The sequence below is a fragment of the Hakea prostrata genome, chromosome 2 (assembly GCF_041222555.1).
Source record: "Hakea prostrata isolate BN-2017 chromosome 2, UWA_Hpros_2, whole genome shotgun sequence".
In the NCBI taxonomy this organism is placed as follows: domain Eukaryota; kingdom Viridiplantae; phylum Streptophyta; class Magnoliopsida; order Proteales; family Proteaceae; genus Hakea; species Hakea prostrata.
The window spans coordinates 57,139,699-57,283,877 of NC_142601.1; the positions used below are offsets into that span (position 1 = coordinate 57,139,699).

Sequence of the window (144,179 nt, forward strand, 5' to 3'; positions counted from 1 at the left end):
CTTTCACACTATGATTTGAAATTTATTAACTTGATTATACTTTAAGGATAACTGTAATAACATATGATATCTTGATACTTAAATTCCTTTACTCTTGGATTATGTTATGTGGTATTGTATTATTATGGATTGACCATAAACCCTGATTCTGTAGTATTGTCACTCCACAAGTATTCGAGTGTGTTTGAAACCAATTGAGTGGGAGGTGACAAACCCACATATGTTAACATAGATTCATTCCTTCATTGTTTTCTTTAAAAAGTCAATTCATCATAAAAAATGACTTACTTTTTTTTTTTTTTTTTTGAAAATTGACAGTAAGATTGACTAGAGGTAAATACGTATTTTTATACTTAGAATTAACAAGGGATATTTGTAATAGAAAAAAGTTTTAGAGGTGTAAATGTAATTGTATACAAACATCAAGGGTGTACATATAATTTGCTCTCAGCTTTAAAATGGAAAAATAAATATCTATAAATTGTAGGTATGTAGAGATAATAATTCACAAACTATGGGAGTGTATAAATAATTTGTTATCAGAATAATGATAATACCATGGTTATTTAATGTGTCTATCTCTTTCTTTAAATTTCAAAGAAAGAAAAAAATGATAATTTTTTATTCTCTTTTTTGGCAAAAGAGCAATTAGAGATTCTGTAGCACTACACACGCGCCGACGAATGCCCATACAATCAAGTGGTAACCAACAGACTTTAACCATCAAGCGAAACACTTCAGTCCATCTAATCAAAATCTCGGTCGACCTTCGTGTCAATGCACATATCTGAAGCAATTTCGATAACCACCTGCCTCATTTTTCTCATTGTACTTGACATGTCTTTTCAATTACCTTCCTTTTTTTCTTTCTCGCTTTCTTTTTTTACCCCTTTCTTGCAGCAAAAGCTTTCTTTTTTTACCCCTTTCTCGCAGCAAAAACTAATCGGTTACCTTCACACGTAAGAACGATTACAGTTGTTCACATGAGTTCCATTTGTGCAGAAAAATATAAAAATATAGAACCCACCTAGGGAAGTTTTTTTTTTTTGCCAAATTTATTTTTTTATTTTTTTACATTTTTTTTATGCGGTTCATCCAGGCCAGCTTGCGCGCACCACGAATACATCCTCAAATTAATGCCGCTGAATGGATACGAACCCAAGACCTCCCCGTGGGAGGTAGAATCTTTAACCGCTTTACTAACCCATCATTGGCCGATAGGAAAGTTAAAGAAAGAAAAGGTAAGAGTTTGTTAAAAATGTGTACTCCATAGATAAGTAAATAATTTATACTAAAATTATATATATATATATATAATTTTTTATTATTTTTTTCATTCTGTTCGTTTTCATAAATTCTCACATAAAATTGTACAAAAACCCTTTTGGGATTTAAAAAGAAAAAGTGGGGTGGGAAAAAAAAAACATGTGGGTCCCATGTGTAGTGGAGGTGAGGGAAAAGGGAAGGAAAGGATAGGAAAGGGTTTTGTGAAAAATTGATAGGGGTGGGTCTCACTTTTTACTTTTCCCAACTTTCCCACAAAGTCCCACCAAATATGTGAGGTTTTAAAATAGCATGGGGTGGGAAAATTGGGTTGCCACATCAGCAGACAAGTTTCCCACTTTCCCACCCCAAGCAACCAAATAATTTACCATTTTGGGATTTAAAAGAAAAGTAAAAAATCTACATTTTTTTCAAGAATTTTTCCACCCCTTTTTTCCACCCCACTTTTATTCCAGCAAACAAACGCAGCCTAATATATAAAAATCTTTTCCACAAAATGAAAGTGGGACCCACCACTATTACTTTTCCACAAAACCCACCTAATGTTGTACACTATGTGTCAAGGGATTGACTCATTTGGCGGAGACCAACATCTATTAGTAAGAAGTAAACAGCTTAAATTTCCGGTATGTATAAAAGTTATCCTACCCTTAATATATAAAAAACTCTTCGATGATTAGTTGAATAATAAAAATATTATCTCCTTGTCCATATGATAATATAATTGGAGGTATAATTCAATTAACACCATATAATATTTTCCAAAACCAAAATCGAGCAGTATATACCATCCCATACTATACCAAATAAATATGGTAATTAATGATATGCCATACTTGTACTATTTGGTATATGATAAGGTAATGATGGTATGATCAAATTGATACAAATGATTCATACTATATTATACATACCAAATACTGTAAATATTTTATATTAAATATGATACGGTACTGATATATAGTTTATTTGATAAAGTATCCACGTCATACCAAATAGTACTCTTGTCATAAATTGACACCCAAAACACTTAGATTGATTAAAATGTGTGGAAGCTACACCCAAAAAACTTAAATTTCACCCTAATCATACTATATTATCTTAGACTTGTTAACTCTAGAAATTTTTCTTGGAGACATTTTGTTTTTAAGATTATACCAATTTTAATTGAAGATAGGTATGGATACAATGCAATCTACAAAAATTCCCAATATCTTATTGTCATTTTGCAAATATTCGATTGTCTTGACCTATCTGAGATGAACTATGGATCAAAATGAATTTGAGTCAATTGAATAAATTTCAACAAAATCTCAGTATTTTGGTGAAATTTCAACAATTAGAAGGAATTGTAATTGAGATTTGATTTATTTTGCATTTTAGTGCTAGTTTCACTATTTTCTTGCATATCCATGTTTTACATTTCTGAAAACATGATACAGTTTTGTCCATATACAACCAAATAGGATTGTAGTGCTATAATGGTAGATTTAAAACCCTTCGTGGTTTATGTCTAGAAACCCATAATCTGAGTCGGGATCAGCGACCCCGACGCTTTCTGATCACAAAGATCAGTAGGGCCCACGGTGAAAAACACTTTTTGGAAAAAGAAAAAAAAATCATTTTTGTGGTCAGGAAGCCATCGGGGAGCACCCGATGGGGAGATGATCCGGATTCATCTCAAATAAGTACACCACATGCAAGCGGACACATATCTATCATTTACAAGTCGTCTTAGACTACTACGGCTTTGAACTCGATTAAGTGAGCTAGTCTCTTAATTTGATTGAATGAATCATTCTTATTCTAAAGCAACTTTGAGGGGGTGAATAGGTTGCAACTAGTGAATGAACCTAATTTTTTTTGTTTAATTGCAAATTCAAGATTAATTATGAATTAAATGAAAGTAAACAATTGCAATAAACTACAATACAAAGATTTTGTAGTTGTTCAACTTTACAAGTTTACGTCAATTCCTCTTTTAACCTTAAGAGAGTATTTTGCTATTGATTCTTTTTCAATGTGGTGGGTAGAAAATCAAACACTTACAATCTATCTTCAATCGAACAAGAGCACATTTTCTGCAATCTTTGTTTACACTAGGGCAATAGCATCTCTAGCCAATTCTAATCATACGTATACTAAATTTCAAATAGCATGGAAGGATATTACCTAATAGTGGCTGTGACACTTTACCCCTTTTGCCAGTATGATGCAATGAGAGTTGTATGCTCAAGTGAAATGATATGCACCACCAATGTATCACAAATGCGTTCAATCACCTCAAGCTTGGCTCCCATAAATTTGCTTATTAGCACCTTAATATGTTTTTCAAAGATGAAAGAAGATAAGAAGTAATAACTAGTCAATCTTTAACAAATTTGAAAGCTTGAGAGTGGTTAGGGAGCAAATGATCAATTGGCAAGGTAGAGGCCTTCAAATGGGGGTAGTTAGACTTATCAAGATGACATTTAATTGCTTTGCCCAACCGCCCAACGATGAGACTTAAAAAGTAAAATTTGACCCCAGAAAGCTCGCCTTCTGATTAGACGGTGCACCGTCATTTAAAAAAATAATCATTAGGCTACATATATCCAGACGAATCGTTGTCTAAGGCAGGTGGTGCCCCTTCTAGATAGATGGCTCATCGCCTGCTCAAACAGACTAATCCATCTCATCGCCTACTCAAACTGACTAATCCGTTTGAGCCACTGTAATCATATATGATTCTACAGCCCAAAGATATTAAGTGGGGTTTAGGGGGTTTAGCTTCTTCTATCAAATTCTATGTCCACATACACTCTCCTAACATGTCCTAGGTCAATCTAATAACATGATGCACATGATTTTGATGCAAATGAATGTAATTTACAATTGTATGTGCACGAAGGTGTCATGTGCTCTAATTTGTTAAATCTTTTTGCTTAAGCTTGAGTTGATATTCACTGTTATTCTTGAGCTTGTGCTCCATTCTTCATGCTTATACTGACCTATACTTCATGTTCATTTCGTTTGGTTTTGTCCTTGACTTGGGCTTGGGTAGATTCACCATTTCGTTTAGGAAGAATTGTTTCTAAAAGCCAACAATGGAAGAATTAAGGCACATGCCCCACAAAAACAAGATCTTAATTTCTTTAACTCTCTTACACCAGCAGTGATTTGCACTCTTGTGAGGCACCTGTTCTAGTCAATAACCAAGCCTGGACTCCGAGAAAAACGTAGAGAGTCTGAATTTTCTTTTCTTTTTTTAAGTTACTGCAAGATGGATCACTATAAATGGATTGCTGTCTCTCTTTTCTTAGTGGTGTTTCTAACATTGTCTGCTTCAAAGAGTGTTTTTGTGCCACGACGATGAGTTATGATTTCTCCTACTCACCAAAGAAAAAGGGTTACTTCAAAGATCAGTGATTCTGGCACGTCGTCGGCTGTCTTAGATGCTTTATTGTTTATCAAAAGTCTGTTGTTTTCACTGAAATACCAACAATTCTAGTTGACTTGGTACATATTTACTTGTAAAATTGAAGTTCCAATTTACATGTACTGTAAAGTCCTTCAACCGTATGACTCAAAAAAAACAGTCCTCCAAACTTAGGTATCTCCTTGATTGCTGATGCGTCCAAAAATCCGCTCAGCCTTGAGATTCTTGGTAAATGACCTGCAAAACAAAGTTAGATGTGGTCCGACCTTGAGGTCGGGAGGCCGCCTCCGAAGGCTAAGTCAGTAGTTGAAACACTACAGAGCTTTGGTGAGTTGCAGAGCTTAATTGAGAGATAGAATGGAAGATAATGATTCAGTTACCTAGTACGAGTGTAGGCTACTTGTTTATATAAATTTTACCTCTGATTCTCGATCGTTGGATGAGTTTATGATCCTTCTTGTTGGCCGTCCGATTGTAGGGTTTTTTCCCCTTTGGTTTCCATGATTAACACGATTGCCCACTCTTCGTGGTAATTGTAACCGTATACAACTCAATCACATATCCCAAATTTCTCAAGATCGTGCTTACCCTTGGAATCGCAGGGTTCATTCCTCATCATGCTATAATGAGCCACCCGGATGCCTAAACCCGACCATGATGACCGAACCCAACTGTGATGGCCAAACCCGACTGGATGGCCAAACCCGATCTTGATGGTCGAACAAGACCGGATGGCCAAACTGTCTATGACCGGGGTCAAAGACTAAACCGAAGATGAACCCAATTCAATAATATTTTATCCACAACAATTGCCAACTTTCTTAATGATTTGTGTTGCTTTCAAAACTTGATGTCTGCAATCCTATGTTGAATGTAGACCTGCAAAACAAACATTGCCCCAATCTTGAGTGGTTTAGATAATGTCTCACGGATCAAGTTAGTGGCAACTCTATAGTTTGAAGAGATTCTAAACATAGGTTGTCTCGGAGCTTGAATGCAAGTTGTGAATAATGAAGAATAGTACTTTGCATGGTGAATAACAAGGTTTATATAAGATAGATATATTTATCGTATGTCATTAGATGTGATGCAGATCGCTTGACCATCAAATGTAGGGCATCCCTTGCCTACCATAATAGTAGTGTCCTACTCGAAATTGTCTCTTACTTTGGTTGACCACTCGTCGGTCACATTAATGTGCTTGTCCTGTCTAGTTAGCTAAGTCCCTGGTTAGTCACTCTTCAAGTGGAAATTTATCCAGTTCATTTCTGACAAGAAAATAGACCATCAATTTGTAGATGTATGATATGTATCCCAACATCATATTAAATGATCGAAATCCATTTATAAGTCGGATCAAATAATTGTAATTAAATTTAAAAAATATATTGATGTGACTTGTAAATGGATCTCAGTCTTTTGATGTGACATTAAAACAAATGTCACACATTACAAACAAAAATGAATAATCAATTCCATTATAAGAAAAAAAAAAAATGAACTTAAATATTGGTCCCTCTTCTGGTCTTCATGTCGGTTTTATTTTTTTATGGCGGAACTCAAAATCTTTTTGTTCGTTGTTATCAAGGGTTGAGTTATGAAGGGTTATGTAGCGTTCTAAAATAAAATAAAACAGTTATCTTACATTTAGAAATGCAAATACAGTTGTCACGCGGCTGAACTTTGGTAGTCACGAATTTTATTTAATTTTTTTTAAATAAATTTATTTATTTTGATGTTAGTTAACTAAACTAAATGAAATTATTAGAAGCATTTGATTTAAAACCTTTACGTGTTTTTTTCCAATGTCGAAATTATTAATACATTACTCTTTTGTAAAAGATAAATTAAAATAAGATATAAAAATATCATACATATATTGGGTTTACAAACTATTACAATTTTATTAGAATTTAGTGTATACACATCTATTGGGTTTACAAACTATTACAATTTTATTAGAATTTAGTGTAAAAAATTTAGAGTTTTTACATGGCATTCATAATTTTTGGGGTGAAACTAGCAATCATTCACTATTATACTATAAATTATATGGCACCCAACTTGAAAAATTAAAAGTTACCCACAATTAGGTTTTGCAGTTAAATACCTATTAAAATTACTTAAAAACCTTTACGGCCTTACATTTATTTAAGTCATTTAAATTTATATTATCCAAACACCCTCTGTATAGTGAAATGACATTAATGTCCTAGTTTGACTTAGAAAATGACATAAATACCCTTATTGCCATTTAAGTCATTCAAAATTTGAAATTCAAATTATGTAAAAATGCATATGGGGTATTTGAATATTTTGAATTTTCAAAATAAAAAACCTAAATAAGAATAAGAGCATTTAGGCAAATTTATCAGCCATTTAACAACAAATTAACTATGGTAACGTAACAAGTGAGGCATGAGTTTAAGAGAGGGTGGGGGATCATTAGTTTCCCCCAAGTAGTTCGGCCACCAAGGAGAATACCCCACCCATGAATTCAAATATGAAGCTTCCACCCTTTATATGGAATAGAGCCATCCTCCAAAATAGTGAATCTAAACTCAAGGGATATATGAGCTGATCATACATCCAAATCTCCAATATTGAAAAGAATATCTAGTCATCAAAACCGACTTACTAAGATAAATTGTTTCAATCCTGTGCATTTAATACGCATGATTGTCAAGTCGAGTTTTGGATCGTCGGATCTGAAATTTCTGTCGAGATTTCGATCTCGACTGTTGAATATCAATGACCGAGATTCGATCCAGCAGCCCAAAAGAATTTGCTTGACAATCTTACGCATTAAATACAGAGGAGTGAAGCAAGGTCTTTATTAAGAGGATCAACTATTTAACTCAGATTGATTTTTTTTCAGCCCTTGGACTATCAATTTTGTTATCTTCACTTTACTCGCGTGTTTAATATTATTTTAAAAATCATTGCTCTTCCACCCAAAAGGGAAAAACATAAAATAAAATTATTAAAGCTGCCTTGATGGTCCTTAAATACGAAGTTTATTAGTTGGCTATTAAGTAATCGTTAATTCTGATGCTAATAGAAGGACACGATAGGGACATTTTTTTCTTCTTTCCAAAGACACACAAAAAGGTGAACAATCTTCAGCGCCAGCGGTAATACACAATAGATCTTAATTAAAAATAGGGAGAGTTTTTTTCTTCTTTCCAAAGACACAATGGAAGATTGACCACAAAAAAGACAATCTTCAGGGATCCCCATGAAGATAATACACAATACATCTTAACACATCTCGAGAAAGACATTAATTGTTAAAGAGTAGAAGAGTTCTCATGAAAAAGATGCATGGTCACTTTTAACTAATTAAGCCAAACTCTTGGGTGATTGTTTTCTAGATAAACATAAGTAATGATATGGGAGTTTTCTACCCGACTGGCTCAGATCAAGGTGGGGGCCTACATGTCATGTAGTCAGGACAGTTACCGACCAGCTTGATCAAGGCGTTATATACGCTGGACTTATATGGCAACCACTCTCAATAGGAAAGGTCAACTCAACATTCAATTGAGCGGGACCAACGACAATGAGGCATAATCTCAAGAGAAACAATAGCCCTCGTCGGGTAAAACTTACCAAATATAGAAAAGGTAACACATAGAGTATAAAAGCAAAGACACGCCCCTTTGGTAAGTATCAAATACATTCTGAACATAATATTGTGTAGCATTTGCTCGGGATCTTAATCGTTCAACTGTCTGACTAAGCCATCGGAGGTGGCTATCCAGTACATGAGTCGGCCCGCGTCTAACTTTTCTTACAAGACTTATCATCCCAAGAACAAGAGGAGTAGGTTTAGTCGGGAGCAGCGATATAACTATGAAGCATCAAGTAATTTTACCATAAGGGAGGTGTAGAAATAAATTCCTTTTAAGTAATTGTAGGGATAAATTCAATATTAGTTGAGAAAGAGTTACGGATTATTATTTTCTTGGATCTATGGAGTTATATAGTCTACAAACCTAGGAAACAAATACATACATCTGACGAAGTCATTGGGGTTGAATTGTGAGAAATGTCTAGAGACACGATGATCTTTCGTACAGAGGTGGAGCGCCAGGATTCAACATGGGGGCGGATTATGAAAGTCTGGATTATCTCTACATCAGGGAGTATTAATGCTTTTTCACCACACACCCACTAAAGATCCCACATTTGAATTATATCATCATGGTTAGATATGACCTTAATGTTAGGGAGTAATATGTAAATATTCTATTTGTACCATGTTTGGTTACATGAATCCAGAAATTTCACATATTTGGATTCATGAATTTGAGAATTATACCCGTTTGGTTGTAAAAATCTCTAGATTCATGAAATCTAGAGATTCACATTTTTACACTAAAAACGTGAATTTGTAGATTTATGGGGAATGGGTGAAATCCAGAGATTTCAAAAAAGTTATACATTTGCACATTCACGAAAATCACGTCGATCAAAATAATTTTTTTTTTATGATGAATCCACAGATTTAATTCCACAACCAAACATTTAATTTTATAAATTATGACTCCATAGATTTGAAATATCTAGATATTTGAAATCTAGAGATTTCAAATCTATGGAGTCATGTTTTCATAAAATCAATTGTTTGGTTAGCCTAAATCTTTGGAATGAAATCTTTAGATCCATCCTAAAAAACATTTATACATTCAAATATTTAGATATTTCAAATCTATGGAGTCATGTTTTCATAAAATCAACTGTTTGGTTAGCCTAAATCTTTGGAATGAAATATGTAGATTCATCTTAAAAAACATTTATAGAATCATGGTTCAAATGTTTAATGTTTTTTATAGTAGGGATGAAATCTTTGGATTTCACCTCATACCTAAAAATTCACGTTTTTAATGTAAAAAGGTGAATATCTAGATTTCATGAATCCAGAGATTCACACAACCAAATAGGTATAAATCTCCCATTTGTGAATTTATAAATTTCAAATCTCTTGATTCATGTAACCAAAGAGACCCTTAATTGTATATATTGTTGTGGTTACATATTTATAGAAGCAAATACATGAAAATGTCAAGTAACATAATAAGAAAAAGAGTATCTACATATTACTCCCTAACACTTCACATATTAAAAGTATAGGTAATCATTAATAATAACATTTTTGCCCAAAGAAAAAAAAGTAAATTAGAAAATAATGACAGCTAATAAATAAATATTTTATAAAATACTTTTTTTTTTTAATTATTTTTTATTTAAAAAATCTTACAAAATCAACATGAAAGGAAAAAAAATTCAAAATAAAAAGAGAGAGAATAGTAGCTAAAGAGTAAGAGAATAACTAATTATAAAGAATATTTAGAAATAAACTCCTTACATTTAACTTTTACAAATTTTTCTGTTGAATATGTATTGAAACCAACTGTATGGTATATTATGAATGCATTGTCTCAAAATATGTTGATGTATTAGTTGGAGGCCGATCTTGAATTTTGAATGCTAAAATATAGAGTTTAAATATCAACCATCTAACATTAGATTAATATAATTATTCAAATATTAAATTCATATTCACAAAAGCAAGATGAACGCACAAAATTAAGAAATAGAGTAACTCTATGCCTTCATCAATACATTTACTTGGAAGAATTGAGATCCTATACATATAAGGAAAATAAATTTTCGAACTTACATATCTGATTGTTGCCATGTGTAACCTCGGTGAGATATATTTTTATTTTACATACGTGTTTAGTTTCTTAATATTTGATCGTATCACATGTTTTTATAAAAAAAATAAAAAAAATCTTATCTAATGCCAAATTTTTATCAATCTAATTAAAAATTAAAATATATATTCGGAAACATCCAAATAAAAATAAATAAATAAATAAAAAAGAAACTCAATATTTAACAAAGAAAATCTTCCGCGCGCGACTGGAGTTGGCTTTTTTTATCTGACCGGGTTTATATAATGTTGGCTTCTTTATCTGACCGGGTTTATAACGGGCAAATAATTATATAAGTCAACTTCCCATCTTCGAGTTAAAATAAAAAGTAAATAAAAAGAAAAACTATATAGACCACGAGATATGAATTCTTTGACTTCAATAATATAAGGCTTTGGTCCCCGCCAATAAGTAAGATATATGAGGCTTAACCCATATTTTATTTGGTATAGAAGAGGTGGATTGATAGTAGTATTGTTCTGCGGTTGAGATTAAGATTTCGTTCGAAATTTTGATCTCAACCATCAAATTTTCAAAAGTGTGAAAACATATTTTTTGAAAGTGAACTGTCTCATTAATTGCGCAGCACCCTTTGCTTAAAGGAGCTTTCAAGGGTAGAACTGAAAATATGTGTAAATCTGTGGCTGAATATCACTAGTAATACCTATAAATTGACCATCCTTTCCCTCCACACCTCCGCCCTTCTTTCCCAAATCGCAGGCCCCCCAAGTAGATCTTCAGGTCTCTTTCTGCATAACACGGACAGAGACAGAAAGATTATCGAGCAAATATGCTGCACTCCCAGAATCTCTACTGCTGCCACGCAAAGCAACTCTCCTCCCTCGTGACGAACGCACCAAACCTGAACCACCTCACTCATCACCGTGTCATATCCATAACACCAGTCAACCTCCAGCGACGACAGCTGATGGTTTCTGCTGTAGCGGCAGCACCTAAGCCTCGCCCGGCAGTGTTAGGCCCGACGAAGACTCACTCGATGCCACCTGAGAAGGTGGAGATCTTCAAGTCTCTTTCTGGGTGGGCGGAGCAAAATGTACTTCCACTGTTAAAACCCGTGGAGAACTGCTGGCAGCCACACGATTTCTTGCCAGATTCGTCTTTGCCGTCGGACGTGTTCGAGGGGCAAGTGCGTGAGCTACGTGAGAGATGCTCCGGTTTACCCGACGATTACTTGGTAGTTTTGGTGGGAGACATGATCACCGAAGAGGCCCTACCAACGTACCAGTCTTTCGTGAACCGACTCGACGGTGTTAGTGATGAGACCGGAGCTAGTCCGGATCCTTGGGCCACCTGGAACCGTGGTTGGACCGCCGAAGAGAACCGACACGGCGATCTTCTTAAGACCTACCTGTATCTCTCTGGACGCGTCAATATGCCCAAGATCGAGTCCACCATCCAATACCTTATCGGGGGTGGCATGGTGAGTTGACTTCTGAGTCTCATTCATTGCTCATGTTACTTGTATAGTTGTATGATGACAGTCACACTCACTGAATGAATGCATGAACGAACATGCAGGACACGGGAACAGAAAACAATCCATACTTGGGATACGTGTACACGTCGTTCCAAGAGAGGGCTACGTTTGTATCGCATGGCAACACGGCTCGACTGGCAAAGGAGCATGGAGACGTTGTGTTGGCGCGCATCTGCGGCAGCATTGCAGCGGACGAGAAGCGTCACGAGAATGCATATGTGAAGATGGTGGAGAAGCTGTTAGAGGTAGACCCTTCTGACGCCATGCTGGGGATCGCCGATATGATGAGAAAGAAGATTGCAATGCCTGCTTACCTCATGTACGACGGTCAAGATCCAAATCTCTTCGACCACTTTTCAGCCGTCGCGCAGAGGACTGGCGTCTACACCGCCGGAGATTATGCTGACATATTGGATTTCCTTGTTGGAAGATGGCAGTTGGAGAAGCTAGAGGGCCTCAACAGTGCTGCCAACGAAGCTCAGGATTTTGTTTGTGGGTTGGCTCCAAGGTTCCGCAAACTGCATCAACGGGCGGAAGAGCGGGCGCGTAAGACGAAGCCACGCAGCCAGAGCTTCAGTTGGATCTTCGACAAGGAGGTTGACTTATAGTTTGTGTTTGTGAGTTTGTTCCCTCGTGCCCGTTACGCAATTTACGTGAGGAAAAAAAAATAAAAAATAAAGTGTGATATCTCTGATGGCAATCTCTATGTGCCATGTGTAATTATTGATGTTAATTTATCCGTTATCAAACGTTAAATATGTAAAGTTTTATTATGAAGAAGTGATGTGTTTGGCAATTTCTCATGTGGATGTATTAAGTTTATGACTGATTGATGCTAATAAAAATAATAATAACAAATAAATAACTGAGTTATAATCATCCAAAAAATTTATTCATTTCCTAATGGTTATAAAATTTTAGAGCATCCATAAATTAGATGAAATATATGTAGGCACTTGATTTATGCAAATAATTCCATCCTTTACATTATGGTCAATAAAACTTTTGAATTTTTATTTTTTTGGCCAGACACCTACAAATTTCATTCAAAGAAACAAATCTAGGGAGATTCTCCAAGCAAAAACAATGTACAAATCCTCCAACCCACCTGGTGGCATCCACCAAACTTTAAATATACCCAAACAACAAGCCATTTTAGCTAACAAATCGACAGAAACATTGTCTGCGCGAGAAATATATATAGAATACAATTGTCAAACCCCAACAAAAGGTTCTTAATAAGCAAAGTCAATCAGAGCAGTAAAATTACCATGTAAACTGAAAATCACTACCTTACAATATAAGACATTAAATTGATTTTAAATTAAGAAGTGCAGTTAGATTCCCACTATACCCAAAACTTAACCTTAAAGTAACATCGAACTGAAAGAACTCACCTAGGTGTAAAGTTTTAATTAAAAAATGAAAAATCTCAAAACGCCACCATCTCCATTCCTCTACGGCTCTACCCACGCGGTCCCAAACAGGTTTCATACAACATATAGCAAACCAATTATATATACAGAACCCCCGTAGCATAGCATGTGGAAGCGAGCGACAGCTATATAGAGTATAAATCATAATTCAGGGGATCTATCAGTATAATAGTTGATTCAATCATTGGAATAGCAATGGAGGCCTTGGTGGTCGCAATTTAGGGGATCGTCATTTTGGTCATCCGTTTACATGAGTTTCTTTTGCTGAAGTTCATTCACGGGGGGAATGGGCCTTGCTACTCGTTCTTGGTGACACTGAAGGTCAAAAGTCGATGATGAACTGCCTGCAAAGGTTTAATCATGCATTTGTTGGTATCCTCTTGGCCTCTTCTACTCTAATTTATCATCATTTACTCTTTGATAATCATGTATGGGTATTAGACAATGGCTCTAGTTGTCATTTATCTACAGATGTATCTAATCTTGCTTTTTGTGAGATTTGGATATTCTTATTGGCCTCTCCTCTCTTGTGGTGTGATAATCTTGGTGCAACCTATATGACGGTCAATCCGGTCTTTCACGCTCACACCAAGCACATGAAATAGATTTTCACTTTGTTCATGAATTTGTTGCATCCAAACAACTTGAGGTTTGTTACATCTCTACAATCGATCAGTTTACGGATATATTCACTAAGGACTGCCCAAGCGACAATTTATGGCTCTTCGTGACGAGCTTTGGGTCATGGACTTCCTTCGCTTGAGGGGGCGTGTAAAGGAGTGACAGCTGTATGCATAGAGTAGAATAGTTGTACTTATACTAATCTTCTTTTATAATTAGGTTGTAATATCTTTTATTATTATTGGACACTAATTTTTATAATATGTCTATATGTTGCCACGTATGCAAATTTCGATCAAACGGTATGTACTAAAAATGCGGGAATTTAAATGCAAATCTATTTTTCTTGTTTTATACTAAAAGGTTTTATATTTTAACAATTTACAAATCCAAACCCCTGAATTTATCAAACGCAAACCATTCATTACAAACCCTAGATCGAATTCGATTCTTCACCCCATAAATCCTGTAAAATGAATAATCTTCGAGAAGATGAAGCTGCTGAATAATCAAAGGAAAAAATAACGAAAAAAGAGAAGGAACCCTTCATCTCATAACCCATTTTCAATTCCTTCTCTATTTTACTTGAAAGTTTTGTTTCCAAATCCCCTGTTTTGTTGCAGCCATTCGGTCAAGTTCCGGCCTTTGAAGATGGAGATCTGAAGCTCTTCGGTAAGTAATCAAATCTGCTAGTTCAATCAATCAAACGATGGCTGATTTTGATCTGGCGGGTTCTTGCTTGATTCTGCAGAATCGAGGGCAATAACATCTTCTATTAGAAGATGGTAACTGTGGCTGTGTGGATTGAAGTGGAAGGCCATTAATATGATTCGTTTGCTAGAAAACCCCTGATTTACCTTTGCGTTTGCTCTTGTTTGGGAGATATTCGGTGTATATTTGCTAATCGTGAAGACCCGATGAAGAACGTTGATGCTAACACTTACGGATTAGGGTTAGGTCTTGCTCCAGAGAAGGGTTGGAGGTGGCGAAACAGAGAGTGGAGCATTTAGGAGAGACCATCAGAATGCTTACCTACTTCAATGCACTCACGGGGTCGCTCCAAATTATTTGCGATAAATGTTTAGCGTTTGATATTTAGGGGTTTGGATTTTTAATTGTTAAAATATAAAACCCTTAGTATAAAACAAGAAAAATATATTTACATTTAAAACCCCTGCATTTTTAATATATATCGTTGGATTGAAATTTACATATGTGGCAACATCCGGACCACCGGATCACAAAAAACCCCGAAAATTCTATGATAAATGCTGGTTTGTCAGCGTTAAATGTTTTTGCAAAATAAAAATGCTAAATTTTTTTTTTTAATTATTTTTATATGAATAAATGCTGGTCCTTACAATTTGCCACGTTAACATACCGCTTTTTGCAAAATGTAAAATGCTATTTGTCCATCCATTTCCAACTAGCAAATCAAATTACACTTTTACACTTGAAGTGAACATTCCAACGATAATAGAACTTATAAAACAATAGATAATCTCTGCTCAAGTAATTTTTTGGGCAAATGAAATGGATTCACTATAACTATTACTAAGAGCAATTTTGACCAAAACAATCATATAAATAATTTTGCCATCAAATACTTGGAAAACGAAGTGTTTTTTTATTTAGTTAAGAAAATCTGCGTGTTGCTCTTAGATAAGTCGAAGAAGTTGGGGGTTTTGCTTGCTCAACTACTAAAGAATTGGGTGTAACTGGATGAACCGTTAATAACATTTGGAACTTGAACAAAATAATCAGAAGTTCTCCAAGCTAATAAATAATTAATAGAAAAAAACAAAGAAATCTTAAATCCTCCAAAGATAATATTAATCCACAGACCTGTAGAAATTATGGAGTTGGTGACTGCACCATTGAACGCAATGGTTGAAACTACAATGAGCTCAAAAGGTTTAGAGGGGAGAACAAAAGTGAAATAAAAAAACAACTACCACAAATAACATTTGTAATTATTAGTTAAAATAATAAATAGAGCAAATTGTAATGGCACCCCAAAATTAATGGGGGCCTTAAAGCATTGACAAGTCACTTTATGTTTAAAAAGCATAGATCCCCAAAACTAGATTTTTGTTGGATCTATTTGTCAAATTTATCACTGAAAACAATTAAATTACTGTTTATTTTCAAAAATATCCCTATAATAAACAATGTCTGAAAGATTTTCAATGACAAATTGAACAAATATATTCAATGAAAATCCAATTTTGGGGGTCTTTGTGCTTTTTAAACATAAAGTGGGGTGTCAATGCTTTAAGATCTCTATTTTGGGATGCCAGTGCAATTTGCTCTAATAAATATATTTATATTTGATACGGGAATATTATTACCGAACCAGGTCCATCATCGGTTCGACCATTGACTCCGGTTGAGAACGGTCCGGCCATGGTCGGGTTAAAACAAATTGGTCTAATCACTAGCGTGATAAGGAAGGAACCTTGCAGTTCCAAAGACAAGCACGATCCCACGAAAATCGAGATAGATAATTGATCTAAAAACAGTTGCTACCACTAATAAGAGTTGGCAATCGTGCAAGATATGGCAATTGACACAGTCACGGAATGAGGGACCTTGTGAGCAAAGGAAACCGCACACAACTCCATAAAAGGAGTTTAACCGCAAGATCTGACGGTCACCAAGAAGAAACGAATTCAACAATTGAAAATCCAAGGTAAAAACTATATAATTAGGTAGCCTACACACGGCTGGAGGTAATCGAATCGTTTCCTTTACTATCATATTCAAATCTAGTTCTGCAACTAGCAAGAGCCTTGTGATCAGTTCCTTAACTGACTTAGCCTTCGGAGGTGGCCTCTCGACCCCCACGGTCGAGCCACATCTAACGTTGTTTTGCAGGTCATTCATCAATGATCTAAGGGCTGAGCAAATTTTGGACGCATCATTTGGCGTAGTCTATGGGAAACGGTTCAAAAAGCCATGGTTACTTGATCAGCAGCTTTAAGGAACCACGGTGCTCTTCCTCCTCCTCCAGGAGGAGATCTCCCTACAAACCAGTGCAGGATATCCTTGAAGGAAGTTGTGCTCGTGAAGTTCGAAAAGATGAAGGAGTGGTTGAGGAAGACAGTCTTATCTACCCGAACATTCTTCAGCAACAAATGAATCAAATGCATATTCAATTTCTAGAAATGCAAGCGAACACTTCATACACTCGCCAGACAAGTGGTGGCTCCTCATACTCATAATCCTCTTGATCAGGAGGAAGCCCCAAGAGGAGTGCAAGAGACTAGGATGCATCTTTCTCTTGTACTAGAACGTTCCCAACAAAGAGAAAGACAACCGGTTGAAGGTCAAAATTATAGACCAAATCTCCGGAGGAACCCTAGGGGTCAGTCTAGAGAACGAAGGACGGGAGAGCTACCCAAAAGAGATAGACGGCATGATTGCCCGCAGATGAGGCAACGCGGCCCACATCATCCAATATGAGTTCGTCGTGGAGGAAGAGTTCCTCGTTTAGTTACAAAGAGAGGTCGAATTCTCATTCGCATTTTAAAAAATGCTTTCTCATGTCTTTGTCTCCGGAGAAACCGTGTTCGTTCCTCCCTTGTTTCTGCATCCAATTGAACCAACCAACTAGTTTATTCCACGAAACGCATCTCCAAATCCTAACACCCATTTCTTCTTTCCCTTCAATCTTTTCATTTCCAAAATCCGAAATTCTTTTACACGCAGTTTGTCTCTAGAAAGTGGGAATCTTCAAAGGACAGCCCAAATAGGTGAGGGAGACGAAAGGGACCCCCTTCTTTCTGTGTTCTGTTGTTGTAGCGCATCAATTTTTTTAATTTTTTTTTCAATTGGGTTTGTTTTAATTTCGTTTAGGTTTTTCTGTTCAGAGATATAAGCTAGCCAGTAGCCACAATGGGAAATAATAAAACCAAAAGTGAGAGATCAAAACTACTTCTTGTGCTAGAATTGTGCGTCAAATATGATTGGTTGGGCTAGAATGTCGGTTGATTTCCTTATTTTTGTAGGATTGTTATGTTGGGCTTGAATGTGGGTTGAAGATAAGGGGTTGATTTTGTAAATTAACAAACTTTAAATCTTTAAAATATAAAAATTAAAAATAACTTCTCTTTTTTTTTTGGGTACATAGACGGGGTCAAAAGACCCAAAAAATAACTTTTACAACTGGAGTATACTATTTAATTTTATATTCAAAGGTTGAATAATTCCTAAATTTACAAGATGCAAATACCCCACTCTTTTGATTTTCATCATTGGATTTTATTGTGAAGACATGATGCAAATCTTACGGTATAATCGATATGAGGGTATTCCGGTCTTAAAAATCACAATTTGTCCTTAATTGATCTTATTGGATACCTCAGGATAGGCAAATGCAAAGTCTTCATTTATTTGGACTAAAGATGATATAGATCAAACCTCAAGGGGTCCAAATGAAAATTACCATAAGAATTAAGTTTACTGTGATGGTGGCATGTGCAATCTCATAAAATCATTATGAAACCAAACAATTTTGTGGTTCAATGCAAATTTGCCTTTTTTATGCTCGTTATTAAAAGGAACCCTATTGAATTCTCTCAGATATTATCAAAAAAGCAACATCTCAGTAAATTAACTATTATTTGTAGCAATGAAAGATGAGAGTGAATGAAAAAACATACCATACGGTTGGATACTCATGAGGAATTAAGCGCCAATCCCCTTGAATCGCTGACGAACTTATCAATCAAAAACATATCGTAGAATTGGTTTAGCATTCCTAATTTGGTGTACATGATGGCTTTTCGATCAAGTTCTCAAAGATGGCACCAATGATGTTGCAGAATCTTGTTCGACAGTGCAAGCGAACAACCTGCAAAAAAACGTGTTCGACCGGGTTGGTCGAGAAACATCTCCGACGATCGAATTAGTGGAAGCGTATAACTTTAGGAGAAGAAAATAGTTTGTAGAGCTCTCAATACCGGAGAGAATAACCCAAGAGTGCATACCTAATAATGATGAATATATGGGTATTTATAGATCTTAGAAAAGGTTACCTTAACTGTGCAGTAATGGAGTTTGAATAGAACTTTATAATTGTTATTAACTTCCTGAAGAGATGAATCTTATCTGCCAATAGAGTATTAATTGGATTGTAGTTGTGGATTCCGACCTAAACTCTAAGAACAATTCAAAATACCTAACTTGATCGGAATCCTTATTCCTATCTGTGAGGAGGTTGAATACGATTCAAATTATACATGTTGCTTAGTGCCTTTGTTTTATTCGTGGTCCGACCAAGGTTTGATCGGTCCGATTCTTCTTTAGTCGACTTAGTTAGATCTATTATAAATTGTCCATAACAATTATTATTTTTTATTTTTAATGATACCTTGGTTTAAGAGTACCTTAATCTCATTAACCTTTCTTCTGCCCCGGGCGAATCTCTGCTGGATGAAACGAAGGATACGTGGATGGTAGCTACAACTGAAATGTCCGTTTGGAGTCCTGAATGTTAGATTATGGGAATTTAGGTATAGTATTCATACATAGAAGGGGTAAATATCACTTACCTCCCCTCTTAGTTGAACAAATAGCATTTAGACCCCCTCTTGGTTGGATAATGTCACTTACATCCCCTCTTACCTAGTAAATGTATCAGACACCTCCCTCTGTTAATTTTCTCGGTTAAATTTAACTTTTACTGATAAATATTTTTCTAAAACTCCAAAATACCATTGGCTAAAAATATTTTTTTAGTTTAAACCCTAAATTAACGTAATCATCCTAGCAGTTAAAATACTAAATTACCTTCAATTAAAATAATTGTTAAAGACCAAAATACCATAGTTAAAACCCAAATTATCTTTAATTATTAAAACCCCCAACATACTTTTTTTTTTTTTATCAAACAACTAAAAAACATGTAGTACTTGATATCAAAATGCAATTTAAATTGAGACGTCTTGACCCAAAACACCATTAATTAATTAACTTTGATTCTTTTATTTAAACGCTAAAAAGAAAAAGAGAGAATCCACGCTTCATCTTGTCAATTTAAATTGCATTTTGATATCAAGTAGTGTGTTTTTTTAGTTGTTTGATAAAAAAATAAAAAAAGGTACGTTGGGGTTTTATTAATTAAAGATATTTTTTGTTTTTAATAATTATTTTAATTGAAGATAATTTAATATTTTAACTGCTAGGGTGATTACGGTAATTTAGGGTTTAAACTAAAAAAATATTTTTTGCCAATGATAGTTTGGGGTTATAGAAAAATATTTAATGATAAAAATTAAATTTAACCGAAAAAGTTAACAGAGAAGAGGTGTTTGATATATTTACTAGGTAAGAAGGGAGGTAAGTTATATTTTCTAACTACGAGGGGTCTAAGTGCTATTTGTTCAGCTAAAAGGGATAATAAGTGATATTTACCCTACATAAAATAATGAAGTAGGGAAATTGACTGACCTGGTCAATTCGTCTACTAATGGGTATGAAATGTCCGGTGTGAATTCAGAATTGGCCTTATATTGAAACTTATAGCATGTTTCTTAAGTCTTGGTGTGCCATTTAGTTCATATCCCATTAATTAGGTGAAGTTAGAAGTTAATTCATTATCTCATTGTCATCCTATTTGTCTGTATACATTGAGAAATGTTAGGGGAAAAAACGAAAAGAATAAAAATGCTGTAGGGCTTGGTCAAGGTAGTGATGGCAAATGTAAAAAAGGAACTAAGGAAAGAAAATACCCACCACACCATGGGAGAACCCTATATATATCAATCATGTTGAGACTCCACTCCTGATAAGAAGTTGGAGGTATTGTTGTCTAATATGGTATCCAAAGGATTGAGATGTTATGGAAACCAAAACTGAGCTCTCAGTGAGTGAGATGGTCTCCATTGATAAACTCATGAATTAAGATACCATACAATAAGTTTTGCTTTAATTTTATCATCCTTTGTAGTTTGTTATTCTTTTTATCTAGCATTTTTATCTTGTTTCTTTGGGAACAAATTCTATGTACATAAATGTATTTGTAGTTTTGGAGCCTTGTGGTGTGGATAGCCCTGATAGAACACAAATTAAGAATTGAACATAATAAATATCTAAAATTAAGTTTCAAGAAAAATGAAATACAAAATTTGGAGAAAATTTAGAAATTTATTAGGTTCAATTCTTAGTTGATTTTAATCATAACCCTTAAATAATTAACTGTCACATGTTAAAATCTTAAACAGAAATTACAGAGAGAATTGTAGGAGGTGAGAATTGTAAAGGATGTAAATCCTCCCATCTTCGATTTTATCGGAAAAAAAAAGTTACGTATTAATAATAGAAGCCTTTGGTCGTGCCAATTAATGACTCACCACGCTCAGTTTAGAATTGTTTTATTTGATGTACACGAAGTCGACTAGTTTTGTGCTGGGAATGACGAAAATTTTGATCTTTAACCATCATTTTCTCATAAGTGTAGAAACATACTTTCGAAAATCTAAATGACTTTAATTGCAGTTTACCAAAAAAAAAAAGTGACTTTAATTGCGCAGCACGCTTTGCCACAGGAGCTTTCAAGGGGTAGAACTGAATATGTGTAAATTATCTGTGGCTGAACATCACGAGTAGTTCCTATAAATTGACCAACCTTCCCCTTTCCCTCCACACCTCAGCTCTTCTTTCCCAAATCCCAGGCCCCCCAAGTAGATCTTCAAGTCTCTTTCTGCATAACACTGAGAGAGAGAGAGAGAGAGATTATCGAGCAAATATGCTGCACTCACAGAATCTCTACTGCTGCCACCCAAAGCAACTCTCCTCCCTCGGGACGAACACACCAAACCTGAACCTCACTAATTACAGTGTCAAACCCATAACACCAGTCAACCTCCAGCGACGAAAAAGCTGATGGTTTCTGCTGTAGCAGCAGCACCTAAGCCTCGCCCGGCAGTGTTAGGCCCGACGAAGACACACTCGATGCCACCTGAGAAGCTGGAGATCTTCAAGTCTCTTTCTGGGTGGGCGGAGCAAAATGTACTTCCACTATTAAAGCCGGTGGAGAACTGCTGGCAGCCACACGATTTCTTGCCAGACTCGTCTTTGCCGTCGGACGTGTTCGAGGGGCAACTGCGTGAGGTACGTGAGAGATGCTCTGGTTTACCCGACGATTTCTTGGTAGTTTTGGTGGGTGACATGATCACCGAGGAGGCCCTACCAACGTACCAGTCTTTCGTGAACCGCCTCGATGGTGTTAGTGATGAGACCGGAGCTAGTCCGGATCCTTGGGCCACCTGGAACCGTGGTTGGACCGCCGAAGAGAACCGACACGGCGATCTTCTTAGGACCTACCTGTATCTCTCTGGACGTGTCAATATGCCCAAGATCGAGTCCACCATCCAGTACCTTATCGGGGGTGGCATGGTGAGTTCCAAACTTCCAACTTCCAAGTCTCATTAATTATTCAATACTATGATTGATGACACTCACTTCATGATTCGTGAATGAACATGCAGGACACTGGAACAGAAAACAATCCATACTTGGGATACGTGTACACGTCGTTCCAAGAGAGGGCTACGTTTGTATCGCACGGCAACACGGCTCGACTGGCAAAGGAGCATGGAGACGTTGTGTTGGCGCGCATCTGCGGCAGCATTGCAGCGGACGAGAAGCGTCACGAGAATGCATATGTGAAGATGGTGGAGAAGCTGTTAGAGGTAGACCCTTGTGATGCCATGCTGGGGATTGCCGATATGATGCGAAAGAAGATTGCAATGCCTGCTTACCTCATGTACGACGGTCAAGATCCAAATCTCTTCGACCACTTCTCAGCCGTCGCGCAGAGGATTGGCGTCTACACTGCCAGAGATTATGCTGACATATTGGATTTCCTTGTTGGAAGGTGGAAGTTGGAGAAGCTTGAGGGCCTCAACGGTGCTGCCAGCGAAGCCCAGGATTTTGTTTGTGGGTTGGCTCCAAGGTTCCGCAAACTGCATCAACGGGCGGAAGAGCGGGCGCCTAAGACGAAGCCACGCAGCCAGAGCTTCAGTTGGATCTTTGACAAGGAGGTTGACTTATAGTTTGTGTCTGTGGGCCGCAGAGGATTTCAACCCAATAAATATTACGCTGTTACGCAATTTACGTGGGTGAAAAAATAAATAAATAAATAAAGTGTGATTTTTGTTTTAGCCAAAAAAAAAAATCTCTGATGGCAATCTCTTGGTGCCATATGTAATTTTTTATATTAATTTATCGGTTATCAAACGTCTAATATGTCAAATTTTATTATGAGTGAGTGAATGTGTTTGGCAATCTCTCATATAGATATAGTAAGTTCAGGGTGGTCATGAGTTCGGATCTTAACTCCTTATCATATTTTTTTCCTCTTTTGGACACGTGGGCCCTAATCGTTATGACTTATTGATGCTGAGAAAATAATAATAAATAAATAAATAATTGAGTTATAATTATCCAAAAAATTGATTCATTTCTTAATGGTTATAAAATTTTAGACCACCATAAATTAGATGAAATATATGTAGGCACTTGATATATGCAAATAATCCCGTCCTTCCCATTAAGGTTATTGAAACTTTTGAATCAATTTAAGACATTAAATTTAATTTAAATTGAGAAGTGCAAGTAGATTCCCACTATAACCAAAACTTAACCTTAAAGTTAACATCGAACTAAAAGTACTCACTAGGGATGTCAACAGTTCGGGTTGGGCCGGTTTCAAGCTGAAAAACACTTAGTCCAAACACGGCCAATTAAGAAAATAACAATTTCGGACCGGTTTTGGGCCAGTGCGGTTTGGGTTCGGATTAACTAATGGTTTGGACATAACGGTTTATAATTGGGTTTACTAACGGTTTTGATTCGGGTTTACTAGGAATATGTTTTGAGTACATTATTAATGTGTGGAATTTATCAAGAGCATGTGAACACATATAAGCATTGAGTTCTCTCCAAGACTATTGTGTAAGGTTTTTTTTTTAAAAATCTACAAATAAGTACAAATTATAGAGCTAATATACAAAAGATAGTTGGCATATTTACGGATTTTAATGGGTTGCATTTGCTTATTCTTGTCCCCCTTCTTGACATTTATAAAAATTGATCAAAATAAAACATTAAAAGATTTTCAAATGATAATACACTTGCTAAATATTTATTAAGCCCATCTTCCAAATGGCGAATGCTTTGACATGCTTATCATTTGCATATTCCAAAGCAAAACAATTAAAGAAAATAAATAGATACTTGGGGGTTTTTTCCTGTCTTTTACATTTAAATTAAATTTATTTTATTTATTTATAACGGGTTGGTTCGGGCTAGCGGGCCACACACAGGCTGGCCTGACCCAGCCTAAACCGGTGTGAGCTGAGGCTTTTAGCCCAAACATAACCCATTAAACTTTGGTTCGGTTCGAATTAGATTTTGACACCCTTAGTACTCACGTAGGCGTAAAGTTTTAATTAAAAAAAAAAATCCCCAAAACGCCACCATCTCCATTCCTCTACCCAGCAATCCCAAACCACCAAATAAATAAAATAAAATAAAAAAAGTTTCATACAACATCTAGCAAACCAATTATATATACAGAACCTGTAGCATAGCATGTGTAAGCGACTGATAGCCGTATAGAGTAGGAATCATAATTCAAGGGATCTGTTCAGTCTAATAGTGAATTCAATCATTGGAATTGTAATGGAGGCCATGGTGGTCGCAGAGTCCGGATCAGCTCTCCTGATGGGGAGCACACCCATGGCTTTCTGACCACAAACATCAGTGGGCCCACGGTGAAAAACACTCTTTGAAAAAAATAAAAAAATTAAAAAAAAAATTTCATCCAGTGGGACCCACTAGTTTTTGTGGTGAGGGAGCCATGGGGGAGCACTTTGTGCTTCCCCGATGGGGAGAAGATCCGGATTCGTGGTCGCAATCCAGGGGATCATCGTTTTGGTCATCCGGTTACACGAGTTTCTTCTGTTGAAATTCATTATACTCGTGCTTTTGATCGGCCTTGTCAAATTGATGGCTCTGCACCTGATTTTTCCTCTTGTAATTTCATGGATGACCACGGACGGATTTGTCAATTGCGTGACACTGAAAGTCATAAGTCAATGAACTGCCCGCAAAGGTTTAATCGTGCGTTTGTTGGTACCCTCTGAGCCTCTTCTGCTATAATTTATCCTCATTTACTCTTTGATAAATATGTATGGGTTTTAAAGAGTGGCTCTAGTTGTCATTTACCTGTAAATATATCCAATCTTGCTATTTGTGAACTTGGGATCTTCTTATCACCTATTGGCCTCTCCTTTCTTTTGGTGTGATAATTTTGGTGCAACCTATATGATGGTCAATCCGGTCTTTTACGCTCACACCAAACACATCGAAATAGATTTTTTTGTACGTTTTTTATAAAATCTATACTAAGTTTCAAAACTAGTTTTTGCATTTGTGTTATTTAATTGTTTTGTTAGTGTGTGGGACCCATGAGGTAAGGGTGGTAATGAGACGCCATGAGCAAATGAGGCCTTTCATGACCTTGGTTATGAGGCTCTTCATGACATTGATCATAGGTCTTAAAGGTCTTGATAATGGTGATGAGGTGGGCTTACTTGATGGTGGAATTAACTCAAATTCTAACTCTCGACCTTCGATTTTCATTTCAACTTTGTAACCATTCATGGCCATTATCATGAGTGGGGTTAAGGTTTTTGAATGGAATAAATCCAATTCATTCAAAATAAGTGAATATGAGAGTTACTTCTCCAAGTAATGGGGAGGTTAGGTCAAGGTGATTTATTCACATTAGTGGAGGAGAGACAAGCCCATTGATTCTCCATTAGTGAATAATTGATTCTCCCACTTATGAGGAAGTGAGTCATTGTGATTCAATGACCCAATTCATTGCCTTGAGAATCTCAAGAGTTGTAATGTGTGGTTTGAGCCTATAAAAACCCAACCCTTCATTGCATGTGATGTGTAATAGAGACATTCCTCACACTTCCATTATTTGTGTTACGGAGTTAATTTATTTATTTGAGTTGGTCTAAGTGTTGTGTTGTAGCTTTTGGCTCATTGAAGGGTCTATAATAACTACCTCATATTCTAGTTGGAGGTTGCTTTATATTGGAGGTAGTTGTGCGAAGAACCCTTGGTAGTAGGGTGCATCAATTACCTTAAAGATATCACTCAAAGTGTGATTCAACCTCATTGATCGGTGGTTCGTTCAATTGCAACATCAAGCTCTCCAGATTGACTAAGGATCTTCATATTTTAATTGTATTGCAATTTCATTTTTGTGTTTTGTAAAATTTATAATACAATTACCCTAACATTTTCACTTTGTTCGTGAGTTGGTTGCCTCCAAACAACTTGAGGTTTGTTACATCTCTACAATCGATCAAATTACGGATATCTTCACCAAAGGTCTGGCCAAGCAACAATTTATGACTCTTCGAGACAAGCTTTGGGTCATGGACTCCCTTCGCTTGAGGGGGCCGCGTAAGGGAGTGATAGATGTATAGAGTAGGACAGTTGTACTTATACTAGTTTTCTTCTATAAATATGTTGTAATATCTCATTTATTATTATTGAAAACTAATTATTACAGTATGCCTTATCCTCGGCCTTATCTTGGATTTCAAATTCTCCAATCATCAACGAATATCATAATGGACATCCGAGGACTAGAAATATCCTTCAGAAAATTATTTCCATATGAATAATTGATGGTCCTTACAGATTTGTCAGCATTAAATGCTTTTTGCAAAAAGTACATGATATTAATTCCGAGGGGTGTCTCAGTTGGCAAAAGACCAATGCTTCCACATAGGAGATCAAAGTTCGAATTCACTTGGGGCCAGACCTTTGCCTATTTTAGATATATAAAGCTCCCTGAGATGTAGTCCTGCGTGTAAGCCGACCCGGATGAACCTTAGATAAAAATAAAGAGCAAATTGCACGGGCACCCCAAAATGGAGGGCTAAAAACACTGACACCCCACTTTATGTTTAAAAAACACATAGATCCTATTCTGTTATAATGATTAATTGTAATTATTGTATAATTAAAAAGACAATTATACCCTCAATTAAACTTACTTTCCATTATGCCCTAACCTAAGGATTCACATTCTATGCTAATTCTCTCCTCTCTCGGATCTCTGCCTCTCCCTATTCCGCTCCGGCAGCATCGACCTCACCACCTCAACCTACTTCTTTGCACCTAACCGAAAATTACCACTCTCTGATGATTTGGATGAACCATTTCTTGAGCTTCATTAATTTACTCTTGATCAAATTTTTATTTTAAATCTCTGTTCAAGATGTCCCTGGATCGCATATCAGAGCCTCTGTTCATCAATCCTAATTTGTTTCCCTGTGATTATGAATGCATTTTTTTTTGCCAAAACCCTAGATGTTTTGCGATGGAAAGAGCAACTAATCATGGATGATTCTAGTGTTTACCCAGGCATATCTTCTTGCAAGATGGCTTCTTCCTATCCCTAATCATTCCCGATAAATTATTTCTGTTCGTTCAGAGCTTGAACCCGAACAGTTGCAACCTCAAAAGATCTTCAATGTTAACGTTTCTCTTTCAATCACCCAAGCTCCTCAATCGTCTCCATCTCCTACTCCGAGAGAATCATTGGAGCCGGTGAAGAAGAAGCAAAATTTGTAAATTTGAAAAAATTAAATGAAGTTTCCCACATTCCAGAGCTGGTTTGAGTTTCTCCCGGATCTTTACAATTTTTGAGTTGCAACATAACTAATGAGTTTGATTACTCTTCCCAGATTCTGCGTAATTTGAAGAGACAACAACAATAATGCTTATTTTCTTGTGAGGAGTACCCACTAGCCAGTTAAATAAGACTTGTAAGACTTTACAGATTTTTATCAACTCAAGTGCACAAGGTTTTCTGCTTGGAAGAATGGAGATCAGAGTCGTGTTTTTCCATTTCTTATCGATTTTCAAGCTTGAAATAAATTGATTTCAATTTTTATGTTTGGATGAAAAACTTCTTTCTATTCGGATGAACCATTCATAAAACTAATGTAGTTTATGAAGGTTTCCATTGTTCTCCTTCGCAGATATAAAAATCTTAAATCCTACCGCTAATCGACGAAGCCCCGGAAAGCAAGATCGCCATTTTCGAAGATAATTTCTCCTCATTTATTTGTGTTTTCTGATAAGGATCTTACAGTGGATTCTAAACCAGTTAAAGAAACACTTGAGCATAAATTTGAAGGCATCTAATTCATTTATGGGAGAAGACGGGTGAGGCTGGTGCTGCCGGAGCCGGAGTGGGAGGAGATGAGAGTAGAGTGATAAGGGTATTTTTGGAATTAAAAAAATATAAAGAGGGGTTTAACAGTTTTCATTAACAAAATGGACTAATGTGTCCAATATAAACCCAACTTTGGGGTGCCTTTGTTTTTCAAAAATAAAGTGGGGTGTCACTGTTTTTAGGCCTCCATTATGGGGTGTCTGTGCAATTTACTCGTTAATAAAAAAGAACACTTAATAACATTTGGAACTTAGAACAAAATAATCAGAGCTTCTCCAAGCTCAAAAAGTTTAGAAGTGAGAACAAAAGTGAAATTAGAACAACTACCACGCTTAATTGTAATTATTAGTTAAAATAATAAATACTTCACCAATGGTGGAATAGTAAAGTGATTAAAAGTCTAATTTTCCACGGAATTGTCTTAGATTCGCAATTATTCGGTGGCACTAATATTGTTATTCCCATCCCCAACATTTATTTAAAAAGCTCATATTTCAAAAAGAAAAAAATATTAAATAAAAGAACAAATTATATTTACACCCTTATGTTTGTTAATAAATACGCTTCAGAGTTTTTTTTTTTTTAAAGTAGTCCGATAAAGTCTCCTTATGAAAAGGGTTTGCTGACCCTAAAAATTGAGTGACTTTTATGTGTTTTTTTATTTACTTATATTTAAAACTAACATTTTAAGTAGGGTATTTGTAATAAAATGAATTCCACGAAAAGGGAATAAACATGATCGTTTACAAATTACAGATGATGTAAATGTAATTTGATCCAAATAAAAAGCATAAAACATCTTATCCAGTGTTTTGCAACGGGTATTTTATCAAAAAACCCTAATAAGTAAGCCCGCGTAGGGTTTAAAAAAAGTCATTGAGAAACGTCGATCTTTTTTTTCTCAGTAAAACGAAGTTGCGGGTGTTTGGCGCCATTTTTGTTGGCTCTTTAGGTTTCCAAATTGCAGAAGAAGAGACAGAGGGTTAGCAGAAATGGTCGCTCCAAAGCTGCTTCTATCGATCATTGAGTCTGCACTCCTCGGCCCATCCCTTCCAACGCCGACCCAGAGGGTCGAGCTTATGCATGCTATCCGGAACTCTGTATCATCTTTTCAGTCTCTCCTTTCTTACCCGGTAGGTGTTCGGTATCCTCCTTCTGAAGTTACAACCAGTCCCGCCTACTCAATCAGCTCGGTTAATCTGTTTATGGGTTTGTTTTACAGACCCCGAACGCGTCAGATCGTTCACAAGTTCAGTCGAAAGAAGTCAGACTTCCTGATTCGCAACCAATCACGCTAGATGATCAAGATGTTCGGATTGTAAGTTTCCCTGATTATTATTTTTAATGATGCCTTGGTTTAAGCGTATCTTAATCTCGGTAACCATTCTTCTGCCCCGGGCGAACATCTGCTGGATGAAACGATGGATACGAAGATAAGCTGTTTATCCATTTTCCCCCTTATCATTACTTCTAAATAATTTATATTTTGAGACAAAAACGTACGGCAGGAATCGTGGATGGGAGCAACAACTGAAATGCCCGTTTGGAGTCCTGAACTGTTAGATTATGGGAATTTAGGTCACAGTATTGATACATTGAATGATGAAGTAGGAAATTGACTTACCTGGTCAATTCGTCTACTGATGGGTATGAAATGTCCCGTGTTGAATTCAGAACTCGCCTTATATTGCAACCTATCGCATGTTTCCTAAGTCTTGGAGTGGAGAAAGTCTTGGTGTGCCATTTGGTTCATATCCATTGATTAGTTGAAGTTTGAAGCTAATTCATTATCTCATTGTCATCGTAACTTATTGTCATTCTATTTGTCTATATGCATTGAGAAATGTTAGGGAAAAAAATACGAAAAGAATAAAAATGCTGTAGGGCTTGGTCAAGGTAGCGATGTAGCAAATGTAAAAAGGAGCTAAGGAAAGAAAATACCCACCACACCATGGGAGAAACCTATATCAATTATGTTGAAACTCCACTCCTGATAAGAAATTGGAGGTGTAGTTGTCTAATATGGCAGCCAAAGGGTTGAGATGTTATGGAAACCAAAACTGAGCTCTCAGTGAGTGAGATAGTCACCATTGATAAACTCATGAATTAAGATACCATACAAAAAGTTTTGCTTTAATTTTATCATCCTTTGTAGTTTTTTATTCTTTTTATCTAGCATTTTTATCTTGTTTCTTCTGGAACAAATTCTATGTACATAAATGTATTTGTAGTTTTGTACAGTGAAAGGGGAAAAGATGTAGCTATAGTAAAGGAAGCAAGAGATTGTGTTGACAGCTTTAAGGCTCAAAAGCCTAGTTGCTTCCATGGATTCTTGCATACCTACTGCCCCCTTTTCTTTCTTGTTTAATGGCACAAGAATTGTGAAGATTATAGTCTTTGCCTCTTTGTTACTAGCTTGCCATGCGGTAAACATGGTTGGTTCTACATCACTTTGCCTAATTAGATCTTATTTTCTGGTTTTAGTTCTAATTTCCTATGGTTCTAGATTTACCAGTGGTTTTCTAACCCTCAGTTGATTATAACACCCTTTTTTAGTACTCAGTCCTAACAATTGATATAAGCATTAAGAGTGAATAACCATAAAATTAACCGCATTTCACAATGATCAAGGTCTGAACCATTTCATATTACGATCACAAGTAAGGCTACAATATATTGTCAAGAAGTGTCTTATAATTACGAACCTCAAATTGTTTTCCAAATATTATATTTACACTTGTGAGTGCTGTTATTCAGGCGCTGAAGTTGAGTGATGATCTACATCTTAATGAAATAGATAGTGTCCGTTTGCTTGTATCTACCAACCAAGAGGTAAGTTATGCTTTATTTCTTTGTCTGAATCCATTGGTTTCTTATCTCTATTTGGTTTTAGATATTTATATATTCTTCAACAGTGGGGTTTATTAGGGAGAGAACCATTGGAAGTTTTGCGACTTGGAGCGGGGCTTTGGTACACAGAGAGAAGAGATTTGTTAACGGCTCTATACACTCTTTTACGGGTAATTTTCATTCTTAAACTCTCTCCTTTCCTTTTGAGTAGGTAAAATGCTTATGTTTCTTTGGTTCATTTGCAGGCTGTTGTCCTTGACCAGGGACTTGAAGCTGATCTTGTTGCTGACATTCAGCAATACCTGGAAGATCTCATAAATGCTGGGCTCAGGCAACGCTTAGTTTCTCTTATAAAGGTCTGAACTTTTGGTATGCTGTCTTCAATTGGACTACCTGATTGTTCTAGTGAACAGTTTGTCATTCATTACTCTTGCATGGAGGCATGTGCTAGCTTGGGAGGCCCATAAGGTGCTTGTGTTAGGCCAGTGGGCTGAAATTGATTTTTGGGTAGTTATATTGGAGGTTAATCACCACTCCTCTTTTTCGTTTTTTGGGTAGTAAGCTATTTTATAATAATATAAAGTGGGATAAACTCAGTGCTCAGGATTAGTAGTCAAGTGTTTTAGTTAGATTAGGATACTCAATAATCAAGTTCTGTTTTGAGTTTATAAATTTATTGAACGTGTTAAGAGAATTACGAATCTTTTGAGTCAATATAAGAATTTCCCCCCTTAAAAAGGGCATCATACCCTCTCACTTCAGGAATTTTAGGTCTGTATATATGTACCGCCATCAATTAGAGATGTTAGACTATGAGTTTTTCTTTTTAATTTATTTTAAAAAAATTAAATGACCTTTGGTAGTGTTGAGCAGTGTAGGTGACATTGGCATTCCAAGGCTGCTGTCTTTGCTTCTCATCTTGTATGCACATTTTGTCTATTTTTCCTTTCAAGAATATTGATCTTATCTCTTTTACTCTTGCTTCCTATTGATCTGTGCCCCGGGGGGGGGGGCTCTTCTGATCAAGTCAATTTGCCAATCCTCTTATATGTACTGGGTGGGGTATTTGTCCTTCCAAAATCCATCATATAACCTATGGAATCCCTTTTTTATGCCTTCCTACAGAAAGTCGAAGAAACCCCTCATTCCTCACCCCTTTGCATTTTTTTAATTTTCTGCTGTTTCTGCCAATACATGGCAGATTAACGTTTGGATAAAATTTCTTTCTGCCATCATTCTATTTAGAGGGCTCATGGAAATACTTCATATAGTGCCACAATCTGTTTGACATAAAATTATGTGTTGAACTACTTCAGCAAGCCTGTGCATGAGGCATCCAGCATCTGATGTTTTGACGGCAGTAGCATAAACCCCCTTGTGGGCTTTGTAGCAGGAAATGATATATTCTGTTAAAGAGATTGCTTTGCATAAATTGCTTTGAGTAGGTAAATCAATCATTTGTCTTTGGGGATCCAACATTAGTCCTCTTTTCCCTACTAGTTGGTGTACTGGAGATGCATCTTCTCTTATGTCCTGAAAAAGACATTATATGGACTGGATTAAAACGGTCAGTCAATCATAAAATTAGGATTCATTTGTTGTTGTAGATAGTTGTAAGCTTGTAGCATACCGTATCTTGATGGGTTGACGTGATTTTTCTACATTGTAATTTGTAAATTCATACATGATTTTTCTGCAGTGTAAATTCCTATAGGAATGCTGTTTTTCCAAAATCAAACTTTGTTGTTCAGCATCCTTGACTAGCCACCCCTTAGAAGATATTTTGTTAATATCATGCATTTCTAATGAAATGGATGCAGTCGTGGCTTCTGGAACCCCAGAGTCTTTCCTGAACCTGGATGTCTGATGTATATGCTGTTACGAAATGATCTATTGATATCTGCCATTAAGTCATTTCATGGCAGTTCCATCTATTGTTTTATCGTGAAAGATAGTTTCAGCCTGTTCTGCCACAAGTACCTCCATATTCCACTGGGCAGTAAAGTCTTGTCCCACTCGATCAAGCCCATGTCTTCCCTTTACAATCTGAAGAATTCAATAACAAGTGGCTCAACTATTTATATTTTTGAACATTCATCAACTTGTCTGCAATTGCATACCTAATTTGAGTTTTTAGAGATCTGTTTTATTTTTGGTTTTCTGTTTTCTAAAACTTATCACACTTATCCACAGGGATATCCTTTAGCCTAGCAGTAGTCATTTTCTTAGTTCATTGTTTACTCTGCAACATTGTGTTCCGTAATGCATAATTGTCCTTATAGCCTTGTTATTAAAATTTACCTTCAGTTTGGCTTGTACTTATCGATACACTACACTCTGCATGCACATATCCAGTGCATTTTTTCATGTTCTTATTACAACTTATTCTCATTGATCACCTTTTGATCACAAGAGGTAAAAGAGGTTTCCATGGTCCAATTTCTGAGCATTGGTGGATCATGTGGTTTAATTCGATGCAAAGTGAAGAACCTTACCTGGCTTGACATGCCACAAATCCTCTAGAAAGAGAGGGGTGCCTTGGGGAACGTGGACACAGGTGGTGCATGGCATCTTTTCTAATAACTCATTCCGTTGAAATGTATATATGAAACCTTTTTATGCGCAGAATTGCTTATTGTTGTATTCCCCAAAACCAAAAACTATGAATTTTTCTGCTTCTAATAGATCATTAGTTTCCTAGAGGGGTATATCATTGACCAAGCAGGGTAGTCTCCGCCATGTCACGTAATTACTGTTTATTCTTTATCGGAGAAAAAATAATTAAAAATCAAAGTATTAGAATGTGAAGAGATGCAGTGTATGCCTTAGGCTCAGAGAGCCTTCTCTTTTTGTTTTGTTAACCTTTTTCTTGAATGTTCCATTACTGTCTTAAGTTCTTCCCAGTTGTTATTAAGTTTTTAACTGGTTATCGCTTACACTATGCATTTTTCTGTCTTTAGGAGCTCAATCGTGAGGAACCAGCTGGTTTGGGTGGGCCTCATGTGGAGCGCTATGTTCTGGACTCCAAAGGTGCTCTTGTGGAACGGCGAGCTGTAGTTTGGAGGGAAAGGCTTATCCTTGGCCATTGCCTTGTTCTATCTATTTTGGTTGTGCGGATAAGTAAGCAGATAACCATTTTCCTTCCACTGCTTTGGATTTTTTGATTTTGGAAGTTTGCAATTGTCATTCTATTTTTCTGACCGTGAATGTGAGATATTGATCAGACTCAGGGGAGAGTACTCCATGTATATTATTCTTTCTTTTTTGCAAGGGGGGGGGGGTTCCATCCCAAGACCTTTCACCACACCACAGCATTGCCAACTGCGTGGGGCAGCTGTTATTTGAGTTCTGAATCTCATTTGTTGCTTCATATTGCTATAGAAGGGGGTTTTCATGTTTGTTCCCAGACAGAAATTTATCTGGTATTAATCAGTATATTGAGATCCTACAGATTGTCTCAGGTTCCATAATCATGTCAATGACCTTTTTTCCCCCCCTTCTTTCTGGACATGTAAAATTCTGAAATGGGCACTCTTTTCTCAATTGTATGACAATTCTGGTTGTCCCAGTTGGTGATGTTTCCTGTAATGTTGCCTTTTTTTTTGGTAAAATTTTATTCTGGTTATGGCGGGGTGTAAGCCCTTTGTGATCGATGCAACCAACTCCTTCTTTGCTTCTTAGCACCAATATCTGTCATATATGGCAAGGAGTGGGTTAGACTTCTGCACAACTTGATGCAACCAACTTATTTTCTTCTTCTTAGAACTGATATCCATATTTGTTGAGGAGTGCGTTTGACTTTCCACACTTTTTGTTTTGTTATTTAGAGGGGACCATGGTTCATCATTGTTCACATTCAATGCAAATTTTCCTGTAACCTGATAAAGGAATAAGTTTGTCTGCTCGATTTCCTTCTTGGTTTCTTGAAATAAATGTGCCAATATCTTTCATATTTGGTGAGCAGTGAGTTAAGAGTTTCCACACCTTTTTCTTGTGTTATTTACTGGCAAGAGGGGACCATGGTTCATCATTATTCACATTCAATATGAAGTTCCTGTAACCTGATAAAGAAAGAAGTTTGTTTGCTTCGTTTCCTTCTTGGTTGCTTGAAATAAATGCATAAGGTTCTTCTTACCCAAAATAATTTGCACCTGTTGCAATAGAATGTGTGGTGCACAAGAATCACAATCTCTGTTTTGAGGCTGGTTTCCACCAGCCAAAAAACTGAGAATGGTGGTTTCGACCGAATGGAACTTCTTCCCCCAAGTGTTGATTAATTTCCAGCATTTTCCCCCAAGTTTTGTCAAATGAGTTACTGATTTAGGGTAAAAAGAGGTCAAAATCACAAAATCCAGCAAAAAAATTGTTTGGGGGTCGAAACTCGAAGGGACAAACCTCGTGGAAGCTGTCAAAACCTGTGAAATCTTGCAGCTTTTTGACCGTCTCTGTTGACCGGCACTTTTTGGTTTCCACCCAGGTTTCATCTCCTTTTTTTTTCATAGATCGAAATTTGTACCATGGTGGTGCATTGTGGAATTTTTTTTTTGATCAATGTGCATTGCAGAATTTGATGGTTGGTTTTGATGCATGGGAAACCACATGATCTGTCTGTAAGAGGATGGGTTACAGAAATACAGGAATCTTGTGTTTCTTGTGAAATGTCTTGAAGACATATCTTAGAACTACCTTTGCAGTAAGCTAATTTACATAGTTGATATCTTGCTTCCTAGTTGATAAGATGATCCTTATGGTCGTTTCCAGGGTGGCTAAGAGAGAAGTTGTCGAATAAGGAGAAAATGGGTGATTCCAAGGACAAGATGATTATCTTATGTCTGAGACTTTTGTGGATGTAAAAGGTGGCTTGTCCTTTGGCTCTTTAGATTGGATATTGAACCTGTTAAGTAAAAAATAACATGGTACCTCTGGAAAGTGGAACTTTGACTAGTTTATGTTTACACTGAAGCTGACTTTTGGTGCTTGCTAGTTAAATCAAAATTAGCTCGTAAAGAAGTATTTTGAAAGTATTATATCTGCATAGTGCTGTTTCCACTCATCTACACCAGATAACATTTGATTACAAGAAGTGATTCTGTTGTATGCATTTAGGAAGCCAAATTGGAGATGAAAAGCACACCTTGAAGAATTGCAGACCACAGCAATTGGTGGTATGAAATATTGATGGTTAGACTTAGACAATGATCTTGGTTTCTTGGTTTTGCTTATTTCCAGGACCGAAAGATGTGAAGGAGGTCTTCTCTGCGCTGAAAGATAGTTCTGCTGAAGTTAACGATAGCAGTACCACTGTAAAACTTCAGGTTTGATATTGTTTTGGTCCAAAAATGTCTTACTACTTGTTTAATCTTTGAATTTGTGAAATATAGCTGATTTTTATTTATTGTTTTGGTCCAAAAATATCTTACTACTTGTTTAATCTTTTGAATTGTGAATTATAGCTTATTTATTTAACCTTGCTTGCGTTGTTTTCAAATATTATCCATAGAGACTTGCTCTCTATTTTAATCACATTTTACTTTCTCATGTTCTTGCAGATTGCTTTCAGTCTTCTGTTTTCTCTTGTTATTGGTCTGATATCAGATGCACTAAGCTCAGCTCCAGATAGAGCTTCTGTCCTGTCCCTTGATGCTTCTTTCAGACGTGAATTTCAGGAGCTTGTAAGCTGAACAAAGGAATGGTTTTGATTATTTATTCTTTCAGGTGCTTGCTAAATTTTTTTTTCTATTCTATAAATTTGCTAAAGATATCAGTTGGTAGGTGATCTCTACTGGAGCTGATCCAATTGTTGAGGGGTTTGTTGATGGAGTAAGACTTGCATGGACTGTACACTTGATGTTAACGCAAGATGGAATTATTGCAAGGGAAACAGCTTCAGGTGCCTCATCCAGTGACTTGGGAAATCTCTATTCTTGCTTGGATATCATTTGCTCAAACAATGTTTTCCAGTTTCTTCTGGATAAAGTTCTCCGAACAGCAGCTTACCAGGTTTGATGTTAACATACTGTGGTTATTTGGGTGTGGGATAATAAATATCTGGTATTAACAAATTCTTACATCATTACTTGCCGCTTACTAGGAAGTTACCATTTGGCCAAAGAATGGCTTATTCCCAGGTGCTGAGATGTTGCCCTGTTTAGTTTTTAAATTCATGTTGGGCTTTGGGAATTTGATTTGGACTCACCTTCTGTGGCACAAGTGATGAATTGTTCCAGAACTTCTAAATAACTTTATATTTTCTACCCACCCCCAAAAAAAAGAAGAAAAAAAAAAAAAAAAAGAAGAGAAAGAAAAAGAAGTAGATTCCCGTTATCATTTTTATACTGTTGCTTTTATAATTACCTTTTGCCATTTTTAATTTTTATTGTTGCTGCAATTATCAGTATTTCATAATTTTGCTCATGCATAGGATTTTGTTGAATAGCAAAACTATCTATTTGGTGTATCTTACTACATATACTATATGTTAGTTATTTAAAAAATAAATTCATTCCTGTATCAGCCAAAGGCTTTTTTATGGATCTGTAGGATCCATTGTTATTCTGTAATTTGGAAATAGATGAAATTAAAACTTGGTGCCTCCTAGGCTCCTGCAGCCTTCCAACTAATTACCACAAAACAGCCTTCCTTCTAGAAATCTAGAATAAGTTAGATTTGCTTACTGAACTGATTGAATTGAAATTTGAAGAATCATTCCTATGATTAGTTTATGACTCCTGTTTGTCTAGAAGTTTCCTAGGCTTGTAATGCCTTCCTACTAAAGTTAGGAAAATAGATAGTTTCTGACCAGATTGAATTTATATTGGGTTCGAGTCATCCCTATGATTAGTTTATGACTTTTGTTCATTTCTGATGTCCACCCATCGTTCCATGTTTATTTGACCGATCACATCTCTCTTATCCATGTGAATCACTGAATGTTTTGGAATTTTATACTTCAAATTCAATATCTGTCACTTAGTAGCATTTTTCATGTGATTTCTTCTTAATAAAGTATGTACTTTCTTATGCTTGTTATTTGAACAGAATGATGATGAGGATATGATCTACATGTACAATGCTTATCTTCACAAGCTGATGACATGCTTCCTTTCTCATCAACTTGCAAGAGACAAGGTAGGTTGGAATTTATCTTTCTGTTTGATGACTATAAAATATATGAAATACTGTTTCAAAATAATTTATATGCAAAGTATTAGGCTCACAAGCTCGTCAAAATTTATATTTGGTAATACTAAGTCAATCTCTGCTTGTTGATTCTAATAGTCAATGTATCTGTAACCAAACAAGTTTACTTGTCTTGTTAGAGAAAACTGCTCTGTGCCATTATGCAAGCAAGTGGAACTGGATTGTGGGATAATGGAGATGATGCTAGTTGATGATGAGTTGCATGGTTTCCTTTCTGGGTCTTAAGTTTTAGCTGAAACTGGCCACAAACTGGTGTACTATGGGTGCAAGTTTCTACTGCTGGTTTTGAGGCCCAAATAACCAAATTAATCATGGAACTTCTAAGATATTATATTTTAGGTCTTCTGACATAGGTGCTATAGGTCAAAGCATGAAGAAGACCAAGATAGAGGTGTTACTTTGTCATCTTGTAGAAGACTAGGCAATTATGAAATGTATATGTCCCAAAGCAGTGGGGCCCCAATATCTATAGCTTGAGTGTTTCTCTAGGCCCCAGTGCATTCTCAACCTTCTTTTGGTCTAGAAACTTAAAAAGTATTCAGATTGTTTTGAACATCATAGAAAATGGCCATGTCACATCTTGAAAGACCAAGCTCACACCTGGAGAACCATTACCTTCTTTGGTTTTGGTTAAAAAAAATTGGGCCCATCCCCTGTGACAGTCTTAGCCAATAGTTGAGCTGGTTGGGGCCGGTGCTGGATGAGCTGAGGCTGGTGGTCCAAACCCTGTGAGTGCCGATCAGAATGCTTTCTGTGGCGGATTCTGGGTATTTCCACATTTATGGACTCTTCAAGTCTTGGTTTGCAACTTTCATTGGCTGTGTCTTGTCTTTCCTGACCTTGCACTCACCTAGACACTTCTAGAGAGTAGAGACCTTAACACACAATCAACTACATCCTTGCACAACTTGCTCAATGCAGTTTGAATCCATCTCCTCCCTATAACCAGCTATTCTCTTTAGAACCAAGGAGTTCTCAGAGAGTTGGGACAATAAATGCTTGTGGTCTATGGCCAATAGGGAAGAGGGGAAATCTGCAAAGAAATTGGTGGGGGAAGGGGAAGAGATATCACAGAAAAACTGGCACACGGTTGGGCACAAGCAGTTCCAATATATAGTATTCAATCTCCGTCTTCTCAGTGTTGGATCATATTGATTAAATAACAAAATCAGAAGTCCTACTTGTAATATGAATCCGAAACATATCCTTTGTGGAACTCTTCGAACAAATAAAAGACTTCCAGATAAACTACCATACTAGTTCCAACTCTTAGTGGACTAAAAACTCAGGTTGGACTGTTTCTTTCTGGGTTTAGGCATCAAAAGTCTATCATGCTGGTCCAACCAATCAAGTGTTATTGCATACTTGCCTTAGACATGTGTAACATCCCAAGCCATAAACAGGTGGCCCCTCACACATTTTCAGAGCTTTGCAGTTGCTCTAAGCGTGCCCACAGGGCCTAGCGACCACAAGGCCTTAGATGGACTGGAAAAAGTTCCAAGTTCCAACGGAGAGGTTTGATTTTTTGCTAGTTGCTTGCAACAGTCCCAAGTTGTGCTTCTCCAAACATGAACTTACTGCTCCAATCATGTTTCGACTTTCAGAACTTGGTTTTAGAGCCCAACTTGGTCGGCCACAAAACCGAGTTAGACCAAGAGCTTGGCGAGTTGTACTTTTTGGTTGAAAGCGAATCAAGCTGTAAAACTCGAATCAAGATAAATCCTGGGATCTCGCCGGGATACTGAGATATTACCATGGTCTTGATTCCAAGCTGTAACAATCGTATCCCATCTTTTTTGGTTTTGCAAAAACTATGGTATTTTTGAGATCTCAGCAAAATCATGGTTCCAAACTTATGACACCCTTAATGAAAACTGAAGTTAGATGAGTCGTCTTCGTTTTGCTGTTGATTTCACACAATTTTATTGGTTATATGGCTAGATATCCTCTATTTACTAAGGGTATGTTGCAACTGCCCTCATTGGGAGTGGTGGTGGCTTCCCGTAATTTTAAGACATGGTCAAGAAGGATGCTGAAGATCTTCAAAGGTATAGGTTGGTTAAAAATGAAGCTAAGAAAATTGCGGAAAAAACAAGGGAGAAGAAGTATGAAGAGTTATACAATAAGTTGGGTAGAAAGGAAGGGGGAAAATATATTTATAAGATAGCTAAAATAAGGGATAGGAAGAGTAGAGATCTTGACCATGTTAGATGTATTAAAAATGGGATGATAAAGTACTAGTATGTGATGAGGACGTTAAGAAAAGATGGGAAATCTATTTCTCCAGTCTACCAAACGAACATACTTCAAGTGATTCGGACGATTGCACTGTTTACCAAGGTACTAATTTTCAAACATTTATACGGAGAATTTTGATGGCCAAAGTAAAAGAAGCACTAAAGAGGATGAAACTAGGCAAGACACAAGGTCCTGATGAAATCCCAATAGAAGTATGGAAGAGCTTAGGAACCCACAGGCTAGTTTGGTTGACTAAGTTGTTTAATAAGATTATAAGCATAGGAAAAATGCTAGATAAATAGAGGACAAGCATTATGTTTCCAATTTACAAAAATAAAGGAGAAATTCAAAGTTGTAATAACTATAGGGGCATTAAACTTATGAGCCATACTATGAAATTATGGGAGAGAGTAATTAAAATCCGTTTAAGACACTTAACCACAATTTTGGAGAACCAATTTGGGTTTATGTCTAGAAGATCTACAATGGAGGCTATTTACCTAATTAGAAGGCTTATGGAAATGTATAGAGAGTGTAGGAAAGAATTTCATATGGCACTTATTGACCTAGAAAAAGCTTATGATAGAATTCCTAGAGCTTTAATTTGGCAATTACTAGAGAAAATAAGTGTTGTAAGTAAATATGTGGACATAATTAATGATATGTATGATGGTTCAATGACAAATGTAAGAACAATGGGGGGACAAAGTCATGAATTTTCAATTACAGTTGGACTACATCAATGAGCAACTTTAAGCGCATATTTATTTGCACTAGTAATGGATGAATTAACCAAAGACATTCAAGACGAGGTACCTTGGTGTATACTTTTTGCTAATGATATTGTGTTGATAAATGAGACTCAAGTAGGGATTTAATGCTAAGTTAGAATCATAAGAGCTGCTTTGGAATCAAGAGGCTTTAAACTAAGTAGAATGAAGACATAATATCTAGTTTGTAACTTTAGTCATGATCGGACAGACGATGAGGTGGTGAAACTTGACGATAAGGAGATTCCTCAGAGTGATTGTTTTAGGTATCTAGGTTCAATCATAAATAAAAGAGGTGATATAGAGGATGATGTTTCCTAAAGAATTAAAATAGGGTGGATGAAGTGGAGAGGTGTGTTCGGGGTCTTGTGTGATTGACGTATTCCATTAAAGCTTAAAGGAAAATTCTATAGGACCGTCGTTTGACTATCTATGATGTACGGTGTAGAGTGTTGGGCTATTAAAAAGAATCGTATAGATAAACTTTATGTAACGGAAATGAGGATGCTAAGATGCGGAACTAAGAAGGATAGGATAATAAATGATCATATTGGAGTTGGTCTGGGAGTTGCTCCCATGAGTGATTAGCTTCGAGAAAGTCATTTGAGGTGGCACAACCACGTTCAATAGAGACCTATAAATGCCCCTGTACGGAGAAGTGATATAATCTAGATTGAAGGAACTAGAAGAGCTATGGGCAAACCTAAGATAACCTTAAAAGAAGTGGTGAGAAAGGATATGCATAGCTTAGGCCTTGTATTTAGCATGACCTCAAATAGAACTGATTGGAAGGCAAGAATCCATGTAGCTAACCCCATTTAGTTGGGACTAGGCTTATTGTTGTTGTTGTTGTCTCTTATTTTTATTTAGATGTTTTATGTGATTGTTTAGAATCTATTTTTCATCTTTTATCTCAAATTTATCTTTGAGTTCCTGATCACTTTGACCATTCTGTTTTTTTTAGAATTCTCTGTTTAGCTGATTGTTTTATTATCATATGTGCTTCGTTTTTAATCTTTTGTGTTTGCCTTTTGATTTGATTTCTGTTCTTTTGATGATGGGGCTTTTATTATGTTTTGATTGAATGTGCACAGATTTCTTGGGTTTTGTTTGATGCTTCGTAACATTATTTCTCTTTTTATCATGTAATTTATCTTCAATTCATGATTTATGTGTATATTTTTTGGTTCTTTTTGGATGCGTATATGTTATGCTGGCAAACAGGGTTGTGTTTTAGTAATTTTCGGCATATTCCTAACCTCAATCTAGATTTGATGTTGCTTAGCTTTTAGATTTTGCCATAAATTGTTTTATATTCAGTACATTTGGCCTTCCCCACATCCTACTGAATGTCATAGCCTACTGCAAGTAATTATGGCCCTCTTTTGTTTTATTACAATGGCCAAGCAGTGCTGTTTGGTAGGTCTTTGATCGCACTCCTTTAAATTTTGATTTTTTAATTCATGATGGGTATGCGTCATCTATGGTTGAACTCTGGTTTAACTGGGTGGACTGAGATTTCTAACACCTTGAACTACAATTTGACATAAACTTTACCTTTGGTTGAACCAGTTTAGAGTGAATTTATTAGCTTTTCTTGTTTGTTGTTATATGGGTTCTAACCCTAAACTAGATGGAGAATCCTTTTCAATTTGAAACCTATTGGGCCGCCAGTAGACTAGTCCGCTTTGAAAAACTGTTGGTTCTCATAAACTTTTGAAGTGAACAGAAAAGTTATTATTCGGGGCATGGTTTGAGGTCTCGGTCTCAACCCAGATCTTGGCCAGCCAAAAAACGGAGATCTGGTAAAAAACCCCTACTCAAGTGAACTTGAGGACCATCTCTGTGGGTTTAGGGGCTTAGGTTGGGCTGACGTTTGGTATTAAGCCTTTTAAACACAGTAGTTACCTTAGATTTGTGAGAAAACAAGTATATATATATATGAGTTCCAAGTTGACCCTAACTTTGAACCAAAATGCTGAAGTAATGAACATGGACTTATAAAAACATGAAATACACAACCATTATTTGATATACATGAAAACATAGAAGTTTAGAGTGAAAACTGAAATGTACATCAAATATGTTCAATTGCTCAGAATTCCACATTATGAGTTTATGACATTACAACATCGGTGTTCTTACATAATTTATATCATGAGAGTATGAGAGTGAAATAAAATGAATTACTAATTTAATTTTAATTTCTTAAAATATATATTTTTTAATTCCAAAAAATAACCCAAAAAAAAAAAAAAGAAAAGTAATTTGGTTCCATGAAAGTGTGGATCGGGCAAAGGTATTCACATACATTTGGTTCATATACAAACACCTAATGTAGAACAAATCATTTGAAAAAAAGTGAAATTAGGTAAGAAAACTTACCTTGAAGAATGGCTTCAAAATCATTTGATCCTTGTTGGTTACTTGTTCTAGATGACGTTAATGCAGTGCTGATGCAGTGTAGGGGAAGATCCAAGCAATTTCGGCAAAAAATCTGGCCAAAAATGGAAGGGCAAGTAGGGGTCGAGAGGAGGTCGACTCGACGATATGGGGTTATTCAAAGGGCCAACTCGATCGATATCCCGGTCAAACTGAGATCTCGGCTGAGATTTAGAACTTCCTAGGTTTTGCAGGCCATCTTGTCTTGGCCTTTCAAAATATCAAGATCTCGGTGAGATCTCGCAAGACCTTGAACCATGATTTTGGGTAGCAAGCTCTAGTAGGGGAAACATGTTAGATCTTGTTCTCTCTCAGCTTTATTTAGTATTTTTTGCATTAGCATTCTTCTATTTCTTTCCTATCCTTTTTTTACATTGTTCTTGTTGTAGTGTTAATTCTTTTTTTGGCTCACTATATTTTAAGTCCATCACTATTTCTGTTCAGTGTTTTTAGTTTCTGTTTCTTCAACTATAGTCCTGCCTGGCTTATTCAGTTTCCCGCTTGAATATTTTGTCCACTCTATTTGGTGATTCATTAAGAATTTCAGACGCTCAAATGGATAAATAGTTAAATTTTTGCATATTTTGTGCCTTTATTAGTCTGTTATATCAGATAAGTGGAAGCTCTTCGGTTTGTTAAGCTGTAGAACCTGTGGCCTTAGTCCACAAAGCAGCTTGAGGCAGGTTTCAGAACATTTATAATGCCTTAGTGGGTCATTTAGGAACCATTCTTATAGCCTATAAAAAATATAGAAGTTATACTAGTTTTGAAATGTGATGAGATGACGATTGCTGCAATAACAAGGAATATGATTGAGCTGAGTTTTCTAATATCCTCCAACCATTGACACAATGACTCATGAAATGGAAAGGGCTTTGTTTTTGTGATTCTTAAAATCCGTATCTGATTTGGGTTTCATACTTATTACCTTCTTTCAGTTTGTTTTTATGCTTATTACATTTGATTCACTTAATTGTGGAAACTCACATTTAGGTGAAAGAAATGAAGGAGAAGGCTATGAGTGCACTCAGTCCTTACCTTGTGGCTGGATCACATGATCTCAGACATGGCACTGATGCAAATTCTCAAGAGACCATTGAAAGTCACCCCCAACCATTCGTCTCACTTTTGGAATTGGTTAGTGAAATCTATCAGGTCAGTGTTTGTTCTTTTTGTTCGTCATTTATAGTATTCTATTTTTATACCGTATTTATGAATAGATCCAATTTTAGTTGGGCCAGGCTAACGTTGATGTTGTGTATTTAGAGCAGATAATTGTTGATTCAATATGTCATCATTTAATAGTGTTGTTACTTTGGTTCGTTGGTGTGTATCTATGTATTATGCATCATTCTATGAGTACTTTTACTCCAATTCATTGTTGTGTATTTATTTATGATGCATTATGCCATGGCATTTCTTTTTGATTAGATAGGCGGACAAATGTTACTCCCAATAGAAAATATGAGATGTTCTGTTTCTGCCTGTATGTTGAACAGTTGAAGTCTTTCCAATTTGCTTTTGATCGGTCGGAGCTAACAGAGACCTCCCCATCTCTTCCAAATTAACTGCTTATGCCTAGTCTTGTTGTTGAGAGCTGCTCCTCAGAGATATCCATTTATCTGTTAGTGTGAACAGGTTCATTCATGATGGAAATCACAGATCTTTTGTTTTCCTGATTTAGGAAATTCTAAGACATAGTGTTCAATGGATGGCAATATTGGCCAACCCATCAGCTGGTTCTCTTGTTAAAATGAGATCACAGATCTGGGATAATTTTCTTTTGGGATGGGGGTGGGGGGGTGGGGCTAGGGTTTCTCCCTTTTGCTCCCCTTTTTTTCGTTCTCATTATACTTGGTGGTAGAACCGTAGAAGTAGCTTAATAAACTTTTTTCCTGATGATTCTAGTTTATTATGAGTTACGATTTACGAGTCCATTGTACAACTGATGCAAAAAACCATTAATCAACTGCTTAAAGTTTCTAGAAGGAAAGTTCCACTTGTTTCCATGCCATATATCTCTTCTAGGCCTTCAAGAAAATAAGCTTAGTGTTTCTTTCTTTGTAGTTATTTGGTTTTGATTGTGCCTTACTGTATCCACATTCATGTCTTTTTGTGCTGGTATATAGCTTGTTCCAGTTGCCCTTCACATTACTTTCTAGCATGTATGGGGCGTTGATTATCTTAAAATGAAAGTTTTTTCTTTTAATCTCAGACAAAGTAGTCTCAAAAGGGTTGAGGTGAGAAGACATTTTAGGGTTGCTATGCATAGTCTTTGTGTTCCTCCTCAGATGAATGGTGTCCTGTGTACTGTTGGCTTGCACATATTTTGTTGGTAATATTTCCTTCTTCTTTTCCCCCCTTTCTGGAAAGAAGAATTAATGTCTTTCTGCTGTGCATAATGTTTTACCAGAAGGAACCTGAACTGTTATCTGGCAATGATGTATTGTGGACATTCGTAAACTTTGCTGGAGAGGATCATACTAATTTTCAAACCCTCGTGGCTTTCTTGAAAATGCTCAGTGCCCTGGTAGGTTGAACATACTTCAAACCTTTTTCATATGTTTAGGTATGTTCTTAAGCTTATATATTGTGCTTTTCTCAGGCTTCCACTCAGGAGGGTGCTTCCAAAGTTTATGAGCTACTTCAGGGAAAATCCTTCCGCTCTGTTGGTTGGAGTACTCTGTTTGATTGCTTGTCGATTTATGAACAGAAGTTCAAACAATCCCTTCAGAGTACTGGAGCTGTATTACCTGAGTTTCAGGAGGGTGATGCAAGAGCTCTTGTTGCGTATTTGAACGTTCTTCAAAAGGTTTGAGTTACTTTGTGTGAATTTTTTATGGTTTGCAACTTTCTTTAGGCTTTATCTAACATTTTAGTGTAGAATGCACTGTTTCAATGGATTCACATTAGTATGCATCCATAGCCCAATCTTTCAAGTTTATTTTGTTAGATACTTAGATCTTTCAATTGTTCATCATCATCTGGCGGGCGGCGGCCACCAGACCGCCGCCCCGCAGCAAGGGCGCCAGAAAGCCCGCGCGCGAAGCAGCCCCGGGCGGGCCAAAGGCGGGGCCGGGGGGACGGCCGGGGCGCGGGCGGGGCGGCACGGCCCCTGCCGTGTTGTCGGTCTTTCCCCCTGCCCGGGGGTTGCAGCCCCGTCTGAGTTCTAGTTCAGAATGCTAGTCTTCATATAAGTTATAACACATTGGAAGAGATGTAGGAGTCCTGTTGAAAGAGAATGAAACAGGGTAGTTGGATGTCAGAAGATTACATGCCATCACGGAATGGAGTTCCTACGTGTATGTGAAAGAGTTTTGGTTGCTTCTCTTGCACAGGGATACAGAGATTTGACTAGTGTAAAGGAGCTAGAGAGAGAATTTTCAAGTTTAATAGTCTCTACCTGTCTTTTTCATGTTCAATATTTCGATTTTCTGCTTACTCAAATTGATTGGCTATTCTTTACTCTTTCTTTTCCCTCTCTGGGGAAGAAGATAAAAGGGGTTTGGGGTTGAATGGTGGGGGTTGGGGTTGGAGGAGCTATGCTTGTCGATTCCTAATATGTGCTCATTTGTTAATTTCCTATTGGGTTGATGCTTTTGTTTGGTTATGATGTAGGTTGTTGAAAATGGGAACCCAATAGAACGGAAGAACTGGTTTCCAGATATTGAACCCTTATTCAAGCTTCTTGGTTATGAGAATGTGCCTCCTTATGTGAAGGTGAAAATTGTATCTTAATTCTGGTTACCTTAACAGATTAATACTTATGAAGTTTTAGACTTTAAACTGAAAAATTGGAGATTTTAATTGAAACTTCCGAGCCTGCTTCCCTCAATTGTTGTCTTACATGTTTCTCAAGGGTGCGCTGCGGAATGCTATTGCCGCTTTCATTCAAGTCTCTCCTGGCATGAAGGATACTATTTGGGGTTACCTGGAGCAGTATGATCTACCAGTGGTTGTTGGTCCTTCTGTCTTAAATGGTGTGCCGCAAGTGGCTATGCAGGTAAATATTGAGGGCAGTATTGGAATTACTTATGGATATAGTTTACATGATCCTATAAGTTTATCATAAAAGTATTTTTTGCTCATGCAGATTTTCTGTTGTATAGGTTTCCTTGACCTTCCATTATTGTGTCATATTGTGCTCCTAAGTGTTTTTTTTATATTTTTTTCATTGGTTTTGAGTGGTAAAATCAGTATTGGTGGTTGCACCAGTTTGTTGTTGTTTCTTCTTTTTGGGTAGTAAACCAGTTTGTTGGTTAGGGTTTCACTTGTAAAATTGGGTGAATAATGACACTTTGTTTGTTTTGAAAATTTTTGTTTGTGTTTTTCAGCACAATCTTTGTTTGTTGCCTGCTTTACGGGTTTCCTGTAGACACCATAGCAGCAAAGAACCCTAATACAGTCCTTTGATGACAAGATGCAAAGAAGGGAGATGATTGAGAGGGGGGGGGGGTGAGAATCCCATAGAGTATGATATGTTTCAGTTTACCTGAAGTCCGACATGAGATGTTTATGTTGTTAAAAAAAGGCAGGTTTTGACAGGTTTCAACAATAGTTTGGAAATTTGAGTAGTTTTGACCAATGAACACCAAGTTTTGACTAATTTTAACCAATTTCAACCAACCCAGTTTCAATAGTTGTGACAGTTTGATGGTTTTGTCCAGTTTTGATCAGCCCATCACATGTTGAGTTTTACCCAATAAAAACATGGTTTCTCCTAGTTCCAACCAAATTGCATCTTGCTGCTCATAACCTTGGTCTGCACCAAAATCTTCATCCTTGTTATTTGTTAATAGTAGATTCAGATTCTTATAAAAAACAGAATCAGATTTTTTTTGGGGTAGGAATCTACCATGCATGCAACTAATTACAAATAATCATGTATGCTTAATAGATAATAATTCTAATAATCCGCTTCAGATATATTCGCTTTGCTAGAGATGTCTCCCCATTGTGGTTAGCGGCTAACTGAATTAACACAGCCACAGGGTTGGACCCCTGCAGTAGTAATATCTCAACACCTCCCCTCAAGCAGGATTATTAATCGGCCATTCCCAGATTGAAGGAATCCTTATAGGAAGCAGGGCTAATTAGAGGTCCATTTAACATATCACCCACCTGATTTGCTGAAGAGCAAAATTTAGTAGTGATATTGTCCTGGGACATAGATATTCTAGATACCCCATTATGAATCGCCATAGTCTTCCTACTTCTCCATTGTTCTTTATTAGTTTCTTCATAACTGCACTCCTCACCAAGTGATTGTCAAGGTGGGTAGTAACTTGATTGTCATTGAACATCTTCACGGGTTTAGGTGTCTGGAGTCCCGACTCCTGAAGTCTAGTGATTTCTACCACATAAACTTGGCTGTAGTATGACCCAGAGCCCCATACTCAGCTTGATATTTGGACCCAGCCAGTCATTTGCTTCTTGCTCTTCCCTGTGACAAGATTGCCGCTGATAGACATGCAGTATCTTGTGTTCATCTCCTATCACCATAAACTTGTCTAATGTTGCATTTAGTTACCCAACCTAATGAATATGTTGGTGAGGTTGATAAAAAGTGCCTTACCTGGAGCTCCTTTAGTTACCTTCTGAGACATGCAGACTCCTGGTGAGTTTTCTTTGGTGACTGTATAAACTGAATGTTAAGGTTCAGGCGTGAAAAGGGGATATAGAAGCTTAAGAAGGGAAAAGTGCTAATCGAGATCGTGTTTCCTTGTTTTGCTTGGATTCTCCCTATTGACTTGGAGCTTCCTAATTTATGTTGTACTTTGATTATTAATCTATAAATATGATTGATTACAGGTGGCTTTTAAGTTAGTGAAAGCCTCCAGAGTTCTTCTGCAACACCATCTCCTTCCTCCAGAGTTCTTCTGCGACACCATCTCTTTCCTCGTCTACTGTCTCTCTTCTTCTCTTCTTACGTCTGTTTCTGCTGCCAATTTAGACTGACTATTGACTCTTAACACAAAAGATATTTCTGGTCTAGTAACTGTAATATTAGTGAAATTCTCAAGTATCAGTGCTTGCCATCAAATTCGTTACCATCTCTTGTTTCAAATTTTTGTGTGTGGACCCCAGTGATCACTTGTCTTATAGGCAAGCATATCAGTTTTGGACGGGAGATCTAATACATATTTCCCCTGTGATAAGGTAAAATCTTTCTTGATAAGATTTCAGTACCAAAAGTACCTGAGAATGTCCAAGTCTTTCATCTGAAAATGCTAATATGTATAGATTTTGCCTCTGTAATACCGCATACATCATTCTAAGATGTGATGATGTGATTAACATGCCAACCAAGACCGTGTGTTCAGACCACAATGAATGTGCAAAACTGGTCAGAACTGATTGTAGGTTGCACTAATATCATGTAGCAGCAAAAAGTCCTACTACCAGTTCCTTGATGAGAAAAAGAAGATAAGGGAGGAGAATATAACTGGGGAGGAAGAGGACCCACAAACCACAATAGGACTCCTGATGTGAAAAAGGTTCACCCCCTGTGGCATTGGAGTGGCCCGGTTGGCCGAACCCTCCTAGAGGGGTATAGAGGGGTATTTTGGTCAATTCCAGCCCTAGAGGGGTATTATGTTATTTCTTGATCGAAATTAAAATCCCCACCTACTGGTTATCAATCTTATTAAGCATTAACAAATGGGACAGATCTGGCAGTTAAAACATTGGTACAGGCCCCACTTTCTCCTTACTCCACTTGATCGGGACAAAGAGCAGGTACTAGTAATCTTCCTACTTACCGGCTACTGCCCTGCTGATTCGAAAGAACTCCGCGACACGGACTTTGGGAAAAGAAGGGAAGGATTTATTGTCCCATAAATACTGGTGGGTATTTTATTTCTTAATTATCAAGGGTCCTGCTTAGTTTAGGAGTCTTGTTTGATTTGAAGTTGATTTCTTGAGTCTTAGGAGTCTTTCTTTTAAAGGACTCTTGTAAGTCTTTTATTACAAGAAGAGTTCCTTTCCTTATGTTGGAGTCATAGAGTCTTATGAGGAATCTATTTTCAAGAAGATTCCATTAGTTTAGTTTAAATTAAAGTCTTTAATTGTGTGGCTAAGATTAATTGCAAGGGAGATCCTAAATTATAAAGGATTCCCAATTAGTTTGGAGTCTTTAATAGGCTATAAATAAGCCTATTATCTGAAAGAACTGATTAAGGATCGTGGCCTTGTTGAGGAGCCCATGGTTGAGTCAAGATTGAGAGTCTTCTTCACAATCAGCACCTCCATCGAACATCTAGCACTCTTCTACCAGTGTCCAAACATGGACAGCCATTACAGCAGCTTCCAAATAAGGACAGTAGGCCCCCTTCCCCTCCCACACCCTCCTAGACCTGTCACACTTACCCCAGCTGCCTTCCCCTTCTTGCACAAACACTAGACCCCTCCCCCTTGCTGCCGCGCCCCAGGAGGCATCTTCCCCAGCCCCCGACCAACCCCCCTGAACCCCTTCCCTTACCCCCTGCAATCCTTCCAGCCCCTTCCCCCACCTCTCTCTATCTGTGGTTCCCTTTCTCCCCTTCTTTTCTCCATCGCACCCCTCTCCTCCCCTGTTTCTGACCTGCGGCAGATTTGAAACAAGAAAAAGAAAAACAAGGAAAAGAAAGAAGAAGAAGAAAGAAAGAAAAAGGAAGAAATAAAGGTTGCCCAAGATCTTCAAAATCCTACCAAAGAAGAAGAAAGAAAGAAGAGAAGAAAAGAAGGAAGAAATAAAGGTTGCCCAAGATCTTCAAAATCCTACCATACTATCCCACAAGTTGAACTGCTTTTCCTCCAAAGTTTCCCTAACTTTCCCCTGTCATCCTGTAGGGTCCAAAATTTTTTTCCTAGTCTTTTCCTCCGGTTCCCATCTAGATCAGAGCAACTCATATCTTCCCTAAGAGTTTCCACAACTTTCCTATCAATCCATAACCCTTCTAAGTGCTTCCCACAACTTTTTTGGCAACCCATAGACGTGCTATAAAATTTTTGATTTATTTGGTGGAAAATTCTGGGTGAACCCTTAATTTTAGGGAATCCATCCAAGAAACCTTGACCCTAAAATCAGGTTCACACCAACTCCCGGAATTCCTATTGTGGTCAGTTGCAATGTATTTTACAATAATAGAATCAAATCTCTTGTAGGAATCTGCATACAACTGATTGCAATAAAGAAATAAAGTGAAAGTAGCTGACAAGTCCATCAACTCACTCAACCATATTCTAACTTTGCCACCGGACATATACCATGGTAGGACACTTCTGTATTGTGGTTAATATCTAATTGACGCACCATCACGGGGTTAGACCCTAAGGTGGTATATATCTCAACTGCTACAGAAATGAGGGTTCTTTTATTTTGTGGAGAGAATCTTGGGGATGACCAATCTTTGCTAAGTAGTGACTAGTGACTACTGCCAAGTGAATCTGAGCTGTGACTTACTCTTTGCTGGTGAAAGCAGTTTTATGCCCTGTATCTGCTCGGTTCATTTATGCGTAACAGTAGAACACCAGAACATGTGTAGCTTGCAGATATATACCATGCGGTGTAACAGAAGCAGAGGTTTAAAATAATAAGCCTGTGTACCACGAGATCTTTTCTTGTTGATTCTATTTGATTTTAATTTTGTCATTTCACATTACAACTTTTGCTCTTTTTTTAACCAACCAGTTGTTTGTGTTCTGTTGCACCTTGACCCATGCATCATGGAATGCTTTGCCGTTGCCTGACTTATTATGCCAGTTTCTTGATGATTTAGTGATTCTGTGAACCCACATATCTGACAGGTCTATGATATGCGATTTGAGTTAAATGAAGTAGAAGCAAGGAGAGAGAGATATCCGTCCACTATATCTTTCCTGAACCTATTAAATGCTCTTATTGGGGAAGAAAGAGATCTAAGCGACAGAGGCCGAAGGTACTGAAACTTGGACCCTTCGGTGTTCAAATTTTATTTCTCATGCTTTCAATCTCATTTTTGATTTATTCTTTTCACAGGTTTGTGGGCATCTTTAGGTTTGTGTATGACCATGTGTTTGGACCTTTTCCTCAAAGAGCATACGCAGATCCTAGTGAGAAATGGCAATTGGTTGTTGCTTGCCTTCAGCACTTCCGAATGTGAGTGTATACTCAACGATCTGATTGTCATAATAGCTTCTTTTTCTAGGTCTCTGTCGGAGACTTCATGCAAATTCTCCTAATCTGCTTGAAATTGTGTTCCTAAACAATTTTGTCTCCCACCATTGTAGTTTTCATTTAGATCTGTTCTGCTCCTGATGCAGCAATATGTCTATCCTTATGATCTGAATCAATTATATATTTATCCGTATATCTGTGTTCAAGTTCATTCTCTTTCCTTGTTTTTTGAAATGTGAATTTATTGAGTTCCAACCCTGCCTTTTCTTCCAATGGGTGTATCTTGCAGGATTCTGGGCATGTATGATGTCAAAGATGAGGATACAGATGCTGTGGTTGACCGATCCCAGCCAACAGTGTCACAATCTGCCCCACTTGAAATGCAGCTCCCTGTTGTAGAGTTGCTGAAAGTATGCATATGTGACAATTTATTTCTTTTTCTTTGTTTTATGTTGCAACAAGAAACACCTTTTTTGTCAGCTAAATGGACATCTAGTGAGCATTAGTGTTGTTTTTGGGTTGCTTTATAATGATTTTGTCATCTAAACATTGGTGCTTAAAGGAACCATAGTTAAAATTTTTTTCTGAAATTAGAGTCTGAGATGAAACAGAAGGTGGAACTAGAATCAACACCCTTGCTGAAGTTTTGTTTATTCTGCCGAAATCTTTGCTCGTTTTGGTCAAACTCGCTAAATTTGGTCACAAAAAAGCATTTCACCCACCAAAATGACCTAGCAAAAGTTACAAGGGAAATATGTTATATTCAATCTGTCATCGAGATAGAGGAGAGGAGCTCCAAGCCCTAGATTTGTGTGGCACCCACTACCTGGAATTACCAATCCCCTGACAAAGTTCAAAACCAGCATCCATCAGGTTTGAAGCTGCAACTCCAGGTCCCCCAACTTTTTTCTTTTGGTTGGTGGTGTGGAGTGTGAATATGTTTTTTATTTAATTAAACAAGGAAATGAGAACTACATCAACTTCCTCAAAAGTGGAAAACATTTCCAAGAAATTATGGGTGTACGGTGAAAACCTGAAATATTTTTATTCTACCCAAGCCCTAGAGCCACCATACTTGACATATTAAAGGCCAAACAAATTGATGGACAATTCAGTGTACCCTGACACCTTTTGTGTTCAGTCAGCAAATACCTTCTCAGACAAGGTGTGCTTCACCAAATCTCATTCCTGGAATCAGTTTCAGCAAGCTGATTTTAGCTCCTATAGAAACAATGACTCAAGAACAGCTTTAACATTTACACTGGGAATCTCTCTTTCATTGAATTGAGCTATGACAAAGCTTGCTCAAAATACAGGCCGTCAGCAAATATAAATTAGTACAGCAGCTCAAAGAATAGGACATTGGCAAATCGAAAAGTAAGCATCCTCCATAACTTGCAAGTACGGTAGCAGAAGACAATTGCAGGGACAGATAATTCACGCCCATTCTTCCTCTTCTTTATTCATAAACATTAAACAGAAAAACATGGAGAAAACTGTGGAACCAAGCTTCTAGGTCTCAATAGAACCCCCCACCTCATCTCTTCCTTTATGGAGTCATCTGCATTGAGAGGGTACACCAGCTCCTCTTCTAGTGGACTAATCTAGTGGACTCCTTCACAACTTAGGAATTCTACCCCGACAAGGACTTTTTATCTGACAAATAGGGACTCAAATTCAAAAACAAAAGTAGATCTAGGGTCCCACAAACATACTGGACCCAACTAAACTCTCTGGACTCAACTGAAACGTGTAATTACCAGAATACACCTGCGGTACTAGGGGCTGTAGGGTTTGGGGAAACACCCCTAGGCCCTGTTTTGGCCCTGAATCTGGTTTTCCTCACTTTGGCATCTTTCTTTTCTTGTCTTACTTACATGCCTTGGAGATTCCATCCCCCCAACCAGCAATTTTTCTTCTTTTATCCTAAAATATAAAATTGTAATTACTAAAAGAATCCACAGAAGATGCAGTCATAAAAGTTAATAAATGCATGAGAGTTACTAAACAATCCTGTAGAAGATGCATGCATAAAAGTTACTAATGGCATAAAACTTACTAAAGAATCCAACAGAAGATTCAAGCAGAGAAGTTACTAAAGGCATGAAACTCAGTAAATCTAACTTCGATAACATTTAAAAGACATTTTCATTCACTTAGAATTCATTATGCGCATAAGGTGTTCTTGATCCTTTGAATGCCTCTAAGAAATTGTTCCCCCATGTGGGCTGCTTGTTTTGAGATACTAACCGTTGATAACATGAATTGGAGGGGCTGGAGGTGAAAATATATGTGCTATTGGTGTCGTGATACTCGGGAGGATGGCTGTCATCTTTTTATTGGCTGCAGTTGCAGTTGGTGCATCGGGTGGATTAATCAATAGTTGGGATGTGATGGCCATTTGCAATTTCAGTGATGGTAGCCCTACAATAGTGGGATACAAGCTTTTGGAGGGTATAATGGCCGCTTTTGAAAGAGAATAGATTTTGCGATTTTCTGGATTCTCTGTTAAAAAGAATTCAAGCTTTTTTGAAGCACAGGAGGAGCAGTCTTTGCCCAAGAATCTTATAATACTGTTGTGTGTGGTAATACCAAAATTGGAGTGAGTGGCTGAATGCTTCTATATTGGAAATAGGGACTGATTTTATGGTTGTATATGTTCTTATACCTGCAAGGATGCTTTTTTTCAGTGGTTGGGTTGTGTGTGTGGATGGTCAAGGGTGATCATTTCAATTGTATAGCACGATAATGAATACAGACACATTTAGCATTAAAAAGTCTACCCCAAAGAATAAAAGCACTAATACGATGGGAAAAAATGGGCAAACTGTGGACCTTAGGTGCCATGAAAAATTGAAATGTTTTATCCATGACATTCTATTGTTGTATACTGGAAAATCTCAGATTGAAATTTTGGGCTCAGATGTTGCTCTATTTGTAGTGAAGGGCTTTGATGTATAGCCAGATTTTTTGGTATCCTCTTCCATCGATATTTGCTTCCTTTTGCATTAGTATGATTTTGAGTAGTCATAATGAATTTTAGCATCCTTCCTCAGAAATATTTGCATCCTTGCGTCAATTCGGTTCACAGTCAACAAAATTTTAGCCCCCCTTTATTTTAATGCATGTGTTTTTTCTTTTTCTTTTCTGATGATGATGCAGGATTTCATGAGTGGTAAAACTGTTTTCCGCAATGTCATGGGCATTCTCTTGCCAGGTGTCAATTCAATCATTAGTGACCGAACTGGTAGAGTTTACGGTCAGCTTCTGGAAAGGGCAGTTCATCTGTCCTTGGAAATTTTAATCCTTGTTTTTGGAAAGGACCTATTTCTCGCTGATTACTGGCGGCCTCTGTACCAGGTTCGATTCTGTTTCATAGCCTATGCTCTAAATGTTGCATTGGCTGCTTTTCCTTTTTATGCTTTTCTATTTCCTAGGATGTTGAGATGCAAAGGTGACAGATGGAGCATGGTGTCTACTAGTGCTTATGTGCTGAGAGAAATGCTAGGTGACTGTGTCCACGAAGATAGTTGCAAAATTAAAGTGTATGTCATGGATTGCAATTATAGATGTTTGAAATTTATATAGGCAAGTCTTTTGTTTTAAGGAAATCTGAATCCGCTGAGACAGTCCTTGTGCTTACTTCCCATTCGCTTAGCTCTTTCTTTCTTAGTATCTTCCAAACAAGGTGAAGTCAGTAAATCATTGTAATTCTTATCAGAGAATTCACGGGGCTTGTTACACTGGTGCAATCCATCTTAGGCAGCTTCCTCTCAACTTTTCACCTATTGGTATAATTTGGTTCCCAGCAATGTATTTCTATCCTTCTAGTCCTGCCACACAACTGTAGTAGCATCCTTGTCTTTGCTACTCATTTTACGTGTAGTTTTTCTTTTGTTGGTCTCAGGGGTGTACAACCTTGCTGGCATGGTCGTCCTCAATTACTATTCACAAGGTCATAATGATGAGCCCACTGAAATAATAAATGTAGGGTCAAATATAACATAATAATTAACTTAAGTAAGTCAGTCTGCTACAGATCAGAAGTTCAGAACTATAATTTGATACCACTTTGAGGGCACAGTGACTGCTGACTTTTCAGTTGCTCTCTTCTATCTGTTTTGGTGGTTTTGTTGTTTATTATGTTTGTCATCCCTGCCCTAATGTTTCTTTCCTGTTGGATTTTTGTATGCCTCCATATCCATTCTTATCTGGGGCGTGCTATCATTCAGCCTTTGGACGTCATACTCTCTCAGGATCAGAGCCAAATAGTGGCTTTATTGGAGTATGTAAGATATGATTTTCATCCACAGATTCAGCAATGTTCTATTAAGATGATGAATATCCTAAGGTATGTGTGCTTCTTATCTGTCAGCAGTTTAAATCGTTATTTTAGGTTATCCCTCTTTTATGCCATGGATTAATTCAATGATCTTTTTCTTTTTTTTGGGGGTTCTTATGTGCTCTTTGTGGGTGTTCTTTGTTGGCAGTTCTCGCATGGTAGGGTTAGTACAGTTATTGCTAAAATCAAATGCTGGTAATGGGCTAGTTGAGGATTATGCTGCCTGCCTAGAATTTCGTTCAGAAGAGTGTCAAGTCATAGAGAACTCAAGAGATGATGCTGGTGTTCTTATAATACAGGTTATCTTAGGGTATTGCTCTATTAGGAAAATGCCTGTACAATTTATGGATGGGGTTTTATTTTCTTTCCTTTCTCTTTTTCAGCTTCTCATTGATAATATAAACCGGCCTGCCCCAAATATTACTCATTTACTACTCAAGTTTGATTTGGATTCACCTGTGGAGCATACAGTGCTGCAACCGAAATTTCATTACAGGTCCTAATGGTTAAAGATTTGCTTTGAAAATTTTGGGTTCATTATCACTTTCTTTGTAACATTATGTTCTATACAGTTGCTTGAAGGTTATTCTTGATATCTTGGAAAATCTTGCCAAACCAGACATTAATGCATTGCTGCATGAATTTGGTCTTCAGGTAAGATTGTGCTTCTGCTTGCAATAGGTTTTCTTTTCCTGTTCTGTGAAAGGTTTTCAATGGTTTTTTTGCTGCAGCTCTTGTATGAATTATGCTTGGACCCATTGACTGGTGGCCCCACAATGGATTTGTTGAGCAACAAAAAGTATCAGTTCTTTGTGAAGGTACTTCCCATATTGAGTTAAGAACAACTTTCTCTTTAATTGAATTACATTATCTGGCCTCAGGTGGATCTCGTTAGTACTTAATAGTTCTATGGCATAAAGTTGGTCACTCTTTATCATTTCAGCACTTGGATACTCTTGCTGTTGCTCCACTTCCTAAAAGAAGTATCAACCAGGTGCTACGTATTAGTTCTCTCTATCAGGTATATTTCTTCTTCATGCTGTGCTTGAGATGTCTGGATGTTTATGATTATGATGTGCTGCCCATATTTTCATGATTCTGTTTGGAATGACTGACAATGCTATCCTTTTTCAAATACCATTCCTGACCCTCACCTGAATAGGTTTATTACTGCACCAGATTCATTACCGTAGGGTGGAGCTTATGTTATTCAGTTGCATATTCTTGACATATGATCAAACATATTAGAAAGGATATAGGGTCTGATATTTCATATATGTATGTAATACCAAATATTTTATCTTATCAGAAATTGTTTCTGTTGGAAATATTGATTTAGCATCACAGCAACTTTCACCTGAACAGTGTCTTCACGAGAACAGTAACCTAATTTAGGTTATATTTCCTTTTTCTGTTTTTAGTAGTTTCTAATTCTATGTTCCTAGCTTATAGGAAGGTTTCTACTGCTGCTTTGTAACTGCCCTTTGGCCACAGGTTGTATAAATATGAACTGTAAGAGGGAGAGTAACTGCTAACGAGCTGTGCTTCTCTTGCAGCCTCTCTCTCTTCTACTTTTTCTTCTTCTCTCTGTTATCTCCGGTTTATTAGTTTCTATTTTGTCACAGCTTGCTTGTTTGAATAACTAGAACTACATGATACTTCTGCCCAATCACAATATTGCTGCTATTCTTTCTCTTTCTAATGATTAGTATGATAATATAGTATGTTCTTTGTAGAATATGGAACAATGATGCCAAATGCTTCTTCATGGCGTATCTGGATATGAGTTTTTAGGAAAAGGTCTGGATGTTTTTAGAGAAAGGTTGAACATCTCAGTAAAGGTCAAAAATGGGTTCCGCTAGCTGGATCCAAGAATACATACTATAATTAAAAGAAGAGCAGCAAAGGAATAAGAGGGAAGTAAAATAAGGAAACAGCGAAACATCTATTATTGGAGTGTGAAGTGGCTTAATTGGTTTGTCTGGTTTTAGTGGGTCTATTTGATGTGATATGAATCCTTCCCCAGATGTCATGACCGGTCATGGGAGTGGGTGTGGATCAAATGTTGTCGCAGCAGCTATCTTTTATGACATCATGGAATACGTTGTGTGAAAAGATGAAGCTCATCCTGAAATTATTTTATATGTAAGCTATCATTTCTATTTAATTGGGCTTCATATCCTGAAGAATTTGAAGTGCTCTTAGATATGATTTTGCAGTAAGTTAATGAATTTTAGTTAAACCATGAATGCTATGTGTCAAAGTTTCAGAATTTCAGTTTGTCTTTTCTAGAAAAAAGTTTATGGCCAGTTCATGTGAAATTCTTGGCTCATTAATTGACTAGTTTTATATTGCTGGTCAATATCCATCTTCAGTATTATGTACATGATGTAGCAAACACAGATACAATACAATACAAATCCTCTCCAGTAGAGAATGCTAAGTATTTACTCTAAAAGGGGAATGGGGCCAGTGAATTCAATAAATCTTTTTTTTTTATATATGCGTTTATAAGGCTATAACTGAGTAACTGAGTATATCAATTGAAAAGTTGGATGCTTTTAATGAATTGATGAATATTCAGAAAAATTTCATCATTGGCAAGATCTCATTATACTTGACTGCTGAGATTTTGTTTTAGAGGTAGACATGTTGATGCTTTTGGTGCTGCATCCTAAGTTTCCCATAATTTTGAGGTTCTTAGCTCTAACATTTTTACTTATCTGATGGACTGACTTGGTTACATTTTTCCTATATACTTGTCCCCAACTTTCACATTTTTCAGAGAGCATGGCTCTTGAAACTTTTGGCTTTGGAGTTACATGCCGCTGACATGACCATTCACACACACAAAGAAGCATGTCTGAGTATTCTCTCTACGATTTTAGTCTGGGATACTAGGGAATTTGGGACAGACACTGATATATTTCATTCTCTTCCCGTCCACAAGAATCTTGATGGAAGCAAAACTATCAAAAGGAGGAAGGTACTCTTCAAAAACCCTATGATTTTGATTTGTTATCATGTAGTTTAACTTATTAAAAGTAGGGCGAGTTCTAAGAAGTTTGTTACATTTTAATGACAACCAAAAAACTTCTCTGTTTCAAATTGAGTTTGGTAAATCAAGGTATAGGTCATAATTTTAGGTTCCGTGTTGTACTGTTGGGTACCAAAAGAAAATTTACTACTTAGTTAGAATGATTTATATTCAGCTTGTGTGTTGTGCACTGTTGAATTTTTCTTACTTATTTTTAAATGCTTCTATTTTACAATTGTGAAATCTGTAAGTGTGCAAGGGTCTTTTTTTTTCCTGCTGCGCCGGGGGGTGGGGGAAAGTTCTAAGTGCGTAAGATGAATAATCGGGAATTCTTATGTCCGTTTGTTATCATTTGCATCACATACTTTGAGGGGTACTAAATTCCTGTTTACTGCACCATCAGCTGTATTCATCTTGTTCTTTTCTTTTATGTACATTGTATTTAAGAGACATTATGTATGTGATTTTAGCATTGCCATTCCTTTACTGCAATAATAGTAATGCCAATTGCTGAAGGTGTTGGAGCTGCTTGAAGTTGTCCAGTTTCGATCTCCTGACACTGCCATGAAGTACTCACAAGTAGTTTCCAATGTAAAATGTGACTTGCAGGTAAGATGCTTTTTGTGGGAAATATGTTTTAATTTGTATCTTTTTTAGGCTATGCCTCATGGTTTGTCTCTGTAGGTTGAAGAGATACTTGCCAATCCTGCAACGTCAGATAAGGGTGGTGTTTATTATTACTCAGAACGTGGTGATCGCTTAATTGACCTTCCTACATTCCGTGACAAGCTCTGGCAGGTTTTTCTCATCTTTCTGTCTCAGTGTGCAATAATCAGTATTTCGTGTTTATTTAGTAATTGGTCTTATGAACTTTTCGCTCGTAGAATCTTCAATTGTGTGGAAACTTAATGTGAGAAATTTCTTACTGCTACCTTATTTTGGTTCTGTCAGAAATGCAACTTTCTGAATACCCAGTTGAGCTCCTATGGCAGTGAAGTTGAGTTTAGTGATCTAAGAGAGACAATCCCTCAGTTGCTGAGGTGGGGATGGAGATACAATAAAAATCTCGAGGAACAAGCCGCCCAACTTCATATGTTAACTGGCTGGTCTCAGATTGTTGAGGTGATTTATATTTTTGTTTTTTCATTGAAAGCTTATTGTCTTTCTTTGTCTATTTTCCTGAAGTTCTGTTTTCTGAAATCCTACTTGTAACTGCTGTCAGGTTTCTGTATCTCAAAGGATGTCATGTTTTGAAAATCGATCTGAAATTCTGTTCGAGTAAGTAAACTTACAGCTTATGCCACTTTCTTCTGTCTTCCTGTACATTATCTGATCTCTTCAATCGCGTCAGAATACTTGATGCTTCTCTGAGTGCTTCTGCGTCTCCAGACTGTTCGTTAAAGATGGCAACAATATTGAGTCAGGTATTTTGTCTATATCCAGCTGTCATACTGGGTCTTCTTTCCTTCAAGCTGCCCAACATTTTTGTACATTATTAAGTGGTTGAATGTTTCTTTATTATATGCTTCAAGGTTGCACTCACGTCCATGGCCAAACTACGAGATGAAAGATTCTTATGCAATAATGGTGTGAATTCTGATAATATCACGTGCCTTGATATTATCTTGGTAAAACAATTACCAAATGGTGCTTGCCAGGCCATATTGTTAAAGCTTATCATGGCAATTCTAAGACAGGAATCATCAGAAATCCTGAGAAGGCGGTATGACATTAACTGGCTTGTATTGATTTCTTTTTTTTTTTTGGGGGGGGGGGGTTATAAATATTCTATTACCTAAATCCCCAAAAAGAGGGGGGAGGGGAGAGAGAAAAGGGGTAGAGAGGAGGAGCACAGTCTAATGAATGCTGGCCCTAAGAGCAGAAAGGGGAACAAAAAAATCAAAATCAAAATAATAATGAAAAAAACCAGCTAGGTAACAATAATAAGCCTGTTACACGGAGTATCAAAATGTCTTTGTGTAAGTTTGGAGTTGACATAAAAAAAGATGGCTTTCCAGATATTGGACAGAGTGAGATTGAAGTCATTTGAGATTTTTGTCCTTACAGATATGAGAGAACAACAACACACCTTTGTTTTCCGGCAGTGTTGCAGATCGTATCAAACCAAAAAAGCTGTATTTATATATTTTTTTATTTTTTGGGGGGGGGGTTGTGGGTGCCACTAGGCCTGGTGGCAAGGCATCTTCCCCCCCCCCCAAAAGAAAGAAAGAAAAGGGGGGAAGGGGGCTAGCTGGAAGTAGAAAAACAGATGGTGTCAATATCTTATGAGAAGGGGACTGGGATGTGAATGGTGATGGAGAAAGGGTTTGGTTGGTAGACAATGCTGGAAGGTTTGTCAAATGTTAATGACATGGATGGGAAGTGGCCTTATTGCTGAATTATTTTTGTGTACTTTATCTTGATATTTCGTATCTGAAACTTTTTGATTTTATGTTATTTCCCCCCAGCCAATATGCACTACTTTTGAGCTATTTCCAGTACTGTCGACACATGCTTGATCCAGATGTCCCAGCATCCGTACTGCAGTTTCTGCTGCATGAAGAGCAAGTTGGAGAAGAGGATCTGGACCTCCAGAAGGTATCCAGTTTTACTTTATTCTCATGGTTGGAATGGCTTATATTGAGTGTTCAAAATTTGGATAGAGGAACTCTATTTTGAGATATAACTTTGTTGTGTGTTGTTTTTAGATCGACAAAGAACAGGCTGAGTTAGCACAGGCTAATTTTTCTATACTAAGGAAAGAGGCTCAGCCTATCCTGGATCTGGTACGTGCTCTACTTTGTGCAATTGCCTCATTTTTTTCCGATAGTAGGCATTATTCTTTTCTGAATTCCTCTCCATTAAAAGTGATCATAGATAAAACCAGGTCAACCATGATACGTATGGTGCTCATCCAATGAAGATGATTAAATAATCAGAATGGCTGTTGATACAAAATTTGTGGAAAATAATGCAGCACCAGCAACCATGATTCAACAATTTGTGGAAAATAATTCAAATTGACTGGAACTCTGCATGGTTTGGGCCGAAACTTCATGGATATCCTAGTAAGGATTAAAAATGTTAGAACCTTTTAGCTTGTAAAAAAGCATTCCCAAATTGGTTTTTTGTTTCGTATCCTAATTTGGTAGTGTATGCCGTACCTTCTGTATATTTTCTCGAACATAGCCTTCCTAAACATATCTAGAATCTAAAATTTAATGGAAACAACTAAAATTTCAACTGTAAATGAAGAAATTCATTTAATATTTACACAATCTTGAAGTGTTACAACCCATCTAGTACAAGTTTGCATCCTAAGTTAAAACACCACTTGGAACTGTTCATCTACTGTGTAAAGTGATCCATTTTAGATCAATTCTTCTTTATGATTGAATACCCCCCCAAAAAAAACCCCAAACAAACCAAAACAACACCAACAACAAACCCCCCCCCCCCCCCCCCCCCCCCCCCCCCCCCCCCCCCCCCCCCCCCCCCCCCCCCCCCCCCCCCCCCCCCCCCCCCCCCCCCCCGATTCCAAGAGCTCCCAGTTATCCCCAGTTAAAAACAGTAATATGCCCTGAGGGATTCGTCAGAGAAAATTTCATTGTAAAACAGTGAATTTGCTAAATGTTCTCCCATGTAGGTTGTCTGATCACCTATCTCATAATCATTTGAATACTGCTTAGAGTTCTGGAATGGTTTCATTCTTTAAGTTTAAATCTTATAACAGTCTTGGTAGTGTTGCAGATCATTGCTTTAGATGCATTATAGTTGTTCCAACCTTTTTTTTCTTCTTCTTCCTGTTTATTCTGTTCGAAGCTCCCATTGCCTGTCCATACAGAGATTTTATCACTTGAAATGATGATTTTGGGCTGAATTATTGTTTGGCTTGTGATTGTGCGATGGCTGGTAAAAGGAGGAATATTGCCTTTAAAATGTATTGCTCTCTATGTACTTTTTACAGGTCTAATATGTCAGGATTTAGGTTTGTAGGTTGTACCTGATAATGTACTACACGGATTCTTTTTTCCCTCCAAAATTGTCATTGGAGTCTTTTTTGTTCTTGTAAATTGTAATGGGTGCCCAGCCATGGTCTATTACAGCTTGTAGTCTTTGACTTTAAATGTCCCTTTCCTTTTTTCTGGTTTTATTGGCACCCTAAACTACTTTTGTAAACCTTAGGTAACGAAGGATGCAATCCAGGGAAGTGAAGCTGGAAAGACAATGTCACTCTATGTTTTAGATGCATTTGTTAGTATTGATCGAGAAAATTTTTTCTTGAATCAACTTCAAAGCAGAGGATTTTTGAGGTCATGCTTTTTGGACATTGGCAATATGTCCTATCAGGTTTGTGTTCTTTTAACCACAAGTCGCTCTTGTAAACTTGTTCTTCTTTGAAGTTTACCATATAGATAAAAGATAGCTAGTTCATCACTTTCAGGCTTTTGTTTCTTAAAGTGCCATGGTGACATCTTTATCAGTTTGCTAATTGGGTGTTAGGCTATAACCTGTAACATACATGTGAGAATGGAGAAAGATTGGTGTTGGGTTAATTTGAGGTTCGATCCTTAATGCTATTAGGGGCAAACAAGCATGAAGAAACACAATAACATGATTACGGGGTTCCGCAACCTCTGTCCCTGGAACTTAGGCGGGGGCTCAGATCCACCAAGAAAGGTAAAGAAACGAGTACAAATACCTGTCCAAGTCTACAGTCAAATATAGATCTAAAACCATACCTCAAAACCCCTTGATTGCCTATTGAACAGCACCTTGGAACTGCCAGAATCCATCGCCACTGAGAGAGGAGAGAGAGATGAAGAAGAAGCCCTAGAGCTCTTTGTCATGCTCTGTTTTCCCAAAAAAGGCTTGACTAAAAAATTAGTAAGTGAACCAACCCAATACATATTTAAACCCCCGTCGGTTAAGCCACTATTAATTGGGCCCAATTTTAGAAAGACCGAACCAAGGGCTACAAAACAAACCACAGATCACATGAAGGTAGATCAATTACTAAATTACCCTCTCTCTCAATTCTCCCCCTTAATTTGTAGTTGAATCTTTACAAGTCCATAGTGTATCCAAGCTCCACAATCATCATCGCTCATGTACTTGCAAAGATGCAAAAAGACAAAACAGCAGTACCAAAGAAAAGAAACAAACTCATGCACCTAAACAAACCTAAACAAATATGCATGAAAACACATAACTAAGCAGGTATAAAATGCAAATGAATGCAAATGAGATGTACCAACAAAAAGAACCAGCTCATTAATGCATAAACCCTATACTAATAAACCTGGACAGAGAATACATGCACAACTAGGCATAACCTGTACCAAGCTAGGATAGAAATACATGTATAATCATAGCATAACACAGTTTTGACACTAGAAAAGCAATTGTTAGAAAACAACCATTAAATAATTAAAACAACAGCTGAACTTGAACAAAGAAAAGAGAAAAGAAGAAGAAGAGAAGAGAGATGAAGAACTAGCAGAAGAGGCCTGTGATTCTAGCTTACGAGTCTGGAATCACAAAGTTCTTTTATTTATAGCTTCTAATGAATCTAATACAACTTGAGAGACAAGTGATTGTCCTCTAGAAAAAAGAAACGAAAAATTACAGCTTTAGTAGCTTTCTAGCTCCTAAAATAGAAAGTTCTGAAAATAGAAACTACCACCAAAATAGAAACTATGCTTTTTGGAAATATATGCTGAACAAAGCATACATCTGTACCAAACCTAGGACAATGAAATATGCATAACATGGCATAAGAAAACATGCTCAAGTGCTGAGAAAAATCCAGCAGCATCTCCCCTAGGAACGTGACATTTGAAAAACCTGATAAATTCAATAAAGAACACCTGAACATCACCACAAACAATAAAAGAAAGAAAACAAAGAATACACAACTTCATGATGCATCAAAATCATCAAATAGGCTTATCCATTCTTAGAAATCCAAGATATACAAAATGTCGAAACAGGCAAGACTTAATACAAAAGGCAGTGTAGTGTAAACTTCAAAGGCATGTTCATGGGTGACATCCAAACACAAACTAAGCCAACATAGCCTCTCAATCATTACAAATAACCACTTGGGACGAAACCAAAAGACTCCTATCAAGATAGGCCATGAATCTACACTAATGCTCATAATAAGAGCCAAGGAGGTCTTATGTATATCATATGATGCATTAGAGAACCTAACAACTAGAGAAGGGAAAATTTAAACCATTCAACTTTAAATGATATTAATTTATGACAATGGCCATGAAAGTTCAACAAATGAACAGCTAAAGAACCTTTAATTGAATTAGAAAAATAAAAATTAACTTGCAGTGACCCTTGTCAAATAAGAAACTGTGACAAATATATATAGATCCCTCACACTCAACCATGTATATCCCAATCCCTAGGATTTCCCTAGCAAGTCCAAGTATTCTCGTTTCAAAAGTTCAGAGTTTTAATTTGCATGATGTAATAAATTTCAAATAAAGATATGCAATCAATATGTAATCTATATAAACCAGTAAACACAAAGACACAGAACAAGAAATGATAAACATAGGCAACTGTCAAACTCACGTATGCAAACACTATGCAAAACACACAAAAAATCAAGTCTTATATACCAATGCCAAAGGGAATACCGAATATGCAAGAAACAACAAAGGGATTCATTTAAAGAGACAAGCCATATTTTCAATTCAGTTGTTAAAAAGCCTAAACAGGTTGCAAATAAATCCTCTCTTTTAAATTATTGTGAAGAAAGACAGTAAACATCTGGGTGCCCAAAAACATGATGGAAGGAGCAACCTCGGATAACAAACACCCTCTTAGTCTTATATTTAACAAGAAGTGAAAATAATATTAAAGAAATCAATCAACCCCATCACTCACAACACTCCATAAGGCAAACACTCTCCTAAGGTCTACCAATCACTACTCACATTGAGACCTTGCCATCCACACATCACTGGGAAGACACAGGCCAATCAACAAACACACCTAGGTCATCCTAGAGCAGACACCAACTAGGGATAAGAAACAAAGTAAATTCCGTAAAACTCAACAAACACAGTGGTCCCCACAAAACCACACTAATGAGACACTAGATGTGAGGGACTCAACACTCAACTCTACTTATGCTGTTTGTCTAGGACACAATGCACATGACCTCTAAGCCCTAATACTAGCATGACCTAACCTAGCATGTAGCATTGGTGCAAGACAAACCCACTAGACAAATAACATGAACCAGCAGAAACATCTTATAGGTATGTACTCCCATAGTCCCATCTAAACCATACGAACTTGATTGAACCATAACCCCTGAAAACATATGTGACCCTCTACAAATAGTGAGGACACCCTTGACAACAGTTGTGTCAAGACCCCAACACTATCTAAGGCTATTGATGGAGATCAAACCTCTCATGAAACTAGGGATATACTTAACATTATGCAGAATGAAAATGAAACCATCATGTGTGTGCAACCAACCGTGCTAAAACCCTTAACATCACACATGTCAGAACTACACATCAACACTCCAGTATTTCCAACCTTAGTAAAGCGAGTAAACCAATACAACTATGGGCACATATGATAGTATAACCCAAAAACAATAAACCAATCAGCATACTAATCACTACCATAAATGATCAAGACTTCATATCTTCATAAACATTATCTTGACTATTACTGGTAGAAGGCATGACACTATATGATGTCTCACTTCTTTTTTCCCCCTTTTTTAATTTTTATATTTTATTATCAGTTCTCTTTTATAAGCATGATGCACCTCTATAAAAGACCACCCCTTTTACAAAGGAAACTACTTAGGAGTATTCCAAAGTGTGCACCCGATGCCACCCCCCATAACCTAGGTCTTCAAAGTAGGGTCTATGCTCTCAAACAAAGCATCTGACCCATATATGGCTCTCAAAAGTTCTCTCCCTCTCCTCTCTCAAATGGTAAAAATACTAGTCCCAACAAACTTCTCTATTTCTACCCGAGAGCTCCCACTGTAGCCCAAGATATCTATGATTTTCACCCTATCATACAGCCACACCAGGGCTAGGGGTAGCCACACCAAGAGAGTACTCCTCTCCCAACTCCTTAGATCTCTTGAAGGTCTCCACTTGGTCTCATACAAACTATCAAAACACCGTAAAGGATACATATACAATAAACTGAATTTAAACCAACAACTACAACAAACAAAATGCCAGTACAAGTATCAAGAATGTTGTCAAAAACAACACATATAAGTTATAATATAATATCATATATAACAGGCAATATTCTTGGCAAAAGAAACAAATAATAGCACTCTTTAGCTCTCCAACACTGGCCAGTGTCCACCAGAGCCTAATACAATTTACAATTATCAAATTACCAAAAAATAATTCTGATATAAGGGAATCTTGAAGTTAAACACCATGTACATGTAAATAGCATTACAAGTCTTAAAATATTGACAAAACAATAAACTAATTCAAGACTATTATATCAGATCAACCCAAGGTATTAGACCAAATAAATATGGCACAAAACTAAAACTAAAACACGCAAATGAATCTGATTGTTATAAGCTGAAACAATCTAACAACAGCAATATATCATTGTTAATTAATTGATCAAATACCAACCATATAATTAAGAAAATGCAAATAAATCAATTTGGCCATATAAGATTGCTCAAGAACAGTTTGAATCAGTAGAGAAAAATATACTGCAGTTAACACAATTGATAAAAACAGTTGTAAATTTACGAAACAGAATTCTATGTTAACCAAGGTGCCAAAATCAGTCTGGCCAAACCAGACTGCGAGAAACAGTGTAAATTGCATTAACAATGGAAGCTAATCCCAGATCAAATCATACAATCAGTCAGTAGTTAGGTCTGACAATAACACAAATCATTAACTGAAAGAAAGGAACTCATTCTGGTAAAACCAGATTGGAATACAGGAATGAATCCTAACAACCAAAATAGAATCGGGCACAAGAACAGATTCGAATTTACAGCATGACAGTCATATAATTAACAATTTAATAAACCAGAGACCTAATTGTTAACAATAGGTAAAGATCTCAATCTGGCCTAACCAGATTGCGTGCAAGAGATATATCCGAATAAAAAATAAAATATGAATCACTTAATCTAGGCTTCAAACATTTAATAAAATCAATAAATAGCACTAGAGTGTTACCAGAAGTGAAAGAAATTAACCTGGTAAAACCAGATTATAGATGACCGATTCTAATTCAAAAAGAAAAATAAGCCAGAATAATAATTGAGTAAAAAGATGCCAAGAATGAACTCACAATGCTTGAATTTATCTTCACTTGGACTTATAATTGAAAAACCTTGAAGATTCCAAGAACTGAACTCAGTTCCATGAAGAAATTGAATGAACCAGAGTGGTAAACCCACCCAAAATGTCAAGAATAAAGTCACCAAGCATTGAATCAAACTCACAGGGATTAAAATCCAAAAATCCCCAAATTTTCATCAAGATTTGTACCCTAGCCTAGCTCTAATACCAATGTTGGGTGAATTTGAGGTTCGATCCTTAATGATATTAGGGGCAAACAAGCAAGAAGAGACACAATAACATGATTACGGGGTTCTGCAACTGCCTACGTCCTTGCAGCGCAGGCGAGGGCTCAGAGCCACTATGAAAGGTAAAGAAATGAGTACAATACCTGTCCAAATCTACAATCAAATATTGATCTAAAACGAGACCTCAAAACCCCTTGCTTGTTGATCAAACAACACCTTGGAACCCCTGGAATCAATCACCACCGAGAGAGAAGAGAGAAGAGAGAGAGAGAAGTAGCCCTAGAGTTCTCTGTTGAGCTCTGTTTCACCCCAAAAACTAATAAATGAACCAACCCAATACATTTTTAAGCCCCTTGGATCAGCCACTATTAATTGGGCCCAGTTTTAGAAAAACCGAACCAAGGCCCATAAAACAAACCATGGATCACATGAAGGTAGATCAATTACTAAATTACCCTATTTCTCAATTAGATTTCCAAGTAAAACCCACATCATAACTTGCTTTGGGATTGGCAACAAGATGGAGACTGCGAGTTTGTGTACTAAGGAGTTCTCAGTTGAATATAAATGTTCTATTCATTTGGCTTCATTTTTGAAGGTTCCTTGAATTATTTGATGAAAACTTAGGGGATGGTTATTTTGGCTTAAATAAACTTGTAAAAGTGATTTAATCTAAGAAGAATCACCCAAAGAGGTTGCTCGATTTGGTACCTTTGTTTCTAGGCAAGGTTGAAAACATCATCTTGTCTCTTGTGGAGACAGGCAAGATATCGAAATTTCATCAAAATTCTTGCGAAACATGGTAGAATGGTGTACCCATAGAACACAATTCGGAAAAATTTGCCAAATTTCCAACGAAATTTCCCATTTTGGGAACCTTGAAATGAAAAACTAAAGGGGCTGAAAAAAATCCCAAGTTTCAATCGAAACTGTTGGAATTTCGTCGAAACCTCGAAACTTGTTGAAACCTGGCTCATGAGAAAAAAAATTCCCAAATTTTGTGGGAAACATGGGAAATTTGTGGAAACCTGAGAAATTTAGTGAAAACTTGGGAAATTTCATGGAAACCTAAGACTTTTTCTTGCAAGTTTCATAACTTCTACAAATTTTCAATTTTTTTGTTTCTTTCATGTTTCCTCAAATACCACGACAAATACCCCCTCCATCAGGACTTCCCTATCCAAATTGTGTATTCCCTCAGATTGGTTGTCTTAGGCGTGTTGATGACCAGACTTATAAAGTTGCAGTTGTGGATTACCTTGACAACCCTAGGCATAAAATGTCATGGGATGTCTATGTTTGTTCACTTGTTGGTTGGAGAAGAGGATGTTATAGGTATAGTACTACTAAGGTCACATGATGGATCCACCGAGGCACTCCTCTTTGCACTGAGTTGTACTTTCTTTTTATTGTCAGTTACTTTGTATTTGATGTTTTGAAGTTAGAAATTATATTTTGAATGTTATGTACTTAAGTATATAAGTTTATAGTGTACTTCTTGGACAACTCTACATTGATGTTATATTCATTGAATGACATATCTACATTGACTTTTTAGCAAAATGCATGTGCCAATGTATTAGTTATACTCTAATTAGTTTAAATGCAAAGTCTCACCCTAAAATACTCCCTAAAACCTTTCGAAACTTGATGTCGAAACTTGCACAAAAAAGTCTTAAGTTTCCTCGAAATTTCTCAATTTCCCACCTAGGTTTCCCATTTTCGCTAGGTCAAAACTTGAGTTTCCTTTGAATTTTTTTTCTATGGGTGTACCATGTTTCAATTGATTTTCTCGGTGGGTCTTATGTGGTTTGTGGGTTTGGCTTTTGGTGCACAACCTAATTCAAGGCTAATAAACACAATAGGGATACTATTTTTGACTAATATTTAACACAAAATGGTCTTCTTGATTTGCGCATGCCCGAGTTTATGTGGACCAAACTGGATTTTGTATTCTCCTTTCTCACAAATGTAAACATGGATATACAAGAGAATATTGAAAGTGTTATTAAAATGCAAGAACAAATATTAAGTAGTCAAATCTCACTTAGGGCAAAGCTGGTGCCAAAGGCTTCCGCACAAGGAGAGGCCCTCGGGGGGGGGGTCAATTTTCCTATGTAGTCTTACTCCAACAGTTATTGTTGGGAGGCTGTTTCGATGCCTTGATCCTAGGGTTACAACTGTGGTCCACTAATTGTTGCCTCCTAGTCAAATCTCTGTTACTATTTACGAATGACCAAATTACAACTTACGATTAACATCCCTTGAATTTCTTGAAATTTCTGAAATGCCACCGAAATACTGAAATTTGTCAAAATATTTGAAACTCAGTCAGCTAACTGAATTTCATTTCGGACCATGTTTCATCTCAGACATATTGAGGCAACTGAAATTTTGCGAAATCTTGCTGAGATTTTGTGAAATTTTGTACCATGATTCCAGGTGAATACTACATATATTGTGTATTTTCAACTTGTATAAGATATTGTATGCATAGTTAAATATTGACGTTATGTGATTCAGGCTAATGTTCATGCAATTTCATGAGAAAATAAAGCCTAGCATGGTTAACGTATAATTATATGGACCTACCACATGTAGAAAATTGGGGTTTTAAGATTCTTGAATCTTGCAAAAACTCTGGACAGGCTTGTATGTTATGATGTTCACTCCTGTAAAAATCTAAACATTGCTTAATTTTAGTGGAGAAAAAAATAAGAAATTAAGATGATACGCTAAGGACTTTCTACTAAAATATGTGCAAACATCACTGGATCTGCTTCCAACCCTGTCGGAGAGCTTAGATAAGTCTGGAGGAGGTCTATATCTCCAAAGATCAGTAGTAGATTCTTGAAAAGATTTGGACTATTAATTCATTTCTTCAATTTGAAATTTCGAATCCTGCCATGAAATTTTGTACTTGAAAAGTCTGGAATAGTTGTTTTGGCATTCAACAATGTGGTATCATTTCAAGGTTCAGCAAAGCTGAAATATTTCACCAATTTTTGACTGTTTGAAACGAAATTTCAAAGTGTACCCTGATACATAAAAGTTTGGCTTGAGAATGGTGGAGTTGATTTTTAATGTGGTTTCAATTTGAGATTCTAGTTGGGATGGGACATGAGGGTAAAAGGAGGGGTAGCGTCTTTCTTCTTTCTTTTTTTAATAAATAATTTAGTACTCTGTTGAAGATATAGGTCGGAGTGCTCCCTACTCCTTCACCATCCTGCGTCTTCCCCATGATATTGGAGAAGCTGTGAGGAGTACACTACGTCAACAAGGAGATGTGCTTTGGCCCTTTCTGATACTTATTTAGTTTTCATCTGTGATTAATTATAATCATTACAAAGATGAATGTCCTTTCACCCTATCCTATCCCTAAATCAGCATCAACAGTTTCTTGTGTGAAGTGCTAAGTAAGGTAAGCAGATGATAAACTTCAACTGGAAAGAAAAAACAGTTGATAAACTTGACTACTTTGACCTATCACAAGGCCACTGTGTAAAATATGCACGAGCCTTTCTCAGAGACATTTTTTATGGAAAAAATGCTGCTTGGTCTCGTAGCTTCTACACCAAGACCCAGAAATGTGCAAAAGTAGTGCGCCGCCTCTCATGATATAACCAATGGCATCTATGGGCCTGCATGTGCTGTTGTTGAAAGAAACAATTGTGGGAGAATGGCATATTGATCCATGATCTCAAGCCCTTTATTTATAATAAAGTGGAAAGTAGACTATTTCCAGGAATAGAAGTTTACATGAATGCAAACTCTAATTTAATTCCTATACAAACTCTTATTAGACTCCTAATAGAATCCAACACTCCCCCTCAAGTTGAGGCATGGATATCACACATGTCCAACTTGACCAAAAAAGTATAAAACATCTGTCCAGGTAAACATCAGCAATTTGATCTTCAAACTTATAGATTACGTCGCCTTATAGACTTCCATTTGATTTGTCCTCATCTTTACCGCAACTTTATGTCTCCAAGGAAGAACCCCAAGAAAGAAGTAGAATCTCAAATGTGAGAAGACTAAACGCACAAATCTAAGGGAAAATATATTTGGGGTAACAATAGCTAGGGTAAAACAGCCAAAGTGAAAGTTTTGATTTGTAGCAATGTTAGATCTTTAAAGGGAAAGTTTCCAAGGCAATCTCCAAAGGTAGGGAAAATTGTCAAGATAAGTGACAACTCCAAAGGTAATAGAGATCAAGTTACCAAAGGTCAAACACAAGCTTTGCAAGGTTAGACCGAAGGGAAGATGCAAGTAAGGGGCAAACTCGGGTAACAGAGATCAAGCAGAAAAAAAGATAGATCTATAGCAATGTTAGATCTCCAAAGTGGAAGATCAAGGTAAGGGACAAACTCAAAGGAGTAGAAGATCAAGGTAAGGGACAAACTTTCAAAGGTAACAAAGATCAAACCATAAGGAAGCTACATGAAAGGCTTGAATTGTAGACATCTCAACTCCCCCACGTGAGCGACACGTGGGAAGATAATAACAAAGGAAATTCCAATGGGGAAACTTGAAGAGGAAGAAATTATAATGGTAAGATAAAAGTATCAGAAAACAAATCCAGAGAAAATGACAAAATTTGAAAGGGGTTGACGAGCCACGGTGCCACTAATGAAGACGATATACCGAATGGATCGGATTAGAAGATGTAGTCAAAAGAAGTAGATCCTCCAACCCGACAAATAAAGTCCAACCACGACCAATCTCCCCCCAAACCGAAGAGCAGGAGGAGTTGGAGGGGTAGAGAGAAGCGAGGAGGGACCAGAGAAGACCAAAAGCGCAAGAGCGAACCCCAAAAACCAACGCCAGAGGGTGTGGTGAACGCGAAAGATAGCCTGCCCGCTTGTGCTCGCTCAAAATCACAACTCCATCACAACAATCTTGGTATGATATGGTGTGACATCTCACACAACAATCTCCACGGATCAGATTTAGTCAAACAAAGAAAGCTGATTTCTCCATAATAGGAGTATGAAGCAGACTAATCGACGACTTCCTCACACCGAACAAGAGCATAAGACGTCAGTGAGGAAAGGAAACGACAAGACTTGACTCACCGATCGACTCCACGTCAAACCCCAAGAAGTCATATACTCGAATCTTATCAATGTACCATATGCCCACATCATCCGGATTAGTGGGGTGATAATCCCCATAATGATCCAACTCCCAAAGAGATCACAACAGCATAATAGTGAACAGTAGTCCTGGTAGTCTCATGAAGCTTCGTAGCTCATAAACCGGCATCATTCCCCGCCATATGTAAAAGTAGCCTCCAGATGGCTGCAGATCAAGAATAGGTAACCGGCAATATTTGGATGCATGGAATTCAAAAGGAATGACATAATAAGAGAGTCGCTTGATATCCATTTATCCGAAAACACCGGAGTGGGTTTGATAGTAGTGCCCGTAATGTATCCAACTAGTCCTCTCAAAAATAGTCAGAAGCAGATCGAGACCAGATCAAGAATTTGTCGCAAATCTATCGAAAGAGAATGAAGAATGGAAAATATTCCGATCCAAGGAGCAAGTATCATTGATGGCGCCATGTTGAAAGAATTGTGCAGCTTGCCTCACCCCAAAAACTAAAACGCCAAACGCAATAGCCGAACAACCCAAACAAGTCTAAGTAATGACAAGTCGGTAATGAGATGATATGAGCCAATTCCCCCCCTCTCCACCATCGATTCGATGAATCCGATCGACCGAACGATCAATCGATTGATTCTAATTCTAATTCGACCAGAAAACGAAATTACAAATAAGTCCCTAAAACTATTTGAATTTACAAATAGGTCCTATAACTATTTGAATTTACAAATAGACCCCGGAATTATGCAAATTTACAATTATGTCCCGAAAATTTGTAAATTTGCAAATAGATCCCTAAAAATATGCAGATTACAAAATATCCCTAGAAGAATGTAAATTTACAAATTAAACCCTCAACCATCGTATTTATCCGTTGGGCTAATCGAAACTAAAAAACCAGCAGGTGTATGAGCACAAGTCTTCATGATCGCCCAGACGAAGAACAAGAAAAAAAATTGAAGAAATAACTCACTAATTGAAGTTGTAGAAGCACGGTAGTGCGGATCGAAGGAAGCGCACAAAACGCGAAGTGCGATTTTTCCCTCTGCTTTATTTGTCAAATCGAGACGAGAAAAACCAGCAGAGAACGAAGATTGGCGATGGGTAGAAAATAAATTTAGAAGAAGAAGAAGGTGGGTTGCTCCCAATCAAGCGATAGTTACAAAAAAGAATTCGGATGGGAGAATATCCAGCGAGCAGAAAATTCTCAATGATTGGAGAAAATCTCCGATGGATTTTGTAGAGAAAAAAAGATCCTAACGAACTAGGCTCGAGCCATGTTGAAAGAAACAATGTGGGAGAATGGCATATATCCAGATCTCAAGCCCTTTATTTATAATAAAGTGGAAAGTAGACTATTACAAGGGATAGAAGTTTACATGAATGCAAACTCTAATTTAATTCCTATACAAACTCTTATTAGACTCCTAATAGAATCCAACAGCTGTCATTGGCCTTCATGCTGGTGCAGGTGCTACATAACCAGATGGTGATCTCTGGCCTGTATTTACTCTAGAATCTTTATCTTTTAATGTCTGCACTTATTTATTTTTAATTCAGTTCTTTTGTCATTCTGCAGTGCTACAAATTTTACATTTTTCATTAGTAAATTAATTCTCATTTCTATTCATATTGTTGACATCCCCTGCAGAAAATATGTATTACTTGTTTCCATTTGTTCATTTTTTTTAGGATGGTTGGCGATCATTGGATTCATTGCAACGATTTTGCACTCTTGAGGCTGAATTTGCCCTGCTCCTGAGAATTAGTCACAACTATGGGAAACCTGGTGCACAGGTTCTATTTTCCATGGGTGCCTTGGAACATCTTGCTTCATGCAAGATTTCTGGTTTGCCAATGAAGGTACTGCTTACACTTGTGTTTACTTTCTTTAGTGGAACGCTTGAGCATTGGTTGATAAGATGGTCATTTATCAGGGAAGTTTTAGGCGGGTAGACACAAAGGTTGGCCGAGATATATCTGTAGAGATTGATAAGCAGCGAATGGTTATACTGCCCGTTTTGCGATTGGTGTTTTCATTAACATCATTGGTGGATACATCTGATTTCTTTGAGGTTAGTAGTATTTATAATTTAATAGTTTCTTCCTTTCATTTTCATAAATGTTGGTGTTTAGCATAACATTACTTGTCACTGTTAATAGGGTTTTGTGTTGCTTTGATGGAACTTTCTCTATAGAATTTTATGAAGAAGAGGAAAAAGGATTGAGAAATTAAAAAAGCTTGGCTTCCCCTGTTAATGGTCATGGTTCAAAATCTTGGTCTCAAGCTTGATCTTAGTCAGCCAAAAAACCAAGATCTTGTAATATCTCGCGAGATCTCAGCCAAGATTAGATAAAAAAGAATTGGCCAACTTGCATGAACTTGAGGGTCCATCTTGATGGGTTTTAGGGGTCAGATTGGGCTGAAACTTGCTATTTAGCCTATTTTAGGACTTCTAAACATGTGTTGGCCTTGGATTTGTGAGGGGGAAAAAATAAATAAATCTATGTATGAGTTCCAACTCAACCCTAACTTTGAAACCGAAATGTTGAAGGAATGAACACAGTGTTTTATAAAGCATGAAATACAGAACCATTAATTGATGTAAATAAAAACATAAATGCTTAAAGTGATAACATACATAAAAGAATGTTCAACTTTACACAATTCCACATTAATCAGTACTCAGTAGGACATTACAACATCATGAGAATACAAGTATCATGAGAACAACCATGAAATGGAATCAGTGAGACAATGATTGTGTAACTAAGGAGCTCCTTCACCAGCTCCACAGCACTAGCACCAGCACCATCTCTACTAGCTTCACTTCCCCCGGGTCCTGCTGTCTGCTGCGTTGTTCAACCAACTCCATCAAGTTGTCACGAATAACATCCATTTGATGAGGAGGGGCAACATGGCACTTGGATGTATCCATATAATATCCAACCTATTGTCTCTTGAACTTGAGTTTGCCTCCGTTGAGGACTTGATTGCAGTATTTACATATTATCCTCTGTATTCTTGGATACATGGGGACAACCTGTTTACCAAGCAATATAATCATCTGCCATGGTTTAACAACCTATAAATTGGATTTAAAACATCATATTCAATGCTAAAGTGAAACAATTAAGATAATTGTAAAGTTGTAATATATTAATCTAGTGATGAAAGTTACAAAGTGAGTGTGCAAATTTCAAACCTTGTAACTGATGGGCTGGTGTGTATCACTCAACTTGCTCCCGCATCCTATTCTGAGTGCGTGCACGAAGGCTTCCCAAGTCAGTGAGCTGCTGTAGTACCTCTCATATGTGTTATATTATGAAAAACAAAGGAACATCAACCTGGGGTAAACTTCGATGCTATGTGATTGAAAGCCAAAGTGTTCCTGAAGAAGTCATTGAACAACCCACCTTCACTCCCATAGGGAAACTCTCCAAAGGTGGGGTCCTAAGGAAGATGTCATCCATACGAAGACTCGAAGAGTAGCCACTATAATTAGAACCATTGGTGTGATTAGTGTATGCGTACTCCGAGGACTACCAAGGCTAATGGTAACTACTAATACTATTGGTGTAAAAGCTCATATCCCCATGCTCTCTACTTGATCATGCGTGCTCATATCACTCTATGATTGTGAGCCATGGCCAGACCTCTTATAAGTCAGGGGTCGACCATTGTGGTCAACATCTTGTGTAGCATGGGTAAACTGGGTCTCACCAGTGAATTTGATCAATGACATCCTCCTTTGGCTTCCACTATGCTGGCCCTCTCCACCTCTATCTGCAACATTGCCACCTGCACCATCACCACCACTGTCTCTATAGCTCTAAGACTGAGTAGGGGCATCATCATCTCCCTCCATAGAGGGTCTGTTGAAAGTATGATTGAGGTTTCCTAATTGGAGTAGACTCCTCTTTTAGTTATATCTTTTATTTTCTTATATTCTTTATAAGGTAATTTTCATCTGGACCCCCTGAGGTTTGGTTTATGTCATTTTTAGTCCAAAAAAATCGAGACTTTGCATCTCCCTCCCCTGTACTATAGAAAAAGTCAGTTTAAGGACAAATTATTACTTTTTTGACTAATTTGCCCTTTTAATTTAAGAAAAATCTTAGCAAGATGGATGAAGAGATTCTCCCTTCACCCATCTTCTTCGTTGAGTTGAGCAAATGGCCTACATACACCCATCGAGCCCAAAATTCCATTCCCACCTGAAATTCCTCAACACCATTAGTGTAATCTATCAAATGGTCCCTCAAGAAATCCATCGATTAACTACAAAACCTCCTTCACTTGAGTTGAGTTTTGGTGACAGAGAAAGAGAAAATATACTTACTGCAGCGCCTACACTTGGAGCAAATATACAGGAACCTCTTCTCCCTGCCTGACAATTGCTATGAAACCAGAAATTCCAAAACTCTGATCGAGATGGAGAGAGAGAGAGAAATAACCTCCATTTGCCAGTAGAATCTATAATAAACAGAGGCAATAGCCATGGAAGTGATTCCTAAACTGGACATGACAGCTGCGACCAGGTAAGTAAACCGCTCCGATTTCTTTCTGGATAATCTCTCAACAATTCGCACTGAAATCAGATTAAACTCATCGGTGTTCTCTTTAGTACTACCTATCCACTCCGCCCATGATAGAGCAAATAATCAAGCTCATCTCTTCTTCGCCACGGCGGGAGGACGGTGAACGATTGGAGATGAGACAGACGAGGAACAGAAAACTGAGTTAGGTTTCGGAAAAAAAAGGAACTGATTTCGATTAAGTAGGAGCATTCAACGCCCGCAGCGACGGGAATTATGGCTGCCATGGCTGTTCTCTTCAAGAACAAGTTTAGCAATCACCATAGAAGAAGAAACCAAATGTGGCTTTGCGCACTGTTGAGAACATAAATTTCCCCCTTTTCTCAATTTAATCAGAAGATGGGTGAAGGAGGAACTCTTCATCCATCGCAAAGTTTTACTTAAATAAAAAATAAAAAGGGCAAATTAGTCATAAAAGTAATAATTTGTCCTTAAACTGCCTTAATCTATAGTACAGGGGAGGCAGATGCAAAGTCTCAATTTTTTTGGACTAAAAATGACATAGATCAAACCTCAGGGGGTCCAGATGAAAATTACCCTTCTTTATATTAGTTTCATATTTTGTGTTAGATTAGGTTTCCTAATATCTAGGATTGGTTTTTCTATTCTATTTGCTTTGTATTTCCTTATCCTGCTCAAGTAGGATTCACTCAGGTTGTAATTTTAATTTATAAATACCCCATTGGGGCCTATGAATAAAAAATACCTCTGATCAATAATTTCTTCAAATTCCAACATGGTATTAGAGCTTAATTTCAATTAGGGAAGAAAGAGGGGACAAGAGAAAAAAAACCCCCCCCCCCCCCCCCCCCCCCCCCTCAAAGACCCCCGCCTCACTGTCATTGCCGCTGCCACTCCATCGCTACACATGCTGCTACTTCACAATCACTGTCCCTAGAGAGAGAATTCTCTCTCTCTCTCTCAATTTTCTCCCTCTAAACCCACCACCGTCACCTGCAACCAGTCTTTCTTCCATCGCTAGGACCTGCAACTACCCATTCCAGCAGTATTTCTTCCATCACAACCTGCAACTACCCATTCTAGGTACCAGCACTGCGGCTGCACTTCCTCCACTACTGCTGCTCTTCCTCCATTGCAGCAACCAGAGAAATAATTCCCCCCCCCCCTCTTCCACCTTCTCCATCGAAACGCTGCAATCAATCCTTTGCACCCATCGCCTCAAGATCTGCAACTACAACCCTCTGCACCCTTCACCTCTTTTCGAAACCCATCACCCAAACCTGTCGCCATCGACCACCATACCCCATCTAACCCTTGCAGCCATCGCTTTTATGAGACCATTGAACCCAACCATTAAACCAAAATAGATCAATCTTGAACCATTGAACCCATCGACCCAACCCAACTTGAACCTTTAAGTCTTATGAATTTTATTTTTTGCCTTGTAAGCCCTTCTTTGAACCTGAAATAACACATTTGCCCCTCAAATTCTGTTTTTTTGCCTTCTAGGGAGTCATTTTGTAAATTTGAACTTCTCTACAAGCTTAATTAAGAATTCAAATATTTACAGGGAGTTTATTATGAATTCCCATTGGATCATTTAATGAATTTCCATATATTTCAGGGGGTCTGTTTGTTCTTTTCATATATCTAGGGGTCTATTTTGTAAATTAAAAAAAATTCATAAAAAAGAAGAAAAAAATAAAAAATGAGAGTGTTAGTTGGAGCTTTAAGATTTTGTCCTTTTCTCTAAATCCTATTTACCCACTATTTTTTTGCTTAATTTTTTTCTTGCCCTGATTTTTATCTATACCTTTTCATGCTACTTTCATCTTACCATTACAATTTCTTCCTTTCCAAGTTTGCCCATTGGCTTGGATTTTGTCTTCTAAGAATTCTCCTAATTATATTCGGGTCATTATCTTAACTTGGTAGACTACGGACCATATGGATTTATTTTGTCATTGATTTACCCACGTGTAAAGCTACATGTGAGGGGGAGATTGAAGATGTTTACGATTCAATGTTTACTTCAAGAGTATTGTCTACATTTTTCAGGTCATTGTTCGAATGCCTTTCTTTCAGACTTCCTTGTGTAGAATTTGATCTTTGTCAGTTTCAGGACTTCTTTGTGTGGAATTTGATCTCTATTACCTTCAAAAATTTGTCCTCCCTTACCTAGGCAATCTTCCACTTTGGAGATATAACATTGCTATAGATCTAACTTTTTGACCTATACCAGAACTTGATCTTTATTACCCATGGCGATTTGCCCCTTACCTTGACATCTTTCCTTTGGAGATCTAACCTTGCAGAAGATTTGGTGTTTGACCTATGCAGAACTTGATCTCCCTTACCTTTGGAGATTGTCATTTATCTTGGCAATTTTCCCCTTATCTTTGGAGATTGTCACTTATCTTGGCAATTTTTTCCTTTCCTTTGGAGATTGTCCCATTACTTGGCAAATTTTCCCTTTAGAGATTTAACATTGCTACAAATCTAAAGTTTCGCTTTTCCTGCTGTACCCTAGCAGTTGTTACCCAAAAAATATAATTTCCCTCAAATTTGCTCAAAAATTTGGTATTCTCAACATTTGAAGATTCTACCTTTTTCTTGGGCATTCTTCCTTGGAGACCTAAAGTTGCAGTAGGGATGAGGACAAAGCAAATGGAAGTCTTTAAGGCAGACATAATCTATAAGCTATTATTGAAGTTTGAAGATCAAGTTGCAGATGTTTACATGGATAGATGTTTTATATTATTTTATCCAAGTTGGGCATGTGTGATATCCATGCCTCAACTTGAGGGGGAGTATTGGAAGTATGACTGAGGTTTCTTAATTGGAGTAGACTCCTCTTTTAGTTATATCTTTTGTTTTCTTGTATTCTTTATATTAGTTTCATATTTTGTGTTAGACTAGTTTTCCTAATATCTAGGATTGATTTTTCTATTCTATTTACTTTGTATTTCCTTATCCTACTCAGAGTAGGATTTACTTAGGTTGTAACTATAAATACCCCTTGGGGCCTATGAATGAAAAACTCCTTTTGATCAATAATTTCTTCAAATTCCAAGAGGATCCACTCTAACTCTTTGCTATAGAAGATCGGCTAGGTGGCTTTTCAAATGGTACAGCTGGTTGAATAGCTACTTGTGTATGTACCACACCCTCATCCAAAGATGTGAGCCTTCATCGTAGTTGGATCCATGGTAGCAACAATTGTGGGACTAGGAACTCCCCTAGTTGATCCATCACTGGTCCACCTCAATCCCTAACTCACTAGTATATGACATCCTCCTCATCCTCTGCCTCATTGGAAATCTCTGCGAACTTAATTGGTTCCAACGTCTTCGATGTCCTCATGTATGTGCTTTAATGTAAACCTCATGTTGTAGTGCAGATACACCAATTGCTCAAGTCTCTTACTCCCCAAGCTACTGCACGGTTTACCATGGATGGGAGAGAAGGTGTTCCAGTTTCTCTCGCAACTAAAGGATGAGCATGTTTGTGATAGCACACGAATGGCTATCTTCCTCAATTTAAAGCAATTGTTCCGTAGAGCATCCACATGTCAGTTGCATCATAAAATGTAAGAATATATTAGTTGGTTTTATACTTAGTTGAACTAGATATACTTACTGGGGACTCCCTTGTTCCTAGCTGCAACAGCTGCAGCCTTGCCAAAACTCCCAATTGCATGCTTGAAATCCTTGATCTGTACACCCATGTTTTAAGTTTCATCTTTAAATTAGTACAAGTTTAAATTCTATAGAGATGACAAAGTCAAGAAACCATGAAATAAGTTCTCTCCTCTGAAACCATTGGCTCCATACAGTCAGAGGCATGAATCTAATCTCGGTCACTGAAATCTCTGAGTTGAATATGTTTTGTGCCTAGTCCATAGAACAAAATTCCGGCAAAACTTGCGAAATTTCCACAAAAAATTTTCATTTTGGGAACCTCGAAATGAAAAACTAGGGGATCAAAAAAATCCCAAGTTTCGATCGAAACCGTTGAAATTTCTTCAAAACCTCGAAACCTGTTGAAACTTGGTTCAACCTAGCTAGACTAGTTGGTTCATGAGAAAAAAAAATCCCAAATTTTGTGGGACCTTGGGAAATTTCATGGAAACCTATGAAATTTTGGGGAAACTCGGGAAATTTCATGGAAACCTATGAAATTTTGGGGAAACTTGGGAAATTTCGTGGAAACCTGAGACTCTTTCATACATGTTTTGTAGCTTTCCCATATTTTCAATTTTTTTGTTTCTTTAATAATTTCCCCAAATACCCCCTTCATCAGGACTTCCCTATCCAAATTGCGTGTTCCTTCAGACTAATTATCTTAAGCATGTTGATGACCAGACTTGTAAAGTTACAGTTGTCATGCCATAGGCATAAAATGTCATGGGATGTCTATGTTCGTTGGTTTGAGGAGAGGATGTTACATGCATAGTACTACTCAGCTCACCGGATGGACCTACCGAGGCATTCCTCTTGGCACTTAGTTGTACTTTCCTTTTATTGTCATTTACTTTGTATTTGATGTTTTGAAGTTAGAAATTATATATTGAATGTTATGTACTTAAGTAATTAAGTTTATAGTGTACTTCTCGGACAACTCTACATTGATGTTATGTATATTAAATGACATCTACATTGACTTTTTTAGCAAATACAACCAGTGTGTTCTTTATACTCTAATTAATTTAAATGCAGAGTCTCACTCTAAAATACTCCTTAAAACCTGTTGAAACTTCATGTCGAAACTTGCACAAAAAAGTCCTAAGTTTCCTTGAAATTTATTAGTTTCCCACCTAGGTTTCCCATTTTCACCTAGTCGAAACTTGAGTTTCCCTTGAATTTTTTTCCTATGGCCTAATCTAAACAAACCCATGGAGGCATATTCTTGATATCAGTTCGTTGAAACATATCTTGGTTTCGGTTCCTTGGAACCAGGTCTATAACAAGGTCTTAATACGTTGTCACTGGAGTTGAGCAGCCTAAAAAACAATACATAAGCTTGAGGATGAGTGGTACATGCAATCTTGCGGTTGGGCTTTGTATCTAGTGCGATTAATTTGTTTCTCTGGGTAATCTTTGGATGTTAAAAGGAGAAACTTATGATTATGAAAATAAACTCTCGACAATGAAGAGCTTAGAGAGTTTGTTGGCTTTTCTGGTAAAAAGAAAACAATTTTTTGTTGATTGGAGTTGTCTAGTTGCAGTTTGATATATTATTGCTTCCATATTATTTAGCTTTGCTTCTTGTTGTTGTCTTGTTCCACCAGGTAGTTAATTATTGTTACTAAAATAAGAACAGTGTTACCTGCTGCCTGGTTTTAGGTCCAGTTATATGTACCCCTCCAAAAATTGTCTAATTACATTGCACCCACTTGTATTCTCTGGGTTATAAGTAACCCTGGTCTGTTAACTTTTACATTTTAATTTTTAAAGAAATATTAGATCAATTTAAGTGCATCTGCGGCTTATGTCCAATTACATGCGCCCCTCAAAAATTGGCCTGATGACATTGCACCCACTTATATGCTCTGGGTTATGAGTAACCCTGGTCTGTTAACTTTTATGCTTTAGTTTTTCAACAAAAATTCTAAGTGGCCATATTATGCTAACCTGTAATATGGTCATTTTGCCCCTTATTTATCTTCTCCCTTCCCCCCCTTCTTTCATTCTATTTCTTCTTTTTGCCGCAATGGTTAACTGATTGCTGCTGCACCAGTTTGCATCTCATGGCCACGTTGAATATTGGTATAAAAACTAGTCATATTACACCTTTGAAGTGTAACATGGCCATGTTGAATAGTGGTATAAAAACTAACCATGTTGAATATTGGTATAAAAACTAACTGGTAAAAGATAATGGTCTGGGTTTATATGTAACCCATAACGTATTATAAGAATGTGCATGTAGTTAGGCCAATTTCTCAGGGCAAATGTAGTTGGACCAAAATCCAGGGGTATTTGTAATCTGCTCTTTTTGTTTTAATTACTGTTAGGATGATTTTCAGATATGGGGGTGAACTATTGAAGTTGTCCTTCTGATCATGATGCTTGATTGCAATTAAGAATGCTATTCCTCTTGAGTTGACATGGGTTGACTTCGGATGTGATGCATAATCCATATGGACCACCTTTGTCTAGGAGATCGGGCTGATCCTTACTAGAACCAACTCTTTTACTTGACGTAACTGTTAAAATCACATTTCAGTTATTGAGAACTTTGTCTCTAAACTTTGCATGCAATTGTTTGTGAAATGCACCATGTCTTTGGCATTATTGCAGCCATGCTTATTTTGTAACTTTACTGTTCTAACCAAAATTTAATTTGAATAGGAATTGTTAGTATTTTTATATTGTAGAATACTCAACTTAACTCGGTCTGATCCCAACTAAATGTATTCAGCCTCATGGATCCTTATCTTGTAGGTATTGTAAGTCAATCTGTTCAATTACATTGCAGAATGCTGAACTCAACTTAGCCTTATCCCAACTAAATGGGGTTAACTACGTGGACCCTTGAATCAGCTCTATTCAAAGCCATACCTGTTAAGGCCTATTCAATGCATGTCTTTTCCTCACTTTTCTCAGTACAATCAGTTTTTGGTCTAGCCTGAGCTCTTTTAGCTACTTCGGCCTGAACCAAATCACTGCTCCATGCTAGAGCATCTAAGCCTGAAGGCCGCTGCTGTAAATGGCCATGGCACCTCTAGTGATTCACAACTTATCATGTATCAGAGGTACTCCTGCTTCAGGACTGATATTCATTAATAGTGTTTGCCCACATCCAACTGAATGTCTTCATATCAGCATGGAGTTTTGTCTATATGATATTTCTTAAACTGCCCCACATTCTGCACCATACATCATAATTGGTTGTATGATTGTCCTATAAGATTTTCTAACTTTTCAAGGAATTTGTCTATCACACAACTCTCAAGATGCATCTCTTTACATCATCTATTCTTATGGAGCCGCATTGGCAATATGAAGTATTTGTACTTCTCGTGTTCTTTTTTTTTTGGGGGGGTGGGGGTGGAGGAAGTTATGCTTATTTTATGGGTCATCTTTTATATCTGCAAGTAGTTCAGGATGGGAATCCTAGTTCGTTTTGCCATTTTTGGTTTTTATTCTCTTTTAATTCTTAGTGGTTTATCTTAATTCTGTAAGAGGAGATCTTTCAGATTATTGTGTCCTTTCTGTACTTAAAAAACACAAGTGATACCTTTGCATTACACTTTTATTGATCTTACAAGTGAAGAGAAATTCTCTAGAGAAACTTATCTTATTCCATTCTAGAAACTTCACCAGTAACTAATGGGAAAAAAAAGTTACAAAAAAGAAAGAGCGGCATAACAGATATGGTTATTATACTTCTCTTTTTTCTTTTTTTGGGTGCAATGATGCAAGCACTTTCCTGCCAGTGCTTCTAGAGATGTTCACTTGGTCAACCTTAGGGCCCTTAATGCAGCGGCATTTGAATGAGGGCAACTGCTTCCAAGATCTTTTAAGAGAACCAACTCATATTGGACCAAGAAAGGGTTTATTGAGATTTTGGTTATGGGAATTTTTTTTTGGGGAGTTGGGGGCATAGTTGTCAAGGAGTTTCTTGGCTTTATATGATCGTCGGTGATGGGATGCTTTGCTAGCGCTAAGGATGGCCTTATTTTTAGGTAATAAGGTGTTTGCTTTTTATTCTTTCTTTTTTAAATCACGAGAAAGATGCCTAATCGAAGGCATATATTGAAATACTTATTAGATTCCGATTGTAAAGTATCTACTGTTTGAACCTATATGCATATGTATAATGACGCTACATGTGATCAAATGGTAAAATAAAAATAAAAACAAACAAAATTGAAAGAGATTAAGTTCTTGACTCAAGTCTCACACTCTCACCTCACCTAATCCCAATCCCCTCTCCTCCTCTCTCTCTCCATCCCGGAGCGACACCCGGCAGCGGGGTAGTGACAAGCAACTTCTTCTCTTCCTTTTTCTTGTGACTTTTTATTTAGGACCTATTATGTGTGGTTTGAAGTATGTTGAATGACCAGGTAATTCAATAAGTATTTTTTTTTTATAAGATATGATAGATTTAGAGGAATGAGATGTACACTAAAAATTTCACTTAAAAACCTAACTCAAAGCGCCTCGGAGGGCCCCTTACAACTCATCGCCTCAATTAGCCTAAACCGATTTGAACCCGTCGCCGTGACAACTATGGTTGGGGGTTGGAGTTTCTTCTTTATATGGGCTGTGATGGGATGATTTGCTAGTAAGGATGGATGTGGTTAGTCAACTCAAAATATCTTGGTTGGATTCATGGTTTTCAAAGTGTTTGACTAGGCGGTTTTTCAACTCCTTCATTTGCCACCGCTTTGTTGACATGCAGTTTTTCAGCCGCTTTATCGCCTTGTACGCCTTCTTGCTACCTAGACGCCAAAGTGATCATTTTTTTTAACATTTTGTATATAATAATATTTTTTTTCAATCAAATTTTATTCTACGAAGCCATATATGAATTAAATAATTAGTTATTTCGGGATTGGGAATCGATGAATCATTAGATGGACAAGGCATTTATTTGGCATTACACTCTCATAGAGGTAAGTAAAAATGTAAAATTACTACTTTCATTTGCATACTTATTATTTGATATAGGTTATAGTTATATGTTATGATGCTTGAAAAAATGAACTTATGTTTGTGTTTTGTGTTCTTTTTGATAATTTTTGATAATTATGATTCTTGAATGCTTGTTTAGCTAATAATAGATATTTATCAGTTTAAAAGTGATTGTATTGAAAAAATTTGACCCAACCGCTTGGTCGCCTTATTGCCACCCATGCGCCGTTTTGTCACCTATTCGCCTTGGTGGAGCCCCAACTGCTTTGGTCACCTTGCTGTCATGACAACCATGGTTGGATTAATTGGAAAAGAAAGAGTATCAAGGAGGATGGGGGTTGATTTTAGAGAGATTGAATGGGGAGATGGGATATGTTCTTAAGATATGGGATGAAAAGGTATGGGAATGGAGCGACACTTGGAGGGGATTTAGGTAACAATATAGAGATATGATCCCTTAAGTTTGTGGAGTTTAGATGGTTCAATTGGAAGGTATAGGCTGTTTGGGGTTCCTCAATTCCCTAGAATCCGATTCTAGGGAATCATGATTCCAATTTAAGAAAATTGTTTGGTTAAAAAATGACTTGGAACCTACATGATTCTATGGAGTCAAGTGATTATTACATTTTAGTGTAAAATGCGTGATTTCATGGAAAACACCTCAATAGGTGGTTTCCAATTGGAATCACCAAAATGAAGCATGAGTATTTAAAGGGTTGATTCCATGGAATTACACCCCATTGTCAAAATAGAAATTTTGAAAAAGAGCCTTCTTCATCTTCTTCGAGTCTTGTTCGTCTTTGGTGAGATTGGAAGCCTTCAAATCCATCTTTTGTGAACCCAAAACTTGAGCCAAGCTACAATTTCTTGTTTCCGCTGCAACGCTAATTGTGAAATCTCTCGTTCCTCTATGAACTCAAGCTGTGGAACAGAGATAGAGAGCAAAAGAAACCCAGAAGGCCAAATTTTTCCTTCATCGCACCCGGTGAGGGGTGTTCTCTATGAAGATGGTCAAGAATGCCTATTTGGATTCATGGCAACTTCCAAATTTTCTGGTGTCTATACGTTCCTGTTCTTGTTCAAGACATGTGCCCGATGCTCGTCTATCCATCTGGGGCGGACAGCCCATGGCAACTTCCTTAAGTTCTGTCTTTATCATCCGCATGGAATCTCAAAAGGAACGTTGAAGATCAAACAGATTGATATTAATATGTTTATTATTATTCTAGCCAACATTGAAATTCATATTGCTCTCCAAAAAGGACAGGGTAATTTTCAGATTGCTCTCTAACTAGGGCCATGTAATTTTCACTTATTATTATTCTGAGTCTGTAGCTGGAGAGGACCGTAGTTTTCAGTATGGAAATTCAGATTGCTCTCCAACTGGGCACTCCATTAGACTTGAACATTATAGGAAGAATTTTCAGTGTGTAACTCACAGGAAGAATACCGCCAGGAAAATCACAGGAAGAAATGGTAAATGCATTGCGGTTCAAACTCCTTTTTCTCTAAAAGATACTAAGTCCCTCATTTTTAGAGTTTTTATTGAACTCAACATTCCCCTAGTACAACATTGCGAATTTGGATAGGCTTTGATCCACATGTACTCCAAGTTGGGTTATATTGATTTGGCCAAGAAAGTTTTTGATCGAATGGATTTTAGAATGTGGTATCATGAGATGATGATGGTTGGTATTTATGCAAAAAAGAGAGGTCTATGGCTGATGCTCTGAGGTTGTTTAATGAAATGCCTGAACGAAATATTGTATCTTGGACTAGCATGATTGTGGGTTTTGCACTAACGGATAAACTTGAAATACCTATTCAATATTTCAGGAATGTTTTCAGCGAATATCAAGCCGGATGTTGTTTCCATTGTTTCGGTACTCTCAACTTGTACCTGTTTAAAGGATATGGACTTGGGGAAATGAATTCATCACTTCATCATAAGAGAATGCGATGATATATTTGACTGTTGCTTGCTTTATCCCCCCCCCCCCCCCCCCCCCACCAAAAAAAAAAAAAAAAAAAAAAAAGAAGAAGAAGAAGAAGAAAAGAGAGAAAAAAGAAAAGAATATTTGACTGTTGCTTTGATTGATATGAATGCAAAATGTGGAGATACAGATGCTGCTCAAAAAGTTTTTGATTTCATGGATTGTAAAACCATTGTGGCTTTCATCCTCATGGTTTAGCATTGTTAGCATGTGTAAGATTTGTTAAAAATATAGTTCACTAAAATATTATAATTTAATAACGTAGGATCCACTCATAGAATCAAGGTAACCAAACAGTTTTCAGATAGACTCGTTTGTCGTAATCAGGGCAACCAAATGGTTTTTTAGACAGATTCATTTGTCAAAATCAAGAGAATCAAAGAGTTTTTTTATTTTATTTTATTTTTATTTATTTAAATTGTGAACCTAGTGAATCATAATTCCCTAGAAACAATGATTCTGATGTTGACTTCTGAGAAATGCAGAACCAAACACAACCATAGGGATTCTTGTTTTGGGGGGGGGTCAATAAGTAAGAAAATTCAAGAAAATATATCTATATCTTGAAATTGGATCATCACGATAGGGTCAAACTTGGATCTAACATCACTAAGGTCGGGGAAATGATGTACCCTAAGTGTGAGACAGATCTAACGGTTAGGTTGCCATAGATTTGGCCTTGAATTTTCAGTGTCTTTGGAACTCCAATAAGTTCAAGAAAACTTAAGAAAAACAGGATTTTTTTTTTCGTTGATAGGGGGAGGGATTGACATAGGTTGCCAGTAATACCTGGATGGAGCCTCAAGGATGGAATACTCATATGGAGAATGTATGTTGAACCCTGATCTTCAACCAACCACAGGTGTCTAGGTTTGATTTCACCATTAGAACCCTTCTCAGCCTTGGATCTTCAATTCCCAATTGACGACCAGAATCTACTTACAAACACATGGAATTACTCAAAGGGGAGCTCTCTTATTCAATATACAAATTTGATCTCTCACCATTGAGTGGAGGGATCTATCTATACATAATATGCTGGAGTCCAATATGATTTGAACTCCTAACTGAACTCTTAACTGGGGATCAAAACTAATTCAAATTACTACTTGGCTTAAACTGGGGAACATAAACTAAGATGAAAACATATAGAAAAGACTATTCTGACCTTATAACTTAAATTGGACAGAATTTACATAATTGGACCAATTCAAGTCTATTAATTCACCTATTTCCATACTTGGCCTAGAACTTTGGGTCTATACAACAGGCCCATGACCACACAAACATATTAAAAAGAGGCCTATACCTACATCTTTCAATCCAAGATTGATTTATAAGGAAAATATGCTGGTTTGGTACTTGTGAAACCAGAGCAATTAATGAAAGTTTAGATTAATTAAGCCTTGGGGATGTTTAGTTCTCGTAATAGTATGATGTTGCAAAATGAGTTTTGTGCGACTTCTATGGGCATGTAAAAATGGTTATCTAGACATACTTTGTGTGGGCTAGATTGAAAATAATTGATTTGTTGCTTGGGGTATTTCACATAAATCTTCTCACAATCCTTCCCTCCTTTTGGTACTTTAATTACTTGCACTGTATTGTTGTCTCTTATTGTTTGACTTATGGTACTATAGGCCTGCCTCATACTTTTATTTTTTGAAGGGGGGGGGGGGTTGAACCATGATCATTATCTTTTCCTTTTGTGGACTTCATAAATACACTCATCATCAGTGAACTGTTGTTTCTTGTTGTTAATTAGGCATTACAGGATTTAGGATAATATTTTTCTGTCCTGGTGAATTTTTCTCTGTATTGTACACCTTCAACTACTTTCTTTTCTCGTGATTCTTCTAAGTCATGACCTATTTTACTCTGTTGGATTTGGTTACCTACTGTCAGATTTAGTATTGATAGTTGGATTTGCAATAGGTGAAGAATAAAGTTGTTCGTGAGGTCATAGATTTTGTCAAGGGACATCAGTTGCTGTTCGATCACCTTCTTAGGGAAGATGTTTCTGTTTCTAATGAGTTGACCTTGGAGCAAATTAACCTTGTTGTTGGTATACTTAGCAAGGTAAGTTTCTTTCTGAGATACAAATAACATGGAAAGTATATTTATGTTTTCTTGCCCCACCAATACTTGAGGGTTTTTGGGTAACAAAAAACTTGCTGCTATTCCAAGTGCAATGAAATCGAGAAGACATTCTTTGATGCTTGGAGAATTTGCAGCAACCGCACTCTGCATTTGAAAAACAGTTGTCTATTACTGCTGTTTTGTCTTGTGCATTAGATATGTAGTTCGTTCTTCAGTTTCGTGGCTAATGGCTATCATCTTTATGCATCATTCTTTGATTAAACCGTCTGCTTTGGATATTCCTGTAGGTTTGGCCATATGAAGAGAGCGACGATTACGGTTTCATTCAAGGGCTTTTTGGCATGATGCGTGTTCTTTTTTCTCGTGATGCAGAGTCCTTTAGTTTTGCTCAATCAGTGCGATCTCTAGAGGTAATGTCTTTGATGTCTTGATCCATGAGGAAGTAAATTTGGATTTTAAGTGTATTTATTTGCTGAACGCTCATTGTAAATGATCAGGATCAAAGGAAGCTGGAGTTGAGTTTATTTCGCTTATGCTTTAGTTTGAGCTCTTACCTTTATTTTCTGGTCACAAAGAAATCCCTCCGGCTTCAGGTATGTTTAGTAATACTTTCATCAACATCTGGAACACAGAACTAATTCTCAGAACCTCTAACATTGGGACCTGGACACTGTTGCATAAAATTTTATAGCTACAAAAAATTTGTTCACTACTTACGTGGGTTATTCTTTGCCCTGGATGAGCTGACGTACTGCTAGCAAGTATCAATGATCTAACCAAAAGATGACATTAAATTATTTTTGTTGGACCTCATTTGCAACTTGCAAGCCTATCTTGCTATTCTAGTAGCTTCCCTGTGCCCTATAGGAGTGGTCAGCTGAGCAGAGCCACTGAGAGGAAACAAAAGATCATTACTTTCCAGCCAGTTAAACTAGATTATATAAGAGGCTTTACATTTTTGGCATTATTTATCAGCATTAAAGGAGAGTCCCGAAGCTTGAGGTTTATGATAATTGTAATCTTTACAAATCCTCAATCCATCCTGCAGAGCTATAGGTTCTCTTCTGTTGACGTAGTCGTAGTTTAATAGATGAACATCAGATTCCCATTGGTGCAGGGTCCTTCTTGCTTTGGAGGACTGTTATGTTGAATGGAAAATGAGATAAGATATGAACTAGAGTTTTACCACCAGAGACCAAGAACCAGAGTGTATAACACTTTGGATCTTGGATATTCCAAAGGCCGAAGGCACAATCATGCAAAACCTCAATCTGAACATTTTTCAAAAAGAAATAGGCTCCTAGACTACAACCTGGATGACCTTTTGAAATTTTTTAGATGCAGCCTTTTTCTAATTACACATGCTTCTGTTGGCAGCTCCTGGATTCTGGTGATCTTCATGCGTCTGCTGCACAGCAACAGCCGACATTGAGTTTACTTGTTTGTCTTCTTAATTCTGTTACAATGGCTCTTGAAAGAGCTGCTGAGGAGAAATCCTTACTCTTGAACAAGGTACCTTTATTTGATTTCCTTTTCATTGATATATTGACTTCCTTTTGGATTTCAATCATATCTGGTGATTAACTTTATGGTGTCTTAGATTCAAGACATCAATGAATTATCAAGACAGGAGGTTGATGAAATTATTAATATATGCACACGACAAAATTGTGTCTCATCATCTGACAATATTCAAAAAAGGTATGTTGCTTGCTTTGAGATTGCTTGGAATTTAGCTGTTCCATAGTACAATTTTTGCTCAATGTTTAATACCCCATTCTACTTTGGGTATGATTAACTAGCATCATAGCCTGTCGAATTTCATCAAGGTATTAACAGTTTTTTTCTTGGTTAGGTAACTTACTGATTAGTTAAATTATATCAGACTGCCAGACAATTCATTCAATGTTGTTAGAATGGTTCCTGATTAACTTGTTCAAGTTATATACATTATTGTTGAGGCATTGCTTTGATATTAAGCACCTTAGGATGTCCATGGAATACCATCCTAAATGAAATATTATTAGGTGTTTGTTGAAGTTTGGGTTGTTACTATTCACGTGAATAGCAACGTGAACAGTGTTACACCATTGTTTCTTGTTTCCTTTTTAGATGTTAGAAAATAAGCTTTAATCAATCAAAATAGTAACTGAACTTGAAAGATAATGGAGAAGAAGAAATCAAAGAAGAAGAAGAAGCAACAATGGGCTGAGATTCTAGCTTACTCTCCTAGAATCACAGACGTTGTATTTATAGATTTCATAGTCTAAAAATACAACTTGAGAAACAAGCCATGTTGCCCTCTAAAAAAGGAAAGAATAAGTACATCTCATAGACTCATGAATTTGTCCAAAATAGATAGTTTTAAAAATAGAAACTAACATAAAGTAGAAACTATGCTTTCTAAAAACTACCAAAACTTATCTAGAAAGGAAACAAGAAACAATGACATAACAATGTTCACATTGTTGTTCACATGTATAGTAACAACCCAAACTCAACAGTCCCCCTCAAGTTGAAGTATACACAAAGAAAACTTCAGCTTGCATAATAAGAATAAACTTGAAAGGTAGCACCAATCTTGAATATGTAGCAATAGCAGACGTCGATAAACACAGAGAGAATTTCACCCTGGAGATAATCAACACCAACTTAAAAAAAAATCTTTAATTCTTCATGTCGAACGATCTATCCAATAATGAGAACAACCGGCGATATTGAAGACGAACAAAGTCCATAAGTATAGTAGCATGAAAGGCTCTATCCACATAATGCCGTAGTACTAGGGAGGAATATCCACATTAAATCTTTAAAATTGTAGCTCCAATGTTCATATAAGCGCTTCACAAGAAGGCAAGTAATTGGTAAAGTATGGGTAGGTAAAATGTAGTATTGGTTCTGTGGACCAAGTAGGAAGGTAAAAGACTAGGTTACTGCACACCAAATATGTAAGGTAATATGGGTTACTATAGAACAAGTAGGTAGGTAAAAGACTAGGTTACTGCATACCAAATACGTAAGGTAGTATGGATTACTATAGACCAAGGAGGTAAGGTAGTATGGGTTACTGTGGATCAAATAGGTAAAATGTAGTATATGTTACTAGGAAACCACAATTAGGTAGGTAATGGTAGGTAGGCAAAGGTAGGTAAAGGTATTGTTGTAGAATACCATCTTGGGAGGAGAAAGATCTTTACAAATAATATCCTTCAGCACATCTTGAATAAATATAGAATAATGTATCATTCTCCCCCTCACGTGTAGCATTACACGTGGACAATTAATGACAACCAATATCTAGTCTAAAAAAGATCCCAAGCAACAATTTTCGAGGGGACCCGGGGGAGAAAAACCTCCCCCCCCCCAACACCCCCAAAAAAAAAAACCACACCCCCCCTTCATGGGTAGAAACAAGCAATAACAACAACCAATTAGAACAAAGAAAGAGGGAGAGAAGGGGAGATGAGAACTGGATCTGCTTAAGCGGTAGATGTAATCTTCATTACTTCCTAGCCCTAAAAAGAAAGTCTGCCCAAAAAGAAACAACTTCCAAACTCTCTTCATGGTAAATAAGATAATGGTAAAACATTGTAATAAACCAGAATATTTCAAGGGGTTATTGGTAATTACTGGCAAATATATAAGCCCAATGGCATTTCTGTAATAAATCAGTTTTTTCAAGAGGTTAGATGTAACTAAAGAAGTGATGGGCATGAAAGAGACTAGATTTATGAATGGAGGATAGAGTAGGAGCCTAAATTTATGAAGCAAAGTGGGAACTAATCCTAATTAAATATGGAAACAAATACTAATGAAAACGCAAATAAAACAAGTTTGGGAATTATGGAACAAAACCAGAAGCCATAATTAAGAATAAAACCAGAAAATAGAATAAAAAACATAATAGGGAAGCATAATTAGGAAACAAAATAAAAAACTAACCAGGAATTGGACCAAAAGTGATCCCAAAACTGAACCAAGAAGTGAACCCATATTTGAACTAAAACTGTCCAAAAATTGAACCCAAAATTGAACGAATATGAACCAAAAACTAATCAAAACTTGATCTTCTTCCTCATGGAACAAGAGAGAACAAATTGAAGAAAACTCAGTACGCAGGTAAAGTGTAGAGAACCGATACTTCCAATCCAAGCAAAACCTCCAATGCAAGGTCAGAAAACAGAAAACAAACTGCTGAATTTTATTTATTTATTTATTATTTATTTTTTAATGTTAAATCTCCATGGGAACCTCAGTTCAATGAATAGTTTGTCATCTTCATTGAACTAGGGTTCCGTTCTTCAAACTGGAAACCTAAACGACTCTTAAACCGACAATCACAGAGAAACAAATGCTGATTAAACCTGCTTCGATACCATGTTAGGAAATAAGTTTTAATCAATCAAAACAGTAGCTGAACTTGAAAGATAATGGAGAAAGAAGAAATTAGAGAAGAAGAAGAAGCAACAATGGGCTTAGCGTACTCTCCTAAAATCACAGCCTCTCTGTTTATAGATTTCATAGTCTAAAAATAAAACTTGAGGAACAAGCCACGTTGCCCTCTAAAAAAGGAAAGAATAAGTACATCTCATGGACTCATGAATCTGTCCAAAATAGAAAGTTCTAAAAATAGAAACTAATATAAAATTGAAACTATGCTTTCTAGAAACTACCAAAACTTGTGTAGCAAGATTCTTATGTTATAAAAAGTAGCATATCTAGAAAGGAAACAATGAACAATGGCATAACAATGTTCACATTACTATTCACATGAACAGTAACATCCCAAACTTCAACAGTGTTCAAGTAGGACAACTTGGCTGCATGCAAGGCATGGTTATATGGAATGATCACATTGGATAAGCCCAGTTTCCTAACCCAAGGCAGCTACTGTTTGTGTAAATGCAGTGATGTCCCCCCATCCCCTTCCTCTTTGTCATATGCCATAGGTGTACTAACCAGGACCTTGATGGCTACAAAATTGATCTAACCTGCAGTTTTGCTTGGAGATCGACAAGGCCACAAATGCAGCCCTTGCTGCAGCATACGCATTTTTTTTTACAATGATATTCAAACGAATCCAATGATTTTCTGAAGCCCATTTTCATGTGGCTTTTTCATTTTGCTTTCTTCAATGCAGGAGGTACATCGCAGTGGTAGAAATGTGCCAGGTTGCTGGCAATAGGGATCAGCTTTTATCTCTATTGCTAACGCTTGCAGAGCATGTTCTCAATATTGTTCTTATCCATTTACGAGACGGGTAGAACTTCTCACTAATATATATATATATATATATATATATATATATATATATATATATATATATATATATATATATATATATTTTTTTTTAAATTTTTTTTCTTCTTCTGATGAGATTTACCGAAAAATAATATTTTTTATTCTCTTTGGCAGTGCTACCATTACTGAATCTAGAGAAACCACAAAGATGATTACACAGAGTTCCTATGATGAATCCAGACTGGAAACATCCTCATTATGCGGAAAGTTACTTCCATTAATGGAGAGACTTGAATCACTCAGTGAGGTACGGATTTCATTGTCTCGAATAAAATATTATGTTGTGCTAAGTTGTTTTCTTAACCATGTTACCTGGGCATTTTAAAGGTATGAACATATCTAATGTAGGCTTGGGCTGATGGAAACCCTAATTTTCTTGTGTGAATGCTTATCTTGCGAAAATTAAAAAATTGACGTAGTTTTCCAGACTAGCAGAATATGATTGATCAGAAATTACTAACCGATAAGATACATAATTCATCTAAAGTATTTGTTTACATGTTTCCTTGTAGATTTGCAGTAAGAAATCCCACTATTGAGTTTGTCCCATCATAATGGATGTTCCAACTCTTTAAATAGAAAGACTAAAAAAATCCAAACTACCAAAGACCACCTTCCTATATCAGGAGGTTCTAGAACATTGTACTCAATTTAAATGCTAACTCTTTTCCCAGTCTACTTGGAGGCTCAGCCTGGTTATGAATTAAACTCATGATCCAATCACTGGATAAAAGTCTTGAACCCATGATTTAAAAAGTAAATAAATAAATAATAATAATAATAATTACAATGGAGAAAAGTGAAGCCCTCAGTTCAAGAACAAAAACTGGACTTTCATAGGTGGGTGAAATTTTAAGATTCTAATGGTAGGATCCTTAAATCTAAACAGTCCATAAATTTTTGTATGGTAAAATTGCTGAAAATCAGAAGTGCATTAATTATTCGTTCATTTTGATATTTGTTAGTATATTTTCATTCAGAGTGATATTAACAGCATTCATGCACACCACCCAAGGTTTAACTAGGGCAAGATTCCTTAAATACAAATCAGATTTATGGAATCTTAGATTTGTTGGAAAGCTCATTTTGTGCTCTATTAAATCCCCCTTCCCCTCCCAAAAAAAAAAAAAAAAGGGTCTCATGGAATTAAAATTATTTGAGATGAACATATTTGTATGCCATATTGCTATGATAACATCATTTATTTGTTTGTCATTTTAAATGAATATCTTGCGCTAATGTGATTCTTTAATATTTGTTTAGCATATAAGAACTATGTAATTTTTTATTTGCAATGTGTGCCAAATTAAATAGTTTATATTAAAATTATAATATATATATCTCATGGCAACACCTTATGGGCTGCCGGATCACCATAGTGCTTAGGAACCCTTAAATGCTATGGTTGTGTCACTGACTCACCACAATAAACGAGATTAAGAAACTCATGTGCCTACAAGTGTGTAGTAAATAGATTCTTTGTTGCACCCAAATTGTATCCTTTGCTAGGCCTGTCAGGTAAACATAATTTGTTCAGCAAGTCTCATCTGTTTGCTGTTATGCTACTTGAAATTTTCTTTATGGAAAGTAGTTGAGATATTTCAATTTCCATGACTTCTGGAAGCGGGTTTGGATTTTCTAGTGATTGTTGTAATTATATGGGATTTGTTTACTGTATCAAGTAAAGACCAGTAACTAGCCTGGCAATTTCATCCAATCTGATTATCAGTGGGAAATTAGTGGGTATTTATATACTTGAGTTCTCTTTTAGGATTATTATTTTTTATTCAAAAGTGGGTTGAAAAAAAGAAATCAGAATATTGAAAGTATAGGGATATTGGAAATATTGACTGGGACCAGTCTGACATCGAACTTTGGCTTATGATTGGGGCCAAGTACCAATCCGAAACTAGTTCATCTGAAATGAAGCCAATTGACAACCTGCTGGTGTTGATGTTTTTCTACGCTATAGTTTCCATTGACATTCTGGATATAAAGCTCTTGTACTCCTAATATGGTTCGCTTAAGAAGTTGCTGATATATTTCTTTGGCTGCTGCTTGTCTTAGGGTAAAACGGGCCATAACCTGAAGGTGTTCCGTAGATTAGTGACTTCACTCAAGGAAGTGGCGGTCCAACATTTGTCTCTCTGAGAATGTTTCTGGCATTTGGCCCAAGATAAACCTTGGGCGGCATAAAGTTGACACAGTTTTGTAAATCTGTACCGTTTCTGAAAGCAAAATGCAGGTATGTAAGAGCTCTAAATATATGCAGCTTGAAAATTTCTTGGTTTTATTTTTAAGCAATCAGTTACAATGAAAGCCATACGAGATGCATAGTTGATGTTGGATTAGTGAATATACCTGAAACTATTCTTATGCGAGATTCATGTTTCTCTGTTGTTAATTTCCTGGTTCTAGGTCTTCCCTGTTGTTGAGGACAATTTTCGTTGATCAATGTACAAGTCATTCCATAAAACTCATACGTAAGTGAACTTGTGAGGGCTTCAAAGGGGATTCATTGGACACTGCTGAGATAACGGTCTTGCACTCGTTTGGGTTTCAATTGGCTTTTAACTTGGTCCCTGCCAATTTTATTTTGTAAGTCGAGATAATGTGACTCCTTTCCTAGATTATAATGATGTATATATTTATATTGGCACTCCTATAAATGGGACATCACTCACTCCTATTTCCGAAGCCTTCATTATCGTCTAAACCCAACGCTTCAAGTGCAAATAGAAACGCATTAGCAATTCTAAAACGGTTGATTATACAGATTTCTCCTATAGATATAAATATAAGGAACGAGAAAATAGAGAACAGACTTTTGTGTCACTGTAGTATTGAGAATAGACTTTAGTTCCAGAAATGGAATTTCTCACTTTCTCAGGGCAAAGCAATTACCATTTAGCTGGGTTCCTCATCACCAAAAAAATCCCTAAGAAAGACTCCATCCTGTACTTTATCATCCAAATCAAAAGGGTGTGGCATGCTTGCAATGCTCTCGTCATTGGGATCCCAATTTACATCCTAAAGAAATTCATCTTCTCCCGTAAGCACACTAAACATCAGGATCAACTAGTTGGTGTCATGAATATTGGTTGATGATGATAGGTTTTTTTACTACAGAAAGTGTAATTTGTTCGAAATTGATATTCTTAGCATATCCATATCCCCTTAGAATTAGGGGAAGAAGATTGGTTAAGCTTGGTTAAATTAAATGTTTTGACAATGTGAACATGTGATGATTCAATTTTCCTAGTATAGAACTATCAGTTCTGGAAAAAAAGCTCTGAAAATGTGTCATCATTACTTCCCTTGTTCTGATACTTTTGATGTTTCTTTTTCGATTCTTTCCCCCAAATATGGATGCAATTCAATATGCATTTGTTTGCCAAAAAAAAAATAATATGCTTTTTGTATTACGATTTAAGTGCTTTCGATTCTTTCCCTCAAATATGCAACTCAATATGTTTTCCATATTATGATTTAACTGGCTTGACAACAAGTGAAAGAAACTTTACACATGCCTTAAGAGTCCCATAATCTGTTTCTCGGACTTGTGTAGCACAAGGATGTTTAAATTTACAAAGATACTGTTCTCAAATTTGAATAATGTTAACAACATCAAAAGGAGTGAAAAGCTCAGACAAAAAACTTTATATTAAACCGGCTTATATGTTGATGAAATTCGAGACCACCTTATCAATAAATATCAAACCACTTTCATAATCAAAATTGGATGAACTCTCACTATGACCGATATGGAACTGTAAGTAGCGAATCCTATTATCAAATAATAATAATAGTGAATCTTTTTTTGATGAAATAATAATAGTGAAATTTGGGATTCTGTAACAGGTAAAACGAAGAAAAGAGAAGGGTTGGTGGAAGGGGGTACTAGGTATTCCTTGCTTTTATTCCAAAGCTGAGTGGACATGGATGGGTATCACTTTTTTTCAAGTCAAAAACCAAGAATGACTTGATCAAAAGCTAGCTAGAGGTCTTTGGACGAAAAAAAAAAAAAAAAAAAAGCTAGAGGTCACTGTAGCTATTAATTCCAACCGTTCGATTCATGTTGTAAAATTTGGGCAAATTAAAACCCAGTCGACCTAAAAGCACTCACCGTCGTCTTTAAGAGAAGAAGCAGGAGCAGCAGCAACATGGACACAGAATGGTGTGTGGATGGACAATTGGTTACAAAATTGTATCTTTCCCCCACTCCTCAGGTTGGCCTCTATATCGCAGCTGCAGCAATGGTCTGCTTCCTTTGCATAACTTATGATTCAGTCTCTGGGTTATTCCTTGAAAAGAAACCATTTTTGCCATGTAAATTGTTCACCATGAACTCCTTCACCATTACCTTGCTAGGATTAGCCACCAAGATCTCAGGAGATCTAACCACACTAATGCCTAGAGCTGAGGATCAGCTCTCCAAGCTCACCAGCACTGCATTGATGTGCACCTCACTTGGGTTTTACATGCCCTCGCTGGGGACGCAGGGCACATCCGAGCGGTATGGTAACATGGCTGCATTGAGCGTGACAGTGATTACCATGGTTTTTAACATCTGCAAGCAAATGGGTACAGGTGTGATCTTTGCCTTCAGGGCAGAACACATCATCATCATGGTTTGCATCTTACTATTGCTTTTGTCGATGTGGTCAACTGCTTTATCACATGAAGGCCTAATAGAGCCCTTAAGAACTTATTCCAGATCACATATTGAAGCTGAAAATCTTATAAACACCAAAGATGCAAAGGATCTTGAGGGATTGGAAAAGCTATTGGAGAAACTCCATCTACTGAACTATACAGGCAACCCTCAGACACTGTTGTGTGAATCTGTCAATCATCATGCTTTTGGATTCCTTTGTGCCCTTTCTTCAGTAGTTGTCTTACAAGCCATGATAAGATCCATTGCCCTAAGAAATCTGATTTCATGTGGTACTGCTGTTTCTGCCTACAAATGGTCGATTCCCATGGTGATAGTTGCTCAATCTCTTACCATTGTAGTGGGGACTTTTTCCATCATCTATAGATGGTTGTCTTTGGTCAGACACACTACCCTGAAAGATTGTACACTTAGAGACTTCGTCAGACTTAATGCAGAATTGGAATTCATAAACCGCAGGTTAACGCGATTACTAAATAGGTTCGGCAAAGAAATCCGAGAAGTAGGAACTTCCAAAGCCTGCAACCTGTGGCTGCTCGTCCTAAGCCTATTAATCATGTTTTTAGGTTGCAATGTTAAACTCCTAGGCCTATTATACATAATCCTAGGCCTATTAATCTATATCCTATTATTCCTGTTGCATGTTTGCAATGTTTTGGTCATTGGGCTCCCAATTTACATCCTAAAGAAATTCATCTCCTCCCGTGAGCACACTCAGCATCATCAGGATCAACAAATTGAAGTCATGAAGACTTTTGCGTTCTGGTCTGTGTATTCTGAGGAACCTTTTGGTAGTTGGATAACAAAAATGGCCTTGGAAGACGTTGCGAGATGGAGAATCGAGGGAGACAGCAAAGATTTTCCTCTCCGCCAATTAATATCTAAATGGCCTGTTTCTTGTAGATCAGAATGTGCCCTTGTAGAAAAATTACACGAGAGAGGGCAAAGTTATGTGAAGTTAAGGATAGAATCCTTGAAGCATTTGGCTCAAGAACATGTTGGGCGTAATCCTAGAGAACAAGAGAACTTCGAATTACTGCAACTCGTACCTCCTGACAAGTTGGAATACACATTTTCGTGCATATCATTGTTGGCCCTTTCAGGAATGCTTGCAGAAGTGATGCCATCATCCCGTTTTGAATTTGTGAAGCTCTGCTCTGAAGCCTTTGATGATTCATTTTTTGAAATCTTGTATTATGTTCACATGGAGACCTATCCTCACCAGACACGAGACCGGCTGATCTATGAAATGAAGGGGAGCTCAATACAGGAACTGTGGTTTTGTTGGGGAGATCGCACCCAATGGTTTGGATCTAAGATCTTACAGGATGCATTCCCCTACTGCTCATGGAAAAACTCTGAGGAACCCAAAATAGACTTGCCTCATATCCCTTTGGTTCTTGATCAAGCTGCTACATCTCTCCAAGCTTCTTTTTGGACAGTATATTCTGGTCTCCATTATACATATGATGGTATCTTGAAGAGTTGGATTTTACTTGAACTAGAAATCATTGTGGAATTCATGAAAGGCGAGGAGTTCAAATCAGGTGAGGATCTGTTCGATTCCTTGGAAAAGTTACTTGTACAGATGCTCTATCGTATCCTCTCCGACCTCCCAATTGCTATACTGAATGAGATTGATAAAATGGGTCCAACAGAAATGGGTGAAGAAAGAATGAGAAAAGCCTTGAAGTTCTGTTCTAAACTTAAACTGTTAGGTGAAAACTTCAAATGGTCATTGCCAGCTGAATCTGGTCTCCAAGGTTCCAAAACTTCTCTTCAAGTCGGCCCTAGTCAAACTAGTAGCACTGCTATAGTTGTTACTCCCGACTGTGGTTCACAAGTGGAGGCTATGATTTCAAATGCTGTCGATGGAATTGTTGTCGATGATGATGATGATGCTTCCCTTAATGTTGCTGCTACACAACAAGAAGACTATGATGATACAATTAGAGAGGTTGGACCTGATGAAATTGTTTGAATGGCAATTATAGTGCTTAATGCTTAGTTTCTCTTTTATTGGTATTATGTTGTGTATGTTTTTAAAGATCTTGGAAGGCAAGAATTCATGTAATCAACCCAATTTAGTTGGGAGAAGACTTGTTTTTGTTGTTGTTATATTGTGTATATTTAAACAATTGTTTCTAATAATGTGTCATTTTCTTTTTATAAATAAAGAATTCATCAATCAGAAAAAGAGAGCCAAGAACAAAGCCCTAAGCAAAGTCAAAGCGAATAGAAAAGAACCAGACTCTAAGGCCAAGACCAAAGAACCAGAGCTAGCTTTTCCCCTCTTTCTTTTTTTTTTCTTCCTTAATGATTTGAGCTCCACGATAAAGTCTTCCTCATTATTTCTCCAACTACCCTGAAGCAAAGGAGAAGGTATATCGTTATCGGAGAGATTCCCCAGCCTGCTCGAAATTATTAACATTTGCATCACTAGAAGACGATCAAAATTAGGCTTCAAAGTCGCAATCAAAGAGAAGGAATTGATAGCTGCAGGATAAAGGGTTGGGAAATGAGAGGATGTGGTGCTATTAGGCAATCTAAACGGACCGGAGTCGCTCGGAAAGGTAAATCTCGAATCCGAATCCGATTAGCAAATCAACCAATCGATAATCCGAATCCGAATCCGGCAAAAATTTAGAGAAGGCATCCGAATCCGAATCCGAAACTTTATCGGATATCCGATAATAATCCGATCCGATAAAATATCCGATTATTGATTGATAATTGTCCCTTTTTTACATTTTTTTTTTTTTTTATAAATTTCTAATTTCCGATTACCGATAAAGCTCTTGAATCCTGATTACGGTTCCGAATCCGATTATCATCTATTTTTAAAGAAAAAATGTTAAATACTTTACTCTATCCGGATAAAAATTTATCCGGATATTATCCGATCCGATAAGCAAATATCCAAATCCGAATCCGGTTGCTTAGCGGACGGATACAGATATTTTCCGGTAAGAAAATTTTCGGAATACCATTAAACGAATAGGAATGCAAATTCGGAGGATAAAGGGTTCGGATCCATTTACAGGTCTAGGTGCTATGAGTAATATGTCATTACTAATTCATCTATAAAGTTTTTCTCAAATTGAATGACAGGGCTTTTCTCAAAATCTAATTATAGGGTTTTCCTCAAATCCAAAGATTTCATAAATTTAATACAATAAAATGGCTAAAAACTAAAGGTGAAGCAATTTATTAAATTTTTTTTTTACATTTATAAAAATATTCATTTAGAATGGTATTAACAGGATTGGTGCATACCACACGAGGTTTAACTGGAACATGATTCCTTAAATACAAATCAAATCTTAGGAACTTTAGATTTGTTGGAAAGCCAGTTTCATACACAATCTAATGCAAAAAGTGTCTCGTGGAAAAGTAAAATTATTTGAGTATTCAAATTTCTATGAGATGAACATATTTATATGCCACATTCGCATTCATACTAGCTGTAATAATGTTAGCAGCGTGGAACAAGAAGATTGAAAACTGAAAAGAAAATAGGAAATCCATTTTGATTAAGAGTAATGCAAGAGTGGCTTTACAAAGAAAACTTAACCTCCTTGTTCTATTCCGGAAGTAACCACCAAAATTGGATTTAATATGGTCAATTCATTGTAAAACTAACCCATGCCAAGACAAAAAGAAAGTAGTTCTAATAGTCAACCATTAAATGCTTTGCTTGTGCCTTGTGCAGCTGAGGGGTTCAACTTTAGTGCTACGCATTTAATGCAACTGTGTTGCCAATGGATTTTTATCCGCTCGTGTTCTGACATGGTGCAGTTTCCTCCTGTGGATCGTTGGATTGTCGACACGTGTAATATTCTAATCCTAAAGTAATAATTCAACACTGAGTAACACATTTTAACCAAGGTTTATCTCTCTAACCGATTCTCGTATTCACTAGACTCTCCTTCCCTTCATCTTCTCCATTGTGCTCGAACAACGCCTACTTTCGCCACCACCTGAAAAACTGAAGACGGCAAAACACCAGAAGGGGAAAGATAAGAAACCCTATCTGCAAACCTAAAGCCTGAATTTGATCAATCCAACCACCGGAGGAAGGCGATTTACGAGACAAGTTTTCATTGAATTCAAAATGTAACAAATTAGGGCAGGGAATACAATAATAATAAATAAAAAAATGATTGGCACTAGTTTGCGTTGCTTTTGCAGGAAATCTTCAATTGCCCTACAAATTGCAGATATCGTAGACGGTGATGAAGAGGCAAGCATGGAGGACCCCAAATTTTCATCTTCCATTTATTCCATTTACAGAAGAGATGAAGCAAACGAAACAACACTTCTGCTGCGTCCTTGCCCACCTTCTGTTATTGCGATTTGCTTTCTTTTAAAGCCATTTTCTTTCTCTCGATGACAGGGGTGGGAAGCAACTCTGTAATAATCCTTTTGGTTTTTTATTATATTTACTCCATCCCATCCATCCCTTTGCAGAAGTAGCAGATAAGATTTTAGGGATCGTGCTTTTCAAATTTGAGAATGTATAAAACCAACTGACAACAAAGATTAAAATAAATAAATGTGAAGACAAAGTAGAGAAGATGAAGACTGCAACTCTTCATTTTTGAAATATAAAAATGGAATGGAAAAGAATATCTAGAACTCTTAGGTGATTAGAGTATATAAAATTGGAAGATGGAAGGTTTATAGTTACGAACAAAGAGAGAAAAAAAGAGAGATAGATGAAAGGATAAATCTATGGCTAGAGAGAGGGTGGGAGATGAGATAGCCGGTGATGGTGGTGACGGATTCGACTGCTGCCGCAGTTGAAGAATAAGGCGGTGGTGATGGTGATACGGACGCTGTTGGCGGCAACGATGGAGAACTGTACCATGTCAGAACAGGAGCAGATAAAGATCCGCTGCGGATGGTTGAGATCGAAATCTCGATCAAGATTGAAATCTTGACCGACCGAGATTTCGATCTTGACCGTTGGCAGTAGATGTTGTGCAGTATTCTAGTCTGCCCTGCTGCTGAGTTGTGTGCATGAATTTTTGTGTATTCTTTCAGGATTATCCTTTTGTAGTGCGTTTTTAAGAGTCTCAGTCCTACAATGAAGTACATGAACCTTAACAGCTAATCATATAGAATTAGTTATAGACTGCAATAGAGTTATTTTAGTTTTTAAGGTATTGGATTGCATGAGTTAGTTCCCAAGGTGGTCTTAGCTTCTATGTATAAGTTTAGAACCTGTACTCCTTTTCTAACAACCTATCCTTCTTCTTCCAAAAGTTTCAAGTAACCTATATTCTGGCACTTCCTCTTTTTGTGATTCTTTCCCTCAAGTATGCACGCAACCAAGGAACGATATCTCGCCGGAATTCACCGGTTCGCCATCCGGCGAACAAGGCTAATCGGAGAAATCTCGCCGAGATTTCGCCGATGTTGTAGCCGGTGATATCATTGTTGGCCTGCTGCTACTCTTTATCTCTTTCTTTTTTCTTCTTCTTCTCCTCCGTCAACAATCCGGTCACCGCTGCTACTACGGTATTACCTCTCTCTTCTGTTTCTTTTTCTTTCTCTCTTTCTTTCTTCTTCTTCTTCTCCTTCAACGATCCGACGATGTCACCGCTGCTACCAGTCTCCTTGTCTTCTGTCTCTTTCACGATCATCAACAAAAAAAAAGGTTTTGAAGTTTTGCCAGAAAATCGACGATTTTTCAGCAAAGTTTTAAAGTTCCGCCAGAAAATCGTAGTTTCACCAGAAAATCGTCGATATTCCGACGAAGTTTTGAAATCTCGATATCGGTGGCTTTTTTATTTCACCAGTGGACGAACTGGGCGAATTTCAACTATATTTCGCTGAAAAATAGTTCCTTGCATGCGACATATTTAAGTCCTTTTCATTTATGGAAAGATTTTCTTCACAATGAGCAAAAGAAAGTTTACTTGTGTCTTACTCTCTTAATTTTTTTCTCACACTTTTCAGCAAATATATTTTCATTATATGAGAAAAGAACCATGCTTATCATGTAGATAAAAGATGGTTGAATTTACAAAGAGAGTGTTACCAAACTTAAATAATGTTGGCACTATTAAAATGAGTGAAAGCACAGAGAAACTTTAAATTAAACCAGCTTTATATGGTAAAGGAAGTCAAGGACTCATCATTAAATATCAAGTCACTTTAGTAATCAATATTGGATTAACTCCCTTTGTGGCCGATATGGAACTGTACGTCGTAACAAATCCTATAAGCTAATAATAATGGAGAAAAGTGAAGCACTCGGTTCAAGAACAAAAACTGGACTTTCATCGGTGGGTGAAATTTTAAGATTCCAGTGCACACCAGAGTGATATTAACAACATTCGTGCACACCACCCAAGGTTTAACTAGCTAGGGAAGAATTCTTTAAATACAAATCAGATTTATGGAATCCTTAGATTTGTTGGAAAGCTCATTATTTGAGATGAACATATTTGTATGCCATATTGCTATGATAGCATTGTTTATTTGTTTGTCATTTTAAATGAATATCTTGCACTAATGTGATTCTTTATGTTATTTCCCAGATTGACACTGATGGGGAGGGGGTGAATCAGTGTCTTCTAAAATTTTCTTTGATATGATGTTTCTTTAAATTCAAGACAAGTTTGGTCAAGATAATCTTGTAATTATCAATTACACAAAGACACATCCACGACACACTACAATGTGGCTGGGTTTACTAGACAGTGCACCACCACTTTGCAATCAAAGGACTCCAATATAAGCAATGAAAAATAAACTAGAAATGCAAGACACCAAATTTACGTGGTTCCTACATCCACAAAATAATACCTTAAATAGAGCTTCGTATTTACTCAATACTTTCCAACTAAAATTTTGATCACTACAATGATCAGAGAGCACTCACTCTCAATTAATTCAAAATATAGATCACCCACTCAAGTATTAACTCTTGCACCCATAAAAGTATAAGGCCATAACCTCAAACAACTCAACCCGAACAAACAACTACTTGAAAGGTGAAACTTTTCACACTAAGGGAGATTACAATAGATTACTTACCTTCTTCTTCAACGTTTTCACCAAAATACGTACATCCAAGCTTGTTCTCCATACCCATATTGCTTCTTGGCTTCTCCTCCATGTTCTTGTTAGTCTCCACAAGCCAAAAAACTGAAAAACCCACTTCTGCTTCGCTCAAATTCGAGCTTTTAAAGAGAATGAACGTTGATGCACAAGAACCGTTGGATTTCATCTTCTAGATGAGTCCCAAAGAGAATTTAATCCCACAGCCGTTGGATATCCACTTTAAAAAGGCAAGTAAGATCTGGGCCATCAGATCCTTTAAGTGATGTAAGATTAGAGTACTCTTCGCCAAATTATTTCAAATGTAATCTTTTATAATTTTACCTTTAAGCTGTGATACACAAGATCATGTTGATCATTATACTTTGCAATGCATCATATTATCATGCTCCCGACCAACCAAAAGGCGTGCGATGGAATTTTTCCCGTCTTGGGCACTTGAAAACCAAGCGCATCAATCTCGACCCTCAAAATTGGATCTTCATATCCATGTCATTCTAATGACCTAATTTAGATTGTATTATTCAATCTTTCAAAATTACACTTTCTTCCTTGAGATGTAAAACTTATTTCACAAAGACCCCCGAGCTCTTAAAAATTATTTTCGAACCCCTAAGAATAGATTAAATCACAGTAGCCAAATTTGATATTTCTTCTACAATACCCAGATTTGCTTCCATATCACACACTCTCACGAGAAACCTCATAACTCCCTTGTTTGATATCAAAATCACAATCCGAAAAGTGTGTTGGAAAGAAGACTTCATGAACTACGTTTCTTCAGTTTAAGTCAAACCCAAAAAACAACTGGAAGACTACTCAAAAATTCATCCAATGTGACCCTTGTGCAGTGATCTGTGAAATCCACTATTCTAAGTAATCTTCGCTTCACTGAAAACACTTCAGTCTTCTCACAAATACTCAAAACTTTTGTAATAATGTTAATCACCCTAAAAAATATATAACAAATGTCCAAAGTCTTCTATGGGAGCTTCACTTCATTACAAGTCATGTACTCTTAGAACACACAGTATTTTAGTTGCCAACAATGACAACATATGCAATCTCAGCCAATAGAACAACATTGTTTAGCATATAAGAACTATGTAATTTTTTATTTGCACTGTGTGCCGAATAAAATAGTTTATATTGAAAAATATATATATCTCATGGCAACACCTTATGGGCTGCCTGATCACCATAGTGCTTAGTAACCCTTAAATGCTATGGTTGTGTCACTGACTCACCACAATTAATAAACGAATTAAGAAACTCATGTGTCTACAAGTGTGTAGTAAATTGATTCTTCGCTGCACCCGAATTGTAACCATTGCTAGGCCTGTCAGGTAAAACATAATTTGTTCAGCAAGTCTCATCTGTTTGCTGTTATGCTACTTGAAATTTTCTTTATGGAAAGTAGTTGAAATTTTCAATTTCCATGACTTTTGAAAGCGGGTTTGGATTTTCTAGTGATTGCAGTAATTATATGGGATTTGTTTACTGTATCAAGTAAAGACCAGTAACTAGCCTGGCAATTTCATCCAAGTACCAATCCAAAACTAGTTCATCTGAAATGAAACTTGACTGAACCAGCCAATTGACAACCTGCTGGTGTTGATGTTTTTCTACACTAGTATAGTTTCCATTAACATTCTGGATATTAAGCTCTTGTACTCCTAATTTGGTTGGCGTAAGAAGTTTCTGATATCTTTCTTTGGCTGCTGCTTGTCTTAGGGTAGATTAGTGACTTCACTCAAGGAAGTGGCGGTCCAGCATTTGTTTATCTTAGAATGTTTCTGGCATTTGGCCCAAGATAAACCTGGGGCGGCATAAAGTTGACACAGTTTTGTAAATCTGTACCATTACTGAGAGCAAAATGCAGGTTTTATTTTTAATCAATCAATTACAATAAAAGCCATACGAGATGCATAGTTGATGTTGGATTAGTAGTGAATATACCTGAAACTATTCTTATGCGAGATTCATGTTTCTGTGTCGTTAATTTCCTGGTTCTAGGTCTTCCCTAGCCTGTTGTTGATGAGGAAAATTTTCGTTGATCAATTTACAAGTAATTCCATAAGACTCGTACGTAAATGAACTGGTGGAAAGGGGATTCATTGGACACTGCTGAGATAACGGTACTCTTGCACTCGTTTGGGTTTCGATTGGCTTTTAAGTTGGTCCCTCCCTGCCAATTGGATGTTGTTTTCTTATTAATATATTTTGTAAGTCAAGATATTAATGCATGTGACTTCTTTCCTAGATTATAATGATGTATATATTTATATTGACCCTCCTATAAATGGGACATCACTAACTCCTATTTCCGAACCCTTCATTATCGTCTAATCCCAACGCATCAAGTGCAAATAGAAACACATTAGCAAATTCTAAAACGGGTTGTATAGATTTCTCTTTTAGATATAACCCGGGGGGGGGGGTTGTGGGGGGGGGTTTGGGGCCCCCCCCCCCCCCCCCCCCCCCCCCCCCCCGTTGATTATATGATAGAGGAGTAGACCAGGAAACATTCAAAAATGCAAGAAAATATGATAGAGGAACTCCCAAAAAACCTAAATAATTGCATTGAAATTTGATTATAAAGGGCAATGTTTCGCCGAATTTATCAGGATAAAATGAATAATCTACGCAATAAACCATCAATTTCTTGTCCGATATTTCAGCGCTATTTTGCAATTCTTGTTTTGGTCTCCACATTACGGGCAAAATATCTTTCCATTGTTCCAACAAAATAAAAATCATTCATATAGAACATTTCTCCTGTTTCATGGGCTCCACTTTTGTGTAGGCTTGCAACAAACCTATTATTCTGATACTTTTTTACAATTCTTTCCCCCGAATATAGATGCAACTCGATATGCTTTCTGTATTAGGACTTAAGCGCTTTCGATTCTTTCCCTCCAATATGGATGCAACTCAATATGCTTTCCGTATTATGATTTAAATGTCTTTACAACAAGTGAAATAAACTTTGCACATGCCTTAAGAGTCCCATAATCTGTTTCACGCACTTGTGTAGCACAAGGATGTTTAAATTTACAATTGACTGTTCTCAAATTTGAATAATGTTAATGACATCAAAATGAGTGAAAAGCTCAAACAAAAAACTTTATATTAAACCGGCTTATATGTTGATGAAACTCGAGACCTTATCAATAAATATCAAATAACTTTCATAATCAAAATTGGATGAACTCTCTTTATGACCGATATGGGACTGTAAGTAGCGAATCCTATTATCAAATAATAATAATAGTAAATCTTTTTTGGTGAAATAATAATAGTGAAGTTTGGGATTCTGTAACAGGTAAAACGAAGAAGAAAAAGGGTTGGGGGAGGGGTACTAGGTATTCCTTGCTTATATTCCAAAGCTGAGGGCACATGGCAGGGTATCACTTTTTTTTTTTTTTTTTTTTCCAAAGTGAAAAACCAAGAATAACTTGATAAAGAGCTAGCTAGAGGTTACCAGTGACACTATAAATAACGCAATGTTTCATCTCATGCATTTATATAATCCCCCTAAAAGCACAGATATCACCATTGAACTTCCTTTCCTTAGCCACTGTCTTTAAGAGAACAGCAGCAGCAGCAGTAGCAACATGGACAAAGAATGGTGTGTGGATGGACAATTGGTTACAACATTGTATCCTTCCCCTACTCCTCTGGTTGGCCTCTATATCGCAGCTGCAACAATGGTATGCTTCTTTTGCATAACTTATGATTCAGTCTCTGGGTTATTCCTTGAAAAGAAACCATTTTTGCCATGTAAATTGTTCACATTGAACTCCTTCACCATTACCCTGCTAGGATTAGCCACCAAGATCTCAGGAGATCTAACCACACTAATGCCTAGAGCTGAGGATCAGCTCTCCAAGCTCACCAGCACTGCATTGATGTGCACCTTACTTGGGTTTTACATGCCCTCGCTGGGGACCCAGGGCACATCCGAGCGGTATGGTAACATGGCTGCATTGAGCGTGACAGTGATTACCATGGTTTTCAACATCTGCAAGCAAATGGGTACAGGTGTGATCTTTGCCTTCAGGGCAGAACACATCATCATCATGGTTTGCATCTTACTATTGCTTTTGTCGATGTGGTCAACTGCTTTATCACATGAAGGCCTAATAGAGCCCTTAAGAATTTATTTCAGATCACATATTGAAGCTGAAAATCTTATAAACACCAAAGATGCAAAGGATCTTGAAGGATTGGAAAAGCTATTGGAGAAACTCCATCTACTCAACTATACAGGCAACCCTCAGACGCTGTTGTGTGAATCTGTCAATCATCATCCTTTTGGATTCCTTTGTGCACTTTCTTCAGTAGTTGTCTTACAGGCCATGATAAGATCCATTGCCCTAAGAAATCTGATTTCATGTGGTACTGCTGTTTCTGCCTACAAATGGTCTATTCCCATGGTGATAGTGGTTCATTCTCTTACCATTGCAGTGGGGACTTTTTCCATCATCTATAGATGGTTGTCTTTGGTCAGACACACTACCCTGAAAGATTGTACACCTAGAGACTTCTTCAGACTTCATGCAGAATTGACATTAGTAGCCCGCAGGTTAACGCGATTACTAAATAGGTTCCGCAAAGAAATCCGAGAAGTAGGAACTTCCAAAGCCGGCAACCTGTGCCTGCTCGTCCTAACCCTATTAATCATGGTTTTAGGTTGCAATGTTATGCTCCTAGTCCTATTATACCTAATCCTAGCCCTATTAATCTCTATCCTATTATTACTGTTGCATGTTTGCAATGTTTTGGTCATTGGGCTCCCAATTTACATCCTAAAGAAATTCATTTCCTACTGTGAGCACACTAAGCATCATGGGGATCAACAAATTGAAGTCATGAAGACTTTTGCGTTCTGGTCTGTGTATTCTGGGGAACCATTTGGTAGTTGGATAACAAAAATGGCCTTGGAAGACGTTGCGAGATGGAGAATCATCGAGGGAGACAGCAAAGATTTTCCTCTCCACCGATTAATATCTAAATGGCCTGTTTCTTGTAGATCAGAATGTGCCCTTGTAGAAAAATTACACGAGAGAGGGCAAAGTTATGTGAAGTTAAGGATAGAATCCTTGAAGCATTTGGCTCAAGAACATGTTGGGCGTAATCCTAGAGAACAAGAGAACTTCGAATTACTGCAACTCGTACCTCCTGACAAGTTGGAATACACATTTTCGTGCATATCATTGTTGGCCCTTTCAGGAATGCTTGCAGAAGTGATGCCATCATCCCGTTTTGAATTTGTGAAGCTCTGCTCTGAAGCCTTTGATGATTCATTTTTTGAAATCTTGTATTATGTTCACATGGAGACCTATCCTCACCAGACACGAGACCGGCTGATCTATGAAATGAAGGGGAGCTCAATACAGGAACTGTGGTTTTGTTGGGGAGATCGCACCCAATGGTTTGGATCTAAGATCTTACAGGATGCATTCCCCTACTGCTCATGGAAAAACTCTGAGGAATCCAAAATAGACTTGCCTCATATCCCTTTGGTTCTTGATCAAGCTGCTACATCTCTCCAAGCTTCTTTTTGGACAGTATATTCTGGTCTCCATTATACATATGATGGTATCTTGAAGAGTTGGATTTTACTTGAACTAGAAATCATTGTGGAATTCATGAAAGGCGAGGAGTTCAAATCAGGTGAGGATCTGTTCGATTCCTCGGAAAAGTTACTTGTACAGATGCTCTATCGAATCCTCTCCGACCTCCCAATTGCCATACTGAATGAGATTGATAAAATGGGTCCAACAGAAATGGGTGAAGAAAGAATGAGAAAAGCCTTGAAGTTCTGTTCTGAACTTAAACTGTTAGGTGAAAACTTCAAATGGTCATTGCCAGCTGAATCTGGTCTCCAAGGTTCCAAAACTTCTCTTCAAGTCGGCCCTAGTCAAACTAGTAGCACTGCTATAGTTGTTACTCCCGACTGTGGTTCACAAGTGGAGGGTATGATTTCAAATGCTGTTGATGGAATTGTTGTCGATGATGATGATGCTTCCCTTCATGTTGCTGCTACACAACAAGAAGACTATGATGATACAATTAGAGAGGTTGGACCTGATGAAATTGTTTGAATGGCAATTATAGTGCTTAATGCTTAGTTTCTCTTTTATTGGTATTATATTGTGTACGTTTTTAAAGATCTTGGAAGACAATTCATTTAGCCAACCCTATTTAGTTGGGACAAGACTTGTTGTTGTTGTTGTTATTATATTGTGTATTTTTTAAACAATTGTTTTTAATAATGTGTCATTTTCATTTTATAAATAAAGAATTCATTAATCAAAAAACGAAAGAGAACCAAGGACAAAGCCCAAAGCAAAAGCAAAGCACAAAGAAAAGAACAGACACTAGGGCCAAGACCAAAGAACCAGAGCTAGCTTTTCCCCTCTTTCTTCTTTTTCTTCTTTAATAATTTAAGCTCCATGATAAAGTCTTCCTCGTTGTTTCTCCCGCTACCTTGAAGCAAAGGAGAAGGTATATCGTTATCGAAAAAGATTCCCCAGCCTGCCCGCAATTATTGTCACATGTATCATTAGAAGAGGATTATAATTACGCTTCAAAACTGCAATCAAAGAAAAAGAATTGATAGCCGCTGGATAAAGGACTAGGAAATGAGAGGATGGGGTGCTATGAGCAATATGTCATTACTAATTCATCTATAGAGTTTTTCTCCAGTAAAATGTAATTACGGGGTTTTCTCAAATCTAAAGGTTTCATAAATTTAATACAACAAAATGGCTAAAACTAGAGGTGAACCAATTTATTAATTTGTTTTGATATTTATAAAAATATTCATTTAGAATGGTATTAACAGTATTATTGCATGCCACGTGAGGTTTAACTAGAACATGATTTTCAAATCTAAGGAACTTTAGATTTGTTGGAAAGCCAGTTTCGTACACATTCTAACGCAAAAGGTGTCTTGTGGAAAAATAAAATTATTTGAGTATTTAAATTTTTTTGAGATGAACATATTTATATGCCACATTTGTATCCATATCAACTATAATACTGATAGCAGTGTGGAACAAAGAAGAGTGCAAATTGAAAAGAAAATAGAAAACCCATATTGATTAATAGTAATCTGAGAGTGCCTTTACAAAGAATGCTTGGCCTCTTTGTTCTATTTGGAAAGTAACCACCAAAATTGGATTTAATATGGTCAACTCATCGTGAAACTAACCCATGGGCCAAGCCAAAAAGAAAGTAATTCTAATAGTCAAGCATTAAATGTTTTGCTTGTGCCTAGTGCAGCTCAGGGGTTCAACTTTAGTACTGCGCAATTAATGCAACTGTGCTGCCAATGGTTTAGATCGAAATCTCGGTTTAGATTTCAATCTCGACCATTGGCAGCAGTTGTGGCGCATTCAAGTTTGCCCCGCAGCTGAGTTGTGTGCATGACTTTTGTATATTCTTTCAGGGTTATCCTTTTGTAGCGTGTCTTTAAGAGTCTCGGTCTTACAATGAAATACATGAACCCTAAGAGCTAATCATATAGAATCAGTTATAGAGTATACAACAGATCGAGTGGTTTTATTTTTAAGGTATTGGATCGCATGAGTTGATTCCTATGGTGGTCTTAGCTTCTATATATAAGTTTAGGATCTGTACTGCTTTTCTAATAACCTATCCTTCTTCCAAAAGTTTCAAGTAACCTATTATTCCGGCATGGCACTTCCTCTTTTTCGATTCCTTTGGCGGCCGGCAAAAGGCAACCGCCAAACCAGAGTAGGGAAAAACGGGAGTGAATTGGAAGAATCGTCCAAAAAAATAGAATAGTCAAACCGCGAGAGGAGGCCCCCCCACCGACCGGGAAAGTAGTCTGATCTGTTCCCCCCAAACGTAAAATCCGCATTGTGATGCAATGTATTTAAGTACTTTTCATTTATGTGAAGATTCCCTTCACGATGGGCAAAAGAAAATTTACATATGTCTAGCTCATAATTTTTTCACACTTTTTACCAAATTTAAATTCATTATATAAGAAAAGAACTTAAAGTAGAGAGTGTTGCAAAATTTAAATAATGTTGGCAATATTAAAATGAGTGAAAAAGCACAAAGAACTTTAAATTAAACCAGCTTTATATGGTAAGGGAAGCCAAGGACTTATCATTAAATATCAAGTCACTTTCGTAATCAATATTGGTTAACTCCCTTTGTAGCCGATATGACTGTAAGTGGAAACAAATCATATAGCTATACTTAAATAATAATAATAATAATAATAATAAAATTTGGGATTCTGTAACTAGTTAAACAAAGGGTTACTAGTGTGAAAAGAAAATTATAGAATGGACAGTAAAATTAGATATTCAACATTGATGGATAGAATGTGATTCAGTGGCAGTTGTGGTTTTAATTCAGCAAAGGAAGATTCATCGTTTTTCTTGCAGCGCTGGAGAGGTGTTTTTTCTTGCTAGTCGTCCTTAGAAATTTTCGCATTATTAGAGAGAAAACAAACATGCGTCTTGGCAAATCGGGCGGTGAGACAGGGTTCTTCAACTGTTAATATACGCTGGACAGCATTGATAAGGAGGAACTCAATTTAGAGGTTTCTAGTCGTTCTCATTTCAGATTTTGATTCGTTATCTATGATTTTGTGAGTTAGATCCAGTGAAGTTGGGTGTATTTGGGGGCAACTGATGTTGCGGGTTTGAGGAATGGCTCTTTGATTGTATGTTTGCAATTTTTCTTTTTGCTTTTTAATACAAATGATCCTTTTAGCGAAAAAAAAAAAAAAAAGGTTGCTGGCAATAGGGATCAGCTTATTTCTCTATGGCTAACGCTTGCAGAGAATATTTTCAATATTGTTCTTATCCATTTACGAGATGGGTAGAACTTATCAATTATTTGTTTTTTTAAATTTTATTTTAGATGAAATTAAAAAAAATATTTATATATATATATATACTCTTTGGCAATGCTACCGTTATTAAATCTAGAGAAACTACAAAGATGATGACACAGAGTTCATATGATGAATCCTGACTGGAAACATCCTCATTATAGGAAAGTTACTTCGATTAATGGAGAGACTTGAATCACTCAGTGAGGTACGGATTTTTATTATCTTTAATAAAATATTATGTTCTGCTCTTAACTATGTTACCTGGGCATTTTCTGAGCATTTTAGAGGTATGAACATATCTAATGTAGGCTTGGGTCGATGGAAACCCTAATTTTCTTGCCCTAATATGCTTAAAAATTTGAGGTAGTTTTCCAGACTAGTAGAATATGATTGATCATAAATTACTGATCGAGAAAACACATAATTCATTTAAAGTATTTGTTTACTGGTTTCCTTGTAGATTTGCAGTAATAAATCCCACTATTGAGATCATAATGGATCTTATTCCAACTCTGAAAATAGAAAGATTAGAAAAATCCAACTAGCAAAGACCACCCTCCTATATGCTATATCAGGAGGTTCTAGAGCATTGTACTCAATTTAAATGCCAACTCAAAACCCAGTCTACTTTGATGAATATTGAATCTTTTTTGGTGAAATAATAATAGTGAAATTTGGGATTCTGTAACAGATAAAACGAAGAAGAAAGAAGGGTTGGGGGAGGGGGTACTAGGTATTCCTTGCTTTTATTCCAAAGCTGAGGTGGACCCGGCAGGGTATCACTTTTTTTCCAAATCACAAACCAAGAATGACTTGATCAAAAGCTAGCTAGAGGTCACTGTGATGATACTATAAATATAAATAACTCAATGTATCATCTCATGCATTCAAAAACTTGGGATTGTGTCAATGAGTTTGAGGTTGCAGGTAAGCACCAATCCCTGGAAAACTAATTTAGAATACAAACGCCCAGCCAGCTTTCTCACATGAATTATGAGATCTCATATTGACAATGTTAAGTTGCAGATATTTTAGATGTTATCCATGCCATGTAACTTTGTTATATAAACCAAGGGGAATTCTGAGTCGAGTTGCATCAGAGCAATGATATTATCAATGAAATAGCAAGAGACAAATGAAATGCACAGCCTGAGAAATTTGATAAGGTTATCATTCCCAAACTGCGAAAATGCATTCACCGCAAGAACCATCATTGCTAGAGGAATAAGGTAAAAATCATTAAACCCCCATATATTAAGAACGCGGTAACTTCATCTTCTCTTCTACTTTTTTTTTTTTTTTGGCCCTTTTGGTTAGGGTTTTAGCTTCAACTCATGATCCTTAAAGGAACTGGATTTCTGTAAATGCATTCGGTTGTTGTTGGATTGTATCAAGTCATATATATGCGTATTGTTTTGGCTTGATTCTACATTTTTTTTGCTCTCAATCAAGGTTTCTCTTGAAAGTTTTTGAATCTTTGCATGCATGCCTGCTCTTGTCAACTTATAGTGGTGAGTCTCAGTTTTCTTTTACATGCTTTCTATGTTATCGGATATTGATTTATGCTTTTTTGTTTTAGAAGGAAAATTTTGGACAGAGTTGGGATATTTTCGTATGATTGCTTTAGGGCCTGTTTGGTTACATGAGTCTGGAGATTTCAAATATCTAGAGATTTCAAATTTATAGATTTCAAATCTATGGAATTATAATTTATAAAGTTAGATGTTTGGTTGTGGAATGAATCAGGATTCACTAAAAACTATTTGATTGACGTGATTTTATGAATGTGCAAAGATCCCTAGATTCATGAATGAGTTTCAACTACGAAACAGATTCACATTTTTCAGGACCCCAATAGAAATCTGAAAATTTTTTGATGAGATATAAAAGCTTCAAAAGGGGGAGAATGAGGAACCATTGCAAAGTGAAAAAATGATCAAGCTGCAGCTAAAAACATACAAATCTATAGGTATAGGCATGAGGTTTGAAGTCTGGTATGAGTCAGGGGTTTTTTTTGTAAATTTAAAAAATTTAAATTCCTAAATATTGCCTTCAAAAAAGATAAAAGTTATATTTACTCACACTCCTATGCTTTTAATTTAAACCATTGGATACAAATAGATACACATGGTGAGATTACAATGATTGGTTGCATCACGATGTTTGATTATAGAATACAGCCCTACAACAAATAAAAATCCGACAAAATTGATTTAACCAACAGGGATTTTTATTTGCGGCGGCTGCTCTAAATTTTGTCAGGTGTACAAATTACAATCTCAATTAAAAGTGTGTGGGTTTAATTGTAAATATAACTAATTTTTAACACTAAAAAGTTTTTCAATTTTACAGATTTATAAAAAGATTAACATTTAGTAAAATCAGGGGTTCTTTTGTAAATTTTATACAATTAAAAACTTAATAAAAAATATAACAAAAACCCACACACCCCGCGCCCGACACAGCGCCCGCAAAAAAAACCAAACCAACAAACAACGAGTAGTTGAACCAACAACGACAAAACCGCCCACATTAGAAAGAGATGAAGCACCAGCTGAGACACGACAAGCGCCAACGAACGACACCGGCAGAGGTCCGATGAAAGGAAACACAAACGACCAAGGACACGATGCCAGGGTCTCTCCCTCGACAGGGTTTCATATTTGGCCAAAATAACAAAACAACGTTTTTTTAAAAACCACCATAGATCAAAAACTGAAAGACAAATAATTGATCCTACCCATTTTTAAAACGATCTAGTCAGTCTCATCTTCAATGGAGATTCAGATGTAAGACATAGCCGATGCACCTCCTCTCCCACTGTCACCGTGTCCGACCCCCGATCCAGCTTGGATTAACCAGCTCGTATCCAACACGACAAGTAACGTTTCACATTTAAGATCTGAGGTCTGGGTTGAAAGAATAAGCGGGATTTCTTTTTGTAAATTTAAAAAATTAAAGACTCTTAATGTAAAAAGGAAGAAATTATATTTACCACTAAACCCTATGCTTTTAATTCCAACCGTTCGATTCATGTGGAAAAATCTGGAAAAATCTGGGGCGTCCGCTGCTGGCAGCAGCGGCAGCCACAAATAAAAATCCTAATCGGATCCCCTAAAAGCACAGATATCGCCGTTGAACTTCCTTTCCTTAGCCACCGTCCTTAAAGAGAAGAAGCAGCAGCAACATGGACAAAGAATGGTGTGTGGATGGACAATTGGTTACAAAATTGAATCCTTCCCCCACTCCTCAGGTTGGCCTTTATATCGCAGCTGCAACAATGGTATGCTTCTTTTGCATAACTTATGATTCAGTCTCTGGATTATTCCTTGAAAAGAAACCATTTTTGCCATGTAAATTGTTCACCTTGAACTCCTTCACCATTACCTTGCTAGGATTAGCCACCAAGATCTCAGGAGATCTAACCACACTAATGCCTAGAGCTGAGGATCAGCTCTCCAAGCTCACCAGCACTGCATTGATGTGCACCTCACTTGGGTTTTACATGCCCTCGCTGGGGACCCAGGGCACATCCGAGCGGTATGGTAACATGGCTGCATTGAGCGTGACAGTGATTACCATGGTTTTCAGGATCTGCAAGCAAATGGGTACTGGTGTGATCTTTGCCTTCAAGGCAGAACACATCATCATCATGGTTTGCATCTTACTATTGCTTTTGTCGATGTGGTCATCTGCTGTATCGGTTGAAGGCCTAATAGAGCTCTTGAGACATCATTTCAGATCATCTTTTGGAGAAGAAAATTATATAAACACCAAAGATGCAAAGGATCTTGAGGGATTGGAAAAGCTATTGGAGAAACTCCATCTACAAAACTATATAGGCAACGGTCAGATACTGTCGTGTGTATCTGTCAATCATCAAGCTTTTGGATTCCTTTGTGCCCTTTCTTCAGTAGTTGTCTTACAAGCCATGATAAGATCCATTGCCCTAAGAAATCTGATTTCATGTGGTACTGCTGTTTCTGCCTACAAATGGTCGATTCCCATGGTGATTGTTGCTCAATCTCTTACCATTGTAGTGGGGACTTTTTCCATCAGCTATAGATGGTTGTGTTTGGTCAGACACACTACCCTAAAAGATTGTATACATATGGACTTCATATTTAATCCAGGAATGGAATTAGTACATCTCATGGCAAAGCAATTACCAGCTCGGTTCCTCACCAAAAAAATCGCAAAAAACTTTCTAGTTGCCATAGGCTTCATCCTGTTCGTGCTCCTCCTAACCCCACTCCTGTTTGCTTTCGTCATTGGGCTCCCAATTTACATCCTAAAGGAATTCATCTACCCCCGTGGGCACACTGAGCATCATCAGGATCAACAAATTGAAGTCACCAAGATTTGTGCGTTTTGGTCTGAGTATTTTGGGGAATCTTTTGGTAGTAGGATAACAAAAATGGCCTCGGAAGACCTTAGGAAGTGGAGAACCAAGAGAGACAGCACAAACGTTCCTCTCAGCCAATTAATGTCTAAATGGCCTGTTTCTTGTAGATCAGAATGTGCCCTCGTAACAAAATTACATGTGAGAGGGAAGAGTTATGTGAAAACAAGGGTAGAACCGATCAGGGATCTGGTCTTTCACTTTGCACCTTTTGCTAAGTTGGAATACACATTTTCGTGCGTATCATTGTAACATTGTTGGCCCTTTCAAGAATGCTTGCGCAAGTCATGCCATCGTCCCGTATGGAATTTGTGACGCTCTGTTCTAAAGCCTTTGATGATTCATTTTTTGAAATTTTGTATTATGTTCACGTGAAGGCCTATCCGATACGAGACTCGCTCCCCTATCTAATGAAGGGGAGGTTAATAAAGGAACTGTGGTTGCATTGGGAAAATCCCACCCATTGGTTTCAATCTATGATCTCGGATGCATTCCGGGACTGCTCATGGAAGAACTCTGAGGAATCCAAAATAGACTCGCCTCATATCGCTACGGTTCTTGAACAAGCTACTACATTTCTCAATATTTCTTTTAATAGAAGATACGCTGGTTTCCCTTATACATATTCTCAGATGCTGGTTGATATGATGAAGAGTTGGATTTTACTTGAACTAGAAATCATTATGGAATTCATTAAAGACGAGGAGTTCAACTCAGGTAAGGGTCTGTTCGATTTCTTGGAAAAGTTATTTGTTCAGATGCTCTATCTTATCCTCTCCAACCTCCCAATTGCCATACTGACTGAGATTGATGACATGGGTACAACAAAAATGGGTGAAGAAAGACTGAGAAAAGCCTTGAAGTTCTGTTCTGAACTTAAACTGTTAGGTGAAAACTTCAAATGGTCATTGCCAGCTCAATCTGGTCTCGAAGGTTCCAAAACTTCTCTTCAAGTCGGCCCTAGTCAAACTAGTAGCACTGCTATATATGTATAGTTGTTACTCCCTGACTGTGGTTTCACAAGTGGAGGCTATGGTTTCAAATGCTGTTGATGGAATTGTTGTCGATGATGATGATACTTCCCTTCATGTTGCTGCTACACAACAAGAAGACTATGGTGATACAATTAGAGTGGTTGGATCTGATGAAGTTGTTTGAATGGCAATTATAGTGTTTAATGCTTAGTTTCTCTTTTATTGGTATTATGTTGTGTATGTTTTTAAAGATCTTGGAAGGCAAGAATTCATGCAGTCAATCCTATTTAATTGGGACAAGACTTTGTGTTGTTGTTATTGTATTCTGTCTTTTTTAAACAGTAGTTTCTAATAATGAGTCATTTTCTTTTTATAAATAAAGAATTCATTAATCATAAAAAGAAAGGGAACCAAGAACAAAGCCCAAAGCAGAAGCAAAGCAAAGAGAAAAGAACAGACACTAAGGCCAAGACCAAAGAACAAGAGCTAGTTTTTCCCCTCTTTTCTTCTTTTTTCTTCTTTGATGATTTAAGCTCCACGATAAAGTCTTCCTCGTTGTTTCTCCCACTACCCTGAAGCAAAGGAGAAGGTATATTGTTATCGGAAAGATTCCCCAGCCTGCTCGCAATTATTAACACTTGCATCATTAGAAGAGGATCAAAATTAGGCTTCAGAATCGCAATCAAAAAGAAGGAATTGATAGCTGTTGGATAAAGGGTTGGGAAATGAGAGGATCGGGTAGGGGAGTCAATTTTCAGCCCAAACCATTAAAACCAAATCGGCCCGTTATTGCCCGAGCCTTAATGGGTTGTGTTTGGATTGAGTGTGGCGGAGCCTGCACCAATCAACCCAAACCACAACCTGTTATAACCTGTTTTACAACTTGTTATATAATTTAACATTAAATATTGTTTGAATCATCATATCACCACTAAGTAGTTAGTATATAAACTATCACAAAAATTGAGCTTGAATTCAAAGATCAAATAGTCATTCAACTACTCATAAAAGACAATTAGAAGGATTAAGTATGAATGTCTAATTGAATGTGCAAAGTTTTTTTAAATTAAGTAAATATCTATCAAGTATGAAAATGTTGATTAAGTATGATTATATTTATTGAGAGATATTTCTTTTGCATATCAATTAGATACCAACCAAAAAAAGATAGGGATTTCATAGAAGGAAAAAAAATCAACATTCTCAGAAAACAAGAACCAAATTTCAAGACAATCAATCAATCATAACACAATTAGAATTTAAAAGGATTTTTGGTTTGAAGATTTGCTTCAGGACTATCCAATGGAACCTAAGAAATGAACTTGTAGTTTCTATGTTACTACTTATTATTTGAGTTCTTGATTTCTATAAAGTGGGTGAGATTTCTACAACATAAAATGACTTTTCATTTTTTTAATGAAAAATGATCAATATCAATTTTGGATCTTGTTATAGGATGTTCGACTATTTATTTTTATTCTTTTTCTTATATACCATAGATTTTAGCCCAAACCGTTAGTCAACCCGAATATAGACCTTTAGCCCAAACCGAAACTTTTATTTTGTTAATGGGGCCATGTTTGGACTGAATGTTTTTTAGCCCAAAACCATTAAGCCCAGCCCCAAACCGCACCGTTGACATTACTAATCCTAGGGTGCTATGAGCAATATGTCATTACTAATTCATCTATGGAGTTTTTCTCAAATCGAATGACAGGGCCTTTCTCAAAATCTAATTATAGGGTTTTCCTCAAATCTAAAGATTTCATAAATTTAATACAATAAAATGGCTAAAAACTAAAGGCGAAGCAATTTATTAATTTATTTTTATATTTATAAAAATATTCATTTAGAATGGTAATAACGGGATTGATGCATACCACACGAGGTTTACCTGGAACATGATTCCTTAAATACCAATCAAATCTAAGGAACTTTAGATTTTATTGGAAAGCCATTTCCGTACATAATCTAATGCAAAAAGTGTCTCGTGGAAAAAATATAATTATTTGAGTATTCACATTTATTTGAGATGAACATATTTATATGCCACCTCCGTATCCATACCGATGAGCCAATGATGGGAGTAAAGCGGGCATTCGGCGGCGAGGATGTAATGGGGAGGCGGATGACCTAAACAATAAAAAGAAAAAAAAAAAAAGCAGCATGGAACAAAGAAGAGTGAAAATTGAAAAGAAAATAGGAAAGCCATATTTGATTAACACTAATGTGAGATTGGCTTTACAAAGAAAGCTTGACTTCTTTGTTCTATTCCGGAAGTAACCATCAAAATTGGATTTAATATGGTCAATTCATTCTGAAACTAACCCATGCCAAGCCAAAAACGAAAGTAGTTGTATTGTTGTAATAGTCAAACATTAAATGCTTTGCTTATGCCTTGTGCGGCTGAGTTGTGTGTATGACTTTTGTGTACTGGTTTGGGGATCTTACGCGGCGGAGCGAACTCTTCCATCATTTTGCATTTCTTCTGACAGCATAGCTGCACCTCCCGATCCATCGTATTAGAGCAGAATAAGCAACCAATGAACCCAACCAAGCGATTCTCCTTGACCACCCAGCAAATAAATTAAGTTCTTTCAGGGCTATCTTTTGTAGCGTTTTTAAAGAGTCTCAGTCCAACAATGAAGTACATGAACCCTAAAAACAAATCATATGGAATCAGTTATAAAGTATACGATAGAGTGATTTTATTTTTAAGGTATTGAATTGCATGAGTTGATTCCAAGGTGGTCTTAGCTTCTGTAAAAAAAAGAGTTTAGGATCTGTTCTCCTTTTTTAGCAACCTATCCTTCTTCTTCCAAAAGTTCCAACTAACCTGTTATTCTGACCCTTCGTCTTTCTGTGATTCTTTCCCTCAAATATATATGCAACGTACTTAATTGCTTTTCATTTGTGGGAAGATTCCCTTCACAATGGGCAAAAGAAAATTTACATATATCTTAGGCTCATAATTTTCTCACACTTTTTACCAAATTTAATTTCATTATATAAGAAAAGAACAATGCTTATCATGTAGCGAAAAAATGGTTGAACTTACAAAGAGAGTGTTGCAAAATTTAAATAATGTTGGCAATATTAAAATGAGTGAAAAAGCACAAAAAACTTTAAATTAAACCAGCTTTATATGGTAAGGGAAGTCAAGGACTTATCATTAAGTATCAAGTCACTTTCGTAATTAACCAACATTGGATTAACTCCCTTTGTGGCCGGTATGGAACTGTACATCGTAACAAATCCTATAAGCTATAATCAAAAAATAATAATAATAATAATAATAATAATAATAATAATAATAATAATAATAATAATAATAATAATAATAATTTGGAATTTGGAATTTGGAATTTAGAATGAAGAAAAACAAATACCACTGGTAAAACAAATAATAAAGAAGGGTGGCGGTAGAAATGTGTCAGGTAGCTGGCAATAGGGATCAGCTTATATCTCTATTGCGAGTCCAGATCAGCGATCCTGACAGGGAGCACAAAGTGCTCCCCCACGCTTCCTGACCACAAAATTCGGTGGGACCCACGATGAAAAACACTTTTTGGAAAAAAAATTAACAAAAAAAAAAAAACTTTTTCACCAGTGGAACCCATTGATTTTTGTGGTCAGGAAGCCATGGTGCTCCCCGACTGGATTCCTCTATTGCTAACGCTTTCTTATCCACTTACGATACGAGACGGGTAGAACTTCTCACTTATATGTTTTTTTCTTAAGATGAGATTAACCGAAAAATAATATTTTTTATTCTCTTTGGCAGCGCTACTATTACTGAATCTAGAGAAACCACAAAGATGATTACACAGAGTTCCTATGATGAATTCAGACTGGAAACATCCTCATTATGCGGAACGCTACTTTCATTAATGGAGAGACTTGAATCACTCAGTGAGGTACGGATTTTCTGTCTCTAATAAAGTATTATGTTGTGCTTAGTTGTTTTCTTAACCATGTTACCTGGGCATTTTAAAGGTATATGAACATATTTAATGTAGGCTTGGGTTGATGGAAACCTAATTTTCTTGTTCGAAGACGTAGTTTTCCATTCCATTCCAGACTAGCAGAATATAATTGATGATAAACTAGTAAATTACTGATCGAGAAAACAGATAATTCATCTAAAGTATTTATTTACAGGTAGGTTTCCTCGTAGATTTGCAGTAAAAAATCCCACTGTTGAGTTTGTCCAATCCATCTGCTTGGAGGCTAGCTCAGCCAGCTGATTATGAATTAAACTCATGATCCAATCACTGGATACAAGTCGATCTTGAACCCATGATTTAAAAAGTAAATAAATAATAAAAATAATAATAATAATTTACAATGGAAACAAGTAAAGCCGGCCCTCAGTTCTAGAACTAAAACTGGATTTCATAGGTGGGTGAAATTTTAAGATTCTAATAGCAGGATCCTTAAATCTAAACAGTCCATAAATTTTAGTATGCTAAAATCACAAGTGCATTCATTAATTATTCCTTCATTTTGATACTTGTAAGTATATTTTCGTTCAAATTAAGTGATATTAACAGCATTCGTGCACACCACCCAAGGTTTAACCAGGGCATCATGATTCCTTAAATACAATTCAGATTTATGGAATCTTAGATTTGTTGGAAAGTTCGTTTTGTGCTTGCTCTATTAAAGTTTCATGTAATTAAAATTATATATATAATTTTATGGGTTGCCTGATCACCATAGTGCTTAGGAATGCTTAAATGCTATGGTTGTGTCATTGACTCATCACAATAAACGAGATTAAGAAATTCATGTGCCTACGAGTGTGTAGTAAATATATTCTTTGCTGCACCCGAATTGTATCCTCTGCTAGGCCTGTCAGGTAAACATAATTTATTAATTTGTTCAACAAATCTCATCTGTTTGCTGTTCTGCTACTAGAAATTTTCTTCATGGAAAGTAGTTGAAATTTTCAATTTCCATGAATTCTGGAATCAGGTTTGGCTTTTCTAGTGATTGCAGTAATTATATGGGATTTGTTTACTGTATCAAGTAAAGACCAGTAACTAACCTGGCAATTTCATCCAAGTACCAATCCGAAACTAGTTCATCTGAAATGAAATTTGACTGAACCAGCCCATTGACAACCTGCAGGTGTTGATGTTTTTCTACACTGTAGGTTTCATTAACATTCTGGATATAAAGCTCTTGTACTCCTAATTTGGTTGGCTAAGAAGTTGCTGATATATTTCTTTGGCTGCTGCTTGTCTCAGGGTAAAACGGGCCACAACCTGAAGGTGAGTGACTTCACTCAAGGAAGTGGCGGTCCAACATTTGTCTATCTGAGAAGGTTTCTGGCATTTGGCCCAAGACAAACCTGGGGCGGCATAAAGTTGACACAGTTTTGTAAATCTGTAACATTTCTGAAAGCAAAATGCAGGTATGTACCAGAAGCTCTAAATATATGCAGCTTTGAAAATTTCTTGGTTTTTATTTTTTAGCAATCAGTTGCAATAAAAGCCATACGAGATGCATAGTTGATGTTGGATTAGTAGTGAATATACCTGAAACTATTCTTATGCGAGATTCATGTTTCTCTGTTGTTAATTTCCTGGTTCTAGGTCTTCCCTGTTGTTGATGAGGACAATTTTCGTTGATCAATTTACAAGTCATTCCATAAGACTCATACGTAAGTGAACTTGTGAGGGCTTGAGGGATTCATTGGACACTGCTGAGATAACGGTACTCTTGCACTGGTTTGGGTTTCGATTGGCTTTTAAGTTGGTCCCTGCCAATTGGATGTTGTTTTCTTTTTAATTTATTTTGTAAGTGAAGATAATGTGACTCCTTTCCTAGATTATAATGATGTATATATTGATATTATTGGCACTCCTACAAATGGGACATCACTGACTCCTATTTCCGAAGCCCTCATTATGGTCTAAACCCAATAAATCAAGTGCAAATAGAAACGCATTAGCAATTCTAAAACGCTTGATTATATGATAGAGGAGTAGACTAGGAAACATTCAAGAATGCAAGAAAATATGATATAGGAACTCCCGAAAAACCTAAATAATTGCATTGAAATTTGATTATAAAGGGCAATGTTTCGCAGAATTTATCAGGATAAAATGAATAATCTACGATAAACCATCAATTTCTTTCCGATTTTTCAGAGCTATTTTACAATTCTCGTTTTGGTCTCCACTTTACAGGCGAAATATCTTTCCATTGTTCCAACAAAATAAAAATCTTTCATATAGAACATTTCTCCTGTTTCATGGGCTCCACTTTTGTGTAGGCTTGCAACAAACCTATTATTCTGATACTTTTTTACAATTCTTTCCCCCGAATATGGATGCAACTCGACATGCTTTCTGTATTAGGACTTAAGTGCTTTCGATTCTTTCCCTCCAATATGGATGCAACTCAATATGCTTTCCGTATTATGATTTAAATGTCTTTACAACAAGTGAAATAAACTTTGCACATGCCTTAAGAGTCCCATAATCTGTTTCTCGCACTTGTGTAGCACAAGGATGTTTAAATTTACAATTGACTGTTCTCAAATTTGAATAATGTTAACGACATCAAAATGAGTGAAAAGCTCAAACAAAAAACTTTATATTAAACCGGCTTATATGTCGATGAAACTCAGGACCTTATCAATAAATATCAAATCACTTTCATAATCAAAATTGGATGAACTCTCTTTATGACCGATATGGAACTGTAAGTAGCGAATCCTATTATCAAATAATAATAATAGTAAATCTTTTTTGGTGAAATAATAATAGTGAAATTTGGGATTCTGTAACAGGTAAAACGAAGAAAAAAGAAGGGTTGGGGGAGGGGGTATTAGGTATTCCTTGCTTGTATTCCAAAGCTGAGAGCACATGGCAGGGTATCACTTTTTTTTTTTTTTTTTTTCCAAAGTGAAAAACCAAGAATAACTTGATAAAGAGCTAGCTAGAGGTTACCAGTGACACTATAAATAACGCAATGTTTCATCTCATGCATTCATATAATCCCCCTAAAAGCACAGATTTCACCATTGAACTTCCTTTCCTTTGCCACTGTCTTTAAGAGAAACAGCAGCAGCAGTAGCAACATGGACAAAGAATGGTGTGTGGGTGGACAATTGGTTACAACATTGTATCCTTCCCCTACTCCTCTGGTTGGCCTCTATATCGCAGCTGCAACAATGGTATGCTTCTTTTGCATAACTTATGATTCAGTGTCTGGGTTATTCCTTGAAAAGAAACCATTTTTGCCATGTAAATTGTTCACAATGAACTCCTTCACCATTACCCTGCTAGGATTAGCCACCAAGATCTCAGGAGATCTAACCACATTAATGCCTAGAGCTGAGGATCAACTCTCCAAGCTCACCAGCACTGCATTGATGTGCACCTCACTTGGGTTTTGCATGCCCTCGCTGGGGACCATGAGCACATCCGAGCGGTACAGTAACATGGCTGCATTGAGCGTGACAGTGATTACCATGGTTTTCAACATCTGCAAGCAAATGGTTACTGGTTTGATCTTTGCCTTCAGGGCAGAACACATCATCATCATGGTTTGCATCTTACTATTGCTTTTGTCGATGTGGTCATCTGCTGTATCGGTTGAAGGCCTAATAGAGCCCTTCAGACTTTATTTCAGATCAAATATTGAAGTTAAAAATCTTATAGACACCAAAGATGCAAAGGATGTTGAGGGATTGGAAAATCTATTGGAGAAACTCCATCTACTCAACTATACAGGCAACCCTCAAACACTATTGTGCGAATCTGTTAATCATCATGCTTTTGGATTCCTTTGTGGCCTTTCTTCAGTAGTTGTCTTACAAGCCATGATAAGATCCATTGCCCTAAGAAATCTGATTTCATGTGGTAGTGCTGTTTCTGCCTACAAATGGTCGATTCCCATGGTGATAGTGGTTCATTCTCTTACCATTGTAGTGGGGACTTTTTCCATCATCTATAGATGGTTGTGTTTGGTCAGACACACTACCCTGACAGATTTTAGAATTAGAGACTTCAGACTTCTTTCAGAAATGGAATTAGTAACACTCAGGGCAGAACAATTAATATTTAGGTTGGTCAATAAAATCCCAAAAAGCTTTGGACTTTCCATTGCCTTGATCCTGTTCGTGCTCGTCCTACCCCTATTAATCCTGTGGTCAGTTTGCAATGCTTTCCTCCTAACCCTATTAATCCTGTGGCATGTTTGCAATACTTTCGTCATTGGGGGCCCAATTTACACCCTAAAGAAATTCATCTCCTTCCGTAAGCACGCTGAGCATCATCAAAGTCGACGAATTGAAGTCATGAAGACTTTTGCGTTCTGGTCTGTGTATTCTGAGGAACCTTTTGGTAGTTGGATAACAAAAATGGCCTTGGAAGACGTTACGAGATGGAGAATCAAGAGAGACAGTAAAGATTTTCCTCTCTGCCGATTAATATCTAAATGGCCTGTTCCTTGTAGATCAGAATGTGCCCTCGTAGAAAAATTAGACGAGAGAGGGCAAAGTTATGTGAAGTCAAGGATAAAATTGTTGGAGCAGTGGGCTCAAGAACGTGCTGGTAGTAAATTTCAATTACTGCGACTCGTACCTCCTAATAAGTTGGAATACACATTTTCGTGCATATCATTGTTGGCCCTTTCAGGAATGCTTGCACAAGTCCTGCCATCGTCCCGTAGGGAATTTCTGAAGCTCTGCTCTGAAGCCTTTGATGATTCATTTTTTGATATCTTGTATTATGTTCACATGGTGACCTATACTCATCGGACACGAGACCGGCTGATCTATCAAATGAAGGGTAGGTTAATAAAGGAACTGCGGTTGTATTGGAGAACTCGCGCCCATTGGTTTCGAGCTAAGATCTTACCGGATGCATTCCCTTACAGCTTTTGGATGAACTCTGAGGAATCCAAAATAGACTTGTCTCATATCCCTTTGGATCTTGATCAAGCTGCTAAATCTCTCAAAGCTTCTTTTGAGACGGCATATGCTGGTTTGCATAATACATATGTTGAGATGCGGGATGATATCATGAAGAGTTGGATTTTACTTGAACTAGAAATCATTGTGGAATTCATTAAACTCGAGGAGTTTAAATCAGGTGAGGATCTGTTCGATTCCTTGGAAAAGTTATTTGTACAGATGCTTTATCGTATCCTCTCCGACCTCCCAATTGCCATACTAAATGAGATTGGTGAAATGGGTCCAATAGAAATGGGTGAAGAAAGAATAAGAAAAGCCTTGAAGTTCTGTTCTCAACTTAAACTGTTAGGTGCAGAAAACTTCAAATGGCCACTGCCAACTGAATCTGGTCTCAAAGGTTTCAAAATTTCTCTTCAAGTCGGCCCTAGTCAAACTAGTAGCCCTCCTCTAGTTGTTACTGATCCTGACTGTGTTTCACAAGTGGAGATGGCGGCTATGGTTTCAAATGCTGTTGATGGAATTGTGGTCGATGATGATGATGATGATGATGATGCTTCCCTTCATGTTGCTGCTACACAACAAGAAGACTATGGTGATACAATTAGAGAGGTTGGATGTGATGAAATTGTTTGAATGGCAATTATAATACGTGCTTGGTGCTTAGTTTCTTTTTTATTGGTATTATTATATTGTGTATTTTTTTAAAGATCTTGGAAGGCAAGAATTGATGTACCCAACAACCTATTTAGTTAGGATTAAGACTTCTTTTTCTTGCTATTGTATTGTATTTTAAACAATTGTTTCTAATAATGTGTCATTTTTTTTTTATAAAATAAAAATTTATTAATCAATAAGAGAAAGAGCCAAGAACAAAGCCTTAAGCAAAAAGCAAAGCAAAGAGAAAAGAGCCAGACACTAAGGCCAAGACCAAAGAACCGTTCTAGCTTTTCCCCTCTTTCTTCTTTTTTCTTCCTTAATGATTTGAGCTCCACGATAAAGTCTTCTTCATTGTTTCTCCTACTACCCTGAAGTAAAGGAGAAGGTTTATTGTTATTGGAAAGATCTCCCGGCTTGCCCGCAATCATTGCCACTTGCATCACTAGAAGAGGATCAAAATTAGGCTTCAGAAGCACAATCAAAGAGAAGGAATTGATAGTGGCTGGATAAAGGGCTGGGAAATGAGAGATGGGCTGCTATGATCAATATGTCATTATTAATTTATCTGTAGGGTTTTTCTCAAATTGAATGACAGGGTTTTCTCAAATCTAATGATAGGGTTTTCCTCAAATCTAAAGATGTCATAAATTTAATACAATAAAATGGCTAAAAACTAAAGGTGAAGCAAATTATTAATTTGTTTTGATATTTATAAAAATATTTTCATTTAGAATGGTATTAACAACATTGGTGCATACCACACGAGGTTTAACTGGAACATGATTCATTAAATACAAATCAAATCTAAGGAACTTTAGATTTGTTAGAAAGCCAGGTTCATACACAATCTAATGCAAAAAGTGTCTCGTAGAAAAGTAAAATTATTTGAGTATTCAAATTTCTTTCAGATGAACATATTTATATGCCTCATTCGTATCCATACCATCTGTAAACTGTTAACTGCAGCATGGAACAAATTAAGAAGATTGAAAATTGAAAAGAAAATAGGAAACCCATATTGATTAACAGTAATATAAGAGTGGCTTACAAAGAAGGCTTGACCTCTTTGTTCTATTCCGGAAGTAACCACCAAAATTGGATTTAATATGGTCAATTCGTTCTAAAACTATACCATGCCAAGCCAAAAAGAAAGTAGTTCAAATAGTCAAGTGAGTATTAAATGCTTTTCTTGTGTCTTGTGCAACTGAGGGGTTCAACTTTAGTGCTATTCATTTAATGCAACTATACTGCCAATGGTTGAGATTGAAATCTCGGTCGAGATTTCAATCTTGACCGTTGGCAAGTAGATATTGCCCATTATTCAAGTTTGACCTGCTACTGAGTTGTGTGCATGACTTTTTGTGTATTCTTTCATGATTATCCTTTAATTTGAAGTACGTTTTTAAGAGTCTCGGTCCTACAATGAAGTACATAAACCCTAAGAACTAATCATATAGAATCAATTATAGAGTATACAATAGAGTGATTTTATTTTTAAGGTATTGGATTGCATGAGTTGATTCCCAAGGTGGTCTTAGCTTATATATATAAGTTTAGGATGTGTACTCCTTTTCTAACAACCTATCCTTCTTCTTCCAAAAGTTTCAAGTAACCTATTATTCTGGCACTCCCTCTTTTTGTGATTCTTTCCCTCAAATATGCATGCAACGTACTTAATTACTTTTTATTTATGAAAGATCCTCTTCGCAATGAGCAAAAGAAAGTTTACATGTGTCTTAGTCTCATAATTTTCTCTCACACTTTTCAACAAATTATATGAGAAAAGAACCATGCTTATCACGTAGCTAAAAGATGGTTGAACTTACAAAGAGAGTGTTGCCAAACTTAAATAATGTTGGCAATATTAAAATGAGTGAAAGCACAGAGAACTTTAAATAAAACCAGCTTTATATGGTAAGGGAAGTCAAGGATTTATCATTAAATATCAAGTCACTTTCGTAATCAGTGTTGGGTTAACTCCCTTTGTGGCCGATATGGAATGTATGTCGTAACAAATCCAATAAATTATAATAATAAAATTTGGGATTCTTTTAACCGGTCAAACAAAGGGTTATTAGAGAGGAAAGAGAGAGAAAATACTAGCCCCAGGGCTTTACCACCATAAAAATCGGGGGCCCAGGGGTGGGGGTGATGGGAGGGTTTTTTTTTATTTTTTTATTTTATTATTTTTTTTATTTTATTATTTTTTTATTTTATTATTTTTTTATTTTATTATTTTTTTACTGGTGGGTCCCACCAAATTTGTGGTGGTAAAGCTATCGGGGAGCACTCTGTGCTCTCCGTCAAGGGTGATGATCCGGATTCGGTTGGTACTGGGCATTCCTTGCTTGTATCCTAAAGCTGAGGATGGACATATATGGGCCATACGGTAAGCAAGGTGCAAAATCTACTATACAATTCATCCAAAACTCTTGATAAAAATGATAAGATAATAAGATAAACATTGTCATTCATTCATTCTTCTACCGCGTCTATGGCTAGAAATTCTAGACGTCAAGTTATTTCTTCAGTTGGGGCCAAGACTTAAATGGACATTAGACTTTTCTTCTTCCTGACACTCATTCTTAATTCCAAATCAATCTAAGTTGCCTAACATCTAGAAATTGTGAATATGGTCTACAAATGGAAGGTCGGAGTTCATTACTCGCACCGTCACATGCCAACCTGAAACTGCGGCTTTGAGGTAATCCCTAACCAATTGAATCTACTCATTCCGTTTCTGGTAGTCACTACACTGTGCAGACTACTAATTGAGATCTGTTATTACAAGTGAACCTCGTATGGTTTTCTTTAGGGGCGTTTTGATGGATTCTTCTTCTGAATAGATAGGCAAAAACCACTTTGGAAATCTACCAGACATCGCATAGAGAGAGAAAGGAAGGAGGAGGCTTAATTACCAGAAAAGAATTCAGTGATTCCGGCAATTGCATCTCAGTTTCCATGAAGTTCGGCGATTTTTGCCTTTATTTCGCCCAGTTTGCCTAAAAATTGGTGATTTCCCGACGATTTTAGCAAATTTCATTTTTGCCCATTTTTTATTCACTATCCACCGAACTACGTGAATTTCACCAAATAATGGCTGAAATTGGCCGAAGCTTCCTATAGCGATGTCACGGTGTGACGGCAGCAGGTAGATTTTACAAAAGTTGCAAATCAAGAATGACTTAACAAAAGAGCTGGCTAAAGCTAGCGCTCACCAGTGAGACGACTAAAAATAATGCAGTGTATCATCATGTCATGCATTTATCCAATTCCTTTAAAAGCAAGATGTGAACATTGAACTATTTTTCCTCAAGCCACTGTCTTTAAGAGAAGCAGCAGCCGCAGCAGCAACATGGACAAAGAATGGTATGTGCATGGACACTTGATTACAACATTAATTTTATACTTCCCCTACTCCTTTTTGCCATGTAAATCGTTCACCATAACCCCGCTAGGAGAGGATTTTTGTTCGTGGCTGCGCGGGTATCCATCCGCGCAGCCGTCAGAACTTGCCACATGGTGTGAAAAAAAATGAACGGTTTTGGATTATTTTAATAATTTTTTATATTTAAAATATTTTATAAATTACAATTATTCGTACCTTATACTCTCTAAATTTACAAAAATAATCCTTGCTCATGTCGATGAGAACAAAATCCTATACCTCATTTGGATTTACAAGCTCCTTTAAACCCTTCACCTTGGCTTCACCGAAAACCATCGATGGTTCCTCTGGACATCTTGCTGCTATTTCTGTTGCCGCACCGTTGCCCCCACGGTGGGGTCTGCCATAGTAAGGGTCTGGAACTTCAGTTTCATCGTGTCTTTTATAATACGAGCACATTAGCCTAACCTGCACATCCAATTTGCAAAATCGGTAACAATCCGGACCTCTGGGAGGTTCATCTAGCATAAACACAAGTCAGAAGCTATGCAGAGCAGAGACCTTGTGGGGATCGAATGGTAGTGTCTCCTTGAATTTACACTTGTTAAAGGCTTTCAATATGTCATCTAGGGAAATAGCAGAAATTGCTCAATGTCGAATTCCAAAGAGAGCAAACTCAACAATTGTGAAAAAAAAAAAAAACAAAAAAAAAAAACAAGCAAACCATGCATACAAACCATCGAAGGCATTGTATGATTGAAATTGAATATAGATTGGTTCAATCTCTTACCTATGTTCTGCTTGTCCATAGCTAGAATGAGATCGAAAGTCTAGGAAATCAGATGGTCGTATAAGCCTCAATATGGAAGTTACCTCAATCCCTCGCCGTTTGGAAGCTGCTCTCATCCATGGGTTAGCTGGGTTACCTTTTCCCAGGAAAAGAAAAGAAAAAAAAAACAGATTTTTAAGTGAACCAGAAACTTTCAAATGCTAATAAAGATGGAGACGAAGCAGGAACAACGCCTCATGAAAGTCAATTGTGCCAGTAGAGTCGATTAGGAACTTGGATTCAAGCCCCCTTCTCATGACGATCTCCCTGAAGACGGCCTCAGCAGCAGGGCTTCTACAGATGTTGCTGAGGCAGACAAAGAGAACAGAGAAGGGTTTGGTTCCTGTCTCTGTTAATAAGTTAGAAACCATTGCTAACTCCAGAGGGCAAGTTCTAAAAGATGAACAGGACAAAAGGAGGAGATCCTCCTGATACCCTGCCTTTTATGTTATTGGGAGAGCAGGAATGGCAAAGCTATAGAGGAGAGGACAAATGTATCGTTGGAAAGAAATATGGGGATTTTTAGACTTTTAGAACCATAGTTGCCGTTGCCGTTTTCCTATTCAAGTATGTGGTGGGCGTCGCCGTTGCCTTCGCCTGAGAAGGAGCGGTTTATCACAACATTCTAAAAGCTTGATTTAATGAAATAGGGTTCTGAGTGACGAGAGAATGCTTTGATCGATTTTGAGGAGTTTTAATGTAAATTTAGAAAGTTTAATACTTCACTTGTAAAACAAATTTTATAATTACATCACACTCCTTTTAATAATAACCGTTTGATTTTATTCTACAATGTGTCGCTTTCGCGGCAGTGGGCGGACGATGTCCGCTCTGCCGCGAACAAAAATCCGCTAGGATTACCTACCAAGATCTCATTGGAACTAACCACATTAATGCCCAGAGCTGAGGATCAGCTCTCCAAGCTTACTAGCACTGCATTGATGTGCACCATACTTGGATTTAATTTACATGCCCTCACTGGGGACCAAGGGCAAATCTAGGCGTTTTCATAACCCGGCTGCGTTGAGTGTGACAATGATCACCATGGTTTTCAACATTTGCAAGCAAATTGGATCAGGTGTGATATTTGCCTTCACGATAGAACACATTATCATCATGGTGATCTGCATCTTACTATTGCTTTTGTCTATGTGGTCATCTTCTGTAGCGTTTGAAGGCCTGATGGAGCAATTAAGAGTTTATTTCAGACATATTAAACATGAAAATCCTATAGATAACAAAGATGCCAAGGATCCGCAGGGATTGAAAAAAGTATTATTGGCGAAGATTCATCTACTCAACTATACAGGCAACCCTCTCAGACATTGTTATGTGAAACTGTCAATCGTCATGTTTTTGGGTTCCTTTCTGCCCTTTCTTTAGCAGTTGTCTTACAAGCCATATTGTAAGGTCCATTGCCCTAGGAAATCTGATTTCATGTGGTACTGTTGTTTCTGCATACAAATGGTCGTTTCCCATTGTGATAGCTAGTGGCTTAATCTTTACCATTGTCGTGGGGATATTGTCCATCATCTATAGATGGTTGTTTTTTGTCAGACACAATACCCATGCAGCACGTAACAACTTAAAATTTGTTCCTGAAATGGAACTAACTAAATCTCAAGGCAATGTGTTGGAAACAAAAACACACAGAGATTTAACGTGGTTCACCAAGAATTCAAATCCTCTGTAATCCCCTTCCCTACAATTCTCATCTAGGATTGTGCCATGTGGCATTAAGTAATCCTAAGGTCACCCAATTCAAACTAAATCTGATTTTTATTTAAACCCACCCATATTTTCCTCTCTCCTCTCTCTTCCTGAAATTTAGAAAAATCCCTAAATCTATGTGATCTTCTCGTCTCTCACTCTCCCTTCTATGCTCATGGCTCTCACCTCTCTCTTCCCAAAATTCAGAAGAAAAAAAACCCCTGGATTTGCAGCAATTTTCTCTCTTTTATGCTCACGGCTCTGTTCTCTCTCTCCTCACGAAATTTAGAATACCCTGGAATTGCAGCAAGAATAGAAGTTGAATTGGAGATTAATTTAAAATAGGCGATGAAAAGCTTTGCAACTAGATCGTACAGATGAGGGTTTCATTTATATATCATCTGTTGTTGATGATAAAAATAATAAACTTACATCTACACGAGCAGGACTTGGAGATCTGTATTTTTTTTTATTTTATTTTTTTTTTCCCTTTTTGGCCAGCACTTGGAGATCTTTACAGAGAGGCAGAGAAAACATTTAAGCTCCCGGTGATCTCAAGAGTATCAAACCAGAAAATTCTTCCATGGATGGTTTCCTCAGGAGAGGGCAAAACGTTGGCTTTGACACGATATCACTCAGCCACAAGTTATTGCTGAGGAGAGAGAATCGCTGCAAATTCAAGGCTTTTCTCCAATTTTGTGAAAAGAGATGAGAGAGCCGTGAGCATGGAAGAGTCGAGAGAGTGAGAGATGAGAAGATCGCAGAGATTCAGGGATTTTTATAAATAATTCCTAAATTTCGGGAAGAGAGAGGAGAGAGGAAAATATGGGTGGGTTTAAATATAAATCAAATTTAGTTTGAATTGAGTGATCGTAGGATTACTTAATGCCACATGGCACAATCCTAGATGGGAATTGCAGGGAATTGTAGGAAAGGGAATTACAGAGGATGTGAATCCGTTCATACACTGATATAATATGCTATGTCCACTGGCGAAGATGAGTTTTATGCACTATGTAGAAAAAAACAGCAAAATATCACAACCAATTGCCAAGAACGGCATTATAAGACTCTTATCCAAAGGTTTACCAAAAAATCTCAGAGTTCTAAATAAAATTGCAAATTTAGTATATAGTTGGATAAACATATGTATATACATAAATGAAATGGATATATATATGATATATATATATAGAATATAGGGAAAGTAAATTGTTGCGAGGATGTGAGGATCCGAGTCACCAAAGGATGGTGAAAATTTGTATTTCAAATTTGTAAAAAATCAATCCAACCTAGCCATGTTACAATGTTACTATATTTGAAATTATATTTATGTGTTTTCTTTTCTTCTTGGATGATGGGAGAAAGAAGTTCACTCCAGACAACAGCAGGACCTCCAGAACGCTTGGTAGTTGGACAAGAAAAATGGCCAAGAAAGATGTTGAGATCGAGATGAGAATCAAGGAAGAAAACTATATTATCATATTACTATATAAAAGTAAACATAATTTAGTTTTGACTTCTGATATGTTTTTTCAACAAACCAAGACACTACTCACTATTTTTCTTTTCTTTTTTTTTTTTTTTCAAAATCAAAATAGGAAAAAAATGATCTATTGTGCATAGCAGAGCAGTGCACATATATATCAAATAACAAGCTGAGATTTAAAGTTCGATTTTAAATTTAGAAAATTCCAAAATAGTCTTATAGATTTCTTTGTTTTGTCAGCTAGCCTATTTGGCATATATGTGCACTGTCACAGAAATGGATATTTTACCACCAAAAATACCACTTTCATGTCTAAAAATCTTTTACTCAACAGAACCTGCACCTGTGGAGAGACACACTTATATTGCAAAGCAATGGTGCATGGCGTCCTTGTGTAACCGACCCGTCCAAAACCCAAACGATCGACATCCTCGATCAAAACCAATATTTATTTAAAGTAGGTCAAGCCATGTAAAATCTTCCAAACAGAGATCTGGTTTGTCTACAAGACAAAAATGCTTGCAAGAAGCTGCAAGAATTGCTACAAAGAAGATTAATTCAATGCAGGAGTAAGTTTTGAGATAAACATGGCACAGGTGGATGACAATCTCTGGATGTTCCATGAGCATTAGCACATACTGAAGAAACCTCTTTGCCTGGAACTGCTGATGTGATATTGATTCCCTTCATTACAATGTTTTGGCAATGGACGCTGCTACTGCAACTCAATGTGATGGCATCCTCTGAAGCTGAAGTCCCTTGCATTCCTATATATGAGACATCGCTCACTTCTACGTCTGAATTCCTCATTATCGTCTACACCCAATGCATCAAATGCAAACAAAAACTCATTGGCAACTTCAAACAATATAGATTTTTCCTACAGATAATATTGATCTACATGTACACAAAGGAACGAAATATATTGGGAGAAGACCTTTCTGTCGTCGTAATATTGGTCGATGATGATGGGTTTTTTGACTGCTGAAAATGTAATTTGTTCGAAACTGATTTTCTTAGCATACCCAGATCCTCCCTAATTATAATAAAGGGAACAAAATTGAGTTAATTAATAACATTAAAGACACCAGTTAAGCTTGATTAGTCAAATTAAATGTTCTAATAATGTGTTATTAATTAATTACCTTCCATGTCTTGATCCTTGCCCCATTAGTTGTTCCAATGAAAGTACAATTTTTCACATGGACTTCTTCCACGGTTTCTTTTGCTCCATTTTCACCTAAGCTTCCCACACTAAAAGGATATAGATAGTATTAATTAGTTTTGTTTTCCTAAGTGATGATCACAAATAAAACTAACAATTAATGTCTTAATGGAAGTGGTAATTAATCGGAGGTAGAGGTTCTAGGGGTTTGGATCCCCTCTAGGGAGGATATCACCCATAGAGGCCCAGTGAGTCTCTCCTTGTGAGTTGTGTGTTGACCTACCTTATTCCATGGCCTGGTCCACAAGTAACACTGGTGATATTGATAAAAGAAGTGCCACCATTGATTGCCACACAATCATCACCTGTTATTGAAAAAATTAATGAAATCAGATTAATTAACAAATTCATGCTTAAGTACAACAAGGATCATGAAGAGCTATAGTCATTATGGTTAGACAATTGAAGGCACAACAATGTATGTATACCTGTACCAATGTACGAGTCTCGGATCAAAATGTTGGTTGACTCTGATATGTCAATACCATCAGTGTTTGGGCTCTCTCGAGGTGCAGTTATATTGAGGTTCGAAAGTGTTGCTCCATTGCAGCCATTGATGGTGATATGGTTCTTTGGGCTGTTCATATGCTTCAGTCCACTCAGTTGAAGGCCATTGCAATTATGGAATGATAGTGCCTGCATGTAAACATACATTTCAGCAACTTTGTGAGGGAACCCAAGAGATATCTATTGAGTTCAATTATTTACAGGAGGAGAAAGAGAAAGACGATCTAGCTAATATAATTTACGAATTCAGATTCTTTCTGTCCTAAGGATATTGTATGCACATCTGCATGGCCTCTACAAGGATAATACGTAGCCTGCATGGATATCAAGTGCCACGTGTCATCCATCTAGAGGCCTGTGCAAATGGACGGATAATAACCTTGATTGGAGAAAATATTTATTGCATAATTTACCGTGGGTGAAGAAGACTTTCCCCACCATACACTGCCTCGACCATCAAGTTTGCCAGTTCCAAGGATGTTCAGGTTCTCTGTGTCTTTGAAGGAAAGCCACACATCATTTCCCTCATATTCCGAAATAGAATCAGGTGCAACCAGGTCTCCTGAAATCTACAATCACCAAATCGAGAAAATAAATTAAAATTTTGAATATACTTTTGAGGGCACAATGCTGCTGCTGGTTCCTACACTTGCAGGTTGAGAAAGGTGTTAATATGCATTTTTTTTTTCCAGAAGCTGCCTCTGGTTTCAAATTTATGACCTCTTAATCATACCTGCAATTGATGAAGTGGGTGATTATGAGGTGGAATTGCAGGATTATTTCTTAATCCATGAAAAACAGATGCAAGCCTACATGCACTTCGCAAAGTATCATAGATGTTCTACATTTGGTTATTGTTTTGAAGAAACGGCTGGCGCAGGTAACAGGAAAGAAAGGAAGAAGAAAATTAATAGGGTAGATTACATATAAACCCTTTAGATTTGCAATTAATTATATTTACTATCTTAACAAAAAATCAATTACAAATACCCTCTTGTTGTTAAGAATTGGGTCAAGTGATGTAACCACTAAATAAAAATTCAAAAGCTCAATTTTACCTTATTTGTTTAGGTATTTCTCATAATAGCAATTTTAACTCTAAAATTAACCGGTTCTCCCACTTCTTTGGTTATTTTTTAGGGTTTTTGGTAATTCGATATTAGAGTCGAAATTGCTATTATGAGAAATGGCTGAACAAAGAAAGGTAAAATTGAGTTTTAAATTTTTTATTTAATTGTGACATCATCATTTTACTCAATTTTTAATAATAAGAGAGCAATTGTAATTGATTTTTTTTTCAACAGTAATAGATGTAATTAATTACAAATCCAAAAATCTATGTGTAATTTGCCCAAAGCAATAAGTTTAGTTTTCTTTGAACCCTTTGCTTTACCTCAACATTAATATTTTGGGCCTTGCAAGGACCATTGAATTCCACAGGGTTCAATAAGAATGTCTTCCCTGGTATAGTGAGTGTGGGAGTTGAACTATCTGCTTCACACACTTTTGCCCATGTTTTCAAAAAGCCTAGCCATATAAAAACAAATATTATTAATGATCATTAAAAAAAAATTTAATTAAAAAAAAAAAACTGATTTATATACTGGGGAATCATCAGTTTTGCCATCTCCAATAGCCCCATTGGCTACAACATCAAAAGAATTTTGTTGTGCAACATCAAATCCATCACTGGAAATGAAGAAAGCCATGCACAAAATCAAGAATATGGTGACACAATCCTGCATAAAAAAAAATCAAAATGAATAAGATGACAAAAAGAAAATGTTTATTAGTGGATAAAGCTTAGAACTCTTAATAGACTTATCTATTGCAAAAAAAATGAAAGAGGAGAACAACTCACCATTCCGTTT

The 144,179-nt window shown here is 36.9% G+C and overlaps 5 protein-coding genes across 6 annotated transcripts in view; 4 read left to right on the forward strand and 1 right to left on the reverse strand.

Annotated features, from left to right (window-relative positions):
- The first annotated feature begins 11,139 nt into the window (after positions 1-11,139).
- Positions 11,140-12,783, forward strand: LOC149025149 (stearoyl-[acyl-carrier-protein] 9-desaturase 6, chloroplastic-like). The gene is made up of 2 exons (XM_089143079.1): positions 11,140-11,866; positions 11,965-12,783. Exons 1-2 carry the CDS (start codon positions 11,216-11,218, stop codon positions 12,529-12,531), a joined length of 1,218 nt encoding a protein of 405 aa, XP_088999205.1. The 5' UTR covers positions 11,140-11,215; the 3' UTR covers positions 12,532-12,783.
- Positions 12,784-21,730: 8,947 nt separating this feature from the next.
- Positions 21,731-23,039, forward strand: LOC149025150 (stearoyl-[acyl-carrier-protein] 9-desaturase 6, chloroplastic-like). Of its 2 annotated transcripts, none has more exons than XM_089143080.1 (3): positions 21,731-21,821; positions 21,854-22,380; positions 22,473-23,039. In XM_089143080.1, exons 1-3 carry the CDS (start codon positions 21,731-21,733, stop codon positions 23,037-23,039), a joined length of 1,185 nt encoding a protein of 394 aa, XP_088999206.1. The 2 variants fall into 2 exon arrangements, with proteins under 2 accessions (XP_088999206.1, XP_088999207.1); XM_089143081.1 differs by having other exon boundaries at positions 21,731-21,806; positions 21,848-22,380.
- A 6,051-nt stretch (positions 23,040-29,090) lies between these two features.
- EMB3142 (nuclear pore complex protein (DUF3414)) lies at positions 29,091-101,266 on the forward strand. The gene is made up of 46 exons (XM_089145372.1): positions 29,091-29,391; positions 29,481-29,576; positions 31,016-31,090; positions 31,174-31,278; positions 31,354-31,464; positions 34,069-34,228; positions 36,338-36,423; positions 36,658-36,780; positions 36,881-37,108; positions 38,147-38,236; positions 44,752-44,913; positions 46,172-46,288; positions 46,364-46,570; positions 47,377-47,478; positions 47,618-47,761; positions 52,546-52,676; positions 52,757-52,876; positions 53,184-53,304; positions 56,057-56,254; positions 57,127-57,245; positions 57,385-57,535; positions 57,620-57,732; positions 57,809-57,890; positions 57,968-58,054; positions 58,180-58,257; positions 60,022-60,222; positions 60,790-60,882; positions 60,958-61,071; positions 61,225-61,395; positions 61,496-61,551; positions 61,625-61,697; positions 61,806-61,996; positions 62,742-62,871; positions 62,982-63,059; positions 64,459-64,623; positions 76,658-76,828; positions 76,903-77,040; positions 92,097-92,240; positions 92,549-92,671; positions 92,759-92,854; positions 93,639-93,773; positions 93,862-93,962; positions 97,402-97,521; positions 97,677-97,809; positions 99,630-99,807; positions 99,981-101,266. Exons 1-45 carry the CDS (start codon positions 29,251-29,253, stop codon positions 99,711-99,713), a joined length of 5,664 nt encoding a protein of 1,887 aa, XP_089001498.1. The 5' UTR covers positions 29,091-29,250; the 3' UTR covers positions 99,714-99,807; positions 99,981-101,266.
- A 20,069-nt stretch (positions 101,267-121,335) lies between these two features.
- On the forward strand, positions 121,336-123,926 carry LOC149025152 (uncharacterized). The gene is made up of 2 exons (XM_089145373.1): positions 121,336-121,478; positions 121,591-123,926. Exons 1-2 carry the CDS (start codon positions 121,394-121,396, stop codon positions 122,847-122,849), a joined length of 1,344 nt encoding a protein of 447 aa, XP_089001499.1. The 5' UTR covers positions 121,336-121,393; the 3' UTR covers positions 122,850-123,926.
- Positions 123,927-141,134: 17,208 nt separating this feature from the next.
- Positions 141,135-144,179, reverse strand: part of LOC149025153 (putative polygalacturonase At3g15720) — a 7,858-nt gene continuing 4,813 nt past the window's right edge. The window contains exons 2-9 of the mRNA XM_089143554.1: positions 143,914-144,047; positions 143,702-143,837; positions 142,722-142,877; positions 142,230-142,437; positions 142,025-142,106; positions 141,722-141,830; positions 141,494-141,612; positions 141,135-141,381 (exon numbers count right to left, since the gene is read on the reverse strand). Coding sequence (XP_088999680.1) covers positions 141,135-141,381; positions 141,494-141,612; positions 141,722-141,830; positions 142,025-142,106; positions 142,230-142,437; positions 142,722-142,877; positions 143,702-143,837; positions 143,914-144,047 — 1,191 coding nt within the window. The remainder of the gene's footprint in view (positions 141,382-141,493; positions 141,613-141,721; positions 141,831-142,024; positions 142,107-142,229; positions 142,438-142,721; positions 142,878-143,701; positions 143,838-143,913; positions 144,048-144,179) is intronic.

Excerpts from the sequence above, each read along its gene's own strand:
- EMB3142 (XM_089145372.1), top strand. The coding sequence starts at position 29,251 with ATGGTCGCTCCAAAGCTGCTTCTATCGATCATTGAGTCTGCACTCCTC. Across the intron at positions 44,914-46,171 it reads TGGTTAGTGAAATCTATCAG|AAGGAACCTGAACTGTTATC; the intron begins GTCAGTGTTTGT and ends ATGTTTTACCAG. Across the intron at positions 57,536-57,619 it reads CTGGTGTTCTTATAATACAG|CTTCTCATTGATAATATAAA; the intron begins GTTATCTTAGGG and ends TCTCTTTTTCAG.
- LOC149025150 (XM_089143080.1), top strand. The coding sequence starts at position 21,731 with ATGCTGCACTCACAGAATCTCTACTGCTGCCACCCAAAGCAACTCTCC. Across the intron at positions 21,822-21,853 it reads CCTGAACCTCACTAATTACA|CGACGAAAAAGCTGATGGTT; the intron begins GTGTCAAACCCA and ends GTCAACCTCCAG. Across the intron at positions 22,381-22,472 it reads ACCTTATCGGGGGTGGCATG|GACACTGGAACAGAAAACAA; the intron begins GTGAGTTCCAAA and ends ATGAACATGCAG.
- LOC149025152 (XM_089145373.1), top strand. The coding sequence starts at position 121,394 with ATGGTGTGTGGATGGACAATTGGTTACAAAATTGAATCCTTCCCCCAC. Across the intron at positions 121,479-121,590 it reads ATATCGCAGCTGCAACAATG|GATTAGCCACCAAGATCTCA; the intron begins GTATGCTTCTTT and ends TTACCTTGCTAG.
- LOC149025149 (XM_089143079.1), top strand. The coding sequence starts at position 11,216 with ATGCTGCACTCCCAGAATCTCTACTGCTGCCACGCAAAGCAACTCTCC. Across the intron at positions 11,867-11,964 it reads ACCTTATCGGGGGTGGCATG|GACACGGGAACAGAAAACAA; the intron begins GTGAGTTGACTT and ends ACGAACATGCAG.